At 37.2% G+C, this 144179-nt stretch overlaps 1 protein-coding gene across 6 annotated transcripts; it reads right to left on the reverse strand.

The window, feature by feature from the left end:
• Positions 1 to 37023: 37023 nt before the first annotated feature.
• On the reverse strand, positions 37024 to 105908 carry RB1CC1 (RB1 inducible coiled-coil 1). 6 transcript variants are annotated; one of them, XM_030444396.1, is made up of 24 exons: positions 105754 to 105908; positions 93074 to 93186; positions 91402 to 91529; positions 88965 to 89091; positions 88530 to 88700; positions 78197 to 78399; positions 76588 to 77023; positions 72645 to 72815; positions 68832 to 69016; positions 66765 to 66951; positions 66603 to 66684; positions 65683 to 65744; positions 64818 to 64921; positions 62290 to 62416; positions 56924 to 58839; positions 51977 to 52136; positions 50436 to 50544; positions 50028 to 50268; positions 47854 to 47905; positions 46629 to 46676; positions 43184 to 43242; positions 41109 to 41236; positions 38340 to 38410; positions 37024 to 37992 (listed from the first exon to the last, which is right to left on the reverse strand). In XM_030444396.1, exons 3-24 carry the CDS (start codon positions 91470 to 91472, stop codon positions 37915 to 37917), a joined length of 4788 nt encoding a protein of 1595 aa, XP_030300256.1. In that variant the 5' UTR covers positions 91473 to 91529; positions 93074 to 93186; positions 105754 to 105908; the 3' UTR covers positions 37024 to 37914. The 6 variants fall into 6 exon arrangements, with proteins under 6 accessions (XP_030300256.1, XP_030300254.1, XP_030300257.1 ...); XM_030444394.1 differs by having other exon boundaries at positions 41100 to 41236; positions 105754 to 105907; XM_030444395.1 differs by having other exon boundaries at positions 37032 to 37992; positions 41100 to 41236; positions 105757 to 105850.
• Positions 105909 to 144179: the final 38271 nt, after the last annotated feature.

Below are 144179 nucleotides of genomic sequence, written 5' to 3' on the forward strand. Positions count from 1 at the left end.
CAAGTGGGGCAGACCATGTTCTTTGTTGTTATCAGCCTGTAGAGCTCCCAACAATGGTATTGTGCATTAAGTCTGTCCTCAGTTTAAATCATATCTTCATGAAGTTTTTAAGCGTAGATATTTTTTTTATCATTAATTATGGCAACAACTTTTATATTTTTTGCAGAGGAAATAAAGCCTTCTATACAGCCAACAGTAGTCATGGCCCTTCAGAGAGCCAGCCTGGACAGACAGAGAGAAAAGGGATACCCAGCTACACCTAGTCCTCAGACCTTGTTGGCTAAAGAGAGCTTTGTGGGACAGAAAATCACTTATCTTGACTGGAGATGTCATTTCTATCAAGGATAGAAAGCAAAGATAGGTAGATGTTTTTACAAGTCCTTTTACTTTGGTCTTAACCTAGCTGCATTTTTTCTGTTTAAAGGTGATGTCATCCTAGGTTATCTTGTAAGCTTTTAGCTTTAGCAATGCTAGGAAATATGCTGGTAGGCTTGGCCTGATTTCACATCCTGATACAGCAGCAAAATAGTCTTGGATTAAATTTATTAAATAATTTCATTAGTAAAGAAATTATCTATTATTATCTAATGTATGAAATATAGCAAAATTGCATTATATAATGGCACACAACAAAACACTCCAAGATTAAAAATTATTGATAGGATCCCCACAGCTCAGAGCAACTGAGTCCCACCCCATTTTATTGTTTGTCTCACTAAAACCCAAATCACAAAATCCAAGCTGCTTAGATGTGTGGGTAGAAAATGTTATATAGAACTGAATAACTTCAAATGAGACCGCTCTAACTCCGTTTTTAAGTAGAAACAGGCATAATCTGATATTTTTTGCCATTTAAGATGGTCTAGCCTGGGTATGTTCAGTAGAACTAATAATAATTAACCCTCCCCCATGTACAGGAAAAGGCAAATGGCAAATAATCTTCAGTATCTGTTTCTTTAGGATGCCTCCAACATGAGAGTCACAGAGGAATTGGGCAAAACTGAACCTAAAGCAACAAATTTGCAAACAACTTTTCTTGTAACACCTCATTCCTCAATTGCACCTGTTTCGTAATTGCTACAAATAACATCCCATCAAATTTTATTTCTCTTTCAAACAATTCAAAAGGAGGAGAGAATGGAAAAGAAAGCATAGAATGTGAAACAGAAAAGGCAAAGCAAACAAGCTGAATTTTCTCTGCCTTCCTGCATTTTCTTACATGGTTATTCAGTCAGGAAACTTTTAAAAATTAATGTACATATATTGCCTTGTTTCACTTCATATATAAATCTATGTTTAATTCAGCGTTAGATTTGTTTTCTGCTTTAAGTCTAAAGTATCAGCCTAGAATCCAGAAGAATAGATCATTTTTGGCATGTATTTAACTAGATTTTATTCTAGTGTAAAATTTTAACTCGGCTCAGGCCCAGACATCCACAGCTGACTCAGTGCATGACATCCATAAATAATGGAATTTACGACACAGAACTTAATGCCACCAAGACAAGGTGGCAGGAAGTTTTCCCAGATCAGAATGGCTTATTTCATGTGAGCTTTGATAAATATGAACAATTTCTCTTTGACCTTTTTAGAAAGGAATTCAGACTTCTCATTCCTCAGCTCCAGCTACAGACTGCCTTGATAATTTCTTGATTCTCCAGTCAGTGCCATAACGGTTTCCAGAACAATTTTAGTGCTGTTTACATAAGAATTTCGTTGCTTTTTCATTCACTTCAGAATAAATGCAACTTCATTACTGCTTTGTAGTGTAACGAGGCAACCAGGTGCCACTAATTGCCAGGGAGTGAGCATGAGCTTGTGTCAAGCCCACCTGTGCCCAATTAGGGTGGGCCCCCACTGCGCATGAGCAGGACCAGGGGGCCAACCCTAATTGGGCACAGGTGGGCTTGACACAAACTCATGCTCACTCCCTGGCAATTAGTGGCACCTGGTTGCCTTGTTACACTACACTGCTTATCTTAAATCTTCACAAGTTTTTTGTTTCAGAAACCCAAGAATCTACCTTTTTCTTTTCCATCTGTTACGGTAGCTCTGACACATTTAAGGTCTTCATCTAATTGTCTTCAGAAAAATTTTAATGGTTCCATGTCACAGTGCCAAATACATTGCTGTTCTCAAACATGAGTCTCAAAGGAGTAGAAGCTTTTGTGTGTGTGTGTGTGAATTTTTTGTGAACCCTTTTAAAAGGAAGAAAATATTACATACTTAATTTACAAGGATTTTTTTGTGAATCCTTGGAAAAGGAAGAAAATTTTAGATACTTAATTCCATTACTGAGATTTATAACCAGCATATTTTGTAATGCGCTTAATACATTAGGATTAATCCATTAATAATAAAAAATAGTAAATCAAGGTTATTTAATCTGGGGGTGGTGAGACACTGGAACAGGTTGCCCAGGGAGGTTGTGGATGCCTCATCCCTGAAAATGTTCAAGGGCAAACTGAATGGGGCTTTAAGCAATGTGGTCTAGTGAAAGGCATCCCTGCCCATGCAGGGCAGTGTGAACTAGATGATCTCTATGGTGCCTTCCAAACCAAATCATTCTATGATTCTATGATTATTTGATAAGGCCAGGTGTCAAACAACCTGTCGTTCCAACCATACCTTTCTTGATTCAGTGAGAGATCCACAGAATCATAGAATCATAGTCTCACCATCCTCAAATTAAAAAATTTCTTCCTAAAGTCTAACATAAAACTCCCCTCTTCAACTTTAAAAGAAATTCCCCTTATCCTCTCACTACACACCCATGTAAAAAGCCCTACCCCAGCTTTTTTGGGAGGCTCTCTTCAGATGCTGGAAGCCTGCTATAAGGTCACCTAGGACCCTCCTTTTCTCCAGGCTGAACAACCCCAAATTCTTTAGCATGTTGTCACAGGGGAGCTGCTCCAGCCCTCTGATCACTTTAGTGGCTCTCCTCTGGACACATCCCAGGAGCTCCATGTCCTTCTTATGCTGGGCACTCCAGAACTGGACACAGTGCTCCAGCTGGGGCCTCACAAGAGCAGAATAGAGGGAGAGAATCCCCTCCCTCAGCTGGCTGCCTGTGGTTCTTTTGATGCAGCCCAGGACCTGGCTGGCTTTCTGGGCTGCAGGCACATATTGATGGCTCATGTTGAGCTTCTGGTCCACCACCACCACCCCAGGTCCTTCTCCTTAGGGCTATCTGCAGTTCTTTCTCCACCCAACCTGTATTCATGCATGGGATTTCCTTGACCCAGGTGCAAAACCTTGCACTTGGCTTTGTTGAACTTCATGCAGTTTGTACAAGCCCATTTCTCAAGCCTGTCAAGGTCTCTCTGGATGGCATCCCTTCCCTCCAGTGTATTGACTTCACCACACAGTTTGGTGTCATCAACAAACTAGCTGATGCTTTTAATTCCCTGGCAAAGATGTTAAACAGCACTGGTCCCAGTACTGACCCTTGAGGAACACCACTCATCCTATGTGTCCATTTGGACACCAAGCCACTGATCACAACTCTTTGGGTGTGACCATCCAGCCAGCTCCTTATCCAGCAAGTGGTCCATCCATTGAATCCATATTGTTCCAATTTAGAGATCAGAAGGTTGTGCAGGACAGTGTCAAAAGCTTTGCACAGCTCCAGGCAGATGACATCTGTTGCTCTGCCTTTGTCCACCAAAGCTGTGGCCCCATTGTAAAAGGCCACCAAATCAGTCAGGCAGGAGTTGCCCTTAGTAAAGCTGTGTTGGCTGTCACCAATCACCCCTTTGTTATCTGCTTGCCTTAGCAGAGCCTTGAGGAGGATCTCTCCATGAACAGATCCAGAGAACAGATCCACAACTGCAGTTCAGTTATTATATAGTCTATATTTGGATTACAAAGAATCTCCTAATTAGTGAGTCCCCATGCATGATATGCAAACCTTTAGAAGAAAAAAAATCCAGTCAGACTGGTCAGTCACTGCCAGCAATGTATTTCAGTATTTGGTTAGTATCTCTCTATAGAAAAGCAAATTATTCCATGGGTTTCAAAGTCAGAGCTATTCTGTCCACTTGCTCTCCTCTCTTTGTTATAAGAGAGACTGTATTGGAGTCAGTAAAATGCTTACTTAGTTCAAGCATTAGTTGCATTAATATATGAGAGTTATAGTCTGTTCCCAGATGCACTGGGACAGGAGAGAGAGAAAGAGGGAGGGAGGGAAGTAGAGATAATACAAACTGAGGCTGCTGGTGACTTGGTAAGTCACCAGTCAGGATCATTCCCAGGTCCCACAGTAAAGCTGCAATGGATGCTGACCCTGTTAAGTGTTGGTATTTTGTCCCGTTTGGTAGCTTTTTTTAAGATGCCTTCACTTGAGTGTGTCCCATTCACTGGCATAACTAGAAGAGAGTTTGCAGAAGACTTTGGGGCTAGGTTTAAATAAATTAATTTCAAAAGCAAGGCTATTCAAAATTCAAGGCTATTTTAAAGTAAAAAATCAAATTCAACTTGCCTTAAAGCAAGAAATACTTTTTAATATTTAATCCATAATTTACAGCTTTTGTATTCTGGAATAGTTAACTTAGTGAAAACATAGATTTGTTGAATCATGAAAGATAAAGAGTACCTTTCTTTCTAGTTTCTGGCTGACTTGCTATGATGATGGTGAGAAAAATTTCTTTTTTGAAACCCAGACACTTGTTAAGCACACTTGAGTATTGAAATACAATACAATCTCCCAGTAAACAAGAATTATATCTTAGTGGAATAAATATGTTCTCAGATATAAAAAAAAAAAAAGGAGCTACAAGTACTTGTAGCTTGAAGGAGCTTGAAGTATTTCCCATTAAAACATTGTGCAGAGTTCTAACCTACAAAGTTTAGAATGGGTAAATGTAACAAAGTGCAAACTAGCAAAGCAGGAGTCTCAACTGAGAAAAATCAACCATCACCAGTTGTAACTAAATTTTGAAATTACTATACCTATAGATAACCAAGTTATTAAGAGTATAAATCACAGCAAAGAGACAAAAGATGGTCAAAACAGTAAAGATACAGACACAGCTGTTAGAGATACACAACTACAGGGCAAAAAAAGAACAGTTTACATGGCTCACATACCAACATTCACTTGGGAAGCCAAATGCCCTAAATAGGATGTGTGGAGAAACCCCAGTTCCCTAGTAGGCAATATGTGTATTCTCTTCGAGACATAACATCCTTGTTCCACTTCCTTTTGAACTCCATCTCAGTCTGATCAAGAGGATGATGAAGTCAGATGATCTTCATTTCAGGAAGGAGGTGCTGGGAAAACAAGCTTCAGAAGCCTCCTGTTCCCTCTGACTGACTTCTTTTGTCAGTTTTTTTTCTAAAGACTTCTGGCAGGTATTCTCAGCAGTTATCCATCCCAGTTGGTAGATACAGGTGAAATTCAAGAACAGGAAAAGCTTTACCCCCATTTAGCTACCTGTTGCACTTACTGTGAGGCCCAGAGATAGCACAAGCACCTTGTGAAAAAAAGGCTCAATTCACCTCATAAAGGAGAGGAGCAAGCAGCACCCAAGGGACAAATGGGATTGGTGGCAATTGAAAATTTTCACGCTGGATTCAGAGTGAACTTTTCTGTAAATCTCACAGTTTTCTATTTCATTGAAAGCTTTTAGTGCAGCTGCAATTTAAAGGTGGCATTAACCCTAATTTACATGTGATTTACTGGGTGAAATCCACTACATTTATTGTGAATCCCACAAGTGGCCATGGAACAAGACTATGAGGGACCAATTGATTATACAAAGAGAGAAGCCTGGTTGAGAACCTGTAATTACAGATTTAATTTCTCAAGATTACAGTAAAATCACTCATTTTCTCTGATTTTATTGTGGTTTCACTGCTGCTTTAAACACATCTCAAATGAATTCTATTTCATCAGCATTTTTATAGTAATATGATTAAGTTTGGACAGAATGTCTGTCTAGAAAAAACCCTATAATATTCAGCTAGAATGATCCTTAACATGATATAGCAGGTGAACACATTTCCATGGGGCTGGAAAATGGGCTTGCACTGATGTGATAAGTGAAATGGGAACAAAGATGTCCACTGGAGCAAAAGGAGATGGAAAATATCTAAACAGATATGGAGTCTTCAGAATTCTTCAAACTGTCTGTCAAAGGAGACAATGCTTAGACTTGTCTGAAGATTATGGGCATGGGTTTCACATTTATAGTACCATTAATAGAGCCAAAACCAGAACAGAATTGACAGACAGTTCTCCACCTGCTATCATAAAAAAATAAGTCTTAATGAACTAGTTATTTTCTCACTAGGCATAAAACTCACATATACATATATATATATACACACACCACACACAATTAATACTACCTGCCTTCATCCTCATGATTTTCTAGCCTAGAGTCACCTTGGTCAGAGAAGAGAAGCACAACTGTTGTGTTGAATAAAAAATATCTACCATGTACAAAAACAAGCAGAGAAAAGCCACTCATACTGACTTGAAGTAGTGGAAAGATATCATCTGTTAGTCAAAGGGGTTGAAAAGAACCCACACATGTTTTGTAAGATAAATAATAAGAAATAAAGAAAAAAATATTCAGTCTTAAAACTCAATAGGCATTTTCTAACCCCTGTGACTGAACAGAGTCTCAGAAGCTGATTTAATGGTAACTGGTATTACTAGCTACTGCTATGATTAGCCTTTAAAAACTGTTTTACCTAAGAAATTTTTAAGAAAGTTTTACTGAAATACATTAGCTCTATCACTAAGGTAACCAAGACTCTAATATCTCACAGATATGTAAGTGAAGCAACATCTATTTGATGATGAAAAGCTATTACCATATAAATACTTTTCTCTTGTACTTCTATTAACAGAGTATTCTTTATAACATTCTTCCCCCAAGGCTATACCCTTTGATACTGCAAATCCCCAGTGACTAAAAATATTCTCATGACAAATAAAATTCTCTTTAAGAATATTTGTGTAATATAGAGAAGACATGCAATACAAGCTTGGAATACCTGTGCAGTTATAACTAAACTTTCTTTTTCTTGCTGATGATTCGGTGAGTTTTAACATAACTTTTTTTTACAAGGCTTTAGAACAGTCACTTTTTCTCCTAACTGCTACTCTATTCAAGTAGACCTGAATACTCAAACTTTCCCTGTCAACATATTCTTTGATCATGTGGTTATGAGGGATTTGCTGTTTCCCAGACTTATTCACGGTGACACAAAAGTGAAAATGTTTCGACTAAAGTGTTTATTTCCAGTGTTTCTGTTTTCCTTTGGTGTGATTCTGGCATGTTACCCAGCAAACTGAGAGGCAGATCATGGAATAAGGAGGTCAGGTCAGTGGGCTTTGGTAAGCAGAATTTAGCTATCACTGGAGGTGAGCTGAGTTTGTTAGTTTGAGATTAGGAAAGAAGATGGCAAATGCAGGAGCCCTTAGCCATATGCTGTTGCATGACTTGTAGTCCAGATAGAGCATCCTTCTCTGAAAGGTTAATATGTTGCTTTTTACTGTTCTGAGTTTATTAGGACTGAAATTAACTGACCCATCTGAGGAATACTTCAACTTGAAGAAGTCTCTTTAAGGGTCTCCTGGGAACAGCATGTTTCATTCAGCTGAGAACTACTGAACAAAAATTCATGTTTTCTCTAAGGTTGACAGGGAGCTCTGAGTACCTGATGGATTTTGTATGGTCTTGAACTACCACTCAGCTGCTCTGAGACCCATTTTCTTTATCTGCAGAATGGGGTAGGAAGGCCTGAGTAGCACCTGAGATCCCGAGCTGCAATACTTTTTATAAGTTCACTTCAGCAGTTCTTACATCCTTGGACTAAGTGGTAACCATTGAAACTCAAAGCAATAGCTGAGGTCTTAGAACCTGTTGCCTGCAGGACCACAGTGTGAATGAGGGAGCTGTGTCAATGTCTCCTCTGCAGGAAGCCTGCAGGTACTAAATGCTGCTTCTTCCATTAGCAAAGATGAAAGCAGAGTGAATTTGCCCCTTGCAGACCCAACAGAGAAATGGTCTTCCCCACCATCCTTCCATTATAGAATCATAGAATCATAGAATTGACTGGGTTGGAAGGGACCTCAGAGATCATCAAGTCCAACCATTGATTCACTACCGTTGCAGTTACCAGACCATGGCACTGAGTGCCACATCCAGTCTCTTTTTAAATACCTCCAGGGATGGAGAATCCACTACTTCCCCGGGCAGTCCATTCCATTGTCTGATCACCCTCTCCATAAAGAAATTCTTTCTAATATCTAACCTAAACCTCCCCCGGCACAACTTAAGATCGTGCCCTCTTGTCTTGCTGAGAGTTGCCTGGGAAAAGAGCCCAACCCCCACCTGGCTACACCCTTCTTTCAGGGAGTTGTAGAGAGTGATGAGGTCACCTCTGAGCCTCCTCTTCTCCAGGCTGAACAGCACCAGCTCCCTCAGCCTCTCCTCATAGGGTCTGTGCTCGAGTCCCTTCACCAGCCTGGTTGCCCTCCTTTGGACCTGCTCCAGAACCTCAATCTCCTTCCTAAACTGAGGGGCCCAGAACTGGACACAGTACTCAAGGTGTGGCCTCACCAGGGCTGAGTACAGGGGCAGAATCACTTCCTTGGACCTGCTGGCCATGCTGTTCCTGATACAGGCCAGGATTCCATTGGCCTTCTTGGCCACCTGGGCACACTGCTGGCTCATGTTCAGCTTTCTGTCAATCCAAACTCCAAGGTCCCTCTCTGACTGGCTGTTCTATAACCACTCTGTGCCCAGCCTGTAGCGCTGCATGGGGTTGTTGTGGCCAAAGTGCAGGACCTGGCACTTGGCCGTGTTGAACCTCATCCTGTTGGAATCAGGTCATATTGTTATTCTCATACTTGCTTTATACATGGGCTGATGGGAAGCACACTCGCCACTGTCTGCTTTTAGAAGAGATGAGTGCTACTCTTTCTGCTTGAAGTTTTCATGCTTCCTCTTCTCATAGGAGAGTAAAGCTGGAAGCTATTCTCACATAAACCTAGTGTCTCGTCCCTCTCCAAAACACCCCTGACACCTCTGACATATTTGTCCAGTCTATTCTGAAAAACCTGTAGTTGCAGAAGACTCTCCCACCTCAGTAAGCAAATTACTTCAATGCTATAGGAAAGTTGTCTTCCTACATAATTTATTATCACTTATTATAACTTAAACCCATTATGCCCAGTCCCACTTAAAACAGGGTAAGTGCGTTTATCCTCCTGTGCCCACCTTTAACATAATTGAAAATTACAATCAAATCTTCTGCAAACCTTCACTTCTCTTAACTAACAACCCTCTTTAGGGAGGGCAAGTGATTGGGTTGCTTATTTCCTGATGACTACTGGCATAGTAGGAACCCAGGAGAAGCTTTCTGCTTTTTTATTGTTTTCTCCTGCAAGAGAATTGTCCTGACCATTTCTCCAGGCTTGGGTATGTGAGTGGCTGGTACAATTTACACTATCTACAGAGATATATTGTTATTTTAGATTTTAAAGGCAGAAATTATTGTCTGGAAATATTAAATCATATCAGTAGGAATTACCTAACCCTTGAACCAGGTTTTAAACTGTGATTCACTGAAGACATCAATCAATGATAGAAATAAGCATTTTTCCAGGAAGGCAGAAACTACTTAATAGAAGACTAAGACCAATATAAAAATATCTGTCTCTTAAATCATAGATCACCTTACAGAAAAGCCAAGAATCTTTAATGTTGCTGTATTACTGAAATTGCCTATTAGAGTCCTTGGAGAATTTCCCTTGAGAAACATTCAGACTCAGAAAGGAACAGGAAGAAAACTACTTTTTATTTTTGTGTTATGTTATTTAACCTGAGAGCAAAGATAAAGCAAGGCAGTGAATTCAGTTGGAGGGATTATTTTTGGAGGATGTATTTACTTGAAATAATCTAATATCAGCAGTTAAAAAAAAGAGATTTTTACTCAAAAGTATCAGCATTTTCACAGATCTAGGCTTTATCTTAGTGTTACTTCACCTTAATTTAACAAATCTGAATGTTATCTTCACAGAGAGGCTTATTGGAAGGGTTCATCTGAAAACGAGATATCTCCAAATCCCCTTCTCCTTGACTCTTCTGTCCAGACTGTATGAGGTATCAATCCCAAGCATGACTTTTCTAGTAAGTGTTAATCTACAAACAATACACTTGGGTAGCAGAGAGAAATGAAGAAAAAGTCATTAATTAGTGACTAAATTCTCATCCTGCTGTATGCTGACAACAGAACAAAACAGATAAAAAGGATGGTGTTCTCTCTTGAAAGCTCACATGAGGTATCTGTCTCTATAGGAGGAAAGGGATTGAGATTTTCCCTTAGAGATGGTATCTCCCTGTTCATGCAAGCCAGAGTGAAATAAAAGATTGCCATCACTGTGTATTACCCACAGAAGATGGATTTTCTCTCTTTTATTTACTAAATACTCAAAAGTCTACAGAGAAAGGTGATATGATCACAGTAATAAATTTTACATTTCTTTTGCTCTGATTTTCTGTCTGGCAATTGTAAATCACTTTTAAAATAGAAGCTTACCACAGAAGAAAAGGCAGCTCCCATTGGTACCTCTTTGAGCTGACAGATTATGAAATAGACTCATGGAACAAATTTGTCTAATCTGTCTAGAAAAGGCATTTTGTTGCATAGTATAAATTTCTCCTGGATAGCCTGTTAGGAAAGGCGAAAATCCTTTAAGTCCTTAGTGAACTTCTTAAGCCTACTCAAGAAAAAGTACGGGGCAAGCAGGAGAGAGGTGTGACTTTCCTCCTCCATCATCTTACATAAACCCAGACCCTTTACAAAGAACATATCAATCTTCTTCAGGCTTCTTCATCTTTTTCTTGTGATGAAGCACTGAAAGAATAGGATGCCATCATCTTCCCTGCTGGGAAGCAGAACCTAGCTCTGGCATCTCTCGCACTTCAAGGGCTGTGAAACAGTCAGCGGAGCAGCATGCTCAGCACGCACCTCCCTGATTTTGTGGTTTTAAAAATACAGTTTGTATTTTGTACCTCTTTTTCTTTCAAAGCAGCTGCTCGATTTCCATGTCTTGCAACCAGAGACTGTGCCTGGGAAGGGCATGCAGGGGCATCCAGGGGTCCTCTACATCCTCCAACTGCAGCTTAGCATTCAGCCCAGTCCTAGGCCAAGCATGCAAAAATGATAATTACTACAGTACTCCTGCTGTAAGTAGCTAAGGCCCTGACATCCCCTGGCCCTTTGATACTCTCTGTACAGGTAGATGTTACAACCTGAATCTTCATCTTCAACATGTTGCTTATTTGACCCATCAATCTGAAACGTTAGTCCAGAAAAGGGAAAATGAGATGTCATTAAAAAATGGAATAAAGATTGACAATATGCCAATGGCATTATGACACTTTTAATGAGATTAATAAATTTAATTTCAAACATTCTGCTTCATTCTATTTATATTGAGATGTTAATCTGTTACTGAATTATGGATCTATTATTATCAGTACCTTATGGAAAGCATTATGATCCTCTTCTCAGTCAGTTAAGAACTAGAACTGAGTTTTCTTACAAGCTTGTTTACATCACCAAGTACAAGCTGGGAACAGCTGGAAAGAAACTACTATAATTATAAAAAGAGTGGTCAAAAGAAGCCAGATTCTTGGTTCTGCTCTAAGCTGCCCAAGACCTGGTATCAATACCTAGGGCCAAAGTTTTGTAAAGGTGGATAACAAAAGTTATATTTAAGAGCCTGAAATCAAGGCAAATATTCAACAAATCTGGAAAAGTAAATTGAACATAATTGAAGTCAGTATTTAGGTACTCAGGTTTACAGATTCCAAGGTATAACTATTGCATCTCACAGTCAGTAAAAAAAAATAATATCCTTACTAAATGTCTCCTCAAAATGAGTAATGCATCTTCAATTCTGAACCTTTTTCTGATCTTCAGTGATTTTCAAGTGATACCCAAAGCATCATAAATAAGATTACTATTTGTTTGTTTGTTTGTTTTAATCACAAAACCACCAAATCTAACAGAGTGAAACAGGTATGACAGGCCCTATACTGATACACATAATGTACATTCCTCCTCATTAAAAAGCTTGAACACCCTATTTACACTGTGAAATACAATCTCCTTTCCCTCTCCAAAATTAAACTATTTTAATTCACATAAATTTTACTAGTGCAAGAACCAAGGTGTAAATAAACTCAAATAGGGGAAGGAGAATATATCTCCATAATATATACACCTTTTGAAGGCTAACCTGATCAGTATAATTTCTGCCTGAGGATTTGTTTCTGATTTTTTATTTTTTTCAAAAGAACACTTCCTTTCAGGCCATAATGTTCCTTCCTTTTCTGTGTGCCAGATTCTATCTTCTATGACTAACAAGTTAACTCAATTACAGAGACTCATTCAGCAGTACCAAAAATTACAACTTGGATTGCAGTTTGAGCTGTAAGGAAACACTCGGATGTGACAGCCAGGAGTTTTCAGCTCATCATTAAAAATTCAATCACATAACATAGGGACAGGAGCTGGTTGCAGGTGTAACTCTTTCTCCCTTGGTGACTCACTTCATTGACTCATTTCATTTTAATGATTCATTGTGACAATTCCAGCAACATAAATTCAGTTTGTTTTGTCAGCACCATACAAATATCAGCTAAATGCTCCAGAGAGAATAAAATAAGCAGCTAAAATTAAATTTAAAAAACTTGTTTTTTTTTTTCACTTTGTTTACAATATCCTTCATCTACTCGTGGCATTCCTCCCAGAAGAAAGTAGTTGTTCACTTGTTGAACCATGTTTCACAGATCATCCTCCTGAGTTTCTGTTGATCTTGGCTGATGAAGGGAAAGCTCTGAAAGGTCTCAGCCACCACTGTGTAGCTGTTATGGCCCTTATGATATAATTCCAAAGCACTTTTTACAACTGGTGTGTTCATACCAGAGCCCTTTCACTCAACTGACTACACTGATTGCCCTTTTTTTTACTTTTTTCTTTGGGAGAGGAGTGACAGGGTGATGTGCAAGTCATCTCTAGTCTGATGAGAAGTTACAGGAAAAAAAAAAAAAAAAAAAGCATATATGGATCTGAAAGTTAGTGGAAAAGGTTGGTTTTGGTTCTTTTTCTTGGCCTGACTACTAAAACCATTGCATCCCAGAGGCTGCCTGCCAGGGTTTAACACTGGGCCAGCAATTGACCAAATGACAGATGTGCTCTATTTCTCCTCCCCTCACTGATAAAAAAAGGAGAGAGAATAAGGGAGAGAGGCTTATGGGTTGGAAACTAAAATACACAGCTTTAATGTAACAGTAATGACAAAAGGGAAAAATCATTAAATATATACAAATATACAGAGAAACTATACCACATTCCTGCACCCTTCCCCCAAAATAAGGCTCATATCACCACTGAGGCTGCAGGGCAGCCCTGGGAAAGTCCAGGCTGGACTCCTGGAGTCAACAGCAGTAGGGAGCTGGAGGCAGGAACACACAGATATGGGCTGGCATGGATCATGACCACAGGCAGAGGAACGGATGGAATCCTCCCAGGATGCTGAAGCAAGAAAAGGAACAGGTGAAGAAGGGTGAAGGTGAAGGGCAAAGAGGAAGGCCAGAGGAAGGGGAAGGGTTTGACCCTCAAGATCCCTCAAATTTATACCAAGTATGTGTATGGGATGGAATTCTCTGTGGTCAGTTTTGGTCCTTTATTATGTTCACTCCTCCCTAAAGGAGGATTGCAGGTGTGACCTCCTTACTCCTTTTCTCTTTCCAGAGCATAAGCTGTTCCTCAGCACTGAGCAGTGTCCTTGGCTCTGCACACCAGTCTCTGGCTGTAACTATAAAGATTGAGTGTTATCAGCCCTAGAAGCAGACACTGACTGAGAAACTTGCTGTTAATTTCAGCAAGTGCAGCTACTTACAAGAGACTTAGCTGAAAGCAAAATTACAAGACAGAAAATTACCTTTATCCTGCCCCAAACCAGGACACTGCCTTAATATAAGTCATAGTAATTTTACCTAAATAGCAAATTCAGTCATGTGATATATTAACTTTAGTTCAAGCACTCCATCCCAAATGCCTGATCCCTACTGCCCCAAGTATCAGGAGGTGTCTTCTCAGAAACAGGTGCCAAAGCTGGATTTTTCTGTCTTCAGGAAGGATAGATCTGAAATAAGAGTACATTTATCATTTAAACTTTGGAAAAAATCAGCATTATTAGACATATCTAAGGGGTTTTGTAGTGCTAGCATTGTGGGCATATAATCTGTGGTGAAAGTAGTTTCAGCAGGATAATTTTCTAATAGTTATGAGAACTACAATATTATTAACAGTAGAAATAAAAAAAAATACCTCCTACCCAAGAAATAGAAAAAGAGCATCAGGATGACCAAACAACTCTTTATTGCCCAGCAATAAAAAAATTGGTCTCCCAGGGCTAGAAATTTGTTCACTGATATATTATTAATTGGTTGATCTCCTATGAAATTATTCTTTATTTTTGCATTTACCACTGGGATACAATGAGGTCTACATGAACCTCTATACATATTCTCTTTAGATTTACTACTTGGATCAGTAAACTGCCATTTCATCACTGCTTTCATTTCTATGTATGTGGGCAACAAAGTGACAGAAATGCCAAAGGCTCTGTCATAAAATGCTTCTCTGAAACATCTTTTTCCTGCTTTATTTGCTGTAAATTGAAAAAAAGCACCATCATCACATGAGGATTAGTTAACTGCTGTGAGCACTATTGAGATGGATTAATTTTCCTTTTTTTCTCTGGCTGCAGTCAACAAACCAACTGGAAAGTTGCAGCTAAATCAGGTTGAGCCCACACCTTCCAGGAACCAAATGCACTGTAAAGCGTTTAGTGACTGACCTGAAACATCACCATCACCAGCTACTCTTGGCAAACGATTTCTTGATGAGCTTTTGGCTCTGTCTTTTTGATTAATTTTCCTTTGATAAAAAGCAACTACACGTTTTCCTGAGCTTGTGTATGGGATGGAATATTTTGGTCAATTTTGGTCACCTGTCTTGTCTGCTTCTCCCTAAAGGAGGGTTGCAGGTGTGACCCCTTTACTCCCTTTCTCTTTCTGGAGCATAAGATGTTCCTCAGCACTGAGCAGTGTCCTTGGCTCTGCACACCAGTCTCTGGCTGTAACTATAAACACTGAGTGTTATCAGTCCTAGATGCAGACACTGACTGAGAAACTTGCTGTTAATTTAGTAAGTGCAGCTACTTGTGAGAGACTTAGCTGAAAGCAAAAGTACAAGACAGAAAATTAGCTGTATCCTGGCCCAAACCAGGACACTCTACAAAAACTTAAAAAAAAAAAGAAAAAAGAAAAGAAAAAAAAGAAAAGAAAAGAAAAGAAAAGAAAAGAAAAGAAAAGAAAAGAAAAGAAAAGAAAAGAAAAGAAAAGAAAAGAAAAGAAAAAAGAAAAAAAGAGTCATGAGCCTGTAAACAATTTCTGGTGGATCTTGCAGATGTTGGGTAAAGTAATTATTACCATTTTTTCAGAAATGAAGGCAGAATGTAACCTCCAGAAATCTCTGATCTATATATTACTACTATATATATTACTACCCCAACTAGGAAATTTTGCAAGTCTTTCATTTCCAATCTGACTTCATCATCCAACATACCCTTTAAAAACATGACAAAAAGTCAAAAGTAAAGTGGTGATAATAAATTTTAACTTCTTTATAAAGAGGCCAAAATAAAAGTTTCAGAAGAAATTCTTTGCTTGTCAAAGAATATTTGAATAGCTGTTCTAAACTAAAAGTCCACTTGCATGCAGTAAATAGATTTCTGTCACACTAAGCTGATTAATGTTAAGAACAATATTTAAAATTCTTTCTGTTTTCCTGAAATTTTTAGTATGTGGAAAGGAACATTTCTTCATGTTGTAAAAAATATGCAAAACATGGTTTTGCATGTTCCTGGTTTTGTACTTTTTTTTTTTTCTGGTTTTGTACATTTATTCTAACAATTAAGATAAAGAAGAAATTCCAAAAAAGGTAATTTTAAGGACATCCTTCAGATAAAAAATTGAATGTCTCCCATATTAAGAGAAACTTATTTCTTACATCTCAGTTTAGTCAGTTCAGTCATTAATCTAAAGTGTGTAATTGCTTCAATTAACAGTCATAAAACTCAGAAGCATATACCAGCCAAGGCTATGGCAGGAAATTACTCAGTTTATTATGATTTATAAGAGAGATAAAAGAATATATATACTGAAGGATTGCCAGGGAAAGGCTGTCTTTTCAATCAAGTGCAAGTACACAGGGCTCAGCTGGAATCACTCCTACTAAACTTCCTTCCATCATTCACAATTAAATTTTTTTTTCTATAAATTGTAAGTTACTGTTTGATTTTTCTTCCACTTGTACATAGAACCAGAAAATATTTCTGAAAAATCTCCTCTTCTCAATATAATTCTGTTTCCCATTGTCATTAAATACTTGAATTCCTGTAGAAAAACAGCTTAAGGTGTTTTTGAAGAAGATGCTTTCAACAGAACAGAAAAAAATCTAGTGAAAGAAGTAAGTGATTTTTATTAAATTAAGAATATAAAGCTAAATTTCAACCTGATCTGTCTTCTAGTACCACAGCTGAAAAACATTTCAAAAAGAACTGAGGTTTCATTCTGTTTGTTTTAAATGAAAATAAAGAAGTCTTAAATCACTATTTAAAGGTGAGCAACAGACCTGCAAGCTTCTGAAACACCATCTGCAGTGCCCAGAAGGAAATAATTAAAGGTTGTCTGCTTGCTTACAGTCCATTCATAAATCCTTGGGCTTGAGTATCAGATCTGTACAGCATTTATGGAAGAGCTTGACCAGTTCTAGAGAAAATGCTGTATCACAGCAAATAAATAGGCAACCAGGTAAGGAAGGATATTAAACACTTAATCAAACAGCACTACAGGCTGTGTTTCAGATCTCAAATAATTATTGTTACATTAATTTCTGTTGATTTTTTTTTTTATAGTTGGGGATCAATAGGAAGAAATGGATTGCTCTGTATTAAAGAGTAGAGGCAGCTTAAATGACAGGAAAGTTTCCCTCTTTAAAATGTCTGCTACTGAATTGTTTCCAGATAAAGCATGACACCTGATTGAGTACCAGAAAAAAATTACACATTTTAGGTACCTCATTTTCCCTTCTGTTATTCACAGGTGCTTTTCACACTTTGAAAATGCTGCTGGATCTTGTACTTTAAGGTGGGCAGTTGCTTTTTGCCCCATATGGTCAGTACAACACAAGCAAGGAGACATTTAAAGTACTGTTTCAATGCAGGCTTGGAAGGCAGAACTACAGATATTTAGCTGGTGGAACACTTGTGAAAAACCAGAATAACCAATAAAACTTCTTGAACTACTGCATGCCAAGGAATTAAACCTCCAACTTGTCAAGCTAAGAAAGTGGGAATGGTCATATTGTCCAGAGAAATGTTTTTAGCTCAGCTGATCTGCCAGTAACAGAAGTGAAGGAGTTTAAGTGTAAGCAGTGTCTGTACCCAGTGTCTAGCACCCCAAGGTTTGTAGTCTTCCTGAGACAGCACATTCATCAGTACCCTCATGTAAGGATGTATCTCATGGCAGTAAGCAACATAATTTTGTTATGCTTTGTGTAAAAACCCATACTACCTTTTGCTTTACATTTACTGCCTAGTAATTCCACCTGATTGGCCCACTTTCTGTATCAAGAAAAAGACTGATTAATCGTTCCCTAAATATAGCTCTAGGGCAGCTTTTGAGAGAGGCTGCTCCCACCCACAGGCACATCCCAGCATCACACAACTGGGCAATGAGGACTCACCCACCTGGCTGGTGACACCAGTTTGCAAAGCAATCAGCCTTGCAAAGCAATTACCCTCATTTGTCAGGCATGACTAATGTTTCAGCCACAGCAAATGGATTGCTGAGAATAGCTTTCTCCTACTGTGAAAGACTAAAGAAAGTATTCAGAACAAACTGACATGATCTAAAAACCGATTTCAGATATCCAGGTATTCATGTGCAACTTTGAAAGAGGCAGAAACACTGCTGGGCATATACCTGGCCTCCTAGCTGCATCTAGTATACAAAAATAAGCCATGAAGATTTAACTGTATTTGGAAATGCATACCACACCTATGGGTGATGCAGGAGTTAATGTGACTTTACTGTGGCAGAGTAAGAGGATGCTCTGCCTCTCCCAGCTGGTATTTCACCCAATCTCTGCATCTGCTGCCTTGGCATCATCATGGGGAGCACTACAGACAGCATGGTTTCCCTGGAATCATGCCAGCTTCAGGTGGATATCACTGCTGCTGCACCTGACCCCTTCTCCCACCTTACAGCTTCTCCTCAGGAAACGTAGAATCCTCCACATCTGAGATTTTATCAGTCCTCCCTTTCCCAGGTTTGCTTTCATCTTTTGCAATCCCAAAATGTACTTGTTACCACTAAATTTGCCCCTGAACATCTATCCATTGGCCATGGGACCTCTCTCAAACCTGGCCACTACAACGAGTGTCTGAACACCAATAAAAAAATTTCAGAATCACTAGGGCAAAATGATAGTAAAATAATTACTATGTAGCTGCAGTCAGGCTGTGCATCTGTAATCACTGTTGATTTTAAAGATTCTCTGAGAAATACAGGTTTTGTTCTCAAAGGAACAATTTTTTAAAATCTCTTAGCCAACAAGCAGCACAGCAAACCTGTGCCTGTGCACTGACACAGACATTGGAGTGAAGGTTTAAGCACTGATTAGTAACTTAGCAGCCACCTGGTAGCTTGCAGTTCATTGATGACCAGTGGGAATTAAGGAAGGATGGCAGGAGCTGTGGAAGAGAAGCCTCTCTAATCCCAAACTCCAGGATACACTAAATCCTGTCCTCACAAAAAAAAGCAGCCAAATTAGAAAAAACTAAAATGTATATCTACCAATTTATGCATCTGTCTTGTACAGACATTCAGACTACCAGTGTGTCAAAGCAAAAATACTCTTGGTATATAGCATCAGCTGTAGAACATCCAGAACTAGGAAAATTTCTCTGTATTTACAAGGCCTGTACCTCAGACCAGTAATTCACAATCCCACAACAGATGCAGAAGTCCAAGATCTTCCCAGTTTATAAAGCCCAGTAAAGACAAGATTGGTTCATTTAGTCTCCCAGGCAGTCCTGATCTCTTCATGGTTTTAGTTAACTGGTGCTTGTGTTTGCAAGCAGATAATGCAAGCTCTTTTTTACAACTTCATTAACATAGATAAACTTGGATACAGAACAAGGTGCAAGTAGTGCCCAAACCACCATCTTCATAGCAAAGATGCCATTTACCTTTTCCTAAATTCGATGCCTCCAAATCCACAGAAGGTGATTGAATCCTGTCAGTACCACACTGTGAAACTATGGCAGTAAAATTCATGCAGCAGTTTTATAAATAGTTTTCTTCTGTAAAGGGTGATCTGTAGTCATCTAACATTCTGTTAAAAGTGTAAAACATTACACTACTTATAGAGCTTATCAGCTCTTGGAAGATCAGGCAGATAATTTTTCATTATACAATTGGAAATACTTCTAAGGGGAGGAAAGTAAGGTATATGAAAATTTATTTCAGCAGCACATATTATAATAGTTTATTGCCAGACATTTCAGTATTCATCCCAGATGCAGGGAGGCTGAAAACTTTTCTGCTTGCTCTGTCCCTCCCAGCACTTGAGACATCCTTTCTCTGAGCTCTTCTCACTGTTGTTAATGTTGAAATTGCCTCTCACTCTCTGATCTCTCTTTGAGGCTTTCTTTGCTGCTCTAAACCCCAGTAAGTGAAAAAGCCTCGGAAGTTTCACCAGATTTGCTGTCTACAGTATTTTTCCCTTAACACATCCCTCTGGCCATAGGCAGTTCTGAACATCAGTGTCAAAGACTCAGCCAAACATGGGAAGACCACGATCATACATGAAAAAACCACCCTCAATCATATAAAATAAGATGGTAAAAAGCAGTCTGAAAATGAGATGAAAACTTGGTGCTGTGATAACAGCATACAAAATGACTCATAGAAATAACCACTGCTCTATAGAATGTAGAGAAGAAATTTCTGGGCTCCTTTCTTTTTAGCACAAGAACAAAGACTTTCAAAGCAGTTTTCAACCTAAGTGCACTTGAAGTGTGAATAACATTCTGCCATGGAAAGCTGTGAAGGTCAAGAATCCTGCATTCTTTGAGGAGGGAGCAGTCATTTCTGTGAATGACAGAAACATCTGCAGTACCATAATTCATTACAATTTATTCAGTACAAGAGATGTTAAGCCATGACTTACAAGATTTAAGATGATTTCAAATGATTAAAACTCAGAATAACCCTTCAGCTGCCTGTGGAGGAGCAAAAGCCAGGTAATCCCATTTTTGTCTGAAGGATATGACACTAATCATTGCTGGAGACATGGTATGGGATTAGGTGAGTTTGGGATCTAATCCAGGATTGTCTTTCCCATATGTCTGTTCAGTTCTACTTCTAGTTTTTCTGCTAACCCACTTCAAGACACTTAAACATAAAGCACCCACTGCTTGCATTTTTCTTAGCTTGCAGCCTTGAGACTAAAATGTTCTCAAAGATGCCCAAAATCCCAGCATATTGCATAAAGTTTAGGAACTGAAACTTTCTACCCAGGGAAAAAACACTATCAAAATGTTTCATAATTTTGAATACTATGAAGGGAGAAGCAAACATTCAGGGAAGGCACAGAACCAAGACAAACATTTTAGAAGTTCAAATGTGTTTTCTGAATGATACTTTTCTATTTAACCATTTTTGTTTCTCAGCTCTGGTTTTTTTCATGCTGGACCTGGATGGGAAGGACAAAGACCTCCAGTTAACTTTTGAAAAGTCAAGAAGCTTGCTTTAAAATATATCAGGATTTGAGAAACCCAGAGAGATCCAGGAGTGGCTATTGCAAGCATGCCAGTACTTAAGGTCAGAGCCCATAACATCACTTGGTAGGTTTAAAATGACAGCATATTTAGAAAATAATTAGCTTTCAATCTATTTGTCTTGCAAAATTAGAACTTTAAATCTAGCCAGCTTTCCAGGTTTACATATACAGCATTAAATTCCATGGTTCAAGGCTTGAGAAAAAATAATTACAAGATTAACAGGGCTGGAAGTTCTCAGTTCTAATGCCACTAAAAAGTAGCCAGCATGCCAACACTTTTTTCTTTCTTTCCTCTGCTCTGATCAAGCTGTGAAAAAAATGAAAAAAACAGGGCAAAGTCATGATATCAATAAAACTCTCCTATTTGATCTTCTGGAGAAAGACTTTCATCTTATAAACTGTTGTAACGCAGCCAAGAATTATACCCAGTTATTGCCCAACTAATCCAAATTCCCCTTGATAGCCAACCCATGAGATTCAGTATAAATCAGCATCCAGAACCAGGAAAGGATTCCTGGGAAACTCTCCAGTCATCAACTCTGTTATAAGTAAGGAATGTGATTAAAAAAACAAAAGCTTAAGCAAGCCATCACAACATTGAACTTTTCCTACTGGAGCTTTTCTTTATTGTTCCAAATTAAACAATTTACCTAACATCTTCTTACCTCTTTTGAGCACCCTGTTTGCAAGCACATGCTGCATCTGTTTTCTCTTCCCATTTCCTTACTGCCTCTGGAGCTGCGTAAGACTTCACCTTCTTGATATTTCCTGACTGCTGGTGTATTTCACACATCCCTTTTTCCAGATGTTGTTGCTCAGTGATACACAATAAAGCCTGATACATAATAAATCTGACAATCAGTCTGATACATAATAAATCTGAGGAAACAAATGTGTCTCTTTTTCTATGAGACTCCACCAAGCACTCTGGTAACTGGTGGCTGACATGTTGGGTCATGGCAATTACAGTCCTTTGTTTTGGGTTGTTGCGTTGTGTGGGTTTTTTCTTTTAATTTTAATTGTGAAAACTATAGCTACTATATAACCATGCACATAAAATATATACAAGTTTATTGAATTCACAGGATCACAGACAAGATGGTTGGAACCCAACTCTGGAGGGCAGCCAGTCCAGCCTCCTGCTTGAGCAGAAGAGCCACCCTCATCCAGCACCAGGGCAGGTCATGCCATGGCTTTGTCTAGAAGAATCCTGAAAGCCCCCAAGAACTTTGATCCTTGCTCCTCTGGGCAACTTAATCTACTGCTATCCTTCTAGCAAAGAAAGGCCACTAGGAACTTGCCAAGTTGTGTTTTGTCACTTGCTTTATCTTCATCTTCCACTATCAATGAAAACCTCCCCTCCAAGTGAACTGAGGCTGCCACCCCATAAGTCCCCCCTTAGCCTTCTCTCCAGTACCTGCCTGGAGAAAAAATACCATTTATAACCCCTCTCCACCACAGTCCTGTGCCCCTCTCCATGAATAAAGTACCTCTGACTATCTGTGTAGCTTGGAAGAAAAACCTCCTTCTGCCAAAAGAAGAAACACTATGACAGCCTCAGCAATGCCAAGCAGACAAAATGAATGCTTTGTGCTGGCCATATTTCCCTTCAAGTAGCCCAGCATGGGTTTTGCCTTACTAGTGATAAGAGACCACTTTTAGCCCATATTGGCCTAGTTTCTGCTGTAACACCAGCTCCTTTTTTATCAGTTATTCAACTGCTCATGCCACAGTCAGTGGTGATACATGGAGTTGTACCTCAGGGTACTTCTGCAGTGGTTTCCCACTCTTTACCCCAAGGCCACATTTTCCCTGAGATTCTTTTATGCCCCTTTACCACTTTTTGTCCAGTTGGGCTTTTACCTTCCCAATTTTGGATCTCCACATCCAAGCAATGCTTTTATAGTACACCTCTGCAGCCTGCCATCATTTCCCCTTTTTCAAATGCTCACTAAAATGTTACATTTTAGTTCACAAAAAAATTCCCTGATTGGCCCAGCAGGCCCTCTAGCAGATTTACCTGGTTTCCTGTGAAGTGGGGTGATTTACTCCCAAAGTTTCAGGTCATTTTCTTTGAAAATTAATTGTTTTCCTGGGTACCATGGCAGCTTCTCAGAAGATTTTTGCTTGGCCATCCCCTAAAGAAGCCAAAGTTTAGTCTCTTATGAGGGGGATTAGAAGGACAGATATATGGTTTCCACTTTCATGGGATTTTTCCATAACATTAAATTTCCCCAGTTCTGTGTTAACACAGAAGTTCCTCACATACCCCTGTATTTGCTGCTTTGCATGTGTATCTTCCCATTTACATTGCTTTCTTTTACAACAAACATTTCCCACTTTATTCTTGCTCCCTATCCCCAAAAACAAAAGTGAAGCCTTTTTTTTTTTTTTTTTTTTTTTTTTTTTTCCTGGAGCCTTGACTATTTTCACAATGTTATGTGGTACATAAAGAAAGTCCTAAAGAAAACCAGAATAAATCATTGTTAATGTGAACAGCCACTCACTGGTACTTGATGTAGCAGTTATTACAGCAAAATGATGAGAAAATACATTTCTTGGAGAGATGCAGATTTTCTTACAGCGACCACTAGCTAGAATTTCCTGATCTTCAGTGGTGTTGGACACTGGATATCTGGGAATCCTGGCCCAGGAGGCACAGCAGTGGGCACCAGGGGCATGACCATCCAAGCAACAGGGCACTTCCCAGGACATATGCACCTGGGACCAAGGATTCACTCTGTGGTGCAGCACAGGGTCTGACCCTACCTGAACCCTAAGCCCAGAGCATTGGGAAGGCAGAGAACCCAAAGACTCCTTGATTTCCCCAGAATGCTTTCAGGCATTGAAAGACAACACTCACCATCCCACTCCAGGTATATTCTGGCTGCTTCTTGGACCACACTGCATGTAAAACAGATTTTATTGCACAGCCTATAGACATAGCCCAGTGTCTCTTTAAGTAGAGATGTAAAAATAGTATAAACATGGAAATGCAGTAAAGTGCTCTTAGAAACTTCCTTACATGTAAACGTCTGTAATCCCATAACTTAATTATCTCATTTTTTTAGAACTTTGCTTTTTGCCACCAGAACTTGCATTAATTTGGAAAAAACTAAGTGTTTGCCCAACAGCTGTAAGGAGGACTTCCCAAATTTCTGTATTCTTTCTGTGGGAAAGGTGTCACAGCATTCAACTGAAAATAAAAACAAACCTAGACAGCTGCAGATTTTTCCATTTACAGAAATTTGCTGATTTTCTATTTACCAGATTTTGAAAGCTGCAAGTCTTTTCCTTTAATATGCTTTGAAAAATATTTTCCCCACCTATGACATCTCTAATTCATTCCACTAAGTATCCAATTTAAGAATATTACTCGAGCCTCACCATTTTCTTTCATTTCCTGTTAGAGCTACTTCAGCTACTTTCTCTTATGTATTAAGTTTCTGCAGATCTGCTTCAGCACTGCTTTTTTTATTACCCATATTTGGGTAATATTCCTTCCAACTTTATTTGGCTATCCCTGCCATTTTCATGATGAAGGGATAAAAAGGCTGAGAAAGGTACATGAGAATAACAAAAATGATGCAGAGATTTAATTTTGATTGAAGATAATGTAGCTCCAAATAACTGATATAGCTCTTTCAAATCAGCTCAGCAAATAAACTTTTTACAGAAGGCTTCAAAGTCAGATTGTATTTAATTAAATCATATTCTCTTATGAGGACTTCTATTATTCTATGAGAGAAATATTTTTAAACTATTAAACTAGGCAAATAATTCCTCTGATATAGCCATGTTTAAAATGAATATACACTGACCCTACATTTTACTTACTGACTGTTGATTTACATTTATGAACAATCTTAAATGTTAGTCAATACACATTAATTCATCATCCCATCCTCTGAAAACCTGCCCTTACATTTGCGGTATGGAAAAGCTGCACCTCTCATCTGAAAATAAGATAAAAATGGAACCACAATACTGCCCTCCATCTACAAGCTACCATTGCTCTCAGCAGAGCTCAGCCATGCACTGTTACAAGGATTTCTAATATAAAAAAATGTTGTATTAGTCAGAGATTATTTTTATGAATATGGGTGGAATTTTTGCTATGATGCACCTCACAGCTGTGATGCACTTGTCTCTAATGTGAAAAAAAAAATCAAAGCTGAAGATTTCTTGCAGAGAGTTTACATTTTGTGATGACATCCCCTTGAATATTAAATGTAGCAGCTTTTCTTGTTTTGGGGCTTAGAGCTCTCTTCTGGGAATGGAAACATTAGCTACTGATGAAAATATTCATGAACTCTTTGTCATGCTGTTTTTATAGAGGAAATTCCACCTATATCATGATCATGAGCTGACAAGTAAACAAATCTTTGCTCTTATGTATTAGTCATATTTTCCCTTATGCTCGTTGCAGAGCAAGTGGCACGTGTGTATTTAATTTAATTCTGTATGAATATTCAACAAGGCCTTTATCATCTCACCTTGATAGCTCATTTGGGCTAATAGCATTTAGCCTTAGAGCCAGAAATACAATAATTTTTTTACACTTAATATAACAGCCTATGACATTTATCAGCACTCAGCCTTGCAGAAGTGGATGCTGATTTATGACCAAGCAATCTACAGCTCTTAAGGAACCAGCCAATGACAATTAGGATCACTCCTATAGTGTTCACTTTTAGTTACAGTATTCATCAATTAATCAGCAGATTTTACTGATGATTGCATGCAAGCATTATTCAAAGAAGTTTTCAAACAGTGATACACAAATACAATTAATTCTCCAGTTAGCACAGCTTGTGGTTTTCTGTGTATTTTTAAATGGCTGATAGTGAAGTGTAGAGTATGGGTACATTCTGTGTGTTACGATTATTATCATAATATTAATAATGACTTTTTGACACAAAAAAGAAAAAACAGTCAATGAAAACATCTCTAATATGGTTATTGCCCTCAGAACAGTGCCAGCAGATTTCTGAAGGGATTTGTGGTTCCAGCTCACCAAAGACCTCTAAGAAACTTTCCAATCTTTTTCCTTTTATACCTTGCAGAGAGAATTTCTGATTTTCATCTTCAGCAACAGGACACACTCGTGCATCACTCTTAACATTACATTTGCTGTTAAAAGGTGTAGACTGAGCACCTTCACTGCCTGCAGTCACATAGCTGTCCTAGGAATAGAAGCTTTCCACCTAGTCTGCCTCTTCCTTGGAGGATATGCCATCCCATGCTCTGGTCTCTTAAAATGCAATAGCTAAAAGGGATGAGAAGGGAAAGAACCATGAGCTTGCAACAGCACTAATTGCATGTTGTATGGGGCACAGAGAAGGAACCCAGGAGCTCTGTGCTTCTGCTCCTGCTTACCACTGCCATTACATCATTCCATTGGGACAGCCAGCCTGGTTTCCTAAACTGCCACTGAACTGGACAACAACTGAGCTAATCTTTCCCACCTGCACTATTTATATGCAAGAATTTCAGGAAAAAGTATATGGCACATTGGTCTATTTCTGCCCCAAACATATGGTGGCAAGGCAGCCTACGATCACATACAGCTTAGAAGTGGAGTGAGACGTAGGAAGGAAAAAATTCTTATGCAAGCTCCAGCATCACTTACAGTGTAACACCAATTCAGTTTGGCCTGCAAGGCAATGACAGAGGGGTCAGCATTATCAAATTCACTTACAGTGTAACACCAATGCAGTTTGGCCCACAAGGCAATGAGAGAGGGTTCAGCACTCTCAAATGTGAGTTCAGCCACTTGAAGAATGTGACTGGGCAGTCCAGTTCTGTGATTACCCAGTTCTTCTCCCTGATGCCATTTTTACTTGGAGAGATGCTCTAGCTGTTTAACCTCAGCTCACTGGAATGTGTTTTGCAAATGTTTTCGTAAGTTATAACCCTACTTGTCTATGTACTGCAGTTCCTCAAATACTTCAGCTGTGCTCTTCTCCTCTCAGCTATTTAAGCTGCAAATTCCACAATGCCTGGGATGTTTAGGAAAAAGGGAAGTTTATACCTCGCTAAATAGGGCTGTTGCTACCCCAGTGACAAATTCTCTGTCTGAATTAATATCTGAAAGGACCATTTTTTCTTTTTTCTTTTTTTTTTTTTTTTTTTTTAATGAACATTTATTAACTCTCTTGATTCCTGGGAATTCTCCAGCCTGTGCAACTCCCCAGCGTGAGCATCACAAGAGCTCTAACCTGTGGTGATCTCTCCATATCTCCTAGCTGCAACAATTGGAGATGTGTTCACAAAGATTATAGTGCCACCCAATAAACTCCTCATTCCCAGTGTTGTCACTGCATCCTGCTTAGGCACAATGACAGCTTTCAGACTTTGGTTCCCAAAGTTCATCAGCTATCAAGGGAAGATTATTTTATTTTATAAAATTACTTTAACTTTTTCCCAGATAAATTAACAATCTTTTTTTTTTTTTTTTTGTCTCTTCCGCTTCCCTCTTTTCAATACCTGTGTTTTCATGAAGTATCAGAATTGCAAAAATGTTTTTTAAGAACATGTTCTGAATAAACGTGCGAAAAACTATTTTAAATGAGAGTAGACTTTTTCTAAAATTGCTGAAAAAGCCCAGTAAGTTAGATGGAATAAATACTAAGAGCTTCAGCTTACATGATTGAAAAATACTTTTAAATGGTTATACCTTTAAGAAAATCTCAGAAAGCAGCCTTTCTCATGAAGTGTATTTTTATATTGTCACATGTATTTCTTTGTAGATGTTTGTTGGTCCTTTTTATTATTTTAAAGATGTTGCAAGAGGGCTCCAACAATATTTTCCTGATCAAGCTGGCCACTGCATGATCCTCCAACCTCTCCCATGGTGTGTTTAGTATCTAGGACTGTTAGAATTCTTGTAAAACACTCCATATTAGTTAATAGACTACCTTGTCCATGCCATTGCAGATATTACAGGAATCAAAGGTTCATCTCAGTAAGACAACAAATGAAATCATTCTTACTAAAGATTAGGTCTTCTCATGAATAATGAAAAAAATCAAAGGCAATTTAATCAGAGGACTTTTTCGTAATTTGGAAAAAAAAATTTCAAAGCAACAGAAGTTTTTTTATTAGTTTCATAGCTTCATGTGAATTTCCCATTGCTGTGTCTGTAACATTTAAGGTTTCAAAGTATCAAAAAGCATCTGCTTTCATCATAGATACCCATTCAGTTGCTAACAACTTCAGTAGCAGAAAAATCTCACATCTTACTCCTGACAGTTAAAAAAGAAAATAAAACCCCACACTTCCTAAAATTTGGCAAAAAACTTTGAATGGTTCAGACCTAATTCCGACCAAATATTCCCCCTAAATTCAATTTAATGGAAATCTTTGCCTGGACTTATAGGTCTTCCTATACATAACAGTGCTATGCTATCAAGAATCATCACATTCACCTCATTTGGCATCACTGGGCCTCAAAGCTAGAGAGATGCTTTCCTCCAGCATCTCCAGCAGGATAGAATGGTCTGGCATCTTTAGCTCAGTTTCTCATGTGCCTCAGTCACTTAATCCTCTATTTATCCATCAATAAAGAGACCTTCATTTTCATATGAGATTATTAATAAAAACTTAGCAGAAAGCACCACCTTTCTCCCTGCTCACATGATGTTACTGCTGCCAGTATCAGCTGCTGGAATCCTAAATAACCACAGATTGTAATTTAACCATTGTCTGTTTTGACTCTTCAGTGTTACAGGAACTGCAAATAGGTAGGTTTCTATCATGGTTAGGTTATTCTGAGTTTCCTAGTAACCAAATCAGATAATGGCAAAATAACCTGAAAGTATAGGTGCTTGATCTCATGTATTGAAGCCTGAACTTCTCTGCACAGCCCTGCATTTCATGTTGCAACTGGGGCCTGTGACAAACATTAGACTCTCAAATATCCTTCAACTGAGATTTTTCTCTGTATCAGGTGCCTGTAATATGTAGTAGCACAGCAAAGACTGCACAAGGATAATGGTAGAAGAAAGCAAGGGTAAAACTGAAAGACAAGTACCTATTTTTTCCTCCATGTAACACAAACCAGTGTGAATAACTTTGATCATCCCTAAGCCACCATCTTTGGCTTTTTTGCTTGTCTTGGCCTCTATTTTTAGCACATCCAGCAGAGTCCTGACCATTTCTTCTGTACCTCAGAGCACTATGAAAAGACCACCTGAAATCTCTTACTTTATTTTCATGTAACACATTAGGGATCATCATTCTGCTCTGGTAATCGAGCCCCATGCAGCATCAGATGTCTTTCATTCATTACTTCATACATTTGCATCTTAAAACCCACAAGGATTACAGTAACCTTTTCCTATGTTAGAAAACCAGAGATAATGAGAAATCAGGATCCATTGGAGTATCTGGTGAAGCACATGGGAGCCTTCAGAAAACACCCATAATCTTCAGCACAAGCAAATAGCACCACAGCTCACAATGAGCCATTCTACAGCTGTGTATGTGGCTGGTATTACCAACAAGTAATCATTTCCCCAGTGTGGAAATTCACATCAGCAGATGCCACTTTGCAGATGTCACTGGGTCCCTGGAGCCCACTGGCTTTTCTGGAGATGACAACCACCTGGTCATCTGCACCCTGAATCTTCCTCTGATTGTCCTTTTGGACAGGGCAAAAAAACCAACCAACCAACCAACCAACCAGCCAAAATTCCCTTCCCGCTTCAAAGTTGATAGCTATTTCTCTTACAAGAATACCTGATCTATGAGCTTTCAGGATTACTCTAGAAAATTTATTACACTGCTGTTTTCCACCTTGGACCTGAATAATGTAATTTCTGCTCTGGTATTTCTTAAAAAGAACAGAAGTTTTTTTTCAAGCAGCTAATACCACAAATAATCCATTTTCACTTTTACCCTGAAGACAGCAAAATTCTTTTTGCCTCTTTAGAGCTTTAATATCTTCCTGAAATGGAAGCATCCATTTCCTCCTTAAAATTGCCATCAAAAGATCACTAAAGTGTGAAGGTTTCAGGTCAGAAACAAACTATTAGCAGAGGAGCTTTAGCTGCCTGGCACGATGCTGCTCCTTTTCTTTCACAGTTCAGGACTTTGAGGTAGGAAATAAGGCAATCTCCTCAAGGGAAAAAAAAAATAATCTGTATTTTCTCCCACAGTATCAAATAACAGAGATGAGCCATCAGAAGAAAAGAAAGAGAGATAAATATGTAGTGTAGAAAGCAGAAAAAGCTCAAAAATGGGAGAAAAGGAAAAAGATGTAGAGTAGCTGAAGGTTATAAGGCTTAGTCTTTGTGAAACATGAACCTGGAGAATCAACCCAAATGAAATCCTTATTTCCATCTTCCAAAATGTTCTAGAGAGGAGTAGAATTATGATTAAGAGCTATTACTTAGTGGAAACACAGTAAAATGTTGTTACTCATATGTAAAAAAATACCTTCTAGTCCAAAAGCCAGTGAGTCACTTTATTCATTAGTTGTGGTTCTCCCTTCATGATCTATTCCAAAATTGTTATTCTGCAAAAATTTGCAGTTTTTCCTCCTTCCAAACCAGAAATGTAGCTTGTAGTCCCATGCTTCCCACATATATATATATGTATGTATGTTGTGGGTTTTTTAATTATTTTTTAACAGAAGATACATTCAGTCACAAACCAAAATTAGAACCTAGTGAGAAGAGAGGAAACCCATGCTACTTAAAATTAATACCTCTCAGGAAACCACTTAATTTTTGATGTCTATCTTCAACACACGCAGCTTGCAAAACAGGCCTAGAGGAAAAAATTTTCTAATGAAAAAAACCTAATCTTAAATCAGATAGAAGGAGAAAACAGGAATTATCTGCTTTACATCAAGCACATTCAAAGCATCACACAATCATAGAGCTATCCACAGAGGAACATTGTATTGCTGGTTTTTTGTATGCAGAAATATAGCCTGGAGGCAGAGCACCAACAGCTTTGGGCATATGGACCTTGGTCACAACCATATGCTAAAGGATGAAACACAGAAAGGAGAAATCAAGTTTTTCTACTGTAGTTGTTACCATATTTATTGTCTACTTTTATTGTTCATGAAACAACCACACACAAAACAGTGTCTTAAAACCACAAAAAACCTGTTTAACTGCCCTGCATACGTAATTGGATTCAGTTCAATAAAAGAGAATCTTGATTTTCTAACTGGTTTTAAAATAAGAAAGCATCTAATTCTGTATCTTTAAAAATAGATTTAAATATTACTTATGTCAAAAAATTGTATAAGAGTTTGCTTTTTTCATCTTCAAAGTAACCCACGGATTTTGTGTTATAAAAAGACTCCTGGAATCCTGGAACACACTTGAAATAGTAACTTTTTAGCACCCATTTTATGCTTTTAAAAATTTCATAATAGACCTCCCCTGCACTGGAATTTTATCACATTTTTTCACATCCAGAATGGATTCTAAATGAAAAATAACTACTAAATCAACGACTTCAACTTTCATGTTATAATCACAGGCTTATTAAAAAAGGAATAACAAGGCATGCAGAAATGGAAGTGCTGCTCTTGCTCTGTCATTTATCTAATAATTGTGTTCACAGACTGAACAAAAATATTCTCTCAGAAAGAACCCAAAGAAGGTTATGCAACAGTGACAGACATTGTCCTGCAGAAACTATTTTAAGAGGCTAAAAATGCAGAGACTCTACAGTATTCTGGAGGTGTATAAAAGATATAAATTCCACAGCCACAAGTAGTTTATAAACTCTGAATGTTGGTTACTAGGAAGAGTGAGAGCTGGCAGAGCAACAGATCGAATTTTTGAGAAGTCTCATGAACCACTACCTCTTGCAGCATCACACTTTGTAGAAAAAGGGCTGAACTTCAAACAATGTTCTAGGTTTAGTTTCAAGAACAATTTCAGAAATGTCTTCTTGTTCTGCTGGCCAAGGAGCTAAAACCTTTGCTAAAATAGTCAGGACCATTTGGGAACCAATTTATGTTACAGGATTTATGTCAAGAGGAAACAAAGGAAGCTTCTGATGGGGCTTCTTCAAACACGTTAAGTCCAGCAAGAGAGAAACGTAGCCACTCACATAATGTAGCAAATTTGTCATTTTTCTCATCTTATCTTTTAAAGCTGGTTTCCCAGAGCATCTACTGGACAATGACTGAACATCCTCATCAGTAGATTTCCTTTTTATTTAGATTAGTTTATGCTTAAAAGTACAAGACATAATTTACAAATTTCTTTACCTTATAGTGAAAATAATACTTACTAGCATAATTTTGCTTCTCTTTAACCAGCTTGAGGATACTGAGCAAAGTTGGAAAGACTGAAATCATGCATTAAATTCCTGCATAGGTTTATAATTTCACCTGTATCTTTCATAATAAGGAGGGATGCATTGTTTGAATAATTATAATCTAGTCAATACCATCTTTAATACCGACTGCTTCTCTCTAAGTATCCAGAATCTTTAAGCTATTTGCTCTTTCTTGACATTTTTCCAGCACCGACTATAGAATGGCCAGGTTTAGAAATGTTAAACTATAGCAAACCATAGAATAGAATTGGCTGGGTTGGAAGGGCCCTCAGAGATCATCAAGTCCAACCCTTGAACCATCGCTGCAGTTACCAGACCATGGCACCGAGTGCCACATCCAGTCTCTTTTTAAATACCTCCAGGGATGGAGAATCCACTACTTCCCTGGGCAGCCCATTCCAATGCCTGATCACCCTCTCTGTAAAGAAATTCTTTCTAATATCCAACCTAAACCTCCCCCAGCACAACTTGAGACCATGCCCTCTTGTCTTGTTGAAAGTCATCTGGGAAAAGAGACCAACCCCCCCCTGGCTACACCCTCCTTTCAGGGAGTTGTAGAGAGTGATGAGGTCTCCCCTGAGCCTCCTCTTCTTCAGGCTAAACAGTCCCAGCTCCCTCAGCCTCTCCTCATAGGGTCTGTGCTCGAGTCCCTTCACCAGCCTGGTTGCCCTCCTTTGGACATGCTCCAGGACCTCAATCTCCTTCCTATGCTGAGGGGCCCAGAACTGGACACAGGACTCGAGGTGTGGCTTCACCAGTGCTGAGTATAGGAGGCCAGTGTTATTTGTAAGTGTATTTGTAAGGCCAGTGCTAAAGCCAATGTTTTGGTTACAAAAACATACATATTCTAGTCCTGTAGCTAATCTTCACAAAAATAATTTTAGAGGTATTACTTACGTTCTGATTTTTTCTAGATCTGTAATTATTTATTTTCAGCACAGGTAGGAAAAAACATAACATCTGTGACTGAAAGCATCAGCAGTTATGAAAGGTGTGTGCATAAGCATGCACCCACGTGTTTAGAACAGGTAATTGTGATGTAGAGATTTGGGGAAGGTACAGGATTTATTCATCTACACCAATGTGATGACAAAGGTTCCCATTAGCATCTTTTGGCAAACTCTACAAATTCTTGATTGGGAGGTAAGATATCAGTAACGTTCCTCCCGTTGCAGATAAATCTGCTCCTTACACAAGAAATTTTGCCCAGAAAGTAACATACGCAGTGAAATCCATCTATTAAGTCCCAATACAAATAAGTAAAAGGCAAAATTAAGTCCAACAAACAAGTTAGAGAAGGAAAAGCAAAGATGACACCCCCAATAAGCCTCAGAATGCAGACAAAAGAATGGAACAACTACTCAGCAGTGAAGTAGGGCCATAAATTAGATGGCCTAAAAAATTACAACTATGAAATGCAATTAATACACAGAATAAATACATAAGAGTACCCATGGAAATAATAATTCGGCAGCTGCAACATTCTTGAATTTAAAAGTAAATAAAACAAAACCAAAAAAACATAGTGAAAGCATGTGAAAAGCTAGCACTTACCTAAGATGATGAATTGCATGAGGTGAAAATTTTTAAGTTATTCAATTATACTATCAATTTTGTCCTAGGTCAAATTGAACTTTTGTTCAGTTCAAAACAACTAAACTGAATGCTTGCCATATTAGATGTAAACTCATGACTTAGTCAAAAAGTCAAAGCAATTCAGCCTGAGTGGGGTTGGACGAGACAACCTTGGGAGGTCCTTTCCAACCTCAACCATTCTGCAAGTCTGACACTGCTTGAGTGTTTCAATATTGAACTCAATTCTTAGCTGGTATCTGGAGTGCAGAGACTCAAATTGTGTTAATATGAGTAAGTGTTAATATGGGGAGTGCTCTTTATCCTTTACATCTATCACTATTGCATTAGGACTGTACATCTCATAGAAAAATTATATTAGAAGGGTTGGACCAGATGATCCTTGAGGTCCTTTCCAACCTGACCTTCAGTGGTTCTCTGAGAATGGCTTGTAAAGTGATCTGTACATCAACAACCTTAAAATGCAGCATTGAGATAGCTCGCTGAAGTTTAGGCAAGAGTTCCTTTATAGTGACTGCTTCATTTCTAGAATTAGCAAATTTGGCACTAAGAAAGAATTCCCTGCATTACAATTTATTAATGAAAAACTTACAGGCACAACAAAGCACTAATCAATGTTTGCTATAACTGTTCACAGCCAATCTGGCTTCCAGCTAAGACTTCACAAATCCAGAGAGAATGCAGTATTAAGTCATGGAGAAATCGTTTTGCAAAAAGGCACAGAATAATTTTGCAGTGCAGAGGGCATACTTTCCAGTCTTGCTATGCAACACACGTAATGACAACTATATTTTGGGAAAAGTAAATACTTAGATGAAAACTGATCCTCCTCACAGAGCACTCGAGCACACAGCTGAACTCTAAGCAGCACAAGCTCCTGACTTGAGACCTATTCTGCAGAGAGGTGTAAAAAGCCACGTGCTTCTCAGAGTATCCAAATCCATACAGACTTCTGGGAACACTAGAATAAAATATAAACATTCCTCTTAAATTATCACATCCCTTTTGTGTTAAGTCTGCAGGATACCACTTGCTTTAAGTCAATATTCTCAACCATCCATGTCCCTTTTTGCACTTCAGAAATATATCTACCTCTGTCTAAAGCCAGATTCATGAACCAAACAGGTATTACCAGCAGCACAAGAGGCTCTTCTAGTACTCTAAGTTTCCAACATGCAGCTGTACAAAAGATTTAGAGAAATCTCATATAATTGAATTTATTCTCCAACTTCTCCCAACCCCTCTGAATATGCCCCTCATCCAAATTCTACAGCTATATACAAAATTTTATTACGGAGCAAGATGAAACACATAGGTGGTGCATAACAAGCATATCTTCATGAACTAGTAAGGCTGTGACATGCAAAAAATATGTAAACTACATTTTTTTTCAATGGCTGTTCAGAATCATTACTGAATATGTTAGGAGTTTGTTTGACAGAATTTCCATTTTGCATATACATAAAGATTATAAAATGAAACACAAGACAAATATTCTTTAAAACCAAAGCCCTTGCTGGTTATTTATATTTTTAAAATATGATGTCATTTAACAATAACAGATACATCCTGCTATTCTTTCAAGTGGCAGATATCAGAGGGGCTTTTTCTTCCCTCATATTTTGCATTACAGCATTTTATTTTAATAAGTTGATCTAGGTGCTTCACAAGTTCACTTCTATGTGTTTCTAAGTTATAAAAATGTTAATCATGCCTTTGTTGTCTGTCTTTAGCTAGAAATCAAATCAACTTTCATAGCATCATAAGTCAGTGCTACTGGACACATATAAACTGAAATATATACACATTTTACTCTGGGCAACAATAAATTGGGACTAGAAAAGTAAGGGTGAACAAAGAAAAGCCAAAGATGAAAGAATTCTGACTCGTTTTGTTTAAATGCTCAGCATGAAGCCCTGTACTCTTCTCACTTCCGTGCTCAGGACACCATTCCTGAGCCTGCAACAAACTTCATACTATGGTCATCCACATGAAGTAGCTGAAGGAGATTGAAGTTACCACAAAAACACACATTTTTCTTGCATGTCCAAAAAAAAGCACTCTTTGTAAGTCCTCCAGGGCCATCATCAAATCTGCAGGTTTATGCAACCTGGAAGGTCTTGACAAATACATCCTTTCCTCCCTGGAAAATTGCTGAGGGACCTTTTACTTATCTTCTAAGTTGACTACTCAATAAAAAGAGTGGGGCTTCACCTGGTAGTGCTGGACTGTGCATTGCAAACTACTCAAAAAGTAACTGCCCTCCCAGAAATGGAAGGACTCTGTGCCTCTTAGCTAAGCCCAGCAGTTTCTGGAAGATAAATAGTCTCTGAGGGATAAATAATAGTCACAACACCAGGGAGATTATCTGTAGATCCATGTTAACTATGTATTTGACACTGGACTGTACTCAGCTATGTTCTTGAAGAACAAGGCACATTTTTAAGTATTTTAAACAGTCAACACATCACCTAACAGATTTAATAAAATAAGCATGCAAGTCGACGAAATGACATTCTGGTTTTGGGAGATCAACCATCTTAGATTTATTTTATTAATATATAATACAACTGCAAGCCCATGCATTTCATAAAAATCTGAACTTGAAACTTATGGAACAAAATTTTAAATAAAGCATATACAGGAGTTTCTGGGCATTCATCTGGACTGCTTACTTTGGAGGATTATTTGCAACATAAAGGCAGTAGCATCATCATTTTCATGTGATCAGTTCTTTATCTCTTTTCCACCTCCACACCATATCTTCTGAAATAAGTAAGAGTTGAGTAACTCTATGGATTAAATTCTAGACATAAGACCATAGCTGAATCCAGAAGTTTATTTTTCATTGGCTACACATTTATAGCGTTTTAAAAAATATTTTAATAAAATAAATTAACTACATTTAAAAAATGTAGTCAGTAAAACTATTTTGAAAAATGTAATTTACCTGTTTAAGATGCTGAAAAATTTATATGTCTACTTAAAATCTTTTCTGTTGTTACAAGGTAATTCTTAATTCCTAAATGCTGTTAAATATCACTACCTCTGGTGGAAAATGTAGGTATTTCTATATAGTAAAACTGCTGGAGGAAACAGAAGTTGCAACAGATAAACATGAAATTAATATTATAGGTAATATTTAAAAGGCACACAAATACTTCAAACACATACAGTTTCAAATCTTTATTGTTTTAAAATTCTACATGTCTTTTACAATTACAATAATTTGTTACTTAAATGACTCTTGTATGGTTAATGTACAATGAGTTTTTTCCTGAAACTCAACCATGAAATACAATTTCATCAATATGATTTTTCTAAATAGATTAACACAAGATTTCTGTTTTGTTGGGAAGAAAAGTGCTCGACTTTGAACAAACAGCACAGGTGTCTTCCCTTCAGAATCTGTGTGATCAATCCATCGAAAGTGCTTTTGAAGATTGCAGATCTAACTGTGACTGATTTTCAAAATCAGTCTATCAAATTACCAGGGTTCTTTTAACATTAAAGAGCATTTTCATGTAATGAAACAAGTTGCAGTAGTTATTTTTATTCATCTACTGAGGCAAACTCATGTTGAAGAAAAATTATATGATTATCTGCATGCAATGAACACTCCTCTTTAAATAGTTGATGAATTTTACACATATAAAGAATCTGTTAAAGAGTGCAAGTACTTTGATAATGATTTCACAAAAGGACGTATGCTGGTAATAATGGTAGCTAACATTTAACATCTAAATACAAGCTAATGTATATTTAACAGGCAATTAACATGGCTAACAAGCCACGTTTCATGTGGTTGCCCTTTGAGAAAATGAACTCATTTGGTCCACACTCCTAAAGTTATCTGGGTAAAAAAATTGGAAGGGCCAGAGTTTTTGATGAAATTCTTGTTTCTAAAATGTGACCTGTTAAAAAGTAAAAGCAGTACATCAATGATGTATCTTGTCACACGACCTCAGTATAAAAAGATGGCCTGGTATCTGGAGCGATGAACGAGCACTGAAGGACAAGTCAAAAAATAATGGAGACAGAATGAACAAAAATTTTGTGGTGTTATACTTTCTTGTTCCATGGTACTGCTTTCACTCTGTAGAATTTTGTACCCAAAGGAACTTTAAATCTGTTTTGTGCCTACGAAACAAAACCAAAACACAACAAATTACATTACACATTTAACATTACTCCTCTGATTTTTACATTTTTAAGCAGAAACTGATTCCCGCCCCTCAGCATTTATGAGACCCCTTGGAGTCTGGCAAGGTTCTGGGCAGATTGGATACAACTGCCCAAGCTACTGCTCACTTATTCTTTACTTGTTTCCCTTCTCTTGCTATTCAGTGATTAAAAAACAGCAGGAATAGCAGACAATTTTCATCTCACTTTTTATGAAGAGAGTACTTTTCAAAAATTTTAGACATTAAATCTGATTGTCTCCTCTATTAATTTTATCAGACCATTGTACATTACTATTTCCTTACCTTTTTTGCCTGGCAATATTCCTTTTCCATCACTTTCCCTAACACCCAAGGTCTCCTAGATGCACCTGAAGCTAGAGAGACAACACATTTATTTTAGATAATCAGCTACAGGTAACAGGATATTACATTTACATTCAACATTGATAAAGACGATTTGCTCAAATTATTTGATTGAAATCATAAAATATTTTAAAAAGAAAACCTAAAATAAATTAACAAAAATAAAGTTCAGATGTTAGCACAGGTCACTGGAGTTTTCACTCAAAAGGTTGGATTTTTCAGCTTAAATTTTTGTTTTAGAGATGAAAGCAAATAAAAACTGAAATTCAGTTAATGAATCAAAACTCATCAGCCACGCTTGACAGAAAGTCTTTTGTACTCAGCTATAACTATTGCCCTTATTGATTATTTTTCTATAAAATTGATGGAAATTAAGTTACTCAAAACCAATAATGTTGAAGCCCTACAAGTCTGCGAGCTTTGATTCTAGTCTGAGAGTACCAGCTGCTGCTTGGAAAGGACAAATGTGAAAAACCTCAATAATAAACTGACACATCAAAACAGCAACAAGTGGACACTGGACATATATTTCCAGCTTGTATCCAATACTGTAACAGTAAGGAAATGCTTATTTGTTTTCTATTTCAAAAAATTTGGTAACTGTTTTACTTGCTTTCCACCTTTCTAACCATCACTAATCATGGCACAAAGAAACACCAAAACAGACAGAGGAACAGTTTAGGTATGTTATGCCTAGTACTAAATTCAGTGCTTTTCTAAGCTTGACTATGAGATCCTCTAGCTAGTATTAGAACCTAAACCACTCAAGAACCACAGTTTGAAATTAACCTTCAAGATTAATCTGGCTATTGATAATGCAGATTATCTTCTACTACACGTTCCTATAAATCAGTGCAAAGTATTCATATCTGGCATGAATTACATAAAACCTAAGGTGTTTTTTTTTTTTTAATTTGCTTCGCTGACAGACTTCATTGATCTAAAGATAGTGAGAGAGATGCAGCATTTTTTTTCCTTACATAGTCAAAGGAAAGCTTCCATATCCCAAAGATAAGGGACAACACAGAAACCTTGCAGTCCAGCAATTTCAGTTGTCACAGAAGTCTAAGAGCTCCTAATGTAGGTGGAGACAACGTACAATAGCCTACATGCCTGACACTTAATACTGTAGGTGGACCTACAGAGAATTACTAACTTGATATGTGTATGTTGGTAGAAAAGGTCAGACTGAGTCCTTAACACAAAACTTTGCAGTGCCTAGGTCTACACGAATTTTAATCTACCAAAAATTATACTAGTTTTCTGGGTTTCATTTTCCCCACTTCTCTGATGCAGAAATAGAACCGAGATGTGATTTCCTGAAGTACTGAGCTAGAAAAAAAAGTAATCCATCCCTAGAGAAAATATTAAGTCTTAGTGTTTGTTTTACACGCAATTGTCTCAAATCTGAAACCAACTGGTTAGCAAGTGGTGAGAAATGGAGCAAGCCAAGTCCATTCTGAAAGCTGACAGGTTAGTGAATTGTGTATTGAGAACAGTACACAAACCAACATGGCTTTTACCTTGTACAGGTAAGTATGTATGTACTACTGATGTCAGTTCAGAATCTATCATGTCTAAGTAAGAAGAGTTCTTCCCTTATGCTTTGCAAAACACACATGGCACAAAACCTTCAGCAGTCTCAGAATTCAGTTAAGAGGTGGGAGGCCTTCTGGAGACTGCACAATTATTTTCAGAGCTATTCTCTTTCATTGTAGCTGAAATCTACAATGGCTGCTTATTCAAAACAAGCAGACAACATCTGATACGCAGTATCAAACTTTTACTGATAAATTAAAATTAATGCAAGATTTCATTTGGATGCACATTCCTGGACATTTTCTGCAAAATCAGGAGCACAGGAGGGCTTGCAAAAGCCCTGTATGTGATAGCTTAAAGACATTAGCTTACAGACATTTACATTAATTTATTCATGTAGCACATAGTTGAGTGCAAAGCATTGTTATTTGTCTGCATTAAAAAAAAAAGATTAATACTTCAATTTAAGTAAGTTTACGTATCTGCCAAAACCAGCCAAGAACCTCAAGACTAAGGAGAAAAGCAAATGTGCCATCAATCTTGTTATAAGCAAAACTTACAGAAGTTGTTGTCTAGAAATGTATGAGCCCCACTAAACACAAATTTGTGGCAAATTGAGTGTAAAAACAGTAAAAACATTACACATCCCCATATACTGTGATCTACGTTTTGTTATTTCAGAGATATACTTGGGTTCATACATTGCAGTCACTTTGCAGAAAATGAGCTAGAGATAGATCAAATTTTATCTGAAGACAAGCTTCAAAATATCTCATAAAATCAGGTATTACAATTAAGAACAGAGCATATTACTTTGAATTTTGTACTGACTTTCCTGACCAAAAAAGACTTTGAAAACAAATCAGCACAAAGAGAGGTCTGGAAACCTACAGAGTTACACATCCTTATTCATGCTACTTAACAGCTTCAGCAGCCTGATGGGAATGTTTTGCCCATCAACAAGTTGGGTGTATATAAAATTGGCATTTTCTCGTTTTTTCTTTGCAAAAAAACAAATAGCAAAAGCTACAAAGAGAACTGATAGCTATCTATATTACACGAAACTCTTAGTTATTGTGTATATTTACAAAAATCACAAACTGTTAGAAAGTTGATACTATTATTTGCAGGAGGAGATAATAATTAGAATTTGACACTTACCACACTCACCTGGTTTGAGATCCAGTGCAGCAAGAGATTCTGAGTGCAAGAAATACAAAGTTGGACTAACAGTAAACAATACATAATTGTCATGCCTTTCATCCAAGATAATGAGGACCAAATCGCCAACCTGAAAACTGGAAAAAAAAAAGGACTTAATGAAAAAAACACTGAAGCTGAAAATTACATAAATCATACTAACCTTTCTTCCACGGTTTTACACAGACTGAGACTTAGTTGAACAGCAGAACAGATGTTTCTACTTGTTATGTCAACCTTACATACATTTTTATTTTCTCAAGTCAACTGAACACTCTACCTTTTAAAAGGTGTTTCTGAAATGTTCTTCTACATCTATCAGCTCAAATTATTTTTTCAACAAAGCTGGCAGTATTGCTTTCATATATAATCAGAACTGCCTAGAAAAATACCCGCATTTCAATTTTGTATTTTATTCACCAATAGTTATGGTAATGATCACTGTACTAGTGTTTACAAATACTCTTGAAATTTTAAACTGGTTAATTTGAACACAGGAAAAATATAGAAAAACATTTATGTAGCTGTCCAATCTTCAATCAGTGTTAAAAGCAAAAGAAAAACCACGGTGACTTGATGTAAAGTTTAAAGAATATGTTTTTCATGAAACAAAGTCTCAAATAGCTACAAATTAAGCACTAGACCATGAAATAGCTCTACAGATCAGTATCACTAGGACTTTGGGGATAGGCAAGGAAATGGGAAAGAAGGGGAAAAACTTTCCATAAAGAAAGACTGCAGAAAAATATTTAGAGATAAAATAGGAAAATCTAAAGAGAAATCTCTCATCTTCTACAGAAAGTTCACTTTCAGATTCAATAAACAATAGTTCAAGCTTTTTTGTCTGGATTTATCATGATGTTGGACTACACTAACTTAGATAAATATAACTCTATTACAGAGATGAATTCTTCGTTCAGATATTTTTCTTACCAAAGACTACCAAAAGAGTTGCCAGAATATTCAGATGCTCACAGGAAAAGCTGATTCTGCACATACTTTGTTACAATAAAAATGCAACTTGGTGCAATTCAGAAAACATTAAAAGGATACTCAGTGTTGGTTTTTGTTCCAAAACCATGATAATGTATTACTCAATATCAGACTGATAAATTACTTAAGAACAGTTGCCTGTAGTTTTCATATTTTGAAAGAATTAATATTTCTTTCTCTTTTTCCAGCAACAATTCTACATACAACTCCTAACAGACTGATAATACCTAACAAAATATTTGAGATAATTTAATTCTATTCTTGCAAGGTAAGCCAAAAATTTTGAAGATTTAGGGAAAGTTAAACTTCTCTTGAAATACAGTGGAACACTACACATATTCAGGGTGAACAGGATTCCTTTTACTTTTTCTTAGCATGACTTCAAGAAGGTTACAGATAAACTAAACATAATCTAAACAACATCTGGGAGGATTCCTGAAATCCTCTGAGGTATTATTGTTATGAATCATGTAAAGACCAGCACAGAATTCAAGAAAGCCGCCAACATACAGAATTCAGAAAGGCCTTCTTTTGTTTAAAAAAAACAGGTTTATATAATTTGATTTATGCCCAACTGGGATGGTTCAATACCTGACAGCTAAATGACAGGAATAACCTATTTTTTCACCAGCACAAGAACAGAATAGTGGCATTCTTTAACCACACACTTCTTACTGAAGGCAAATCTGTAGAGTAACAAGGCAACCAGGTACCTCTAATTGCCAAGGACTGGGTGTGAGCTGGTATCAAGTCCACCTGTGCCTGGTTAGGGCAGGGCCCCTACTGAGCATGAGCAGGACCAGGGGGCCGATAAAAGGTGAGGCTCACACCCACAGTGGAGCTCACTCTTGGGCTAGGCAACAGAGAGGCCAGTAGCTCTTCGAGCCACAGGACCGATCTAGGCTAGTTCCACTCTGTGAGCTATAGACTTAGAGCACCGCTCGCAAGTCTCTATTACAACACCTGGTTAGACCTGGAAGCACCGATCCCTAAGAAAGGTTCGTCTCGCTACAGAAATCCATCTGTTTATATGAAAATTAACATGTACTTACTCTCTAATTGCAATTTTTTCAGAATGTCTTGAAGATACTGAAGACATACTCTGGGACATCTATGAAAAAAGAAAAAAAAAGCTATTAAGTATTTACATGCTGAATGCAAATGTACATTGCAGGTAAAAATATGATTAATAACTTGCTACTGACTTCAAACAATGTTTGTTCTTCCAGATCTTGTGTTCACTCAACAGTATGCCTTTCTGTTATCCTGTTCTATAGCAGGTTTGGTTGTTTCTTTTTTGGTATCTGGTGCTTGGTTGGTTTTGTTTGTTTGTTTGTGGGCTTTTGTTGTTTATTGGTTTTGATTATGAAACTTCTTATGTAACTGACTTCTCCCTCATTATTTAAAAATGACAAGTGCTTTCCAGATCAGTGATAGGGAAGATTTGACCTCATCATACACAGGACTTAAGACATAACTGTGCACTTTAGTACAGAAGGCTCTGGCATCCTAAAAAGGGCTGAGAGTAAAACATTGGAGGTTAAATATGTGTATTGCACTTAAACTCTGTATGTTGAACTTCATATGGTCTACTACATGATACTAAGGATTGCCATGTAACCTGAAGTTTATTCTAACTAGACAGAACACCACCTCCTGGAATAAAACTGCAGTCAAATTTACTAAGACAAAACAAAGACCCAATTACATAAGGTTTTGGACATAATTCTTTGCTCCTATCTGCATGCTATTTGCTTATAAATCTGTTTAAATTAACACTGGGATATGAACCAACTTCAATAGGAAAACTAAGATCTAAAGATTAATTTAAGTGTGAATACACTTCTTACAGTAACTGTGACAATAATAAACAAAAATGGGTAACACTACTTTGAATCAATCCACAAAGGGATACATACTTTACATACAGGTGCACAGATAGAGAAGATGATCTGATATAAATATATACGTTAATTACCCTTTGGTTACTTTGTTATAGAAGCTAATTCATACTGGCCCTGCAGAAACTCCAACAAGAGGTCTTGCAGTTTTTCTGTAGCTTCCTATGTAGAGATACAAGATAAACCAGGTGCCTCGAATTGCCAGTGAGTGGGTGTGAGTCCACCTGTGCCTGATTAGGACAGGCCCCTATTGGGCATGAGCAAGACCAGGGGGCCAATAAAGGTGGGACCCACACCCACAGGAAAAAGCTCAGCTCACTCTGGTGCGAGGCATGGAGAGGCCAGCAGCTCGTCGAGCCTCTGGAGCAAGAAAGGCTCTTCCCGCTACACTTCTACCCTGGAAGCGCTGTGTGGTGGCTGGAGTCCTGGAAGAGACCAGCAGCTCGTCGAGCTTCAGGAGCAAGAATGGCTCCTCCCGCTACATTCCTACTTCCTGGACCATTAATGCATGCTATTAAAATCTAGATTACTCATACTTCAAATAAGCATGAGAAAGCACATGCTTTTTCAGCTATAACTCAAGTATCGTTACCTACAGCATACTTCCTGTCAGTCTTATCCCTCACCCCTTCTCCAGAAATAGCCTCAAGAATCAGCCCATCTTAACATATGCTTGAAGCCTATTCACAGCCCTTTCTCTTAATTTCCTCAAAAAATGAGTCCAAATTGAACACAGTACAACAAAAATAGCTCTCAACTTCTGATGAGATTTTCAGCAGTCTTTTTTATGGATTCCAACTTCCGATCTCACTTTATTTTATTAGTAGTAGTTGTTAGAGATGACATTTTTTTTACTTAATCAAACTGTACTTTTCTTTCTTAAAAAAGTTGCAGCTAACATGGAAGTCGTCAAATTCATGTAATTTGCTTAGATTACTTGAAAAAGCATTTGAGAGTTCTCCTCAGATGTTATGACCAAAGATTTTCTTACCGGTTTGTAAGACTGGAATAAATGCTGTATTAAAATTCAAACTAGTTTGGCTTCCATATTTTCTATTAATTTCTAGATCTAAAAAAACCAGAACCAACTAGAATGTTAAGACCATACCCATTAAAACTCAGTAAAAGAATGTCTTATGAGTGGAGTCCTAATAGCTCTTAAACAGAAAAAAGGTTCCCTCTCAATAATTCATATAAAATAACAAAAATCCTGCAATAACATTTCTGGTATTAAAAGGAGCTCCTGTTTATTTTTCATTCCTTACAATGGTAAACCACAAGTTTTGCTGAAAAAGTTAGTGACCTGAAAAACTGTTCTTTTGTTGTGTAGAACCCTTTCTGGGTCCCTTACCTGGAGGTGGGGGAGAAAGTAGGATGACAAGACAAGAAAAAAACATTTAGCCATGAAAAAAATAATTTTTAAGTAAGGAACTGAGAATACTATGCCCATTTAGCAACCGATTTTGAATTGCTTTAGATACCAATGAGCTGCCAAATTCTTCTATGTGACTTGTTATTAATCATAATAACAAAAAGCATTTTGTATTTATCCTGTACAGAACCCGATTTTCTTCAAATTCATTTTATTCTGACAAGAGATTAAGAGTTTCATTCAGGAAATCTACAGAGGTTTAGAAGACTGTCTTGTGCACTTCACTGGCTTTGTAAAAAAAAAAAATCTTTTATAAAACATGCTATTAAACATTTTGCAGTCCTTTCTTCCGCCCTGCACTGGGCAGAGTTGCTATGCACTCACCTTAATTGTGGCATGGGAAGTGTTTGAAAAAACTGCAATTTCATACATGAAGAAGTAGCAAAAATATATATGCTAAATGTCAATCCTATCCCATTGTCTCTGGTTTGACACCCATGTAGAAAAAAATGCCAGCTTCTACTGGATAAACTTATCAAACAGTTTTCCTATGAAAGGTAATTTGCAGCTATGCAGGTATCAGTTCCTACCAAACTCCTAGATACCACCTGTCAATTAAACAAAGTGACATCAGTACAGCCCATCCAACCAATAAACTAACAAAGGATGTGCCTGTTTCCTATACACACAGGAAGAATTAAGCAGGTATAAACTATGGATAAATAAAAGGAAAGATTCAGGGGTAAGTGTCAATTATTATTTGAACGTTTAAGACAACAGCTATTTACAGTTGCAATGCAGAATTAGTTTCACACCTTGCAAAAATGACAAACATTTTTCCAAACACAATCTGTAAGTTATTGCTGACATTCCTACTTATGCTTAACATGAAGGCATATTTACATACTTGTAAAGTGGCCTTCCATCAACTGTTGTTGAAAAACTGAGCCATAGTGCCACAGAATTTAACTCCCCCTGCCCCAAGCCTGGATAGTCTGTGTTCTTAGGGAAGAACAGCTCTCTCCAGTCCTGGGAGTCTTCTCCATGAGAAGACTGGTAAGTTGAGGTACCTCTGAAAGGTTATCAGGTTACCCATTTTTATCACTTGCCTGAACACTTGAAACATTTATGTTACTAAAACCACATTTTTAGATTTTAACTAATATCTGTAAGCTTTTCTTATTTTGTCATGAGACTTAAGACACGCAATGCACAAATACTTACTAATCTTTGATTTAATCTCTTATTTTCCTCTTCTTTCAACTGCAAAGTCTGAAAGAAAATCTGATCTGATTAACTAATTAATACACCTTACACAGTACATTTTTAAAAAGCTTTGATATGACCAGAGCCAGACTGCCTATAAAATATACATATTTACTATCTGTAGCAAAACATTTTTTGAACACAGACATGCAAAATGAAATTGAAGTCTATCAAGTACCAGTCCTACAGAATGCACTATGCTAATGTCCATATTCCTCTATTTCGGATAGAAAAAATAGAGTAGCAAAAGAAGTGCAACATATTACTATTTTATAGCTTCTACCCAGGAGTAATCCTTTGTAAGTAGATGACAGAAAAAAGCATGTAAGTGCTGCTAGTCAGAAAAATCCAGACACTTAGATTATACAGTGCTACAATCCATTAACAGATCACATATTTTATTCTAAGTGATATTAGAAAGCTGTGAAGGCTAGAAACTTTTTTTTTTTAAGTTTCTTTAAGATTCCAGGGTAACTACTGATATTTAATCTAGCCTTTTACCAAGAATATCAACTTTTATTTCATCAAAAAGTTTCAGTTACTCAGTGTACATTGAAAGCTGTGCTCAAAATAAAAGTTGTAATAGAAAAAAATTACAGTGTGTATGTGGGAGAAGCAGAGGGGCTGAGGTATAGGTGTTCAACTCTACCTCATAAAAGCATGACAGTAACTTCAGAAAAGCCTAATTTTAAGCACAATCGTAACAAGCATTATTTCACTTTTTAAAGAAGAAATACTGTCATGGTTATGATGCACCTCAGGTAGAATTATAATGGGCTAAGCAATAGAAGTCTAAGAATTTGCCCATTTCCAAGATAAATTATTGCCTTAATTTGAAAAAGTAATATTTTTTTTGCTACCCAAATTCCCTAGATCAATGACCTGTGCTTCCCAAGAAGAAATACTACACCTGACCAATTCACACTGAAGCCTACATAAACAGAATAAAACAACTTTAAGCTATGCTACTTCTAATAAGGGATTAGTACTTACTTTCAATAACTAGAGAGAATTATACTGATTCAGAAAAAGTACAATGCAAAAACATTCACTGGAATGATACTTACAAGACTGGCAGAATTCTCTATTGCTTAAGAGTATAAATGACCACAGCACAACTTCACAAATACACATTTATAATTACTTAGCTGCAATGCTTAACTTCACAAAAAAATTTACTCACTCTTTCTAATAACATTATCCTCTGTTTTTCTTCAGACATATGGACATTTTCACTACAAGAGAAAAAAGTGGTAAGTTAAAAATGGATTTTGTTTTCATGATCAGAAATTATCTTTCTTACCCACCACTCCCACACAAAAAAAATGCTAAGTAGATCTAACATTATAATTAACTCATGCTAATCATTACTTCAGCTAAAAGGCTCCTTAGCTGTCATACCAGGAAGAAGCAATCAGAAACTTGTCATAATTTCTGCCTATTTACTACCTGACTTTTAGCACACTGAGCCAAACTTTTTAATTCACAGGTTTATCTTTTCCATTTTTTTAAAACCTGCTGGGAGAACTAGAATTATGAATTTAACAAGTAATCCTCCTTCTAAATATAGGGTATTTCAGATTTTTATTGACTGTCAGTGCAAGTTTCATTTGGTAAGCAACAACTATTTGCACCATTGCTTCCAACAAAGTTATTTAGTACACTGGGTGCAGCATCTGGGGATAGGTACATCAGTTGTGATAGGCACATATTTAAATTACTTTCTACTCTGGCTTTGCTTCTTCCAAAATCCACATTCCACTTGTATGATTCCCAGTCAGGTTAACTACTTCTGTAAGGGCTAAGCAGAAGTCTAGGATTGCTCAGAAGGCGAGTGCCACGTAAGTGAGAAAACGCACTGGATGTTACTGCTTGAGAATCTTCCATGAAGCTTCTATATAAAGGGGCAGCAACTAGGAACTTACAGTCAGTTATTATGCTTTTCTTTCAACAACAGTAAAAATTTTAAAGCTCTTTATGTGGGCGACTTTTTCAAGTGTTCTTAACGAGTGAAAAAAGTTTTAATGATATTAAGGGTATAATGAAGTTAATCTGGGATTCTAAGCTTTTTTCCATGCAAATGAATAAAATATTACACGGTACACTTCTGAATCATAAAACACACAGATAGGTTGAGAAACCTCAGAAATAAAAGGGAAATAAGAACATACAAACTTTTGCTTTATTTTAAATAAGATGTTGTAATCTGTCTTCCCAAAACATCTCACTGTACTGAGGCAACTAGAACAAAACTTGCTGTTTACTCAAAGGTACCATGACACAGCCTGCGATATTTATCAGCTTCACAAATGAGAAAATCTATGGTAGGATTAGAAGAAAAGAAAGGAAATCTGACAATGCAAATATAACTGAGGTATTAGAAGTCTATTTAAAAATTAATGCAAGTGTAAAAGCATGAAAGAAAACATTCCATGTGACTAATATCTAGAAGTGCCTTACAGTTTAAATTTCTTTAGACATGGTAGGAAAGGATATTCAAGTGATTATTCCTAGTACAAGATAATTAAACAACTGCTATATTCTGCCACAAGGAGGTAGAACGTGCTAGCATGAAGAACAGTTTTCATGAATTAGTATAAAATACTAAATGTTCATCTATTTCAGGCTTTTTAGGCTGATATAGCCGAAGCATACTTATACTTTAGATTTTTTTAATTTTTCAAGTTTTCTCCAGTTTCTATATGGAGTTTAAACAAAACCAATCCGAATGCTTTGGACAAAATTTCTTCGTGCTTTTTGCCTGAACTCTCTCCCAGTAATCTATTCTGAATGGAGTCTCATACTGCACTATGCAAGATAATAGCCCAGTATTTTCTTGTATATGAGTTCTATTTTAATACACACATATCATGTAATTAATTTTTTCTGATGCTAGTCAGGAAGTACATGTACTATAAAAGTGCTCCTTTTAGTACATAATTTTTAAGCTCAACATTTGTCAAGAGAAATAAATGTTAAAGAAAATGAAAAAAGAAAAAAAAAAGATTTTTGCATGCTTCATTATGACCCATTCTCTTGAAACATCAGACAGCCTTTACTATTAAAAATTTTTTACAAAATTAGGTACATCTAAGGTAAGAACTAAAGCTCTGAACTCCATGTACTCCAAATGGAAGTCAGTAATGAAAAAACAGAAAATACACCTGTATATGCACACTTCTGATGGCTGCGATACCACGATCACATGCATACATTTAAAAGACAGTTCTTAGCAAGAAAACCAAAGGCAGAAGAAAAAGCATTGAACATGCTCCTTTGCACTTCACAGTAGCCAACAGCACACACAAAGAACAAGAGCATGGTTTGCATATTTCTATAATAATGCCTGATACTTACTGCACAGCCATCATACTGGTTTCCATTGTGGAGTCCATTCTCCCTTCTGCTGCAAAGTCAGAAACCAATCTGTCTGTGTCAGAGGGAATATCAGCTGCACAGGCTCCACAAGCTTCTGAAGCTGCTGCTGAGTAGGTTGATGGAGAAAAATTACTACTTCTCAGTTTATTAACTTCTTCTTCCAGCTTTTTCTTCTCCTCAAGTAAGCGAGCTCGATCTTCAGAAAGCGTTTCAATCAAATCTATTTGATAAATAGATCATAAATTCTTTGAATAAAAGAATTCTTTTAACAACAGCAATAAAGTAATAAAAATTCTTTTAACAACAGCAACAAAGATCAAACCCAAGCTGTAGCCAATGGAACTGTCCTATTAAAAAGGATTAATATTTTTCCACAACTTAGCTTACCTTTATCTTTTTCTTGCTGTAGGGTAAGTGTTTTTAATTTGTCACTAAGATCATTAATTATGCTTTCTTTTTTCATTTTCTCTCTTGCCAGAACAGTGTTGAAGTTTGTCTGAAAAGAAGAAAGAAGCATTACTGAAATAAGAAAAATACTATAAAAGTGGAATTCAAAGCGCACCATTAGAATACAAAAAGTATTAAAAAAAAAATCACATTTCAGATTCCTAAACTGCAACTAAACAAAGAATTAAACTTGCTTTCGTATTACTTTGGTAATACCATGTTTCTAAATTTTGTTTTGAGGTTTCTCTGTAATTGTATTTGCTATTTTTATCCCTCTTGTTCCCCCAAGCCCAATATACACATGCTGTAAAGAAATCATCATGGAAAAAAAATTGTTGGTTGTTGGTTTCTAAAAACATAACACATATTCCTGTTTATGTATAACAGTTGCATGTTTTACATTAAAAACAGTTATGCTAAGCACTAAAATGGTTATTTAGACAAAGTTGTGCTACAACAAGATGTATTACATGTAATTAAGAAGCCATTAATCATAAATTAGACTAATATACCAGAATCCAAATTAAAAATACATTTCAAGCCATGTAGTAATTCTTCAGTGAAAAATTAATTAATACAGAGGTCATACAGGAATTCTGGCTTGAGTAAATGAACATTGCTTATCCTAGCATATCCTTCAGGATTAGTCTGACAAATCTTCCTGCTTTTTCAGTCCTTCTAGCAATCATTGCTAGATGCCACTACCATGCTACACCCTTTCTGCTCTTAAGGTTAGTCTGAAAAGACAGACAGAACCTGCCAATAGCCATCTATTAAAAGCATATTTTAAAATGCAATTTCACTTTCTCAGCGAATTGTAAGACTGTCCTGATACCTGCCTACCAACTTTCACTCTTAAAATGCAAACTCTTTGACAGGCTACACGCCTTACAAAATCTGGAAAACAGAACTATCACACATACTCAGCATAAGCAACACCTCTCAGATAACTTCACTGCAAAGAAAATGACAGCAACAGTGAAGTTCAGTCTCCACAAAATTCAGTCAGTCCACTAAGCTTTCAGCACTGATTGGTGCACACTGATACTGACTGGGTTTTTTGTGGGTTGTGTTTTTTTGGTGGGGTGGGATTTTTTTGTTTTGCTTTTTCAAGATAGAAAATTCCATCTTTTTCCTGGAATTTCCTGTTAATGCCTCAGAGCTTTCCATTCCACACTGCTACACAAATGAAGACTATTAGAGAATGAGGAAAATTGCATATTAAGGCATATTTAGATGGGAAAAAGACACTTTAAAATCACCAATGTAATATATGGAATGGTCCTATTAGATTCACTATATAAGGCTTACTTCTGCATTAGTGTCGGCAGTCAAAAATTTTCACATCTTTTCCTGGCTTCAAATAGTAGCACAAATTTATAATGTATTACATAGCCAAAAAACCTAACTCCACAACTTCAAGACAACAAAAGAACAAAACTGTCATGGAAGCAAAAATAATAAAAAAGAATCAGCTTTACTTGTTGTTCTGCAGTAAGTGATGTTCTGATGTTCTGCATTTCTTCATTCTTTCTTTTCTCTTGTTCTTCAAGTTGCTCTAAGAATTTCATTTTTTCTTCCTGAAGCTTCTCTTGAAGTTCAGCAACCAGGTTTGATTCAGCAGATGATTCAGTGGGAGGACTTAAAAAAAAAAAGTTTAGGCTTTAAATTTGCAGCATATACAGAGTACCAGATTATACACAATAAGCAAATACACAAAAGTCATAGGTTCCTACTTGAAACATCCTTCAGAAATGTTTAATAAATACTGTATTCCACTTAAAGTCATCACTAATATACAAATCAGTTTTTTAATCATAGAATCATAGAATTGGCTGGGTTGGAAGGGACCTCAGAGATCATCGAGTCCAACCCTTTTACCACCGTTGCGGTTGCTAGACCATGGCACTGAGTGCCACATCCAGTCTCTTTTTAAATATCTCCAGGGATGGAGAATCCACTACTTCCCTGGGCAGCCCATTCCAATGCTTGATCACTCTCTCCGTAAAGAAATTCTTTCTAATATCTAACCTAAATTTCCCCTGACACAACTTAAGACCATGCCCTCTTGTCTTGTTGAAAGTCGTTTGGCAAAAGAGACCAACGTCCACCCGGTTACAACCTCCTTTCAGGTAGTTGTAGACAGCGATGAGGTCTCCCCTGAGCCTCCTCTTCTCCAGGCTGAACAGCCCCAGCTCCCTCAGCCTCTCCTCATAGGGTCTGTGCTCGAGTCCCTTCACCAGCCTGGTTGCCCTCCTTTGGACCTGCTCCAGGACCTTGATATCCTTCTTAAACTGAGGGGCCCAGAACTGGACACAGTACTCGAGGTGTGGCCTCACCAGGGCTGAGTATAGGGGCAGAATCACTTCCTTGGACCTGCTGGCCACGCTGTTCCTGATACAGGCCAGGATGCCATTGGCCTTCTTGGCTACCTGGGCACACTGCTGGCTCATGTTCAGCTTCCTGTCAATCCAGACTCCCAGGTCCCTTTCTGCCTGGCTGCTCTCCAGCCACTCTGTCCCCAGCCTGTAGCGCTGCATGGGGTTGTTGTGGCCAAAGTGCAGGACCCGGCACTTGGCCATGTTAAACCTCATCCCATTGGAATCAGCCCAACTCTCCAGTCTGTCCAGGTCCCTCTGCAGAGCCCTCCTGCCCTCCAGCTGATTGACACTTCCCCCCAGCTTAGTGTCATCTGCGAATTTGCTGATGATGGACTCAATCCCCTCATCTAGATCATCAATGAAGATATTGAACAGAACGGGGCCCAACACTAGCATCTCAGCAAATTCTCACTCTTGGGAACTTTGCTTTTTAGCAGACTACACTGGCTCTCATTTTGCAACTTCGTTGAGGGAGAAGATTTGTTTTCTAACATAATAGAAGGTGTGGAAAGCAGTAGGAGGAACAGTGACGTATCAAGTCCCTGGAGATTTTTCAGTATGTCAAAATGCAAAGCCTTCAGAACTCTCCCATAATTAAAGCAATTCGACAATAAATCTGATGCTAAGTAATCACAGAATATGCTGAGCACAAAGGTACTTTAAGACTAAGGGCTATAAAACATCAGACACAGCAGAAAGGTCTCCAGCATGGAGAATATGAAAGAAGATTGAATTGCAGAGAAAGAAAAGAACCTAAAATTATACTGGGCGGCAATTTAGGCATCTATTAAACAATTAATTCAAGTCATTTCTACAGAGTTTTTGCTCCACTGTACAATGAGGCACATATTAGCCTACCTCTGTTTTGCCTTCAGTCCTCCTTAGCAACTTAAGAAAGCACAGAATAATCTTGTCTGAGGAGTGTAAAAGAGAAGGTGAACCTGCATCTTAATTTATAAGCAATAAAAGCTCAGTGTCGTATCATACCAGATTATCTGAAAGATACCAGCCTAAACCTGAGGCTGCTGGCTGCACTAAAAAAAGGAGGGATCATCTGCCTTTCAGACAGGCTGCCTGGCCTACTGACAGCTTGCACACGACAGCCAAGTAAAGAATATTAACATTCATTAGTAGCTTTTAAACCTCCTCAATAAACTAGGTATTTGGTTTACACACGTAATCTTCAAAGGTCTCAACAACTAAGACAACAGTGACAACACTGGTCTTTTTTTAGTGTTTTCAAAAGGGAATTTCTTCTGAAGTTGTGGTTCCTTTGAAAGTAAACACAGTACTTACTGTCCCTTCCAACCCAGCCAATTCTATGATTCTAAGATAACAAAGGATGTATTTATCAATACTACCATTGTTCTACCACAGGGATGTATACTGAAGATGCAAAGTATTATGCAGTCACCATGCACTCAAAAAGGATGGAAGTTTTATTTAAATAGCCCTGAAAGTCAACTGAAGTCCTCAGAGTGGCAAAACAACCTTTGACATTCCAGAAATCAGAATAAGCAGAGAACATAAGTCATGAGACATCCAGGCAGATCTTTTATATGCCACTGAGAAATCAGTTAAGAGCTGGATTAAATTTCAATATATTTCTTAATTAAGCTTAGATGTGAAAGAAAATGTGTGCTTGACAGGCAAGTTTCACTGCTGATGGTGGCCTGATCTGACAGAAGTGCCTGGACAGTGCCAAGGCTGGAAGAAACCAAAGCTGTTATTTTTTTCAAAGCAGTGAGGATTTGTATTCTATTTTTAGCATTCTGTATAATGCTATGAATCTTAAAAAAACCAGCAAACTGCTTAATAATGAAAATCACCACAGAAGCTGTGCTTTTCAGTTAGCCTTGGTTAGTACATCCAGTTGAAAGATGAATTAGGAGAGTTACAAATGCCTTGCAGTTTTACCACCTTTCCTAGTTAAGGTTATTTGAATTTTGGGCACGTTATAACCAAAACAAATTGATTTTCACATTGGCAATGCATGGACCATAAACATTTCTTTGTCACAAACTATTTTTGGTGGTTATCATAGAAGTTCAAGGCTGATACTTGCGCAACACTAGGGTTAAATTACACTATTTTTGCCTTCTAGCTGGGTAATGTAACATTGCTCGTGCGGAAATGGGCATTTATTTGACAAGCATACAGACACATGCAAAATAAAAATTGGTTTCTACCATTACAAGTTAACTGCCAAACAGTAACTGAGTTACAATAAGTCAACTTGAATTACTGACACAGCTTGGGGTTTCAGGAACTTAAAAACCAAACAGCTAGACAGTGACTGAAATATTAAGACAGATTCACATAACATACATGCCCTCTGGAGAGAAAAAACAGCCTGTCTCTATTCCTGGAGGAAAAAAACTAACAGCAGATTAAGGGCATAACACGGAGTCTTAAAAGGCAATATATATTTTCAAGTTACATAGAAAATTAAATCACCTAACAGAACTCATAGCAAACTACTAATACTTTTTTAGACTGAAGCAGGTAATATTTCTCTGAAATACATTACTATCTTTTTTTTAGTTTGTATAAGAATACACACAGTGGTGCTAAAAAGCTGTTAAAATTTAAGTGTAGATGGTGAATTTTAAAAATGTCAGATGACACAGCTATGTTTTTTTCCTGTCAAGTCTAACTTTTCAAAAATTTCTATAGCATATTAATACATACAAAAGAACATAAGGTTTATATTTTTTCTTTTCATTTCACTATAATTAAAAGAATATTTGGTTGAATTAAGGGAACTTCTTAATTTCATCATATCCCAATCTTATTTAAAAAAACCCATGAACTTGACAAATTTTTTCATACACTGACTTACAAACCACAGGCACTGAAACATCAGATCACATCACACAACACTATAAAAATCCTGAGGTAATAGGATTTAAGTGGATATTCAGATTTCCCTTGCACTCTAAGTGAATTGTATACACATGCTGGACTCAGCATACCCTCTCGTAACCTCTTGCTCCATTTTTTTTCTTTTTAATTACATTGAAATTCAAAAATAAAATGCCAACTTAAGTCTGTATTCGTATTCTACAGTACTATTCTGGTTTTATGGCTGTCTTGTACATTTTACTGGTCTCTTCCATTTCATTTATTTGGTGCATCTTAATACCTAGAAAAAAATGCTCCATTTAGGTATTTTACAAAGAGGATCTATCTGCTGAATTCCTTCACACTTCAAGAACATAAACAGCAAATTCTAGCAATTCAAAATAGAACACTGTTTCTAAGCAGTAGTAAAGTAGAAAAATCCTATTATTTATATTCCACAAGACCATAATGTACTCTAATGACAGGTATTATGAACTAATAAGTAGATGAGATACGAAAAGTCAGACAGAAATTCTAGGCAAAGGAAAAATAACAATTTCTTTCTAAACTGGAAAAACAGAAATTAATAATTTTAAAAAATTATGTTAGAATGTTCATTAAACTTATGTTGCATGTGTGTGCATTTTATAGCTCAAACTGAAGACCCTGAAATACATAATGTGGCAGCTAAAGGCAATACAAGTCCAGGGGGCCATGGGGCAGTTCTCAGTCAATTGTATATATTCAATACTTTTTCATGCCACCATTAGAATCAATTTAGTATAGTTAGCCTATAAGAGAAAGTTATCAGTGTAAATGCTAGCCACTGCATCCTCACAGAGTGCTAACACCAGAGAAATAGACAGGAAAATAGAGAGGCTGAAACCATTAAAACTGGATTTAAAGCAACAATGCTCCTGTGGAAACAGTGCTTCAACATAACATTACTAGAAGTAAAAAAACCTTCATTGCTGACTGGAAATAACATTGTATAAGACATGTCATATTCTTTTAGATTTAACTACATACACAGGAATATCACCTAAGTATAAAATGGAATTAACTTGAAACCTGAAGATAGAAACCAACCCAGATAAGTACTGTTACAAAAAGATTTTACTTAATGCACAGTGCATCATGAATATATTGTAGTAATTACTTTAAAAAACTAGAAAAAACACAGCAGGTTAATTCTTACTGTACCTCTGATTTACTTGCATCTCAAGTTGTTTTATTTTTTCCAAAAGCCCTTTTTCAGCAGCTTCCCTCTGTAATTCAAACTCTTTACAAGCAGTTTGTACTGCATCCTCTTTTTCACAATTGAGCTTCTCAATGAGCAACTGCCTGTCTTGTTCTTGGGTAGATACCAACACTTCTTTCTCTTCCTTAAGCTGATGGATAATAGCTTCATACTTTTCCTGCTGCTCACACAGAGAGAGTTTTTCTGTTTTTTCCTTCTCTAGGGCATTCGCTTCCAACTCTAACTTACTTTGCAGTTCTGCTATTTGCTCTGAAAGTCTTTTTTCTGCCTCAGAAGTTTTTTGATGAAGAACTGTTACTTTATTTAGTTCAGTTCTAAGCAAATTCGATTCTTCTTCGTATCTGTTTACTAGCTCAGAAATGCACTGATCTTTCTCAATTGTCATCAGGGTCCTTAGTTCTGATAAGCCCACTTGATATTCATCACTGTTAGTTTGAATTTTATTATTTAATTTATCTATCTCCTTTTTTAAGCTTTCAGTTTCCTTATCAATCTGAGATTTTAAGGTCTCTTGTTGCTGATTTCTGGTTTCTTCCAAAAGAAGCTTCATTTCATCAGTTTCTGCCTCTTTCAGGGCCAGTTCAACTTCTAATTTGCACCTCAAATCAGACAAATCTGAAACTTTCAGTTGTAACTCTTCTACTTGTTGCTGTTTCTCTTGCATTACTTCTGCATGAGATTCCTGCATTTGTTCAAGTTTATGCTGGTTCTCTTTTTTTAATTTATCTAAACAGTCCTTGTGCTCAGCTAGCACCTTCTCGAATTCCTGTAAATGCCTGGCTTGTAGGTTGTCCTCCAGTTCTTTTAAATGGCTTTGCTCTAAACTTTCAAGTTCTGCCCTCAGGAGTTGTAGTTTTTCATTGCTTTCAATATGAAGCTTTTTCAAGTCTTCAAGTACTATCTCACGTGACTGTCTCAGTTCCTTGATTTCACAATTTTGTGTCTCCATTTGGCATTCCAATTCAAGTAATTTCTGGTCTTTTTCATTCTGAAGGCAAACTACAGCTTCTTTCTCATTTTTCACCATTGCAAATTCATCATTCTTGTTCTGAAGAACTTCCTCGAGGCCTAATAAGTCACCTTTTAATTTTTTAATCTTCATTTTACTTTCTTCACCATCTTCCAATAATTTATTAATTTTAGTTTCATATTCACTTTTCAAAGACTGTAATTCTTTTTGATGTTTATCTTTTAGTGTTTTTTCAAGTGAAAGTTTTACCTTCTCGATAGTATTTACTATTTCTAGAGAAGTGCATTTTAAGGAATTAGAAAAGTCACACCGTTCTCTTTGTACAAGTGTTCTAAACTGGCAAAGATCTTCTTTTATAACTCTTAAATGTACCTTTGAGTCTTGGGCAGCAGCCCTGCACTTCTCCATGCAAACACTGAGAGGTGCATTTTCTACTGAAGTGTCCTTTACACAAGCACTTGTATCTTGCATACGTCTACTGTCTATTGCATTGATAACTGAAGAATAAAGAGACTCCACCATCATTTCTGGACTCTGTGGATCACTTATTACATTAGGAGATACTGGATTTTCTTCTATTACAAATTCATTTACTGCTGACATAAAGTCAGATTCTGGACTTTCTGCTAATGAATCCAAGTCTAATGAACCTTGCTTGAGAGCTTGCTCCAAGTTGGGATGGGCAATAGTTTCAAAATCAAATGTATGAGCATCAATGCTGTCTGGAGACAACTCTTCTAATGGAGCTGGGGGACACACGGGAGGACACAGGGGACCCTGAAGACTGAGTGATGGAGGAGTTCTTGAAGAGGTAGCAATTACGGTTCCTGTTGCACTTTCCATCCTTGGTGTGGTAGCAGATTGTGGTGATGCTTGGCTATTGGAGGCCTACAATTTGTAAAATAGGAAACAAATAGTTAATGAAGTGATGGGAAAAGCTTTTAGTATTTTAAATTGATTAAGACGTATCAGGTAAAATAAGAACTTATGACATGTATTTGAAAATTTTTGAATTTTTTAATAATTTAAATCATGTACTGAAATGTAAGTAAAAATTGTAGAAATTCAGAGTTTTTTAATAAGTTTCAAAAATTCACTATCTGTAAACTCATAAATATTGAAGTCCTACACAGATCACATATAATTTTACTTTAAAAGTCTGAAACATACGTTTGAATGACAAAAAGCCTGAAATAACCAGTCAGAAATGGGCTTTGTCTTCTAACAGCCTATTGATTTCAGTTTTCCTAATAATTTTTTTACTAAATATTTTACTAAGTATTTTTACTGCTATTGCTGCTATTATAATCAGCGTATTTCAGCCACTATTAATATGCTAAGGTTTGTAAGCAGGTTTACATAAAATTTTACCACAACAAAATATCTCTTTTACTGTATGAAGAACATGCATGAGAACTGTTCTGCTTGTGAGAGCATAGAAGTGCAGTATAATGAAGGGCACATTCTAATTAAAAGCAACAAACTGACTTTCCAGAACGTGAGACATCACAGTCTGAGTGGGTTTTATCATCAATTCTTGTTCTCTACTGTATGAATTATAAAGCAAGATCAAGTTCCAATGCATACTCAGCTGTAAAGAATGAATTCATGCAGTGTTTGAAAACCAGTCTATTTTTAAGATGACATATATTCGATGGCAGTGTAGAAAAGTAAAATTTAAGTGAATTCAGCTGAAGTTTGATATATCATAGCTTTAATAGCTGTAACTGCAGGCCACGTTATTTCTATGTAGCTGAAATTCCATGAAACACCACTTTGAAATGCTTTAAGAATGTAATCAACTTCAGAAAGGCCTTAGAGACTGTGCAAACAGGCTACATTCTGCAATTTTCAAGCTTCTTCTTTGTGGCTAACAATTCAACTTACAGTATGAGATATCTACATGAAAACATTTCAGTTATAGATTTCTTATCTTTGCTATTTATTTAATAGATTTGACATAAGTATACTGCTTGCAAACTCTGCTTGACAAAGTAAGTGAAATGTGTTCTACAGGTTGACTGTTCCTAGTTCTTATAGAGATCTCTTCCTTTACTATCTTCACGTCTATAAGAACTAGGAACAGTCAACCTGTAGAACCTTATACTTTTAACCATGGAATACAACAGGGAATATAAAAGCTCTAATGTCAACAATAATATTATCTGCAGTTTCTCAGAACAGAAACAGACACCTTCAAAGACTGTGAGCATTATTAGACCCCACAGAAAGGTTACAGAAAGCCCCATGCAAAAGGAAGATGGCATCTACTCTTGGCTCCCCTGCAGAATCATCATAGAAGGTAAAGAATAAAGATATAGCATGAAGAAGAAAAAATGAAAAACATGTCACAGTGAAGAGCAACGCTCTAATGATCTTGGTTTCCTCATATCCTGGGACTGTAACAAATTTCAAGCCTCTGCAGTGGCTGCTGTAAACTGGGTCTCTAGTTAGACTAACAGATTGCTACCTAGTGAAGAGTTAAACCTCACATTTTTGAGCAGCTAAAACTGTATGAAAGACTTTGTTGACTGGTCTTTGCCTAGTCTATTTACAACCCATGGGCAACGTATGCATGTCTTGTATGCCTTGTTCTAGTTATGTTACTATGATAAACATAGTTAGGGAGTGGGGCAATTCTTGGAAAGATTACAAGGAGTGTTAGAATTTCAAACTTAGCTAGAACAAATGGTAGATTCATGAAAGGCAGCTGCTCTTACAAGAGAAACTTTTCATACCAAAGGACTGCATGTGGCATTTTCAAGCCAACATCACGAATGGCCAAGCTCTGACTGTGCAATGCAATTTACTTTAAGGAAAGAGAAAATTAGCCAAATCTGTCTAAGCAGCCGACACTTTTAAGTCAGTCAAGAATCCAAACTGGGTAACACACAGCAAGACAGAAGAGTGGAAAGAACTGAGTTTACTGATTTGTTAAGCAACTTTTTAGTGCAGCTATAAACTGATAAAATTTTCATAGATAAGTAAGTCTGAACCAAAAAGGGGAAAGCATCAAGGCTTCAACAAGTGTGGCTGTTTATTCTTCTACCATTATTACGCATTTTTTAAAAAATTAAGTTACTCCTTCAATTTATTTCACTCTTCTAACATTGCAAGTCTTAGTGAAAAATTAAGGTTAGAGCACCTGTCACTATTCTTGTTTCTTTTATGATAAATTTTAGCATGTTCCAAGTTGCGGGTGGACTTTCATACTGCAGAACATGGCCTATTGCAAGAGCATGTACAGACAACTCCTAGATTTCACAGAATTTACACTGCTCCTAGCCATTCCAGTGATTAGGCTTTGTCAGTTTTGTTATTATCTGTTCATATGAAAATGGATCTTCATAAAGAGAGAAAAGAGCCAAGGCATGACCTAAATTACACATCTTCTCTTCACTACAGCACAAAGAACAGCCCAGATCTTATATTTTACATAAATTCAAGACTTCCAGTAAATCTCTTGAACAAGTCCCAGAGGAATAAGAAAATAGAGAACTTCATGACACCTGTTGTGTTTTTTTCTGCAGCAAAACTGATAAGGAAACCAAATTTGAAGCAGTCAACTTCACATAAAATTTTAAGCATTGCTAAATTCACTCAGTTTCACAAGAACAGGCTACAGTCAGAAGCTACAAGGACCTTGTTTGGTGAATTATGAAAGTTAGAGGATGAATACTCAGAAGCAATCAAAAGCGACTGGCAGAAACAGAATCTGTTTGACAAGCAGAGTGAAACTAGGAAAACATCTTCTTGCCATCTGTTCCTTCTTAATTCAGAAGAAGAAAAAATGCACGTATTTCTTCCCTTCTCCCCAAAACAGGACTGCAAGAAAGGAGTAGGTGACATCAATACTCAGGCTAATGAAGACAACCAAGGCCGTGAACTCTCCTTAACTGCTTGTGCCAAAAGTACTTAACCTTAAAATCTAGAGAAGTAACAGCAACTTAATTCAACACAAACTAAAGCAAAAAAGCCAAAATGCTCACATTCTGCACACAGAAACTTGAGAACATGGCAGAATACAAAAACAACAGAATAATTCTACTACAATTTCTTTTGAATCTTAGCATCTGTTAAATGTTTAGGAGGTTTAAGTATGTCTTGACTATTGTCCAGATGTATTCACTTCACTCATTAAAGAGCTCAGAATTCTTGGAGTATCAACTGGAATGTGTTTAGAAATAAAACCACCATTATGCAGTTGAGAGACCAACGAATCTTTACACCTGGAAAAACAAAGTTTATTTTTGAAGTGGCTAATAAAGCAATATTATGAAAATATGCTACACTTTAAAATGGCATATTCTCTTCTTGGTAAAGAAAAAACAAAAATACCTTTTGTTCATTCAGCAGGTCTGTAATAGTTTGTGACATTTCATCCGAACTCTGTGCTGCCTTTACCAGGTTATGTAGAGCATGTACATGCTGGTGAAGAGGTTCAAAGTCACAAAGTATGGGAACCCTTAAAAAAAGTAAAGGATTAGGTTTTTTTCCACATTGTAAATCTAATATTGAAGAATAATCAATTATTAAGTGTATATTAAAAACAGACTAAGCTTCACTCTGCATAAGGTTTGTACTATTTTTGCTTTATATGGAAAATCCTTTTAAGACTTGGTATTTGCATTTTAAAGTAAGAACCTAAGAGCTTCGAAGGAGTACATATGATAAACAGGATGATGGGAAAGTACTGTGTCAGTCTTTCCTTCTGAGGAAAGATTCTACCAGTAGTACCTAGAGTTACAATAACAGGAAGAGAACTGATACTGATTAGATTTGTAACCGAAGCACTTATGTTTGCAAATGACATCTCCAGTTGGATTCTCTCCAATCCTCTCTTTAGCTATTAATTCACTATTATTTTATTGTACTGACAAGTAACCTGAATTAAAAGACTGATAAATGTTGTGATCATGTTGCAAGTGTTGCAACGGTAAGCTTTGTTTACAAGTTTCCTAGACCTGTGGAAAAGCAGCATTTTAAAAATTTTCTTGACAGTCCATATACCCATAATTTTTCACTTGTTCAGGAACAGCTTCACTGATATCATGAAGCAGTTTGTATAGACTAACAATATGATAACAGTAGACTGCGCTTCAGTGTATTCTGAGGTAACGTATCTGTGTTAAGGTTTGCAAAGGCTGAACCATAGTAAACAAACAGAAGTATCATTTTATTAAGAAGCTCAGGAGTATTTTGCTGACAGAAAAGTGTAGTGGTGGGTCACTGTTTTCCTATTGCTTGCTCTTTAGACATTAAACATCTTTTGATGAAAAAGAAAGTACTGCTCTAAAGTTTCTTCCGAAGGTCAATCTCTACCAAGATGTACAATAGCTTTGCTCACTCGAGTTGCAAGTCCACCACTATTATCAGTATTTCCATCAAAAAGCAATTGTGAATCTAGAAATCAAGAAGAATGTGATATAATGCCACCTCTATTGCCATCAAGTGGAAAGCTATGTCACTACAATTCAAACCAAGAAAAAGAGTTAGGTTAGCGATTGGTTTTCTGGTAATACCAAGACCAAATTCTTCTTGAACTCAGTCCAAACTCCCCTGGAAGGTTGTAAAATTGTCACAAACCTCAAAATCAAGCAAAAATTAATCAATATGATACTACAGTTTCTATTTTTTTTCCTGCAGAATCACTAAGAGCATATAACAAGAGAAACTGACAGGGTGTATCAGCTGTAACACAATCAAGGGCAGATCTAGTGTTAAGCAGACTAAGCTCACTATACTTATTTAATTCCAGCAGCAAAACAATATGGATGGTCAGGAATTGTGAACAAAAAACCAAAACAAAAACAAAAGAAAAAGAAAAAAGAATGCTAGTACAACTCAGCCAATCCAGCTCCTGCTGCACTGTGCACCAGTACCAGCTATCAGGCTGATACTTCTGGCAAACCTGACAGACAACAGTGGAGCATCTTCCTTTTGTATTTTTACCTTACCATCTTTTGTGGGATTTATAAGCAAAAATGTAATTGCAGATCTCTTCTAGCAGAGGGATGATGGATACATGCAGCATCTGATTGAGGTCATACTGACAGGGAGCAATCATTTCCTAGAAAGAACTTTCCATAGAACTTAGGCTACTGCCTATTTCTTGCTCATTATCTTAGTTGGCATTTCTCTGTTGCTAGAGGCTTAAGGTATGACTTTTAAAGCTCACTCTAAGAGTCAACAAGATCTAGATTAAAAAAAAAAAATCCTGTCAAGTTGTCTGCGAGACAAAATAGTAGCTTTCCTGACTACATTTACACGCCTGTCTTATTGCTGGGAGTTAAGAAACACAGAAAGTTTTTGCTCAAAATCATGGATTTCCATAGACAAAGGCACTTTGAGAATAGATCTTAGTAAAATAAGTTTGTCAGAGAAAAAACAATAATTGAGTATCTCTATGAGCTCATGCTGGGCTAAAGAAATTTATTTCCTATAGGATATCACGTCACAAAGAGCACATGAGAAAAGCCATCAATTTAATTCTGATGTGACAAAACACATACAATTCTGAGTTTATTTTCAGTCAAAACTGACAACAATTTTTGTCTTTTTTAGCTATGAGACAGAGAAATGTCCAACATCATTTACACCTTTACACATTTACAACACAGAATACTTATGTTCAAGTTACCCAAGCTCAGGTACATGAAGCTTGAGTGCAGGAAGCATACAGATAATATGTATCGTCATTAAGTCAGTTGAGACCATTGATTAAGAAATACCTAAGCTCAAAAATTCTTTTCCTCATGAAAAATAAGCAGAAAGGGAGGGGACAGGTGACACAGTAGAAGTCAGAAGAGTGTGGGAGAAGGAGAAAGCTATTTCCGTTATATACAAGGTTTAAAAAGGTGCTTTACCTGAGTAATGGCTGGACTTCTGAAGGACAAAAAGACTGCAAAAACTGCAAGTCACTCAATGAGATATCTGGAAGCTCACTGTCAAATCTGCGAGGTTTTCGTGTCTGTATTAAAAATAAATTAATTTAGGTATTGAAGTAAATAATATCAAGATAAAGGGGGATAAAAAAAGAGCTTAATGCGGAAACATTGGTGTTAAACTGGTATCTCTCCCTCGAAAGATTTTACACATTTTTAAAGGAACTACATCCGGCCTGAACCCTCTGCGGAAATAAAAAAGCAACCAAAAACCAAAACTCAAGACACATCTATATTTATAGTCATTTATTTATCCATAGAGCCGTGGGCATCAGTAGAATAAAGTATTTCAGCTGGAAGGCACATACACCAATCATTTAGTCCAACCTCCCTCCTATTAGAATCATAGAATAGATTCTGTGATTCTATTTCTATGATTAATCTATGATTGTATGAGATGAAAATGCTTTTCCACTCATCCAGTGATTAGAGAAAAACGTGAAAAAATTTTATTAGCTTTTACCATATGATTAATTTTATGGCTCTACTATTCAAAAGAAAGGATTAAATGATCAATTTATACTGCCAACTTCTTTTCTTCTGATAATCAATAGCATTTTTTTCTTCAGTACAACAAACTCCCCATTAAAATTGAGTAATAGCAGACATTCCCATACCACACTGCAAGCTATGAACCCATGTTAATATGTAACAACTGAAACAGCAAAGAACACTAGCTCCCAACTTTCACCTGCGTCAGAGCAATGTGCTTGAATTAAGTTTAGTTTTCCAATTTATGACATTACTATTTTAAAAAAATGAAATAAAAATTATACTGAGTACATACACAAAAGGATGGAGGCCAGGAGTCAAGTCCTCTAAATAATCGATTCCTTAGAAAGGACTTCCCTGGGAAAAAAAGAAAAAGGTTGTTGAAAATAAGGAAATGCAACATATAAACAACACCTCGAGAGAAAACAGTTAAGCTTGAGCAGTAACAGCTGAGCTAAATCTGACAGCATTACTAACTATGCCATTTCTCAACAACATAAAAATTGCTAGTGACTACAGAACTTCATGTACAACTCCCCATCCAAGTAGTGCTTCCCACTTAACTGAGGCCTCTTCTTGCTTAATGTCCACCCCTACAAAAGACCCAACTTCTATTTGAAACTTCCACTGTAATCTTGCTTATCTCCTTTGCAAAAAAAATTAACTTTTTGCTCAATTTTCTTATTTTAGCAGGTCATTCAGAATCTAAGTTGCAGACCACAGAAAGAAATAAATAAAGAAAAGAGAACAACAATTTTTTTTACCAGAAACTTCATTTTAGTGTTTTGGGCTTTTTTAAAAAACTTTTGGTCCCAAGATGTAGGCCTTTGTCCTTGGTAATTATTTTTTGAAAGTTGTATAGAGGAATCTGTAGCAATTCCCAAATATTCAGTAATGCTTTTAAAAGTGTTATTTAAAAGAACTCACAGGGTATATTCAAATAAAAATGGCATTCAAATATACTAATTAGAAATCTTCTCTTTCATGAGTATTAAACTCATTGGAGCTTTCACAGTATTTTGGATAATGAATGAAACAGTTTGTTAATCTGATTAATATATAAATTAATAGAAACCTGGTTTTTTTAATAATAGGAACATCTGGCACACTGCATTCATTTTCTATTTGAGTAAAAAAAAATAATACAGGTAAACTTGTATTTTCACTACACAAACAAAACAACAATTCTGATTTCACAGAAAAGAAAGTACTTACTGAACAGTTTACCAAAAGATTCCCTTTTTGCCTTTTCAGCTTCATACAGGTGTTTTCCATCTTTTATTAAAGCACCTGCCCACTGTGGAAAGGAAGTTATGTAGTCAGCTGTTAATTTTTACATATAAACAAAGGTCTGGTCTCAAAGTTTTTTGTACTTACCTCCCTGTAGTGTTTCATGAACATTTTTCTCCTCACAACCTCAACAACAGCTAGACAATACATTTGAGGAACAGTACTGAGAGCCTCTACAACCTTGACCCTTTCTAGGAGCTCTGTTACAAGACGAAGCAATGCTTGTAGTTTTTCTCCATCTTGGTCAGCATGAAGCATTACAAAACAACACCACCTATAAAAGTAGGTTACACTTTAGAAGATAACAACTTAGTTATATTTAAATGCAGAAAATATGACTAACATTAGTAACATGTCTGGATGGACTAGACAGTGACATCATTTAAATGGGACAACAACAGGCAATATGGAAATAACAAGCAACTCAAAATTCAGTAGTTGCCTTGCAATTCCTTGCGAATTTAGCACAGCAACATATCTGTACCAAAAATGAATGCTTACTACCACTTGAGTTAAGGTATTGGTTTTGACAAAAAATGCTCTTAGCATACATAATTTTACATAATTTTACTGTCTTCAGAAGAATTTAAAAGAACATAATACTACTTTTGCTTAAAAATCTTAAAAATACCTATTGAAAAGCAATAGCAAGAAATATTAAAGGTAGGCATATTGTTGAAGAAAGAAGATCAAAACTGTGTTTGGTAAGTTTATACAATTTAATCAAGCACTACAAATACCAGTCCCTGTAAGATACAAATTCTGATACCTTAACTACATCTTAAATTGTCCTATTGATACAATTAATACATTATTTTCAAGAACAGCCAACAACACAACTAATTAACAGGATACTACCAAAAATGTGACAGACTGTTGTACTTGAAGGGGAGAATTAGGGCAACTTTGCAATCAGAAGACATAAGCTGGAGGTATACCCCACAAGTACAAAAAAGAAAAAAGCATTTGGATTTATTGACAGAGGTGAAAGTGAAATAATACACAATCCAACAATAAGCAACTAGGAACTTCTACTAACAAAGAAACTACAGGAGAACAACTTCTTAAGTTCTCACAGTAATGACTAGTGAGAAATAAAAAGAGGACATTATACAAAGCCCACAAGCAGCCAGTTCAAAACATAAAGTGCATTTTCTACAACGACATAGAGGTAAGTTGCAGAAGTTGTAAAAAACAGGAGTTCATAGGTTCAAAAAGCAATTGGATTAGTCAGTGGAAAAAGCACTCCATCAGTAATTATACACAGAAGAGCTGGTTCTAGGTCAGATAAGAATATTCTCTAAGAAGGCTTAAATATGGTTATGTTTATGTTCTTTCCTCATTATTAGATTACCATAATGATCGTTTGCTATTAACTGCTATAGAGGACAAGTTAGAAAAACCATTGGCTTGCCTCAAACTACAGTGAGATCTTTTTGCGTTTGTTTTTGGGTTTTGTTTTTACTTTTTAAGGGTAAAATTCATGGCAAGTTGTATCAGGCTTTTTTTTTTTAATTTTTTTAGCACATATGCTTTGGTCTTCTCTCTAGATCTATCCTCCTTGCATTCACTGTCCGCACCTTACAAGCTTGTTCCTTACATGATTCAAGTTTTTCCTCTAACAACTTATGAACTAAATGTGTACTACAAAAATACTTAATATATAAATATAAAATGGAAGTTGTATTTATGGCAAACTAGGTTCTATGTGCGATCCTTAAATACCTGCTACAGTGAAAAATGGTGCAAAGAGTAGTATTTTAATTGGGATAAGAAGAACAAAAAATTTAAAAAATCTACTCGATGAATATTCAGCATTCAAGTCTAACTGGGTCACAACACTGCCAAGTTATTTGCTGCTAGCCTAAACAAAAGGTACCTTCCAAGGTACATGAGAGGAGAGGGAATTGTACCTTCTTAGAAATTGTTTATTGATAGGAAAGTCAATTTAAAATCCAAGAACATTTTCTCTTAAAGTAGTATTTTGTTTCACACTTAGAAATAACTTCATATAAAAACTGAAGTGATCCCACTTTTATCTTCTCTCCCATTAAGGAAAACTCCATGCATTACCATAGATTTTCTTATTATACTCACACTTTAAACAGCCTTAAAGCAAGTGGAATAAATAAAAAGTTGAAATTCTGGACTTACTTCAGTCTGACTTGTAGATTATTTGCAAGCTCCTGTTTGGCAGTGGTACATTTCTGTTTAATATCTAGCAGTTTTCTGTGATTAGTTAACATAATCATCAACTGATTAGCATGACTCAAACACAAATCAGGCAACACAGAAGGATCTTTCAAGTTCTCAGCTCTCTTCTGATTAGCCAAAAATCCCTACAAGAAAAGAGACACAATTGTTCCAAAAGCTTTGTGACAATCAAAATGCACGGAGGTGATTCATCTTCTCTTTAAGAATGCAAGCATTTTAATAAACACACTGTACGCATTCAGGAATATAACAGAATGCCACACAGACAAGTGTCAAAGTTGCTTTCTTGTCATTTTATAACCCAGTCCAAATAAATCCCTCTGATATTTCTATTCCAAACAGTTACCAACACAACCCTGTAAGAACTTTACACAAATAATCAACAGTGGTGAATTTTGATGCAGCAGAAAAGTAGCTACAGGCATCATTCTAATTTTTGCAAATTACCTTTTTAACTTCTGCATATGCAAGAGAGAACACCAACTTTGAGCATACTCAGTACCACTATGGGCTAAATATACGTTTTGCATAAATAAATTCACACATGCAACTAATTCTGCTTGAGAGCCAGGCTCATAGCTTAACATTTGATGTGCATGTGGAGTTGGGCATGGCAAAGAATTATGTTGTGGATAGTACAAGGCAACTCCTAAAAGGTCAGGAGACAAAAGAGAGAAGATGGACCACCTTAGATAAACACATCTTAAATGGCTGATTAACAGCTTAAACATGTTTATTAAGCCTTTTTTTCACCTTAATAGAAGATTCAAAAGCAGACAGTCATTTTAAGTATTTCTTTCTAAGATTAGGTTGATGAGAGCAGTAAACAGTAGTTATACAAAGCTGCTGAAAAATGCAAACATTGCTGATTTGATATTGAATGTAAACAATCTTATAAGATGCCATAAAGCACATCTGCAAAACCTGCAATAAATACTTGCATCCTAGTGAGAACAACACAGAAATCTAGCTAAGTATCAAACAAGTATACTAAGTGTTAATGAAAAGGAAGGAGATGTAAACTGAACATGGAAGAGAATACTGAAGAGTCAACCATTTCTTCAACTCTGGACAGCTTAGGTATTTAATGACTGAGGAGCCTCTAGGAAAGAAAAGCAGGCTGAAAACATTAACTCTGTACATTACCTAAGCCAAGTGAATGGAAACCATAAAAGTTGGGAAAAACTGTTAAGGTAATGATGAAGATGACATCCCCATCAAAATAAATTGGGTTGTTTAGTCAAGGAAGACAAAAACATTGAAGAAACATGCTGTGAAGATCATTAAGGAATTAAGAAGCACCAAAAATCAAAGCAGTACAGGCATAAGAGCTTGTAGATTTGAACTAGCCAAAAATAACTTTCAGATCCGAGACCAATGGATGTTTATGACAATCAGATTATACATAACTTTCCAGGAGGAACAGAGAAATCAAGAAAATAATTGCTTTCAAATAGCAGCTTCAGTAAACTTTTTAATGAAACACATGGCATGGAGCTTAAAGCTACAGATGACTGGATGCAATGAGCTAGAAAATGCCTTCCAGATTTATTCTCAGTTCCAAAAGCCTATTGATGAATTTTAGTATCTTTTGTCATTTCTATGTCTGTGTACTCATATTTAAAATAAAATTTAAACTAAAATTACCCTAGTATGCAAATCAGAAAGAAAATCTGAGCACACTAGAAAACAAAAGAAAAAAAAGGAGGGTGGGGACAGACTTCAATAAACTGTGAGGAAATCTAAGATCTAAATAATCAATTGTTCCTGCAATTTCTTGCCTTTCTGACTCTCATAACAGGATTCACGACATCAGCACCACAGTCAAACTAAGAAAGATCCTGAAAAACAAGTGTGAAAATGCCTTTATGCATTTTTCCAATTACTTTTTTCAAATCAAAGCAGCAAGAAGAAATGAATATCAAAAAACATTTTGGACTAGTTAAACCAATGGGAAAGGGCAATAGTCAGTGATGTACTAAGCAGTTCAGAATGCCTTAACTCAGTACAAATCTATAAATCTGTTTAATTTGATGTAACAAAAGCAGGAAGAAAACAGAAGTACAGAATATGATAGTGACAACATTACTTTTCCAGCGACTTCAAGTGAAGAACAGAATCAAGAAGGCCATCTGCCAGGTAGATTTTTTTAGTATTTAAAAGAACTAGCAGAAGAGTAACATTTCTATGAACCAAATGATGAAAATGCATTTGGATATAACAATTTTTTGAGAAGCTACTAAACTAATAGGGAAATTTAAAAAAAACCCACTACCCCAAACAAAACAAAACACCATAAAAACGCCAAAACAAAACAAAAAACAAAGTACAGCAAGCAAGGAAATGCTTGGAAAGGATAAGCTACTGGGCAGAATCATACTGCCCAATATGTAAGAGGCATACTTTTACTATGTAATGTCACCTACTGACCTATCCAGTCCCATAGACATGTGTGTCTAAGTGGTACAGCAGGTAGCTGATCACTTCCCTTCAGATTATGGGGGCTCTGTTCTGCCCTCTGTCCTGGTCTTCCAGCTCAGGGGACTGGGTACCCAAAGAACAACTGGTTTTACTGCTAAAGATTACCTCAGCCTTTTCCTCATCCTTTGTCACTGCTTCCCCTGCATCCAACATGGGATGGACATTACCCATCTGATGTATCTCAGAAGCTAGCAATTTAACACTGATGCTTTTATGAGGATGCTGATTGGCTAAACTGAAATTAAATATATTTTTCCAAATTATAACCAAAAGAATGTTGACAGAAATACTTCAGCTATGAAAATATACAATTTAATATGCACCTGACCAAGCCGCAGTGAACTACAGCTCTGCATCTTCCCACTACATTGTCTAGAATATATTAATTAAAATGTTTCTATTTTGTAAAGTGCCTTTTTCTCCAATGTGTAGCGGGAGGAGCCTTTCTTGCTCCTGAGGCTCGACGAGCTGCTGGCCTCTCCATTGCCTCGCACAAGAGTGAGCTGGCTCTGTGGGTGTGAGTCCCACCTTTATTGGCAACCCTTCCCCATGGGATTAAATTTTCCCTAACCAGGCACAGGTGGACTCACACCCACTCTTTGGCAACTCGAGGCACCTGGATGTAAGTTGCCCGCATTCTCCACCAAACGTTGCAAGAGACGAACCTTCCTTTAGGGATCTGCGCCTCAAGGTCTAACTAGGTGTTGCAATATAGACTCGTGAGCTGTGCTCTAAGTATATCACTCACGTAGTGGAACTAGCAAGATTGGTCTGTGGCTCGAAGAGCTACCGGCCTCTCTGTTGCCTAGCCCAAGAGTGAGCTAGACTGTGGGTGTGAGCCTCACCTTTTATTGGCCCCCTGGTCCTGCGCATGCTCAATAGGGGGCCTGCCCTAACTGGGCACAGGTGGACTTGATACCAGCTCACACCCACTCCTCGGTAATTAGAGGCATCTGGTTGCTTGTTCCACTACACCAATGTAGATGAAATACCATAAATATAAGCCCAAGATTTAACTTCCAGTGCTACACACCACTGGTCACTATGTTTCCAACTAGTTTGAGGTTTCAAAAAACAAACTTAATGTCATAGTTGGAGTTACGAGCTGAAAACATGACCACAAGATATAAAACCTACCAATATTTACATGTCAAACGATTATGAATATAGCACCTTCTTGAGCATCTCCAGTATAAGTTCATTGTCATCTTTAGCAGCATATACATATCAAAACTCTACCATCTTCCAATGTGACACACAAATGTGTATTACCTGAGCAAGTTCTTTTTGTTCATTCACCAGTCTGCTGCAGCTTGCTATCATCTGGTCCAATGCATAGAGCCTATCCTCAAGGCCTTTAATAGCCTTCATGTTCTGATTATCTAGTTTGGCAATAGTTTGTCGACATTCTGCCAGAAAAGGTTGGATGATCCTTGGATCAAGCTAAAAAAAAAAAAGAAAAACTTTTTATTAGCAGTTAACATACTGAAAGGTCATCTGAGCTAGCTACACAAGTTATAACCTTAATATTTTTATTTTTTTTTAATCTAATGTGTGTTTACATCTATTAACTGTCTCAGAACTCTGAGTTAATAAGTCTGTGAATTTTATATCACAGTATGAATTTATTTTGAGTAATCCAACCAGAGTACCATACAAATATCAGGATCCTTACAAGGGGAAGGGACATCAGTTTGAAGGGACAAGGCAGGTTCCAGAGGGAGAAGAGGCTTTTAAAGCTAATGGACACAGTCTATACTGGAACAAAATTCATAGAGCTACTGTCAAAGTAAGTGGTAAATGTGGCTCAGAATAAAGCGTAGTAGGGAAGGTGGTGGGAAGAAGCTGCAAGACCCAGTCTTTTCCCTCTAAATGTATGCTTTAATTGATTCCTCAGACAAGGACATTTAAGTAACTGGAAAACAAGCTATGTAAAAATAATACACTTGTAATACTTTTTGCTAATGTTTTTTTCCCCAAAAAACCCCACATTTCTTCATCACATTCCTTCACCAGACATTCTTGAGAAAAAAATGTTTAAGTAACAGAAGCTACCAATGTCTACAGATACCAAGGGTGACTTGCAGGTTTCACTATAAGAGCAGTGAAATACATTAGTCTTTCATCCTTAGTTCTATAAAGGACATAATTGCAATAGCTTATACAACACAGATTTTAGTCTAAACCTGGAATAAATTAGTTAAGTAAGCTTAAGTTATTACATGTTAGCAGAATATGAACAAATTTATCCAAAATGGTTATGCTCTAACATCTATTACAGGAGAATCTAGTAGAAAGGATGCTATCCTGCAAGATCATACAGCCTGCCACAACACCAGCTTCTTTCATCTACATGCAGTGTTAATTCCACTCACATCACAGAGCACACAAATTAACCCTCAAAAAAGAAGCCACTTACATGAATCAATATTACAATAAAGAAAACCACTGTTTTCCTCTGAATCTACTATTTGACTGTATAAAAGCTTTCATACACAGCACCTTTTCATTCTGGAAACACCCCTCTGGGGCATAAAGAAAAAGCATTATAAATTGAGGAGCAACTACAGAGGATTTTTCATTCTGTTCCAACGTGAAACAGAAACAAACAAAACTGTAAGGGGGAAGCACTAAAACCTGGTAATTGGAGCAGAAATTTTAAGAACAATGTTATTATTAACGTGACAAAATACATCAATGTTTTCAGAAAACTGCAAAAGTCAGTTTTTAATGTTATGACTGGTCTTATGAACCTTGGTCCACCCTCAAGAACTGGTAACAGTTTCTAGGATTAAACCTAATTTTATTTGATCATCTTCCTTGCCATCCTATTAAGGATTACTCTACTGCAGCATCCCAAACAGTTTCTTGAGGGACAAAATCCTAAAGAAAAAAAAAAGAAAAAAAAGCAAAAAGCACCTGTTCCTCTCATTCCACCCTTTAGTTTATTTCCTTGATCCACTCTTTTTATGCCACCTTTGACCTAGCTGCATTTGTAGAACTGAGCTGTAATTTCATTGGTAGATAATTGTGCTATCCTCCTCTTAGAATGCCAGAAAATGAAGACAGGTTCATTTAAGTGGCTACAACAGCATTTAACAGAAACATCTGATTAGCTCCTACTTACCCACTGGCTTTGCTGCAGCTGCAGCCTAGGTTTCTGCAATTAGAAGCATCACTTTGTAGAAAGACCTAGAAGCTAAGAGAACTTGATACCTTGCAGCACTCCGTGCAACACACCAGCTTTGCCAAGACTACCAGTATCAAAGGTATAAAGCTCATACTCTGATGTTTACCCTGTCGTGAAAATCTTGTCTAGATTCAGAGTTTCAAGTAGGAAATGCAATCACAAACCATTTGTGTGTTTTAAATATAAAAGAAAAGCATGGAGAGAACATGGAAAAAATAATTTTAAAGAAGTGCCTCTACTGAAGTGCCATCTCAAGTAAATTTTAAAAGAACAATTGTTTTGCAAGGTATTTATTTGGTATTTTGTTTACTGCTACAAGATAATTCTGTTTTGAAACTAATTCTAAATCAGCTATAGGACAAGATTCAATCCTTTGTGCTGCTATCAAAACAGGGTAAATTAATGTTTTCCTAAGGAAAACTGGAAACTATTACAGTACTTCAAAGCTTTATGGTTTTTGTGAACTGAAATAGATCAATTACAATTGTTCTGGTAGGGGCCAGAATAGTCTGACTACAGCATTTTCCCTACCTGCCAATTCTGTTTATGTCAAGAAAAAATTTTTGCACAAGCAATCATGTTTTTTTTTTCCTACCCAAATCAACTTAAGATACATAACAATTAAGAAATGCTTTGTTTCAATTTCTGTATTAGTCTTGGGTAAGACGAGGACAGAAAAGCAGACAAGCACAAGATAGCTTCTCTAAAACATGGGATATGTATATGTCTGCTAAGCCTACAAGCTGATCAACTATGTAAAATGGTATTTTAACTAAAGGGGTTTTCATTTTTGTATCTTTAGCATCAGTATAACTTATTTGGAAGGAAGTATTTAACTCCTGTCTCAACTTCAGGAGACACTGCATTTGTGCCATTAATATTATTTATACAACTAATTTATTCTCCCCTAGCCCAACTATTTGATTTTGTTACCCTTTAAACTAGTAGAAAGTACTTGTAGCACCACTGAAAAAACAGGGGAGAGGATTGTCTCAGACTTCAACAGTTCTGAAATCTTCCACACATAAAACCGAATCTTATTTTTGCTAAAAGAAAGAAACCTGAGCCAAATTTCTCCCTTAGCCTTTTCTGCACTATTAACATTTAGACAGCTCAAAATCTTGAGCAACCCTTAATATTAAGCCAAATTCTCCAACTACTTTTGAGACAGAATAATGAATACACAGAACTGATCGCATCCTAACTCCCTTAAACAGATGGTTTAGACATAACTGAGACATCTTTCCAGTCCTACCTTAAGAGATTAAAGAAAGGATCAAAGACAATAGAAATTGTTTTCTCTGTTCAAGGTATATTGAGTTCTAATGAAATTATACATATGCAAATAAGACTAGACAATTCAAGAAACATAAGCTACAGTGAAAGCAAAGAAAGAAGGAAATCACTAGGCAAAAGGTTTTAAAAAGGTTATAATGCTCACTGGTAAAATAATCATTTGGAAAGTAAATTAAGGGAGCAGTGTCTTATTGTACCAGCAGCAGAAATACAAACTGATAGGTTGGACTCTTCTAAGCACATCTGTGTCAGCTAACAAAGAATGTATACATAGTATGTAAATTTATCACAATTAACCACATTAATTTGTGATACATTTTAACAAAGATTAAATATTTTCAACACAAAGAACATTAATTTAGTCCAGAAAAATTTTACTTTATATGAAAAAGGTGAAGAAAAAGCAGAAATAAATGCACCACTTATATGCTACAAGAAACTTACTGATTCCCAACAGAAACAGCTATTTGAGAAACAAGCAAGATAACAAGCATCTATTGTGAAATTATACATGTTTCTAAAGGTCAGATTCTAAGCATCCAAAACCTCTTAAAATTCCTCTCACATCTCCACAGTCCTCCCCCCAACCCCTTCTTTAGTCTCTATTCAGGAAGTTATGAGAAAGAAGTTACAAAAAGTTGAGCTACTTCAAAAAAACAGCATTTGGAAAATAAAGAGCAATATTCAATGCCATATAATTTAATTATTTAAAGAAAACTGTTAACTTACCCTGCTCATAGAATCAAAACATTTTCTGACCAGCGATTCAACATCATTAGGTCTATCTTGAACATTTATCCAGTCTAACAAAGACACGTTGAAGGAAGGCTGATCATCATCTTTCAGTTCTACTGATGTTTCATTGTCCTGTACAGTAGCACTTTGACCAGATTCCTTATCACCTTTTACAGTTTCAGGATCTGTGCCTTCCAAAGCTGCATGTTCAACTGACTTGCAAAATGAGGCTAACATGGATTTATTGTTCGCTTTAGATGTATCAGAATAAAGCACCAATTCAGCACATTTCCCATCCTCCGTTTCTTCACTTTCTGTCCCTCCATGTTCGGCTGAAGAATCCAATCTTCCTAAACACTCTCTGTAACTGTGTCTTGTTAGGCACTCCAGCAGTGGTATCTTGGCCATGATAGAAACAGCAGAACCCAAGCTTTTTTAAAAAGGATGAAAAAATAAAGAAACCATTATCTAAAGCCAATGCGATATAAACCCCCTCAGACACAAACCACCTGTTATATAAAGTACTATGTATTTTCCAACTGAAGCAGATTTCAAAATTAATTTGCTAACTACCTCTTCAAAATACTGTGTTGAGTATTATCATCATGGGAGGACAGCTAAAAATGTTACAACTTTTGCTCCCTTCCATTGCTGAATAAGAATTCTTCTAAACTTCCAAGTAGGTTTATGTTTATAACACAGTGAAAAAAGGACAGGTTGATAAACTGAGATATGCCTTAAACACCAACAAGCAAACCAACAAGCAAACCAACAAGCAAACCAACAAGCAAACCAAAAAAACCAGAAGCACAAAATTGCAACTTTTATGTTTCAAAGCAGCATGGATACCAATGGACCGAGTGTCCTCCGTCTGACTACTTCTGCAGAGTTTAAATAGTTTTTATATATTTAGGAAATGCTATGAAGTTTTTTTGTTTGTTTTGGTTTTTTTGGGTTTTTTTTTTTAGAAGTTCAAACATATTTGTGCTTTATATAAGTATCCAATATACACTTACATTCTGCTAGAAAAAGCATTCAGAGAAACCATAATACTATAATGTTCAGAAAGTAGTCAATAGTTTCACTCAAGTAACACTCAAGAGCTTACAGGGTAAAACACACCCACACACGCTCACACACACTCACACATTCATTCCAGGTCAAAGGTATACATCCACACCTACAGTTTGTTTTAAGACTTCATACTAACATAGATTATCATCCTTAATAACTGCTTAAGGGTATTAAAAAGCAATTAAATCCACAGTGAAACCATGTATTTTAAAGTGTTGATTAATGTCTGAATTTTTAATTTAGCTCTTGTCAGTGCACATTAGGAAGGGCTCTGATTCTTACACAGCTCTGCAGTAATGAGCATATCTTCCAAATAATTCAAGACAGGCTTCTATGTGATGATGAATACAAGGATAAAATGTCATTTAAAAAAATGATTAGCAAAACAGAAAGAATGTTCTCCATGATACATAATCAAACAACTCATGCTTGATTAATTAGAACTAGCACCAAACATGTAACACTCAGGAAAGAAGTTTAGAATATAGTAACATTGGAAACCAAGGCCGAGGATTAACAGCAAACCTACTGTGTAAGTTTCAACTTGATATCATCTATGGACTGCAAATAGCTTGAATATACATTTTCAAACTTGAAAAGCAGCTTTTGGTAAGAGTATGTACAATCCTCCAAGTTGGCCATAATGGCAGCCCAGCCTTGATGCTGAAGATGTTCATCATGTACAAGACCTTCACAAAAGGAGCAAAGTTTCTTGGCAACCTCGTACATCTCCTGCAAAGAAAAAAAATATCCAATAAAAATGCAAATTACTTTAGGTTATTTATTTTTTAAACAGCTACCACAGTAAAGTGAGACATTTAGAAACTACTAAAAGAGTCAAATGAAGATAGCTAAAAAAGCTGCTCACCTTAAAGTTTCAACCAACACTAATGTAACTTCCTTTATTCCTAATTAAAAATTTTATTAGATGGCATCAAAAAGAAGATTTACTGATAAACATCTTCAAAGCAGGCAAGTAAAAGTTACAGCTCCAAAAAAACTTAAAAATTAATGATGTTTATATAAAATATTCAGTGTACACACACAAGAATAATAATTTTTGTACTAATCTGACAAAGTGTTGGCAAACAATGTCCATTAAGGAGAAAACTATTGATTAGCCAAGCAGAAGCTCAGAACAAGACAATGAATTGCAGAATTAGTAGAAGCACAGGTGCATCAGATGCAAAAAAGGATGCAAAAACAGCAGGTCAGACAAATAATTGAGTCTTCTATTGATTAGTAAAACAGATGCAACATAAAAAGCAATGCAAAGTGTCCACAAAATTCTACAATGTACTCTGAAACTTGGTATACCCAAATGTGTGGAAGCTTTTCTTTTAAAGAACTGAATGGAACAGAGGCATTTTACTACCAGGAGAAAGTAAGAATTTAATCCCCAGCCAACTTGGCAGAGCTAAAACAGACCTACATTCGGCAAGTATTGGGTCTTACTAAGAAGTCGACTAACAGCAATGCCTATTGCCTAATTGCCAATGCCAACATATCAACTCCTAGTAAAAGGTAACTATTTGAAGTTTACCCATTAAAAAAAAACAAAACCGACCAACCAAACAAAAAAACCAAACAAAAAAACTCAAACTTGTCCTTCTCAATAATACTCAAATACCAAAATGACAAAAGAACACCACACATGGAAAATATTTCCCTGACCGTACTTGTACATTAGGCTTTAATATCTACCTACCCTTCAAGAAATAAAATCCTACTACTTTTTCCAGGTTGAGCATACCTTTAAACTAGAGCTGAACATACAACTTTCTTCTGCTCTAGTACAAGCCAAAAAAACATGCATGGAGAAACAAGTTAAACAAGTACAGGGAGAAGGCAATGTTAAAAAATCACATACATCAGTTATGTCTCAGAACGCATTTGCTGCTGAACACATGGTTAGCAGCACATATGCACAAAAAAAAAAAAGTTGAGACCAAAACAACTTTTCCTGAAATAAATCACAAAACTGCAGAGTATTTTACTGAAGCATTTCAGTGTTTATAGTAACAAAGCCTGAAAGTTATAGACGCCCCCCTTTTTCACAAAGTCTCAAGTAGCATAACAAAATTCCACTCTTCTGCAAATCATTAGCATCTAAACTATCAGCAGATGAACAACGGATATACAAACACACAAAAAACTCCAAGGAAATTTAAAGCTATTACAAATTTCTATCACTTCACCATAAAGATGCTATTTTCTTCTTGTTTTCCAAACTTTGGTCACCTTTCATGAGAATTAGGATTTCTGACTTGAAAAGAACCACTATTTTATCTGCTGCATAAGCTCTCAGTTCCTAAGTAAAAAACAGCTGATAACACAACAGGGACATTATCCAGACAGCATTGAATGTTGCAAGTCATTTTCTTCAGACTATTACCAGTTTGTCTACACAGTTAAAATTCACGTAAACTGACTAATGCAATATTGACAACTTGATTTTTTTATTTTTGTTTTCTTGAATTCACTTTGTATATGGGTTATTCAAAAGCATATAAAACCAGCAAAATTACTGCTATGTCAAGTATCATATTGAGAACCAAAAGAACAGGCTGCTTCACCTTAAGGCATACTAAAAAATACAAATTTTTTAAGCTGAAAAGGTAATTGAATGAGTTCTAATGTACAGGCTGTGAATATACACAGGCATTTTACATTCAACTCAAAACCACTATTCTCTACCCAAAGTCAACCATTCTCAAAACTACTGGCAATAGCTCCAGGACTAAGCATATGCAGAACTGCATATTATTTGTAAGACATCTTACAAGATAGAAGTCATCTATAAAATCAAAACTGAACAGTCTTTTTATGCTATTCCTTCCCTTGAATATTACAGTTTACTAGGGGAAGTGAAGACTGGACTTCTGCCATTTTCAGACAAAAATGTTTCTATAAAGGCTGTAGGTAGAGGCTTTTGTCAGTTCTATTTTGCTTTAGACAAACTGATTGAGCATGGCAAAGCTCAAACTGTGTTTTAGTCTTGGACTATATTAAGCAGATAGAAGTGCAGGGAAAAAGAATATCAAGTGGTGGGAAAAGTGGAGTCCCTCAAGAATCAGTGTTGGGATCAGTCCTGTTTAACATCTTTGTTGGCAACATGGATGGTGGCATTGAGTGCACCCTCAGCAAGCACCAGTATAAGCTGGGCAGTGACTGGCTTGAGAGCAGCCCTAAGGAAAAGTACTTGGGGGTGGTGATGGATGATAAGTTCAACATGAGCCATCAGTGTATACTTGCAGCCAGAAAGCCAACCACATCCTTGGCTGCATCAAGAGAAGTGTGGCCAGCAGGTCGAGGGAAATGATTCTCCCTTTCTGCACTCGTGAAACCCCACCTGGAGCACTGTGTCCAGTTCTGGAGACCCTTTTACAAGAAAGACATGGACATGCTGGAGGTGTCCAGAGAAGGGCCATGCGGATGATCAGAGGGCTGGAGCACTTTCCCTATGAAGACAGACTGAGCTGGGGTTATTCACTTTGGATAGGAGAAGGCTCCAAGGAGACCTTATTGTAGCCTCCCAGTATCTGAAGGGGGCTACAAGAAAGCTGGTGAGGGACTTTTTAGGATGTCAGGGGGGGTGGGGAAGTAGGGGGAATGGATTCAAACTAGAAGAGGGTAGATTTAGATTGGAAGTTAGGAAGAAGTCTTTCATCATGAGGGTGGTGAGAAACTGGAACAGATTGCCCAGAGAGGTGGTGGAAGTTTTCAAGGCCAGGCTGGACAAGGCTCTCTCAGCAACCTGATCTGGTGGGAGGTGTCCCTGCCCATGGCAGGGGGGATGGAACTAGATCATCTTAAAGGTACCTTCCAACCCTGAAAATTCTATGACTGTATGATTCTAATGCTGCACGGATAGGTCAAGAAGAAAAACAGCATTGCAGTCAGTCCTATAACTCTACTTGCAAAGTATGAGGGTGTGCAGCAAGAAAATTAAGTGGGAGATTTTTGCTTACTTTGGAGAATCTATGTTGTTTAAAAGGAGTTAAGAAATTCAAAACTCCAGCTACATCTTTCTCATCATTCCCTCACTACTGAAATACTTATTTGAATTGATTTGGCTTCCCCTTCCTACCATCTTCCCAGACAAGATTTCTGAGGAAATTTCCTCTGCCTGCTTTAGAAAGATCAAGACTATTTCCCATAGCCAGTAAGTCTGTATACAGAAAAGAATTAAGCAGCTCTCTTGCTAGATGAATGAAGTCTAAAAACTGACTTATGCCAGCATATGTTTTAACATTTCCGAGCAAAGTTGCTGGCTCTAGCACAGAAAATAAAGCCTGCCTAACAAAAGACTCACTTTTCTCTTTTTTTTTTTTCCCTCCCCATACCTCCACTCAAGGGTAACTGGCAGAAACCCAAAGTATCACAGAGAATAAGAAGTCAATTGTCTTGCAGATCTACATTCGTCTTACTCAACTGTACCAGCATAGCTATAACACCGACACCACTGGAATATGGACCTCAAGAAGCACCACTACCAGTACAAGCCTAGCCAAACCCAGGCTTATCTCAATATACTATTACTCAATATTGCTATTACTCTGAAGAGTAAATAAGGGCATCTTTACTTCCTAATTTTTTAGGAAATTCACAGGCACACCAGAAAGACTCTTATCTTTGGCTGGATGTTCTAGCAATGTTTAATTGAATTATTTCCTTCCATCACCATAACATAAAACAAGGTGATTCTTCTAATGTAAATTACTTCTCTTTAGTATGTTTCAACCAAAATCAGAAGCAGCAAAGTATGTTTTATCTAAAATAGAAAATAACTGGTGAAGTGCTTCACATCAATTTCAAGACTTTGTCTTTGCATCCTATTGTCACAATTCTGTTCATTTGAATGGAAAAAATCCAGGGACAGTTAGCTTATCTGAAGTGGCCTTTGGACTTACCTCTAAAGAACAAAAGTTTTCAGGATATGCAGGGTTCTTTCCACTCTCTACAACCCTGTGGTAAAAGGAAACAAGTCATCAAAGTCCTCCATTGCCAGGTGTCTGAAACCCTGTAAAAAGGACTACTTCAAGGTTTCAGCCACTCTAAAGACAAAAATCAACCTCAGGTCAACAATGAGGATCCTTGTAAGTGAAATTACACTTGCTCATACACTAAAATAGCAGATAAGCACTTCCATACAAAAGGTAACCTTTCCCTTCCTTACCAAAATAGTAAACAAGACCATTATCTCTAATTCATGTACCTCCATCTAAAACATCAGTAAAGCTCCTACATTAACTATTTCAGGATTTCAGCTTTTAACACAGGTAATTGGAATAGTTAACTTCCATTTGAGGGAATTCTGAGTATCAGCTGATATTTCATGGTAATTTCTCTCTCATTAGCCAGCTGATTATTACACTCTCATTTAATATTGGTCATTTTTGGTGACTGCATCCTCTGGATATCTGTCACATAGCTCATAACTTACTACAGCATAACACAGAACAAGTTATTCTGTAAATTTTAGCTTAATGACTTCTTTCTCAATGTTGTTTTCACCAGTTCTTGCCTCTGACATTAAAAGCAGGCTACAAAAAGTCAAGTGGCAGAATTTACAACTGAAAAAAATACTGAGAAGCTGACATAAATCACCACTGCCACAGAATAAAACCAGGTTACAAGCAAGTGGTGGTTCCAAACCACCCATGTCTTTTTCTCCTGTTGAATTTTCTAAAAGATTAATTGATCCAACCATTCTAGTTATAAAGGCCAGCCACAACAAATACTGTATCTTTTAGTACACCTTCGAGTAAAATAAAACCTACTCTATTTTAAATCCACCCAGTATGATTACTTTAAAAGACTGAAACTGATTGCTAAACCAAGTTACAAATAAATCTGGACTTCTGTGGAGAAGCCAGAAGTGTGTCTGGCTATTAAGACTAGTCATTTAACCAAAGAGAAGGAACAGCATTTAATTAGCACCAGGATATGGTACATTGCAATGCCTTCAAGAACATTAAAGTGTTGATGTAGCTCTTCTATGCTGTTATTTCTTTAAATAGTAGATATGCAGCTTTCAGGGAGCATGACTATACTTCTAGGCTTAGGTATTACAAAGCATTTGGAACTAAACCAAGAAGGATCTAGATACTATGACTACAGCCATGATTTTAGGCAACCAAATGAAAAAAAAAAAACAACAAAAAACAGTTTCTCACCCTTATTTCTCAGAGAAAAAACAAGCAGAATTGACAGTTTGATGATGACAGCAACAGTACCATATGAAATGTGAAACATACCCACTAACAAATGTCTAAGCTTCCAATATCCTTCTAGAGAGACAAATACCACTGGAAATACACTTAGAACACTAAAAACCTGAAATAACTGTTTTGTAAAGGCTAAGTTACAAGATACTATTTTAAGCAGTAGTATTAAAAGACCACAAAATTAGACAAGATTCACTCTACGTAATTTATTGCACAATGTGCTGTGTAGAGAACAGCTTGTATTCTCCTAACCTGGTGTGTACCTAACTTTTTGCAAACACTCTGTGCACCTCATTGTCCACATACTGCAGCTCAAGGGCAAAACTGCTAACTTGGAAGTGAGGTGGGGAATTAGGCTAGTTGTAAAAAAGCAAGCTGTAACCCTCTAGACAAAGGTACCCCAAAGTTAAGTTATCAGTCAAAAGAAAAACAGGATACTAGGAAGAAAATGAAAATGGGCTTAGAAAGTTGCTTTCACTGAGATTTAAAAGCCAGACAGTAGATACAAGAAAAACTGACCAAAAAGGATGTGATAAAAAAACCTTCTCTTACAAGACAGATGTTTTGCACCACACATGACAAAACCTACAGAAAGAATTTCAGTTTAATTGGTAAAGTAAGGAACAGCCACAGCTTCTTTCAACTACTGAATCTTTATACTGTGAACTCTACTTGATGAGATCTCATGTAACCAAGAAGGTACTTAATAAAAGTTGTACAGGTGTTAAAAGAGATGCAAAAAGAAAGAGAAAGTTATCTTGGTATAATTATCAAAGTACAGTGGAAAACCAAACAGAAGGGAATACGCTTCCCACAGGAATTATTTCTTGATAGAAGGCATTATGATTTTAAAAATGCTACACATAAGCTAAAGAAATTAGTTTCAGTTGGGGAAAAAAACAATAGCTGTTTTTTCACATGCCTACACCCTGTTCATATAAATAGAAAAGCTTGTAAGAATATCAAGGCCTCCACATGAACTAAAGGATGACTTTTGTTTATACCTGAATAATAGCTATGATATCTGGAAACTACGGCACAAAAAGCTGAAACTAAAAGCATCTTTAAAATCAGTACTGGTCAGCTTTAGACAGGAAAAAAATAATATAGAGGGAAAAAACCAGACATGGATTAATAAGAAAACTTTCTGAAGGGGAGTCAAGAACTATCTGTAATTGTGAAAAAAAAAACCCAAAAACCCAAACCAAACCAACCACCAGTTGAAGGCCATATAACAGTGTACACAAAGTATGTGAACCAGAAATTTGTCCACCTTTCTCCACAGTACAAATAAGGTTCAAAATAAGGTTAAAAAAATCCACCAACTCTCATTTACTTCTAGATCAGTTACTATGTAGTATAGAGTTCAAATCACAGATGGCAAAAACCATTATTAAAATTACATTTAAAAACCAGTTTTCAGGCAGGCTTAAGGTGAGAGAGAAACAAGATAGAAATCAATGTCTTCACACCCTGTAATATTCATTATCTTCCACACAATGAGTTTGCCTATTACTAAAATAGATGTAAAGCATGAGGTACAAGAAAAATGCAAGAGGTCTTGCACAGTTAGCAGCCATCATCTAAACAATTTTTTTTATTTCATAAGCTGTTTATAATTTCATAACAGCTCTGATTTTAAATTAATACTCTATATCCTTTGGGAGATAAAAAAACCCCAACAAATTAAACAGAAGCTGGTAGTTACCAACTATTTTCTCCTACTTATATATAGTTATATACCATTGTTTCTTATTGTTAACAAGAATAGGTATGACTTTCAATCATGAGCAATGACTTAATTGTAACCTCTATTTTCTTAATACAAAACATTTTTATCATAAATTAGCAGTAAATATTAGTTAATTAAATTGCCCTAAACATTTACAGCAGGCAAAACCTCTATCAAGTACTGCCATTCTGCTTTTCTGATAAAGCAGGTATTGTTTCTCTAAAATGAATAAGACAACAAAGCTTGGATCACCTGAAGGCAGATTTTTCATACCCATTTTGCAGGAAACCTCCCTTTGGATGTATCAGTCTCATAACTATGGAAGTTCAGAGCCTTCCTAGCTCTCCTCAGATATTGACCAATTTTGAGAAGAATTAAGACCCCATGTTCCCCTTTCCTCTCAGAGAAGAAGCTTATGGTAAACCCTGAAGAAGGTAAACCACATCATAACCACTTTTCCAATCCTCCTTCAGTTTCCTGAATTACTGCTCAATATGCTTTAAGCAGACATAATGAAAAACTGCTTCAGTAAAATATGGCAATACCCCTTCATACAGTTTTAACATATTGGTACATACGAAGTCATGACATCTTATTTACTATCTTCCACTAAACATGATGGTTTTACCAATTCCCTACCTCCCAAAGAAGCACTAAACACATTTTCAGAGATTAAGAAAGACCCTATGGCTTTAAAAGATTTAAAATCTTGGATAAAATTAAGTGTGGGTATACAGACATATACATATAAGAACATTAATATCTGCTTAATCTTAAGATAGATTTTAAATTTTTTCACAAAGTATTCTGTCTCTGTAGCTCTTTTACAAGCAGGGAAGAACTGGGTAAGTGGGGAATAGAGAATCATTTTTTTCAAGATAAATCTAGAGTCTTCCACTCTACTCCAATGCTTAAAGATCTTTAAATACTAAATTCCTTCTCCCATCTTGCAGTAAAATTAACAGGTGCCATCAAGTATGGAAAAATGTGTCTTCTTCCTGCAAATCAGCTCAGGATCACTCTTCTAGCTAAAATGTTCAGTCTCCAGCTAGATATTATAGCTCCTGTTGTCAAATAAAAGCTGTACTCCATGCAAAGACTTTTAGGAGTACTTCTGAAATATATGAGCTTCCTTTACAAAAGACTTGCCAGCAGAATGAGCCAGTACATATCTAAATAATTACATTTCAATCAGAAACACTGCAATAAACTGACTGGTGACTGCAGAAATACTGCAATAAACTTATTTGCTCTGCATATTAATACATAAGAATAAGAATATGGGAGGAAGAAAAGGTAGCACTAAAAATTGTCAAATTTTAAGGAACATTTTTATAGATAAATACACAGTACAAATTTCAGGGGAATTAAAATTAAATCTGTTCTATCAGCATCAGACCAAAACCCAAAATAAAGAATCTTCAAGACCACAAAATGATGGATCGGATGAAGAAAGAAGATAAAATATCAAAAATGAGAAATGAAAGACTAGGTATCATCACTTTCAGTTCCATCACCCTAAGTAAAGCACCAACAGCACAGCAACTGCTACAACCTCACTTTCATATCAATTCAATCATTGCCAAGCATTTAACATCAAGATAGCAGTCTTGATAACTTTTATCAGATCCTCTTAATACTTCACAATAATTGATTTTAAAGCTGTGTCTTCAAAGTTTCAGCTACTTCAACAAGAATCCTCATACCCTTTAAGGAACACAAATGAAATTCTCCCACTCCTACCTATGATTAACTTAACCCTAATAAATCAAGGTCCTTTCTACTAAGTCAGCAGGAACTGCCAACAGGTGGTTGAGAGTCAACTGGACTCAATCCCTGTGTCAAGGTCAGACAGGGTTAGGCAACTCAAGCTAACCTTCCCCATCTTGACAGGTCAAAAGGCCAAGAGGGAAGACCTAAAAGGCCTATACTATATGCAAGACTTATCTGAATTCAGCTGTACAGCATTAAAAACAAGCTATTTTAAGTGCCAAATACTCTTCTGGATTGCATTCAAGTTGTCACTGAAACCAAGAAACCTTATTACCAAGACAACATGATAAAAACATGTATTATTATTTTGTACTAAGTGCTACACATAACCATTCTCCCTCTCCCAGCTACCATACGTTCAAACGATCTTTGGATACTCAAAGCATTTAAATATAAAAGGAAAAGGCAAATGAGAGCAGTATTTCCTAACATCAATAAATCAAATCAGTCCAGCCACTGAAGGCATTGTGTCATGTGTCTTGAACACACAGCCATTCTGCTGTATGCACACTCAGTACCTTACTGACCATGCTGCAGGGAGCCAGTTCCCCCAATCAAAATAATAAAGTAGTAATCTAACTGAAATTCTGACAAGTTTGGTTCCTATGCACATAAAAGCCACCACTCAATAAGAGGCCTGAATCTTAAGAAAAGGAAGCTTACTGGTTTTTATTCCTCACCAGTTTAGACATACAAGTTGAAACAGAATCTTGGTGAGATCTAGTTTTTTTAATTACACTGCTATTTTCTTACTTCAGTTAACAATGTTTCCAAAGTAACAAACTTTTCTGTATGCAGCTTGTGGAAGACTGAAGACATTGAAAATAAGGCAAAGCATTAAGGCATGGGTCCAAAGCAACCAGATTGCTTTCTTTGCAAATGCTGCAGACATATATGAAGCAGTATTAAAATAAGCTTTTAAAAGAAGCTTTGAACATGCTGAAGAAGCAAGCACATTTCAAAACCTACCTTGAAACTTGGAGACAAAGGTTTTGAAGAATACACCATCACTAATGCCATTTTTAGTGTCTTTTGAAGAAACCATTTCATTATTTATTTCAAGTTTCCCCTTCTGAGTTGCAAAAAGGTTATATTCCTTTGGGGTGCAAGTACAGCAACCTACTTACCACAGCTAGCTGTGTCCGTGATGCTACTGTGTGGAACACTGCAGGCATCATGAGAGATTCTTCCACTTTCAATTCCATCTCATTCTCTGCTGAAAATGTGGTTTTGGGGATAGCTGGTGGACGTTCACACAAGATCATTTCTTTGTTGAATAAAAAAATTGGGTTGGTATCCTATACTCAAAAAGAAAATGAAACCAAACACTGAGTAAAAGCACCACACTATTCAATCAGCAATTATTTTATCTTGCTGGAAGCGTGTTTTAAGATCATGTTAAAATCTACATGTCTAAGATGAATACACAAACATCTGTTTGTCAAAGCAAATAAATCCACTTAACAGTATGCTAGAGAAAAATACTGAAAAATCCCTTAGTAAAACATCTTGTCCTTCCCCTACAAATGACAGTTCAGACAAAGAATACAGTATGCACTTACTGTCCCAGCACTGTAACTACAGACTCTTCTGTCTGGTGCCATACACTCTCCTCCATTGACAACCAGTACTTGATGCTGAATGGCAATCTTATACTTTGTTTGAATTGCATGTTTTAAATCAGCCACACTGGAAAAAAAAGTGGTAAGAGAAGTCAATACTATCAGCATATTTGTCTCTGATTTTACATATTCTTGTAATAGAGACAGGTGAAAGCAGAACTTTTTTAGAACAGCATTGTGCAGAATAAAAAGTAGTAACTCTGTTTTGTAAGTGCTGAGGGTTAATTTAGGTTAGCCATTAGGAAGACATTATTTGTTGCAAGGTTGGGAAGACACTGGCACAGGTTGTCCAGGGAAGCTGTGGATGCCCTCTCCCTGGAAGCATGCAAGGCCATTGAGCAACCTGGTATACTGGAAGGTGTCCCTGCCATGGCAGGGGGATTGGAATTAGATGTTCTGTAAGGTCCATTCCAACCCAAACCACTCTATGATAAGGTGTTGTATTTTGGATATCCAGCAAATAAACTATCAGCTTAAAGTAGAAGGCCTTCATGTTACTGCTAGGTTATCAGCAATCTTTTTCCACGATCTTGTAGCATGATGAAATTCTGAATGAGGTCACAACAAGCATTTAGGGTACTAATTGCAAAAGTTATATTATGGCCTTCGAATACATACTTTATGAACAAATAGATGATTAAATAAAACCCTAGAAGGCTACAAGAAGAGTATGAACACTTCATTATGCATAATATAAGCACAATTTCACAATCAACTCTGATATACTATATAAAGTGTATAGCGCCCAAACTGTAACACATTGGGGTAAAGGAAAGCTTTACAGTATCAAGTGAATACTCAATATAATCATAAATATATATCTTTAATATAACTTCCAGAAAGCATAAAAATATCACTGGCTACATCACACTTGAAAAATAAAGGTCTAAAATAACCACTATGCAGTATAAGGTCATTAATTCACTACAAACACTTAATGAGCACAAGCTTATACTTGCTACCTGCATTACAGTAAGCATTCACCTATCATCATCTCCATGGTCTTTAGAAAGATAGCTTGACCTGTCCATTTACAAGGAGACAGGCAAGGAACTCAAGAAGTCAGTCCTGCTAAAAACAGCAAGTCTATATAGACAGATTCAGGTATATAAAGTCTGTACATACAGATACAAAGAATCTAAACAGTTCAACTGAAGAGTACTGGACTTTTTGTGGTTCAGGAGTTGGAAATCTGCTTTCTCAAAGTATATTCTACCCGAGCAAAACATCAGTCCACAACAGACTAGGGGTCTGGACTGGCAGCTTAGATGCTGTACCTCATTCACCATGATCTAGGAGCAGAGAATCTCAAACACAGCATCCAGGGGTGCTGACACATCTGCAGATGGCCCCATAGATCCAGAATGCCTGACACGAAACACTATTCCACGCTCAATAATACCCTTGAGTGTAAGTGGGCTTTGCAGAACAGCATATAAATAATCCAGCGTAGACAGTCTTAGGGCTCTTCCACCCCTCACAAGTTTCAAAATCAAAATTGCCTTGAGTCATGAAAATTTCAAACAGAAATTCAGTAGAAAGGAAACAATGGATTTGAGCACTAAATCCATAGCAGAAGTGTTAAAGCACAATTACTTGCAACCCATTCATCACTGATAGATTAGGAAGACAGCACTCCTAACTAACTCCACAGTGTATGGGCTACCATGTTTTCATACAAGATTTACTTACTAGATCAGAGTCCTACATGAAAACAATGGAAAAAGGATGCAATATATTCAATACATCTAGACTTCTCTAAAACATCTTTACATTTGCAAGATATTTTTAATGTGCAGTGAAAAGGGTACAAATAACAAAGTCCTCAGGTCTTAACTGAGATTCTTTAACACTGCTCATGCTTCAGGCAGTTTGGTGTTCAGAAGTTCATGTTTTACATGTAAAATGCTGCAATATTTTGGAACCTTACAATACAGAACAGAATCAACTTTTACCCATTCTGGATGCAAGAAAAAACCCCCTATATTCCAGTTCTCTAGAATCCACACTAAAACAGAGTGCATATTTTCTTTTGGACAAGTACATACAGGCAGGAGAAAGAACAACTAGAATAATTTCTTCTGTACCATCAGACTCAGCTAAGAGCAAGTCAACTCTGTCACTGCCCCAGGACAGCAAATAACCCCTCCACTCTTTCATGGGACCTTCACTATCACCTGTGAGGCATTGAAAAATTCAATAAAAAAAAACATCTCCAGAAATTCACTCAAATACATAAAAACCTAGATGATAACTAGATGGACATATTAAAAAACAACTATAATCCTTCTAGAACTCAGTATTCAATAAATATATGTACGTTTTGGGTTTTTCTAATTTATAAAACAGACAATGCACAATTAATTTGCTTTCTTACTTTTGAACAGCAAGTTCCGTATCAAAGGTAAGAGTAGTTCCAGTGTTGACCAGAAATACATACAGCTTCATGATGATTTTGTTAGGTCTCTGAAGTTTGTAACTTCCACTGCTAAAATCATTTAGAAACTGAAAAAAAAATTATTCAGTTGTTAGCTTCACATACAAGTTAGGAAAAAGACATGTACATTCTTTAAAAAAAAAATACTTTCAGATATATACTGGATGAATATATCAGCTGTTATATTCCACAGTTCTTTATCTATTACTAAACATACAGCTGCTCCTCTTGCCAGAAACATGCACAAGGTAAGCCTCCACACATAAGCACAAAGATGGGAGAATCCATGGAAACACATGATCCTAGATCATTACCTGGCTTTTCTCAATTATGAAATGCCTTTTCAAAGCCCCAGTTATTTCCAGACATATTTCCTAGATTTTACAAACAGTGCCATGATCTATACTGTATTAATTCCTGAGCTTATTGCTGACAAAGTCTACCTGCTCACTACTATCTCACCCATCCATTTTTTTTCACTCAGACATATGGAAGCATTAGCAAAAAGTAGGCTGAAGTACAGCCAGCACTGCAATCACTAATGACCTGAATTTTTTCTTATATGAAGGAGTTATGAAAAGTTAAGCTGTAAAAGTTTTAGCCACTCAGCAAATATTCTTAAATCATTATGAAAATTACTTTTTGGATTAAACTGCTTGACAGGAAATATAAGAAGTTTGTCTTTCCCTAAAATATGAACAAGACACACAAGCAAGGTCTACAAATCTAATTGTATTAATCTAAAATTAGTCTGAATTTGCATTTAAATCTTTGCCTACAGAGAGAAAAACTGACAAGTCATAGTGAAAATTTAAAAAACCAGCATTAAAATGGGAAAGGGGGAGAGGTTTTACCAAAATAGTAAGACCAGAAAGTCAAGAGAGCTTTCCTTCAAAAGTGGCTTTCCACACACCATTAGGTTACATGAAGTAGTCACAACATGCATTTTTACAAGGCTTCACTAAAAGAACCACATAGAAGAAAAAAGCTGCAGTTAAATAACTTGACCTTTATTGAGCTTTGCTGCTCTTACACTTGAACTCTACTGTATTCAGCAGCACCAATTCCACTTTATATCAGAAAAAAAGAGAACACACTCTGTAAACAAGGGTATTAGAAAGTCAGAAAGTGTTGAACACCAGGAACACTCCAGCAGTAACTTCTTCCTAAGGCATTCAGCCAAGGTTTCAGAATCAATCATATTCATGTGTAGAGAGACTTCTTTTCACAAAGGCTATATTTGTGACCATGGTCCAGGTAGTATTAGAAAAAAATGTGTTAAATAACACTATGCTTAAAGCAAACACCATGGAGCACCCAACAAAATTATATTTTTTCACCTAAGCAGAGTAAAAGCCTTGTACAGTATCTAGCTCTTATATAAACATCAGTTGCTAAGCTCAAGTGATATTTAAGAAAGAATCTGTCTGGGAACCTCATACATAAAGGGAAATTCTCATTAAATATTTCTCTGTTCATACCTTAATACTAAAGCTAACTATTTACAACATATAAAGAAAAAAGAAAAAATCAAGATCAAAAATATTTATGATAGCATCTGCCATGCATGCATCAGCAGTATAAAACTTTTTACCTCCAAGCAAAGAATTACCTTCAGGCACTATATGAAGCTACCACCTTCTTCAAGAGGAGAATAAATGCACACATTTGCTTTACTTGATTTTTGGCAACAGGGTAGCATGGCTGTTCAAAGCCAGAGAAGATCTGCAAAGAAAACATAGAGAACTCAACCACAGGTATTATTCAAATGTCAGTTTATGGTCAGCATTACATCTAACCCAGAAATCACTGTAAATCAATGCCAAAAAGAATAATTATGTGGTAATATATTTTTTTTAATTAACAATGCTTTCCAGTTACAAGTCTTCTCAAAACTGCTGCATACCTGAATATTTTTGTGCCTAAGTTCAGCTTAGTGATATTCATTCAGCAGTATTTACAAGGAGGTAAAGTTAGTGCACTAAAAAGAACTGCTCATCTTTCCATTAACTGAAACTATTTTTCAGAACTGGTGCAGAATGCTGAAATAATGATGCTAAGTCTAAGAAAGTCACAGAAAGTCATAAGAAAATGCAATCTATGAAAATACAGTGTAAAAAGGCACACGTATGCTACTGCTATTGAATGAACAGCCTTATCCTGCAGCTGATCCAACAGATTCCTTCCAGGAATCAGCATCACTTTCCTTGTAATCTTGTAAAAACACAGCAACTTTGTTTGTTAAGTCATTCACTTACTTTGAAAACATTTATGAGTTTATTTATTATTTTGTTGGGGTTTTTTTATTAAACTGAAGATGTTTCCATCATCAGCTACTTGTCGCTGCCATTCTTGCCAGGGGCTTCCCTTCCCAGAAATGCTGTTTAAGCAACTGAAGCTAAAACAACCAAAAGAAGCTGGATCAACAAAGGTGGTCTTTTTAGGCTACACTAGTTCATATTAACTGTTGTCAGGTAGAAGTGACAGAGGAGAAGGAGCCTTTGGCAAGGAAGGTGGTTGGTGACGAGCAGCTGGGCTCAGGACAGTCAGGTAATAGCACAACCAAACTTCAAACTGCAAACATGATTTCTGCCACGCTAATGCCCCAGCAAGCTTCCTGAGAAGACGATCAGGCACTATAAAGGGTGATAATCCATTACTAAAAATACATTTGCTGAAGCACGAAAACCATTAGAACGTGTAAATCATTTTATACAACTCATGCTACTAACAGTAAATTAAAAAATACTTTATCTGATACTTGAAAACTTTATGATAAACATAAAATTACACAACTATTACATGTATTTTATGTGCATGGAAAAGAGAGCACTTTGTTAGGCTATTTTAACTATCATCTTCCTCCTGTCCACTCCTTTTCCCCCTTTACTCTAAATGCACACTTGTCAGAAGTAAAGCTACAATAAAAGGAAAAGAAGAAATATATTTAAGTATTGCCACTGGAAAACAGTAACTGAAGTGTCTTTTCCCAGTTTAGCTATCAGCAGTGGTGGTACTTAAGAAAATAAATTAATGAATATGTTGTTTAGATCAAAGCAATGCACATTAACATGAATAACAAGAAACTACTAAAACACTTCTGCCATAAAGCAGGATCACAACACTATACACTATATTCTTGTAATTCCTTTGTAACCATCACAGTCCAAAAACTAATGTTGTTTCTTTCACCAAACATTTCAACAAACAATTCCAGGAGAACAGAACTAAACTCACACAAGCAGGACAAATTTGTATGGTCTCACTGCTAGGTTACTATTTAAAAAAAAAGTAGAATTCAACCACTTTCAAGGTTCCCACAAGTTTCAGTGGGTAATTCGAGGCACAAAGAAATCTGTGTGAAATAAGGCTTCAGAGAACATACACCTTTAACTTTAATCTCTCCTACAGATTCACTGGTGCCCAACACAGGCAGGCTGCAGACCTCCTTTCCACAGAAACTATGTCAAGTGCCTCTTTTCCAGCTGCTTGTTTTTACAACACTGGAAGAAACTGAATTGTGAGAGCTCTCCCTACTCTTGCATCTCTGGACAACATCTGGCTCAGTCTGGCCAGCACCATCCAAGTTGAGCTGAATGGAGAGATGCATGAAAAACAGTGCCAGTTGCCCATCTCTTCTTTCAAAGGTCAAGTTTTGGCAGACTATTACAAACAAGGTCTGCTATGTATGACAAATTAGCCTTTGAGGTTGTTCCCAATATTCAAGAATATTATGATTCAGCAGTAAAACAAAACATAAGCTTGGTATAAAGTTGGGACTATCACACTTCAACAGAATGAATTCATAAAGACATACATTTTCTTCTTCTTCTGTTTATACTATCCCAATAGGCCATTATGAGTATTTCAGGATTTTTTATCATGAGAGTGTCACAAGTTTCAAGCTTCTTAGTGTTTCGTTGCTGAAAACACTATAATTCACTTTAACAGAGGTTGAATGATTAGAAAATATGACAGTTCATGAAGACAGTGCTGCTAACAACATATTCAGAAAAACTGAAAGAAAATTACTAATCCACCTAGATTATTTGTTTGGACTGCAACTTGCAACATTAGATCCTTTATCAGATATTATAAATATAAACTAGATCCTTCAATTAATGGAAATTTTTTATGATCAACAGCCACGAATTATCAGTACACCATTACAAAAGCAGCTGGAAATTTGAAAAGGAAATTTATCTGCTGTCAGAGCAGACAGAAGATGCAAAATATGAATCTAAGAATGAGATGACAGAGATGTAAGTATAGAACAAAGTAGAAAACGCTTCCAGAATTATTTCAGAAAATGTCTATTTTTTTTTACATTAGCTAACAAAACACTACAATCAGCCATGAATACATTATACCAGTTGTAACATTTCCCTACCCTGCACTGTGTTTACCTTGCAATGCACTTACTATATCTGCTTAACTTCATGAATATATTGCAACCTTGTCCTATCCAATACAAACTCTTCAACAACCAAGTACTTTCAAAGTCTGTGTTGTTCCATACTTTCAGTGCATGTTGCTTAGAAGATTTGAAATATATCCTATTCAGTTCAGTACATGCTCATTGTAAACATCTGTAAAAGAAAATGAATGCTTACATACAATGTTTACAGGCTTTTCCTTTTTGTAATTACAGTATAGGCATCAGGGGTTTCACAACACTTCACAAACAATCCCATGGCTACATTAACCATCCACTTCTGCCATTAAATGCAGAATCCCTGCTCCATTATCCAATTCTGACTGATCCATTGTTTCACAGCACAACTCCTTCCAACTTCACAAACTTGAAATATGGCATTCAGGGAAATACAAAAAAACATCTATGCTGCTTGGGTTTAAAGGGGTGCTGTCAACTTCATTTTAAAGTTATTAAGTTTCCTCTATGATATCCTAGTATTTGAATTAATGCACATGTTTCTGACATCTCATTTCCCATGCCTCCTTTATAAAGTGGACTACAAACTAAACTTAGGCAAGGGATTAATATATTTTTTCTTTAACTCCCTGGCATTTAAACAGAACTATGCCACAGTCATAGTTTTCCTTTAAACCCAGTGATTTAAAATGCCACACATCAGCAGCATAAGGTACCTTGCTTTTTGAGCCTGGGGAAATCCTGCTTCACATCTGTCCAACAAATGACATTTATCAGTGTTTCATCTCCCAGGTCATAGAGGATCAAGGGGCCCACACTCTTCCCCCCCTACCTCTATCTCCACACATACTTTAACTCTGAAATTAGTCAGACTACTTAGCTTAACTACCCAAGCAAGGCAAGACTCTCACTGTTCACTCAGAAGCCTGCAATTCTAAATTGCTAACTATCAGACATCGACAAAGCTCTTCATGAACATCCTCTGTGTGCTTCTAAAAAAGGAAGTTTCTCTCCTCTTAGGGCAGACCAGCTGAGGCTACACTGCAGGTAACAGTGCCTCCAAGGAGTCGTAAATGTTACACCTGATTACAAGGGTCAGGGAACTCCCAGTAGAACACAGCAGAACTCCTGCCTGTCAAAAGGTCATTTCTTCCAAGGCAGAGACTGACAAGTCCATCATATGCTTGAAAAAAAAGTGATATTCCTCATTCACTGAATATCTTGTCTAGAGAATATCATCCCTCAAGGAGAATTTACCTTTATTACCTCTGAAGATGAAGAGCCAACTCTGGGGCATATTAACATATTGTTAAACTGTGCTTCATAACCATACAGCAAATCTTAAGGTTTGCATTTAAGATGGTGCAAGTCCTGTAATTTTACCTTTCTCTCCTTTTAAAGCAGGATTTCCTGCTTCACTTTGACTTATGGAACTCTGTAATTGACAAAAGTACAAGCCTAGTGCAGAATGTTCCTTCCAGTTTATCCTGTTTTCTTCTAAAAAATGGTCTTCCACCTCTACTATCTTTGTTTTTTCAGGTGCCTTTCTCAAAAAATTCTCTTGCTTCCACCTGTATATCTCACAGGCCAAGGATTTTATAGCACATAAATCCAATTATCAAAGGAAAATGAAGAGAGATTGAGCTGAATTTAACAAAACACCTTCCTTGAGATTAGTTGTAAGATCATCTCCAAAAACAGACTTCAAATAGTTGTCTTCAATACTGGAACCAATGCATCTAACTAGAAATATCTTAATTTTGCAGACAACTACTATTACTATCAGCAAGAAGAGACAGAATGACCTCATCATGAGGGCACACATTCTTTACTAATGGTTTTAGCAACAGAAATGACTTAGCTTCTAAAAGACAATGCAAAGACAACCGTTTCTGGACCAAATGTTGAAAGGAAACATGGTTTAAAAGGCACTTAAAGCTTAAAAAAAAAAACCAAACCAAAACAAAACCAAAACAAAAAAAACCAAAAACACAAAAAAACCACAAAAAACCCAAAACCAAAAACAAATTACTAAGTTATGTGATGCATAAATGCTAGGGCTCTTCCTGACCCACCTGCAGAAGATTATTTTGGAAGAGAGGGGAGTGAAATTAATTTAACCAGAAGACCACATCTAGTCACCAAGATACATGTTACTACAGGTGGAGATCCTATCTCCCATTACCACCTTATATCAAAGCCTATAAACCTCATGCTCAAGCCATACTGTAGTCTTAAAGAAAGGCTGTCAATCCCTGACATCTGTAAGGTGCCATCTGGAGCTCTATTTATACTCTGTTGAGATGTGCATCAGGCACAGAGGCAGCTACTTAATTACAGTATCTCCAACAGCCACTGTGCTGTTAGCAGCTCCCAAACTCAGCTGCTGGTCAGTAAAGCAAGTCTATTCCACTTGACATAAAACAAAGCTGCAATTCTGCAGAGTGAGGAAACATGCCTAAGCCCCTTCTTCCCCCAGATTCACTGAAGAGGAATTTCAAGACTCGGTAATTCAGTATACAGTAATTCATAATATAAGAGCTGTCCCGTCCCCCCCTCTCCCCCCCCCTTTAAAGTGAATCATTTTATACAATACCAACTTAATACTTAAGAGTTATATATGACCATTGCTCCTGCAACTTTGAATTAATAGAAATATTCCCTTTATCTAATATACCATAAGAACTACACATAGAAACTCCTCATTTGAAGTAGGTTCAGCAATACCTTCACAGATCTCAACACCACCAACAGTGGAACGAGATCAAAAGCAATCCCATCTGGGCAGGTAAGAAAACCCTGTGAATTAAAGACCAGCTTTGAAATTGGTGTAGCTCAAAACAATGCAGATTCTTGTAAGAAACAACTTACAAAGTGATTTCTAGGGAAATAGTTTCAAACATGTTTACGAGACAACAAGCACATTATTAAGTACTGTGTCATGAATCCCTAAGTATATTCCAGATCTGAGGGACAGCATCTAATTTGCATTGCTCTTTTCACTCATTTAAGGAGCTGCCAAAAGACTATATAATGAATCAGACCAAAGTTTTTCTCCTCCAACAAAAAAAAAAAAAAACTTTGTATTTTTCAAAACTCCACATCTCTTACCTGACACAGTCCAATCTCTGTTAACAGGTACAAGTCAGAAATCAAATCAAAGGCTTCTGACATTCTCATTGCTAGGAAACAACCCACAGCCTGTAAAAGAACACTTTTTCTTTCTTTTTTTTCTTTTAATTAATGGAAACAGTCTCTCCATAGCTGTCTGCAAGTCAGTCTTTGACAAAGTTAACTGAAGGATTTATCAGCTTTTTTCTTTTCCAATCTGCAATTATGCCATGTCAAAAACATTTGTAGACTACAAGTCTTTCCAATTACAGAGATTAACAAACTGACTTTGCAAGGAATCATGCTCTTGGGTGTGGGGAGCTTCAGGTAGTTTTATTTAAGTTACCGACTGACTCTGGATTGGTGGGAAAGTTCCCCCTGTAGGCATAATCTCTTTGAAAGCAATTACCATATAAAATCTTACAGTGTTTACAAACAATTCTGCAAGAAACACCCAACAAAAATTCCTTTATTTCTTACACAAAACTCAGACAAGTTGGCACCAATACTTCTACTAAGACTCTCCAGTTAACCTAGACTATAATCACATAAAACCTGGTAACAGCAAGAGCACCAGACTTGAGAATCCCTTTCCTCAGCCCATTCTTCTGCTTCTCTCCACTTTCAGTGGTGCTACTTTCCATATTTCTATGGAAATTTCTATGGATTACTTCACTGTAACTAGTTAGAAACAGCATACTTCCTCAGGTACTGGTAGCTCAAATTAGTTAAAATATTCCAGTTCACTACACAGTCCCACAAACTGTTACACTACAGCTAAGGCTGAAGAATATAGAGGATACTAAACATAAGCAGCAGCACCCATGAAGACAGGTGAGAATTTGCAGAAAGCATAATTCACATTCCTAACTGGTCATGACATAGTCAGTTATTAATAGATAACTTCTTATAAATGGTAAACTACTAAAAAAAAAAAAAAGGGGGCAATTACTACATAGGCAATTGAGAACAGTTTCTCAAAACTGTCTATGAGGCCACTTGTCCTTTCTCACCCCTCCAGACACACCATCATAATGCTACAAGTTTTATGTCTTTGGGTTTTTTCTCTTTCCTGTGGACAGTACAACTTAGCTTGGCCAGACCTACTTTAAAGGATTAAAGGACATAAAGTAAGACTGATTAAATGGCATTTATTGCAGAGGAATGAAAACACTACAGATTGAAATGAAAGTAAAAGACTGGCAATAATGAACTATAAGACAAGTTCTTTGTGATTCAGTCTGGTTGCCTTCATTAAAGTCACAGCTTCTTTCTTAATTGCTATTCATAAGCAATCACATTTAGAAACCCACCACAATCTTGGTGAACTGTTCTATGATTAGCAACTTCCAAAGTTGTTTCAAATTTTGTTATTCATATGGATGATGTTTATAGATTTAGCATTTGAACTTCCAGGATATAACGATGGAATTTCTCTAGTTTCTCATTTTTCAGTTCCTTATAATCAATTCGTATGTCACCTATAAATCTCCTACAGTTTTCAGTTACCCTTCTTTACCTTTCTGGGACAAATATCAAGTAGTTCAAAATAGCTATCAAAGTACAGTAATACTTCCCTTTATATATTCCCTTTATCTAATATACCATAAGAACAACACAACTTCACACACAAACAAAACAACCTACAAAAAAACCCCAACCCACAACTGTTGAGATATAACTGTACTCCTGACTTATTGAACCCTGGTCATGCTGTTTGCAGTCAACATGCATGTGAAATTGTTATTGTATTACATCTGCTTTTTGAAATGTATATTATTTCTAAGTCTTTCATATACATAAAGCTTACACATTACACCTCCTCTTTTCATTCAGAGGAAACTGAGAATCTTGGGTCATATCTTGATTTTTTTGTTTCAAGAAGTATGCACTGGGTTTAAATCAAGTAACATACAACACAAGTATTCGTAAAGAATACTTTTAATTACAGTAAGTCATCTTGAATTCACAAGTAGAATATGCATAATAGTATTAGCATATTATATTTTAGAAGAGAGCTGCTAGCCCAATTACACAATATATTCTTATATAACAATCCCCACTTCATCTAAATTTCATAAAAATACACATTCTGGAGGCTGGAAGGAAACTGAATGAACCAAAAGACCATTCTGTCAGTATAAACTGTCTACCCTAGTCTCAAGTACACTAAATAAGGGTCAAATATCCATACAATATTCACACTTCTGACATACCAGCACAGCTATTTGGCATCAACAAACCCAAAACAAAATCTGAGATGAACCACTGACATTTAGACTCCTGCAGTATCAGGAAACCACCACCATTCAAATGATTAGGAAAAAAAAAAAAAAAAGCTGCAGTTTTAGCTACAATATACATGACAGAAAAAAGTGTAATTTACAGAATGAAGCGTGAACATGTTTGACTATGGGGAAAAAAAAAAAAGTGGCAGATAAGTCTGTTACAAGAGAGCCTGAGCATTACATTAAAACAAAACGTGTGTAATTTGTGAGCAGCTATCTCAAATGTTCAGAGATCAGATCCCAGTAAAATGCCATTCCTACAAGAATTCATATTTTAGCTTGGCTAAGAGTGCTCTGATTTTGAATCGCTAATAGAAAAAAAACCTTTCCCTTTAATAAGTTCTCAGTGCTTTCTTTTCTAAAAGACACATTGCCTTCAATCTGTTCAACAGCATACTGACCTATCAAAGACACCTCCAAAAATAATAATGAAGATTGATGTTTTTATCACAGGTATTAGTTTTACATAGTATCTCCAAATAAAAATAACAGGCGATTGAAATACTGAACACACTATTTCTTCACAAGCAAAACTTTCATTATCTCCTGAAAAAAGCAAATAGTGTTTGAAATATAAATCACAGGAGGTAAAAAAATCTGAGCTATTTCATAACAAGAAAATAAAAGTTGCATAAAGTTCCAAAGTCAGAGACCCATTATCACATTCCTTAAGCGGAGCTGCTCTCAAATATTCGGATATCAATCTGCTTAATGGACCTATGGCATTACACAGCAAGACAGATGCAGGGCATTTGGTGCTCAACCAGCCAACAAAGCAGTTTTACATTTTACTGTCAACAACTTTTAACAGGCCAACACTACAGGTCAGAGAGAAATTCATGGAAGTCTTAAACAAGACTTTTCACATAGAAAGCAGGCTATCACATTCTACAATAGCTAATTTCCTACATGCACAAACTACTAGAGATTTATATATAGCACACTGCAATCATTTCACCTTGATGTGATAAAAGACAGCAGACCCAGCTGCAAAAATCTGTTTCCAAAAGGAAATGTAACATCTTGGGTACATATAAAAAGCAAGGCTAGGGGTAGCTGTAGCTTGAGTTTGTAGTTTTGAGTTCAGAACCCTACTCTGGAAACCTGGAAAGGAAAATGTGAACAAGAAAATTAAAATACACACCTGGAGATGGACAAAAGACAGCAAGAATTGTCTTAACACCCCAGGTGCTTCTCCTGACCAGCTCTATCTGAATCTCTGAATGACCACCTTGTGTCACCAAATTTGCTTTGGTATTTCTATTGACAATTGCCAACAATTTAGACATTATTTATATATTATTCCTTAGTTATGCTCAAATCCCATTAGAAAACACATAACCAAAGCATATCTACCTCCAACCCTGCTTAGAAATGAGGAGAGAAATAGCAAATACATGACTACATCTTCCAACCATTCTTTCAATTGGACTCTAGATTTAAATTGGATCTGCAATATGAATTACCTCATAAGTAGACAAGCTACTTTCACAATAACCCTAGAATCCACGTTATCTCACAACAATCATTATTAGAGATTTCTCTATTGCCACTGATCATGTTGTAGGTTTTTACAACAGAGAATTCATCTAAGGATCTTTGGATCTGTATACCTGACATTACTCTGACAAATCTACCACAAAATCAACAGTTTGTGATTCTAGCAAATTTATTAGTAATTTGCATTTTACTGGTACTTTTTTGCCTGATTGGTACCAATGTAATCAGGTCCTGCAGTATAATACAATATTATTATGTAAGTTGGCATCTTGTAATTAGGTGTCTGCTACTCAATAATACCGTTTATCAACTTTGCATCAGAATGCTAACTATTAGTAGGGTCCTTGAAAGTAGTAGAGTACTAAAAACTTTTTTTCCCCCCCCCCCCTCTTAGAAACTCTTCATGTAGTGTCATTGAGATGCAGACCAAAATCAGGAGCACAACTTTCTTGAGTAATATGTATATGCAGAGGACTCATGACTCCTTGGACACTGTCCAAATGACTCTAAAGTAGTATGTATGACAGCTGGATATGCACGCTAGAGTTTTTCATTTTTACCTGCTTCACTGTACCACAATATGCAAATGAATGCAACCTGTGCATTAAAAGTGTCAAGAACTGTACACCACTCTGAGCCAGTCTTACACAGAAACTAACTGCTAGCTTAAAAATAAATAAAGACTTCAGAGAACATTGATAACAACCCACCCTAAAGGATAACATAGAAAAAAAAAGCCTTTAAAATTATTCTACAGTAACTGTCGTTCTGTTATCAAAAGGAACAAATCAACATCTGGCACTCCTTCACCTTCCACCCCCCCCCCCCCCCCCCCACACACACACATATACCTACCTCCCTACTTAGGCAGAATAACAAACTCTAAGCACCATACAAATAGTTTAGAAACTTTATTTTCCACCTTAATTTTTGCAAGACTATGTAACTTCAGCTGTGTTCAGAAAACATGCAAAGGACAAAGAATGCTTTAAACAAGACGCCACAAAAGACCTCAAAATCACCCCTGCCCTCTTCTCCAGTCAGAATGCACGTCTGCTGCACATGCTTCTAATTATAAATATGGTAACATGACATGGGGAGAGAGCCAGCCCCTTTAATACGATCTCAGAGACCACTAACCCGAATCTCTGCTGAGCACAGGGCTAGACCAACACAACACAGAATAATAATGGTTTGCTTTTATACATGTATATCTACAAAAAAACCCACAGTTACTTGTACAAAGTGCACAATAATATCTTTCAAAGGGTAATGAGGTTTACCTGAAACTAATCCCCTATCGCAAAAGAACCTGTTTGTATTTCCAGTTCTGTAACTGGCACAGGTGAAGTCCCTTACCTCATATCATTCAGTAGGTTGTTTGTTGTTTGTTTTTTTAATATTCCCAACATAATAAAACCATTTCAAGTTCCAGATAGCCCTCAGAAAAAATACAAATAGATCCTCTGCATATTTTCATTTAAACTAAACTCAATTATGTTTAAATACATAATTTTGTTCCTGTTAATATTTGCTTCTTGGCACTAAAACTACTGTTAGAACACTAGGTAACAGTAAAATCTTTCCTTCACCTGTTTCATCTACTAAAACTTTCCCAACATTCTTAAAGTTTACAACTATGCCATAATAATGCAAAAGTTTTCCTTATTGTTATGAAGTAGTTATAGTGTCTAATATTCCTCTCAGCACTTCCCAGCTGGATGAACTTCAACTGTAAGAAACCATGTTTTTTCATCCTCATTATTCCTCCAGAACCATTAAGGTAACTTTTACCATGGAGTCAACCAAACAACTTCAGAAGTGTTAAGTTCTTCCACAGAACCAGTTGGGAACGACCTCTAATTCACGTTTATGCAAGGGGTAGAAAAAAATCCTTGACCTGCTCATTGCCTCCCATGAAGAAATAAAAGTGAAAGCTTTTAATACAAACGATGGGGAACGGCTCATAGGTAGAACATACTAAATTACTTCAGACAAAAAGCAAATGACACAATAAAAAAAAAAACAAAACCACAAGCTATAGCTTTAAGAATACTAAACTAACATTTCGGGTTTTATTCTGAGTATGTGACATTCAGCCATGACTTTTTTTTTTTTTTTTATCTCTAGATGAAGTTATGTGAAAAACAAGAGTGTTACAGAGAATTAATTCAATTTTCTCAGCATTCACGGTAGCTTTTCTACCTCTGGATCATTGCAAGCCAGAACTTTGAGGGCACTGTGAAGGAAACGCCAACAAGAATCACCAGAGCAGCCTGGCAGCGCTCACGAATGAGGTGACCAGAAACCCACGGGGACACTCAAAACACACACGTCCCCGGCAGCGGAAACAGCGAAAACAACCCAGGGAAAGGCAGAGAGCAACGTTTGTAAACACACAGCTTCTGCACGGCGCTCCTCCGGTCCCTGCCATCGGCCAGCACGGAGGCGCAGCCGGGCTGAGTCATTCCTTGTAGTAACTTCGCCGCCGATCCCTCACCCTGGCACCGGAGCCCAGGGCAAGGAAGGAGCCGCCCGGCGCTGTCCCACCACAACCACCGCCGCCGACAGCGTCCCTCGCCACCTCCCACCTTCCCCCCCCGGCTGCCTACGGGGTCACTCCGCTACCCCGGGACCGAAGCCAACAGTGGGATCCCCACATCCTCCCCGACACCCCACCCACCCCACCCACCTGCCCACTCCACGGGTGCAGCCCCGCTGCCAGAGCTGCGACCGCCGCCCCTTGCCAAGGCCGCCCTCCCGGTAAACTCGTCACGGCGGGCGAGGGTCCCCGCCTTCCCTCCGCTTACGGAGAGGGGGAGGACCAAGGCGAGGAGCGGGACGGCAGGGAGAACCCGCACCTCGGTGCCACTCACCCGCGGGTCCCGCGGCGGCTCCGCGCATCCCGCGGCGGCGCGCACCCTCCCTCCCCCTCCTTCACCCCCCCAACCCCAACACCCCCCGCGCGGCCGGGCCCGGCGGCTTCGCGGGGGCACGCACCACCTCAGCGGTCACCGCAGCCCGGCGGGGGCGGGGAAAGGCGGCGGTCTGGCTGGAGGGGAAGGAGCTGCGGGGCCGGCAGAGCGGGCTGGGGAGCGGGGCCCGCGGAGTCCTGGCGCAGCCGCCGCCGCCGATGTTTGTTATTGTCGTCAGCCGCTTCCGGCGCGGGTGCATGCCGGGAGAGGGCGGCCCGGAGGAGGAACCGCCGGCCGGAAGCGGCGGCGGCGGCGGCAGTCGTGGCCGTGGTTGTCGTCGTTGTCTTCGTGGTGGCGGTGCGGCCGTGGGGAGATGGAAGTGGCGCCGTCTCGCTCAACCCGGGAGCAACCGGAGACCATTGGGCGCTGGTCACCGGTGGCCGTTAAGTGGCTCAGCCCCTGTGGTGTCTGTTGCGAGACCTCCCTCGGTCGGGGCTACGGGGCCACCCAGACTTCAGCCCGACCTGGTGAGGAGGTTGACAGCTGCCCTCCTCCACCTTTAGCCTTAAAATTGACCGTGCCCCGGTAGGAGGGAGAGGCTGTGGGTGTGCTCAGCTCCCCTGGCTGGGCTCTCCCTGCAAGGGCCGCAGTCCCTTCGACAGGGAGCATAAGCTGGATAATTAGAGGGGTAGGAGCCGGTCTGGTAGTGGCACCCCAAGGAAATGCAAGTGAGCCTCGAACACATCAATTTTGGGTTTCTCGTACTGTAAGTTTCTTTAGGGGCTTAGACCACTGAACTTCCCTTTTTTGTGAGAATTAAGCCACATAAGTAAGAGCAGACTGGGGAGGGGTGTGATGAAGGGATTAGTTGGTGGGTTTAACGAAATTGGATCCATGGATGTCCTCCAGCAAAGATTCCTTGAGGACAGTGTACAGCTGGGTTGTACCTTCTCTGCTTACCATGGCCTCTCCTTTTTCCATAACACCACGGGCAGCAGGTTGTGAAATAGAAGAAATTCAAAGCATGATGTTGTGGCTATGAAGAATATGAAGATGAATGCAAAAGAGAGCACAAACATTTTGTTTTCAGGCTGCAGGACAGCTGTATTCAGTAGCATAGGGTCATTATAGGAAGCATTTTCTTCCCCTCATCTGAGTTTTCTCCTAGGCCTGTTTCAGCCCCACAGGCCTTCGTCTATTTTTGTTTTTCACTTGAATTTCACTGGCTTGTAAGTCTGCCTCTTACCACAAGCTGGACCATCCTTAACAGTTTTCACAGTAAACTCGATAGCTACATCAGCTGCTGCAATGAGTTCTCTGTCTGTCATGGTAAGAACAGCGATGAATCGTCACAGCCCGTCCAGACGGGTGATTAAAACGTCGCTGCCTTGGGCTTTTTTAAGCACGGCTTCACTATCCCCAGTTGCCACCTTGTGGCACCTGATAAACAAGCACTCTGATTTTGCAGCTTGCTGAGAGACATGTCCTAATGACCCACATTCTGAAAAATACCTTTGTCACTTCAGACTACGACAGTGAATGTAGGTGAGAAGACACGAGTACTCCTGTGAACAAGCATAACGTAACAGAAAATACAAGTTACTAACAAAGCAATTCAAGGCAGCTTTGTGTGTAATATAACACTGATCACGTCAAAGTGTTGTTTTAGTTCTACGGATGGCAGCTTAAACTTTTTGCACCTCAGAGTCTCCATAATTTCTTTGAATGTGTTGAAGGACTAATGTTTAAGTGTGGTGGGAATGGCATCCAGCTAGACCTTGACAAAACATAGTTCCATACATGCTACAAGCAGGGAAGCAAGCCAGGGGTGAAAAACATCTGTGAGGTTTAGCAAGCCTGAAGCATCACTGAGTATCATTAAACTTGGCTTGAGGACGTACTGAAAGAGATCCCTTATAGTTTGAGGAACAGAGATCAGCAAGGGAAGCAGCAGCAACTATTCAAACACTGGAGCTGCAGTGCCAGTTTTCTGACAAAGCACCTCTGCCACTCAGGCTCTCACCAACTGCATAAAATGAGGCTGCAGGCACTTGAGCACCCTTCAGATTTTTACAGCACGTGTGGCACAACTTGGTTTGAGAGGCAGCTCAAGACTGAAGCCGAAGCTGGGGAGTAAGCAAAGCGCTGCTAGCAGAGCAGGTCGGTCCTGTTTGTTTTTGTAACATTTCATTATGTTGCTTCCTCACAGTGATCCAGAGACACTTGATGCTAAGCAACAAATTATGGGGCTTTCTCATGAACCTGTTTGAACAAAAACCAAAAGTTTAGCATTACATCTAGTATTGCTAGCCTGAAAAAAACCCAGTTGTTTTATGAAGATTATTTTGCTTCATATATTAAAGCATTAAACCAAGTTTGCTAATAGTTCTTCAAATTTTCAAACTGCTGTACCAAATGTAGGTTATTATTCTTTCAACATACTGCTTAGGCTTCACCTGTATATTTTTCTTTTCATATTCTGTAAAGTAGACAGAAATTTGAAGTTTTTCACTGTGTGCTTGGGTGCTAAATTTGATATACCAAAGAATATGTTTGCATTTTAGCTACATGTCAGCTTTAGTCAGAGCAGCAGAAAGAATAGGCTGCTCTAGCAAGGGACTGCAAGCTGGGAGCCAAGGCTTGCAGCAAGATAGGCAAGGGCACTGTGATGGGTAAGGGGCTCAGTCCCACAGCACTGGAGTGAGGTCTGGTGACAAAAACCCATTTCAGTGAGTAGGGGACAAATCCAAGGTGAGAAAGCAGGTCTAGGGCAGAGCCAGCCCAGTGCATCTGCATCAGTGGGGTCACAGCTACAACCTAGCTTAAGAAAGGGACAAGACTAATGAATTACCATCTCTACTTACAGTCAGTTTAAAAATTGATTTATCTCTTGTGAGTTCTTTCCTCAAAATATTGTCACATTATATCCAATTTAACATCTGGATAGGGTAGTCCCTTCTGTCTTATCTGTTGTATTCATAACCTCTTTTGGCTTACTGCAATAACTCTGTGTCTTTTAATTTAAATATACACTTTTCAATAGATTTTTTATGGTAAACCGGATACTGTAAATGTGATTCCAATTGGAAAAAAAATTATACATAGAAAAAAATTGAAGCATTATTGATTAACTACTGCAAAATACGGTGGGGGTGGGTTTAGATTTCTTGAAGTCAAGAATGTTGTTTGGGAGAATGCTTTAGATAAAAAAAGCAGACCAAAAAAAAATTACTGATTTCATTAAATTCCAGTAGAGTTTTGGGAGGTGGGAGTTAGTCTGAGCACTCCACTTGCTTTCAAAAACAAATGGGACTAGGCACTAAAAAACCCCTATTTGATTTACAGTGGGAACTTATTTTAGTAACAAACAGAAGTATCATATCAATCTTTCTGTGCAATTGAAATCTGCCATACCAATAACAGACCAACACTGTCAGTAAATATTTAGTTCCTAATATACTTGAAAATCAACATCTTCCAATTTTCTTTAGCTCTACTTGCCTTAAATTGGCCCTTTATACTTCTACTTCCCTTACAGTTGCTATTTTCATCAACTTCCCTTCATAGAATCATAGAATCATAGAATAGGCTGGGTTGGAAGGGACCTCAGAGATCATCGAGTCCAACCCTTGATCAACTACCGCCACAGTCACTAGACTATGGCACTGAGTGCCATATCGAGTTGCTTTTTAAATGTCTCCAGGGACGAAGAGTCCACCACCTCCCCAGGCAGCCCGTTCCAATGTCTGATCACCCTTTCCATGAAATTCTTTCTAATATCCAATCTGAACTTCCCCCGGCACAATTTAAGACCGTGCCCTCTTGTCTTACTGAGAGTTGCCTGGGAAAAGAGACCAACCCCCACCTGGCTACACCCTCCTTTCAGGGAGTTGTAGAGAGCGATGAGGTCTCCCCTGGGCCTCCTCTTCTTCAGGCTGAACAGCCCCAGCTCCCTCAGCCTCTCCTCATAGGATCTGTGTTCAAGTCCCTTCACCATCTTGGTTGCCCTCCTTTGGACCTGTTCGAGGACCTCAATATCCTTCTTGAACTGAGGGGCCCAGAACTGAACACAGTACTCAAGGTGTGACCTTACCAGGGCTGAGTATAGGGGCAGAATCACCTCCTTGGACCTGCTGGTGACGCTGTTTCTGATACATGCCAGGATGCCATTGGCCTTCTTGGCCACCTGGGCACACTGCTGGCTCATGTTCAGCTTCCATTCAATCCAGACTCCCAGGTCCCTTTCTGCCTGGCTGCTCTCCAACCACTCTGTCCCCAGCCTGTAGCGCTGCATGGGGTTGTTGTGGCCATTTTTGTCTTCATTTTTGTCTTCTTTTTTTTTTTTTTTTTTTTAATATATATATGCAATGAAGAACACTGCATGTTCTTCCCTGCTAGAGCCCAAGTTTCTTTCCTCTCCATTGATGCTTTGTGGCCTCTTCTAACAAGCCTTCCTTTCGAATTTAACAATTTTCCTACAACTAAACAGCTTAGTCATTTTATAGTATGTTTTTAAAGCACAAAGTATATATTACTGTTCTGAAATAGAATATACAAAGTAAACACCAGTCTTCAACAGCACAAGTTCTCCTGGATGTTAGGGAGAGACATTTCAAGAACTTCTGTTATTTCATGTAGCCTGGCAGTCCATAGCAAACTCCAAGTACTGTTTCCTCTCTTGCTTCTTTTCCAGGGCTCTTCTTTTCCATAAGCTCTCTCTCAGTAATTTGTTTTTGAATGGTCAGTGACTCAGGAGCACACGATGCCCTTTTTGAAGGCACGCCACTCCCTCTGACCCCTTTATGGATCATTCCTAACCAGTGATTTTAACATCATGTGGCTCCTGAATAGGTTTCAGTAATTCTAACTACACAGGGTTTGAATTCATAAGTAATTTTTCTTGTTTATTTCCTGAACTCCTTGCAGGAAGGGGATAGTTACCTTCAATTTAACATCTAGGTCACAAGATCAGTTCTTTGTCCTGGCTAGAAATATGTAAAGGGCATTTAAACACCCTATAAAAGAGTCAAAATGGACATATGCTCATCAGTGGTTAAGAACTGAAGCTTGTCAAGGAAAAACAATCTGAATAATCCCCATGATAAACCCCTGCCACACATTTTGATTTGAGACCCCATTTGTGTATTGCAGCAAACAGACCTTCCCACACCACCACCTGTTCACAAAATGTGATGATACTGAACCTCAAAGGGCCGAACAAGTAATACAATGAAGACAACCTGGAACAACAGTAATGTTACATTTATCTAAAGGTATTGCTGTGTTTGCATTGCTGAATATTTAATGTTGCTGAGTATAGAGGTCTGATTTTTTACTATGTAGCAGCTTTGGCTTTTTATATTAAAGCACTTCTGTTCACATACACAGTCATAATTTTAAATGTTAAGTCTAATTCCTACTAACAATAAAATTAATTACATAAGCAATTATTTTTAGTTGAAGAAGTTATACCAGGAATGCATTTGGCCTAGATTGCTAGAAAACTGATTTATTTTTACTGTTACAGTTATAGCACAAGATAGACTGTCCCCATTTGCAAAATATCATTCTAACTGTCTAATGTTCTTTCTGTTCACAGATAACATACTCTGATCCTTTCATCAGTTGCCTCAGTCTCCCTCCTGGTTTGATAACCACAACGACAGAACCTATAAACCAAGGGGTGCAGACAGACCTGTGAGGCTTCAGCTCCTCCCTTAGCCTCAGCAATGAACTTTACCCCTCACTATAATCCCTTAAGGAAGAGTGTGGAAAGCCAGATGCAAATGGGAATATTGTTCTGGGAACAGGGATTTTGGGTGTCTCCAGCTAAAACCCTGGAGCTACAAGCCAGCCAACATCACAGCAGCCAGCTTGGAAATGTACCTCATCAGCACTCCACTGAGACACTCAGATGCTTCTAGACTGCCTACACTCCTTGTATAGTTAGATTTTAATATGTTTTTTTTTTAAAGGCTAGAAAAATAAGATTATATTTAATCCAAGTTACTCACTGAGACATTTGGGATTTTATACATTCTGTTAATGAGTACTAATTGCCTTTTTAAGTAAGCATAGAAGTTCCCCTTTCCTCACCAAGCTATCTGTCAACACAAACTGGAAATTCAAGATGTGGAAACTCTTCATTTAATCTTTTATTAATGATATTTAGATTACTAAAAGATTTAAACTAAATATGTAAAGCCCACTTTGAGTTTACATGAAGATGTATTGTTAAATGTCATCTACTAACATATTGAATTAACTTTTTGCTGTTTGCTCTAGTAACTTCTTTTTGTTTCCTTTATTTCTGAATGGAGTAGAACAAGACCATAAGTTTTTTTTCCAGCTCTCACAGTCTCAATTCAAAGAACTATTCATTGACCTCAATGAACTGCATAAACTCAGATCATGAACTGAGTAAACTGAAATGATTAGTCTTTGCATTCCCAGAAGGAACTTCTCCTATCTAACATCCCAAAGTACCTATTTACATTATTTTAAAAGATACTGTAGGAGTAGAATAATTTAAATGAGGTTTTAATTTCTTTTTTTTTTCTTTGTAAAGAAACTTGAGTATTGTGAGTGCACTTTCATTCATTACTCATTCTTAGGAGCTTTTTTATATTGATTGATGAGATCAGGCGTGGGTGCCTGTAGGAGATTCTTTCAGGGCTTTGCAGCTTTATAATTTGCTCTTCACTTCAGCTTTCCAAATCAGCAACTCAGATGACTGCTGGTTTGATTGCATCTTTTATGTTTCCCATGAATTCTAAAAGTGTATATAAATTTTACACATCAATGTAGACCAGGAATTATTTAAATTGATGATGATTGCGGCAGGATATTTTGGAGTTAGAATATCCAAAGCTCTTAAATTAATGTCTTTCTAAAATCCCTTTCTGAAGTGATTGTATTTAGTATATTTATACTACTGTGTAGTCACTGTTCCACCAGTTTTCATTGGTTTTTAAGGAAAAAATTTTAAGGCAAAATATTTCTGCTACAACCAGCTTTAGTTAATAGATCTTATTTAAAAGAACTTCTCCTGTGCTATATCACATAGCTGAATAATACAGTGTAAAATTACCTGTCTCATTCATGGCTTTTGATTATTGCTGGTGTGATTATACTGCAGTACTTGAAGGGCAACACTGGAGGTCGTTGCTGGTCTTTACATGTTGAATCAATGTGCTGGAGTGAATCTTGGAACTCAGAATTTAATGATAGAATTACTTTTTAGTATTATGAATAAAATTAATATTATTAATATTATTGACATGAATATATTATTGATATGAATATTATTAATGACTTATTTAATATTACACGGTGTGGAGTACATCTGAAATACAAATCTGCTCTTGATACATGTTTTCATAAGTTCACACTTCATTTTTTAGGGAAAAAAAAATTAGGAAATAGAGTAGGACAGCAATCCCAGAACAGACAAGTAAATATATACATTAAAAAAACCCCAGTGGTCTAGGAACCTGCGTGTCAGTCCTATGTGTTTTATTTCTTTTTCTCTAATTAGTTCTTAATTATTTTCTCAATCTCTTATTTAGAAAGGGTTAATTTGCTTATTGATCTTTTTTATGAAGGCCAATATTAGGAATTTCTACTGAACTCTAATGCAGAATATAGCATGTAGATTCCTTAGTAGGTTAGGGTTATCAGAAAGAAGGTTTGTCTTCATTATCTTTCTTTTACAGTTCAATAATGGCAAAGTTTTCCAAAAGTCCTTTATTATATTCAAAAAGGTATATCCCTGAATATTTCTAATGCTCCAGGAAAGAGCAAGTAGAAATTCAGAGGTACAATATAGGATTACATCAAATGTTTATGTATACCTAGATATTATGTTTAATTATGTATGCCTAGATATCTTCTTAGAGAGAAGTTCTTCAGTACGGGGTTGGTGAGGCTCTGGAACAGATTGCCCAGAGGAGCTGTGGATGCCTCCTCCTTGGAGCTGCTCAGGGCCAGATTGGATCAGCCTTTGAGCAGCCCGGCCCAGCTGAGAGGCATCCCTGCCCATGGCAGGGAGGTTGGACTCCAGGGTCCCTTCCAACCTAAGCCACTATTTGATACTGTGATTCCGTGGTATTTTACAAGATACATATACTTCAGAGTAACTATACAGAAATAAAACTTCAAATAGTCAAACTTTAGAAATTTCTGAGTAAGTTTTTAAACCAAGTTGGGGAAAAAATAGTATTTCATTCTTCTTTGTAATCACCAAACACTTGCAGAAAGTTTTTTGAACACTAGATGACAGTGGAAGATAGTAAATGGAATGAGGATTTTGAAGTAGAACATGATTAGAGAAACAGATTCAGTTAAGATTATGTTTTATGATCACTGGTAATGTTATTTCTGGAGTTAGGTATTTGCATGTACAAGGGAATATTATTGATCTTTCCAGTTCGGGTTAATTTTTTTTTTTTTTAATTTTAGTATTTAGAAGGTTAATGGCCTGATTTTCTTTCATTTTACAAAAGTTCTGTGTTGTTTAATTCAGAGATTGATGGGATTTCTTGTTGTCTGACACAGCTAAAAGCCCAACTTGCTCAACAGCACAATAATGGAATCACTATGCTAGAAGGACAGAGCCCATACTCCACTCTCATTTCGTGTTACACTTGAGAGAAGAGGTTGGTAACCAAAACAAGTATCTATATAGATATTAAACATTCTTTTTATTCCTCATTACCATATCTTGATAAGAACAGAGGTTTTTGCTTGTAGATATTTTTGAAAATCACAGCTTCTGATTAAAGTGAGCCTGTGCTTTGGCTCATGGTTATTGTATCTATGAATTCACATGGAGTGAAGTTCTGAAGTCTCAAAAATCATTCATCTGAATTATTCTTGCCTTAAGCTATTTCTCTTCCTGCTACCAACCAGTGCAATAATTGATGAAGAGAAGGACACTTTTCATGAGTATCTCAGGAAGGAGCAAAATGAAGTCTAAGTAGTTAAAAAATACAGCAGAGCCAACAAACTGGCAGCATATTATGTTTCAAAGGAAAAGGAGTAACAGGGCAGGTATAAAATAAATACGCTGTTCATAAGAAAAATGGAGAAGTTATATAAACATACAGGAATAGTCCCAGGACCCATTGTATTGCTGTGTTTTAGATGGGTGAGATATCCTACCACAAATTTAACTTTAAAATCCTTCTGGTGACTGGAGACAATATGTTTTGAGAGCACAGCCTTGGTTAACAATCTTTTTTACAAACACATGGTTGACACTGAGAAAGAAAACTTACTCCAGAGTAGGCTTGATCACAAAGACTTTTCCAGATCCAATATCAGAACACTTTCTCTAACAGGGAGATAACAGATTCAGTCTGTAGAGGGGGAACTAGAAATACTGTTTCTTGTCCTATTAAAAAGTGAAAGATTAGCACCTAAAATATACTCCCAACAATAGTGGGATTTTTATGACACGTGGTGCAGAAACAACAACAAACAGCAGAGTTGCCTTCAATTTCTTCATTGAGTCTAAATCAAGAACATCTGAATGCAAGCTTAGCATTTTTTTAACATACCACATGATTTAACTGGTTTCAGGATCGTAGTATATTGAGTAAAAAAGAACCATATGGATTGCTTCGATAGTACAAAGAGCTCTTAATATCTGACAGGAATTTCCTCCTGTAGCACAACAACTAAATCCAAAGTGATGAGTGAATTGCTTCATTACTGTCACATTCAGGTATGGTTATCAGTAAACTGATAAAAATGCTGATTTATAAATGCAGCTAGTAAAAAAATTAAAGAGAGAGCTGATAAAGTTTAATAGAATCATAGAATAGAATCATAGAATTGGCTGGGTTGGAAGGGACCTCAGAGATCATCAAGTCCAACCCTTGATCCACTACTGCTGCGGTTACCAGACCATGGCACTGAGTGCCACATCCAGTCTCTTTTTAAATATCTCCAGGGATGGAGAATCCACTACTTCCCTGGGCAGCCCATTCCAATGCCTGATCACTCTCTCCGTAAAGAAATTCTTTCTAATATCCAACCTAAACTTCCCCTGGCACAACTTGAGACCATGCCCTCTTGTCTTGTAGAAAGTCATCTGGGAAAAGAGACCAACCCCCACCTGGCTACAACCTCCTTTCAGGGAGTTGTAGAGAGTGATGGGGTCTCCTCTGAGCCTCCTCTTCTCCAGGCTGAACAGCCCAGCTCCCTCAGCCTCTCCTCAGAGGGTCTGTGCTCGAGTCCCTTCACCAGCCTGGTTGCCCTCCTTTGAACCCGCTCCAGGACCTCAATCTCCTTCCTGAACTGAGGGGCCCAGAACTGGACAGAGTACTCGAGGTGTGGCCTCACCAGCGCTGAGTACAGGGGCAGAATCACTTCCTTGGACCTAATAAATAAGGCAGAATAAAATCTGGTAAACCAAATTGATGTTCCCCCACATTTGTCTCTCTGAAAAAGATGTTAAATTAAATTAACACAGATGACTTTGGAAGCAAAGTGCTGTTTTGTTGTTCTGTGAGGAGGCCCAGGAAGCCCTCCTATGGAGTGTCAAAGGTCTGGCTCTACCGAGACATAACCTTGCACCAAATTGTGGCAGGCAATGAGGACTATACAGAGGATTTGCACTTGTTTAGGAGCAGGTTCATTCCTAAAAAACTGTCAGCTGGACCTTTGCACCTGCAAGCAGCATGTAGGTAGTTGGAAAAAAAATCAATACAAAAATAGTGGTGTTAATAAAAAGTGTACCTACTCCTTCATGTTGTTTTTATTAATTGCATGTATTTTTCTAGTATACACCTGTGATGTTCCACAATTTTTGCAGCCGAGATTAAATTATATTTATGGAATCTGAAAACAATTTAAAGAAACTGTCCTAAACTTTTGGGTTTTTCTTGCTAATTTACACAATCTAACCTGTAACTGGAATTTCCTAACTTAGCAATCATAGCATTGTAAATATTAAAATGAATCAGAAAACACCTTTCTATTGCATTTCTCTTGTTTTACCAGTCTTTGTCCTTGCTGCTGTCAGAGGCAGGTGTGCTTGAATATCAGAATTAATACGTGATCTAGACCAAACACTTCTCACAAAACAAAGCCATAATTTCACATACATTTTAAGCTTGAAACATATTGGATTTCACTTTTCTGGTGATAATGAAGAACTTGTTTGAACTACTCATATATAAAGGGAACACAAGACTCATGAACCCGGATTTTTAGTGTCAATTTCTACAAACTTCTTAATTGTGGTACAGTACTATGAAATACAAGATTAGCAGCTACTGACAATTCTGAGATGCAAAAAAAAAATTAATTTGAAATTCAAATTACAGTTTACAGCTATACACAGTTGGATACAAGCTTTGTGAGGGTGTTTCTAAGTGATGAGAGACTTACAGGAATGCCCACAGATATCTTAACTGTCTAATTTATTCATCACAGATTATTCCTAACCACACATTAATAGAAAATTTCTTCCAAATAAGCCTTTATTCAATAAATTATTTCAGAAATGCCTGCCATTCATCTTACAAATGAAAATTTTCAAATAAAATTTTATAGTAATTAAGATACAATGGGAATAATAAAAATGTAACTAATAATACAGACATATTGATGCTGGATTTAATCAGTGTAATCTAAAACCTAAATGCATGGTCTAAACTGAATAATCAGTATTTGCCTAGCAATCTGATCCAGTGGCTAAAAAAATTTAAAAGGCTTCCAGATGTTTAAAAGATTCCACTGATTGTATTGTAGCAGATATCAGATAAATACATTTCATAAGCCATGAAATTACATATTTATACAAATATATACACTCATTTACATTTTATATACTAAGATGGGCTTGTTTTTCCCTAAGAAGTAATTTATTTGCCTCAGCAAATAAAATCCTAGTAGTATATATCTGCTCATCCTGGGAGTGGTCAGTGCCAGTGAAGACTCTCTAATTGTTCCTTTAAATGCCAGTAAAAATGGACATGGATACATCAAGCCACATAGTTTCACAGAAACATTATTCTTTGGCAACATGGGAAAATTCTTTGCCAAATTCTCTGAAAAATTTATTCCTGAAAATCAGTTCTGAGGTACCATTCCTGCTCTTCTCATTCCTGAATCAGATGCTATTTGTAAAATTTTCAGAAAATACAAGGATCACAAGACATTAAAAACCAGAAGCCCTCCATTTTGATTAATTCTTTGTCTCTTATCATTGAAGGTCCCCCAGTTTTTATACTATGGAGTAGTCACCAAGCAAGCATCACATTCTTGGAGCCGATGTGTCAGTGATTCTTCTTGAAACACTAGGATAAAATCCTTAGTACAATTAGTGGGGATTAACTACTTGTTTCAATTCAGTTCAGATTACATTTTACAAACAACTATATCCATAAATGATAGTATGCTGTGGTACAATAGTGCCTGCATCATAATTTTAAAAATGTAGGAGATGGATAAAACCCTTCCAGCTTTACACAATTATAAGTGTACTGCATGGATTTCCAAAGGAGCATGTCTAAAGAGATTATATAGATGTTCAGGCAAGTACCACTAAGTAGAACAAGTTTCAGCCCTGCCATTGATACATTTATCTAATAAATCTCCACAGCCAGAATGTGTCACCAGGCAAACAGTAGTCAGTCTGTAGTAGCTCTAATGTTGGCTTAGCTGAAGGCAGTGGTTAATCCATTTTCAGTGGTTCTGAGAAGGCATTTTTTGCTTTCATTTACCTTATCAGACTGACTGAATGTAGCCATTTATTGCTTTCCTGGGAAAGCACAGAGATCATCTCTGCCTAGCTTGAGATTAGAATCACAGAACAATTTAGATTAGAAGGGATGTCTGGAATCCAACACACTCCTACCTCCCCAGCTGAATTTGCAGTGTTAGATAAAGTTGCTCAGAACTTTGTCCAGTCAACTTTCATTTGTCTGCAAAGATGGAGATTTCACAGCATATTTCGGCAACATGTTCCAGTGCTTAACCACTCTCATTTTGATTTATTTTCCTCAGAGTTGTCAGAATTTCCCATGACACAACTTGTGGCTGTTGCCTGTCATCCTGTACACTCCAGAGAGGAACTTCTGTAGTCTGCACTTAGGTTAAGACTACATTTACACTCCCTCACCATTAGTCTTCTCCAGGGTGAAATAAGCCACCTTCTTCAGCCTTTCCTTATATGTTATGTTTAATTCCCCTAACAATTTTTGAACCTTTCTGCTGGATTTCCTGCAGTTTCTAAATCTCTTTTGTACTGGGGAGGAACAGGACACAAAAGAGGACATTGTAGGGAAGACTTCCCTCAGAAATGTTGACTAGAAAGGAATAATCATGTCCCTTCACAAATTATGCTTTCTAATGCAGCCACAGGGGCACACTGCAACCTCACCTGATGTTGTCTAATGGCATCCCAGGCTGTTTTCTGTAGCCAGAGTCTGTTGCAGGAGGAGCCATTCTTGCTCCTTTGCCCGCATTCTCCACCAAATGTAGCGGGAGGAGCCATTCTTGCTCCTGAAGCTCGACGAGCTGCTGGTCTCTTCCAGGACTCCAGCCACCACACAGCGCTTCCAGGGTAGAAGTGTAGTGGGAAGAGCCTTTCTTGCTCCAGAGGCTCAACAAGCTGCTGGCCTCTCCATGCCTCACACCAGAGTGAGCTGAGGGCCGCTCTATGGGTGTGTGTCCCACCTTTATTGGCCCCCTGGTCTTGCTCATGCCCAATAGGGGCCTGTCCTAATCAGGCACAGGTGGACTCACACCCACTCTTTGGCAACTCGAGGCACCTGGTTGACAATGTCTCTCTACAAGAGTCCAACTTCTGCTGTTGAAGAGGATTATTTCATCTCAGGCACTGCACTTCCCCTTTATCTTTGCTACACTTCCTAAGGTTTCTCCCAGGAAACATGTTCCTCATGCCTGTCAAAGCCTCCCTGCAGGCAGCACTTTCTGCCAGCATATTCACCAATTACTCCAATTGGGTGCCACCCATGATTGCTATGGGTGCACTCTATGTATGTCATCATCCAGGTCATAAATAGAGATGCTTATCTGCTCCAGATATTGAGAAGAGTGTTTGGCACCAGCCATGGACAGGCTGCAAACTCTTAACTCCTCTTTAAACCTGCAAGTGCCATCAATTTTCCACAGGCCTTAACATACACTTATCCAAACCCTCTCCTTTCAGTTTTTAAGGATGCTGTAGCAGATAGTGTTGAATGCCTGGGTAATGTTAAGGTAAATAAATTTGATTGGTTTTCCCCTTTTTCACAGAGCCACTTACTCATGGAAGAGCAGAAGATTGTTTGCTGCTTTCATAAAGCCCCCCTGGCTGCTTCTGGTCATCTTCTTGCTCCACATATGCTGGGAAATGGCTTCAAGGCAGATTTGCTCAAAATATTAGCCCAGAGAAAAAGATGACCAGCCTACACAAGCTCTGTCTGAGCTCCACCTGATTCAGAAATGCTATCTTATTCTTGAACTGACATTTTATTGAAAGATATCCTGGGTGATGGAAGAGTAGAGAATTTTGCAGGAGCAAATCAGACTTTTCCCCAAATTGTATGTAAAAATACTCTCATTTTTCTCTCAGTGTCTTGACAGGCCATGAAAATTAATGAAGGTAGGGAGACTGGTTAAGGAGCACATGGATTTTTTTTAGCTAGATTTCACTCAATTCTCTTTTTTTTGTGAGGCTAGAAATTGCACTATCAAAATGAAAACTTGGAGTTTCAGAGTTGAATGCATTTTGAACTGCTGAATGCGTTCCTAACTGCTTCCTTCACAGATCAGCAAGTTTAATGTTATTCATTTTGCATGTTAATGAAAATTTCAGGACCTGTGGTTTGTCTTGTAAAATCTCTATTCGAACTAAGCCAAGTGTTCAGCAATGAGGCTGTGCCATCACCTGGGTTGGTATAGCAACAACAAGTTGTTAACCTGAATAAACTTGCAAACAGTGACACGTTGGAACAGGGTCAGCAAGAAAAGGCTACTTTCCTGAAAGACAGGAAGCCTTGCTAATGTAAAAATAAAAAAAGGTGATGTATCTATATGAAGAAAAGACATATTTCCTGATTATCTAAGTTCTGGGAAGCTATGAGGAAAGAGTTGATAAAATTTCTTGGGTTGCTGAAACCCCTAAAATTATGGCCAAGGGACAGCATTAATTTTGATGCTAGAGCAAGTGGTACATGAAATCCCTCCTGTGAAAATGATATCAGGCAAATAGACCCACTGAAATCCACGGCTGACTCTTCCCAAATATCTGCCTACCTGGCAGCATCAGAAGGCTTCAAGCCCAAAAGCAGCCAAATGTGGAGAAATGAAAAAGGTGACCTGTAACTGTGACAAGTGCCTGTCTTAATTTTACATCCCTGAGTTCAAAATCCACTTAGAAGTGTGTTTTTCCTCCCCTCCAAATATTCACCCTGCCACTAGTAAAGGTGAATGAAGCTCAGCTCAGTAGGAAATGACTTTTTAGTATTGAAAGTTACTCTCGTATTGGTATAGAGATGTTAAGACAGGGAACAGCAGTAGAATATAGAATAGATGTCTAAAAAGATGTTGTCTTCCCATGCATATAGTTTTGGGAAATGGCTTGGATACAGACAAAGAAAAATTATTGAAAGGGGAAAATTATTTTGCAAAAATATTTCTCTGTTGTTTGTAACTAACAGTTAAAATCATTTGAATAGCTTCTTGTTCCAACCTCCTAAATGTTTGGCTTTTTTTTTTAAAGCTAATAATACTAAACAAAACTGAAAACTACTTCAAATTGTACCATTAAAGAAACTATTTCAAAAAAAGCATTTTTAAGCCTGTTATTAAAAACAAACAAACAAACAACAACAAAAAAAACCCACAAAACAAACACTTAAAATTTGACAGTATTTTTGAGAAATGAAGGGAATTTACTGTACTAACAGTTTACATAATAGAGCACAGATGGAAGGAGAGACAACTGTGGAAGAAACAGAGGCAAGTTACTCAGTATGGTTATGGCTGGAGTATAAACTGAGTGTGTGCTATTTTGCAAAATAGCTTCTTTATCCATCTTTTCCTTGGTGTCAGGAGCTTGCTGCTATTTTGAAACATGCAATCTTCAAGACAATGCAATAATCATATCAAACAGCAAGAAAAAATTAATTTGCAGCAAAAGCTGGGGAAATTAAACCAAAGGAAAACTACAGCATTAAGCAAGAGAAAAGATTAATAAATATTTCTGGAAGGTCAGGATGGAACAACATCTACTCAGCCATAATCTTTGCACGAGAATATGATCAGGAGACAAGACAGCATGAACCAATATTAACATCCATTTTATCATACATATGTATTTAGGAAACTTTCATATTTCCTGCTGTCCACTAATAGATATATACATGAAGTGTGGACAGAAATAGAGTGCAGGAACAGGGACCTGAGAAATTTCTGGTATTTTTGTTGAACATTTTACGTGCATCCAGTTTACATATACTTGAAATGGAAATGCAGTGTTGTAAAAGGATCCTGTTAGTTGGCTGCTTCTGCTAGGATGGTAACTGATGAAGCAAGGTGCAGCATGAAGTCCAACAATCTCTAGGTTCCAGAATTGGCATTTCATTAAAATTGACAGTTCACAGCTCTCATAATGATTATTTCAGGAAGGGAAACCAAACACAACTGTACTTGTAACCCAGCTCATCATGACAAAGGAAAATAATAAGTGTATAGTTACATTTCTGTCAACAGCCACATCAGCTACTGGCCCAGTGTCACTGCTTCAGTTGCACCACTGCAATTGTTTGAGGAGCTGTGGGATAGACTAGGCAAAGGGATGAGTTAAAAATAGTCTTTTTCACTGATGGTTTAATTTTCAGCCATGAATTTTGCCTCTACTTGGTCACAATATTTTAGTAAGACAGTGGGACAGGAGCATGGATCAGAGTGAGGAGCAATTTATGATTGAAGGAAGCATATTGCTAGCTGCACTTGGATGTTAGGCAATATTTGGCTTCTGGAATGTGCAAAGCATGGGAATTCCTGGATTCAAACGCAATTCCTGTTCTTGTACTTGGGAATTCAGTTACAACTTCTTCAATCTTGTCATTTTCTACAGTAGTATTTTCAGTGCTTGAGATCTGGCAACTTGATAAAATTATTTACACTCTCAGAATGTGACCAGGGAGAAATGCAGAGGAGAGAGTGACTGAGTTTGAAGGTGAATGGAAAATGGAAATACCATTGAATGAAAAAATCAAAAGATGGTTACCTGTAGTTTTGTTCCACATCAGATTGTCCCCTAGCTCAACCAGAGGGCTAGGCCATGGTACACTGAGGAACTGTTCTAGATACTGGCAAGCTGAGATAAGTTGATCTCTTAGGAGACTGAAAGTGTGAATGAATGACACTTTGTCATGATAATGCAACAGCAATTCACCTGGATATATTGATTAATAATGATAAAATGTGAAATTCAGAATATATTTTCAGTCAATACGATATTCATATAGTTTATTCAGTGAAATTCCACTGACATGCTCCTTTTCCCATGAATTTTTTTTCAAATAAAACTTCTATCCCTATTATTAAGGAACAGACTATTAAGAGAAGAAATATAGCAAAGATCTTATGTCAGAGAAGTGAAATTCTCTCCCTCGTTGTTAGAAGAGCAGTATAGAGCAATACACAAGGAGGGTTGAAAATGTCTTTCAAAATGCATAAATAAAATGTTCACACATAGTCTCTTCCATCTGTCTTAGTTATCTAAAGTATCACTAAGATGGTTTTTGTTTTGAACTACTTTGCTTATACATTCTAGAAGAAAGAAGCATCATGTTGCATTTGATCCAAAAATCATTCAGCATTTTAAACATTTCCCCTTTTAGCATCTGGCAAAGAGCAAAGCAAAGACTGGGATATCACTGGGGACAAACCATATTCTCTACTTTGGCGCCCAATGGTCCTGACAAAGCCAAATGTGCTCCCAGGCAGGCTGATGACTGTTATTACTTGCTTGAGATGCCAAAACTGGTGTTTGGAGAACGATGTTAGAAAATGAAAAATTAATCAGCATACATTAGTTTCCTTCTTAGCTGCCTATGCTGGCAGAAACCACGAGATATCATATGGAGGACACTTGTGATATTTTGTTTTGCATAAGTTCTCATAACTTTTCTAGTAAATAAAAGTTAATTGAAGCTACAGAAGAGTACAGGAGTAAAGGAAAGGACTAAAGTTAGTACTCACACTTTCCCTGCCATACATTAATCCACAGAATACCCAATTTTTAGTATCCTTTTTTTACTACAGACCTGAATGCGAGTCTTATAGCAGTGCCAAAGGCAGAGAAAAGAATGTTCTTACAGGGAACACCTCACTTTAGGATATGTTATGATGCTGCCTCAAAAATCACAGTGGCCTGCATATATCTGTTATTGTTTCCTCATCCTATCCTCAGGCACTGTTGCTATCAGGTATGAAGTATCTCTTGTTCTGTAGGACAAAATATTTTTTTCTGTTGCAGAAAGAAAACATATGTGATATCATTCATTATATTAGGTAAGGCAAAGCCAAAGAAACCCATCTTGTCACTGAAAACAGGTGGTTAGATCTGTGACAGTAAGTATCTCAAAATAATTTCTTTCAGAATCTGTTTCTTAGAAATTAATTCAATTATAACCTTATCTTGCTATGGCTAGTAATAGTTGTTTTCTTATCCAGTTAATCTGAAGTCAGAAGTCACATACTGAAAATTCCTTAACTTATTTTAGCAATTTTCTTCCATATTTAAATGCTAACTCTTTTTCCATTTAAAAAAATGCATAACATATCTATTTTGGAGACTGGCAGTGTCCCCTGACACTGTTGCAAAAATGCATAAAAAGACAATGCTGTGGGTTGATCCCAGCCAGCAGCCAAGTACCACTTCAGCTGCTTGCTCACTTCTGTCTTACTCAGCAGGACAAGGGAGAGAATAAAGAGAGAAAAATTGAGAAAACTCCTGGCTGAGAGAAAGGCAGCTTTAATAATTAAAGGAGAGAGGCAAAGAAATTGTGCAAAAGCAGTCACTCCCTCAAGCAGGCAGAGGCACAGGTATTTGAGAAACAGTCTCAAATCCCATCTTCTCACTTCCTCTACTCCAGGTTTTATTTCTGAGCATCACATTATGTGCTATGAACTATCACTTTGGCCAGATGGGTTTCACTGTCCTGGCTGTGTCCCCTCTCAGCTTTTGGCTGGGCCATGTCTGCCCTTTGAGAGGGCAAAGCAGTAAAAGAGAGAACCTTGGTGCTGTACAAGCACTGCTCAGCTACAGCCCAAATATCAGTGGGGTTTTCAGCACAACACAGCTCCATCTGGTCTGCTATGAAGAAAGTTAACTCTAACCCATCCAGATCCAATATGGGCACTTTTAGTGTTTGTTTAAGGGTGACAATGTTTGAAAACTCCTCTCTGACAGTTTTTATAAAGATAATAATCATCTCTTACAGGGCCTCATGCTGAAGAGCCCTACACTCTGGAAGTTGCAGCCTGCACACCTTATTCCACTCCACCTACACAGTGGGCAGTGGACCTACAATTTGCAACATACAAGTCTTCTGCAAGGTCAGGAAGGACTTCTGCTTGTGTGGCATCAGTTCCATCTGCTAAAGAATATGTTTGTTTTTTTCTTTTTAAGGATTATTTCCTTCCTGTAGCTATAAACAGTCTCTATCATGGATCCAATCTGGGCTAAGCATCCAAATCTCCACAAGGAGCAAATAGATGGTTTCTGGCCCTTGATGCTTTCAGTTTATGCAGAAATCAAGAGATAGGTCAAGGAAAGAGGAAGATACTATTCATAGTCCCTGGGCAGGTTACATTTTTCTGCCTGTTTCTGCCCACCTCATCTCACCCAATATAACTGCTTTCTTACAAATAAGGTGCTACAGAAAAATACACTAAATGATCCTTTTTGTAGTAAACACAGTAGTGAATATGAAATGTGATCAATTCAAAATAAAGACATTTTATGATAGTGTTTTACTATGCATAATTATTTTTTTCAAGTAAAATGCAGTCAAGTTCTGTACTGCATGCTTTAATTAAAGCTAATTTTGTTACAGTTGAAAAAAATTATGAAAATGTCCACTAAAGGTCCCTTAAAACACAATAAAAGTAATATTTAGTGGGGAAAGAAGTTTTTATGGACAAATAGTTCAAGTACTAAAAGATTAAAAAAGATTAAAAAAAAATTATCAGACTTGACCTTGATTAGAAAAGCGATTCAATAGGAAACGTTCTCAAGAAGTTCTTGAGGAAGATCTGATATCCTACAAAGGATATCAGCAATTTATGTGTATAAACATGTGTAAGTCCAAGATTATGGATTCATATTCAATGCAGTGATATGCAGGGTATGCATTACCAGGATATGCATTACCAAATCCACATAACTATAGTGTAACAAGGCAACCAGGTGCCCCTAATTGCCAGGGAGTGGGCATGAGCTTGTGTTAAGCCCACCTGTGCCTAATTAGGGCGGGCCCCCACTGCGCATGAGCAGGACCAGGGGGCCAATAAAAGGGGCTTAAGACAAGCTCATGCCCACTCCCTGGCAATTAGGGGCACCTGGTTGCCTTGTTACACTACACGTAACTGACTGATGATCTCATTATGGAAAAAAAGGGGTTTCCCTACAATCAGCTAACACCTCTCTTGTTTCAAATTGTGCCCGTGTTATCTCAGATTCCTACTACTCCACTATGAAAAGCTTTGTTTCTGCCTTCTTGATACGATATCTTAGGTATTATGAATGGAAGTAAAAACTGTTTTCTAACAGTTGTTACTATAAAAATACACCCATTTTAAATGGTCAATGCAATCACATTTCCAATTGGCTGTGTTATTTTTGAAGACTAGGAATACATCACAAATAGTCATTTTAAGTATTCCAGAGGACCAACACAGACTCCCATACTGTTAGATATATAGTGCTATTTGGTTAGTGACTTAGAACATCACCCTAAATTCACTTAAGTCAATTTTATTTTCAGTAAGAAATGCAGTTCTGTTTTGCTAATTCATCACCACTGAGTAGTGATACTGTAAAATATAATAGGTCTTATATGAACTCTTCTACTGAAACAAGTGAATATTAAAATGTGAAGTTTAATTGAGATAACTCATTTCTAAACATTACTATAAAGTAAACATCAAATGTTTCATAAGATACAACAAGACAAACTCATTGAGAACAAACTACATTTCTTTGGTGGAGGAGCTACAGCAAGGTAAGAAACTGCCATGTTTTCTACCTTTGTTTTATCTGTGCTCACTCTATAGCTCTTCAAAGGTCAATAATCTGCATGGTTTTCCAAATATTTGGGTTGCAATTTTCTGCACTAAAGCAAGGAAAGTAAAGTTGACATTAACGTGAGCTTTTTACAGCTATGATCAAATAATAAAGTTTAACCAGTCTGTCTGTGTTCATGGGGTGAGCTGACCATCTATCAGCACACAGATGTGTTTAAGCAAACAGAGTCCAGATGCACCAAGCAGTGATCCCTCTGGGACTGACGAGGGAGTGTCCACTGCAAGCTTTGATTAAAGTGTTCCTGCTAATTTAGCTTAGTTGGAATAGCTCTGTAAAATATAAACCATTAACTTCAGTGGTGGGTGTCTGTGTGTTGAACAAGAAAATTAGATGATCCTTGTACCATACTGTTTAATTCAGTGTACCAAACAACTGAGTGTTTAATTATATGTACTAAGCCAAATTTGTATTGTCGTAGGCTTTGCTTCCCTGTAGTACTTTTCTGTCACTGAAATTGTGGGCATGAAAATGACTGCAATCAGCTCTGATTTTTGTTTTCTGAGCAAGCAGCAGATTAGCAATTTTATTAACATTTGTAGGCAGGTGGGTTGGACCCTTAGTTCTCCCTCTTTAATATCTTTTGCATTTCTAATTTTTTACAATTATTTATATTGTATTTTCTTGCATATATTTATGGCAAAATTCAGAAACACTTGTTAATTAATTACTCCAGAGCCCAATTATTGACATATTGCTGCTGAGTCTGGAGGCTGAAAACTGGCTTCTCGTCTGTTCAGAAAAAGTAAAGAAGATGGTTGATTCCACATTTAGAAGGGTAGGGCACAATGTGAGATGAATCAAATTTTTAAAAGGAAAAAAACTTTACCATGGAAGTGTACAAACACAAGATAATCAAGGAGGAAATATGAATATATAAATTTGAATGATGAATGGGAACTATTTTCAAATATTTTAATATCTGAAAAAGAAAGCAGGCCTTTTAAATTTAAATTTTGTACTTGTTGAGCTGAAGGGAAAAGTGAGAAAACAAAACTCCCCATCCCTCCATTACATAACATATGGGAAATATAGGAAAAAAAATTCAAACTGACAACAATGAAATGCAACTCAACTTGAAAGCTGTAAAGAGGAATATAAGAAATTGCATCCAGGAAGGCTAAGGATGAGGCATTTTTTTAATGTATCAGAAACACCAGAGCCCATCTGTAGGACACATTCAATACAGTTGCCAGCCATGTAACTACATCTCAAGCAGGAGCATTACACAGGGCTGCTGTAGAAGTTCTTAAATACCCTTGAGAAAAGAGCTGAAGGCACAACTGAAAATGTATGTGCTTTTTTTTACCAACTTTTCCCATAATGGCTCTGATTGCAAGAGCTTTCCCAATAGTGTGGCTAAAGCTTGGTAGGAATAGAATGGCTTCATATATTAGATAAATTTGGATCATTCTAACCCTATAGAAATCTTTTTGGAAGATAAAACAGCATTTTTGTAAAGGCAGGTTTGCAATAGTGAAATAAAATTTCAAACAAAAAACTTTCTAAATGCTATTAAAATTTCACTTAATTGAAAGATTTTTCATAGCACCTCTATCACCCTATTCATCTGTAAAGCAGTCTCTTCATCTTCTCCAGTTTAACCCAGTGCAATCATGTCCTGTAATGATTCTTGTTGTTAAAGACTAAAACTGCTCTAAGGTTTCAGTTTCTTTTATGCCTTATAAAGAAAATGAAATTCCTGTATTTGCCGACTCTTCCTCTTTCCTTATGCCTGTGCACAACTTTAGGTCATAGCTTATGCCTTTGTGAGAGAAGCCTTCCTACAGCTGAGGCTGGATTCCACAAAAAAAATTGGAAAAAAATATCATTTTGCTCTCTTAATTGCTATTACTTATAAAATCTTATTACACAGATGTTGATGCCACTGTGTCTTTTTAAGAGCTCCGATATGAGCTTTGGACAGATACTACATGGGCATATTTTACCAGGCTCAGTGAAAGCTGAATTCATGATAGTGTTGATGCATCTTTCAACACCAATCCCACACTTGGAAAGCTCAAAGAGCAGTCACTGATTGTTGCCTTCTGCCCATGCCAAAATGCTCCACAATTTTAAAATGGACTTTAAAATACACCAGTGGTAAACTGAAAGGATGAACAAAAGTCACTGATGGATAGATACACATTTCACAAGAGTGTTCATTTATAACTTAGTCTCATTCATAGCATCAACACCTTACGTAATCCCATCCCATTAAGACAGATTTGATGCCTTGAGTTCCTCCAAAAAGAAAAGAAAGACAAAAAATAATAGAGTGTTTTAGTTTTTCTTTTAATTATTACAAACTGAACACCTTTTTTCTCTAAAAACAGCTATGACTGAGGAGGCTCTGTTTCATTTTAAGCCTTTTTAGCCAGGGCTCTTCCCAAAAGGCTTTGTCTTTTATCACTTGCTGCAGGGTGTTACAGGGGGCAATATTTCTCTGGCTACAAACCTCTTGTACATTTTCTTCTGCAACACTTTGCTTCTTGTTGCAAACATGCTGTTCCATAAAACAGTTTGTGTTTACTTTCAGCCTTTTTATTCAAACCTTCTTTTGCCCACATAATTGTTTTTTAAGCAGACCTTAGCTGACATAGTGGCTCTTTGCAGGCTCAGTTATCTTTTTCCACAACTGTTTTATTCCACAGAGAGCCAGCAGAAGAGGCAGCCTGGGTTAAAGATTGGACTTCCCATGGCCTTTGCCTGAATCTTTTGTGTACAAAACAGAAATTGGCTGGGCTGGGCTGCCTGGAGATGATGATTAGTCAAATCTGTTTCTCTTTAGAACACAGGGTTTCCCATGAATCAATCAATTCAAGAATAATTTTTCTGTTCAGTGAAGTGGTAGGTTTGAGAGATTGCAGAGTTCAGTTCTGTGAGAAAAAAATGAGAGCAGATGCTCTGGTGTGCAGGTTTCCATAGTGACCAAGGTCTAGGTTGGTTCTGTACCATGCAGGTGCAGTGGGCCAGCAGAACCAAAGCTCAGGACAGCTGACCCAAGCTGGCCAACTGAAGCATTCCATGCCATAAGCATCATCCTCTCTATATGTTGTGGGCATCGCCCATGGGCACCTTCCTGAGAGGGTCCCCTACAGCTTGGATGTTGTCCCTCACCTGAGGCCGCAGCCGCCTCCTCCTCCTCCTCCTCCTCCTCCTCCTCCTCCTCCTCCTCCTCCTCCTCCTCGTCCTCCTCCTCCTCCTCCTCCTCCTCCTCCTCTGGCCAACACTTTCTCTCTTGAGCTGTCAAGCTCACAGTGCTGGCATGTGCATGGCTTGTGATTGCTATCTAGAGCTGAGTCTAATGTTTTATCACATACTAATATTAAGGATAATGTTAGTTCATTATTACTATTCTATTAAATGTGCTTCCATTTCAACCCACAAATCTCTTTTCCTTTTCTTGACCCCATCTCCCAGGTGGGGAGGGGCGGTAGAAGAACTGTCCCAACCCTGACTAATATTCTTTTGAATTTCTCAAATGTGTTGGCAATACTGAAAGGCAGAAGTTTAAATAAATAGTTTTTGAAAAAAAATAGGGTTCTGTATCTGAGCTGTTCTCAACAGTTCAGTAGAGAAAAACCCATCTTGTACTGAAATGTGGGGTTTGCAATTTAATTTCTATGAACAGACCTCTGAATGAGGACCATTCCTCCGAAATTGCTAATTAAGGCTAAGGAATTACTTTATGACAGATTTTCATTTTTTCCAATACAAAACTTTATGCAACTTACTAGGTGGAGGAAATTGACCCTTATTTAGAGGACAAGCAAGGGGGAAAAAAGAAAATGAAAAAAGAGAGAAAGCTAGCCCATCTGCTTTAAACCATCTGGCAAAATACTATTAAATCTGGGAAAAATAAAGTGATAGCACCATGAGCATGAGGAGGGAGTAAACATCAAGAAACAGGGAATGACAAATCAGATTTTTGGATCTACTCAAGAGAGAAAAGGGAAAACTTAATGAAATGAGATTTGAATTTGCATTGATTGAAATTAAATGAAAATGAAGTTTGAAAATGAAATTACATTTCAGTGAAACTGAAATTGTTATGCAATTACCTTTATGTAGGCATGGAAATGGAAGAGAAAAGTATTGTGACAATTACCTTTGTGTGATTATTGCTGTGTTTAATGATCCTTCACCATTAGCATTTTCCAAGCCAAAGCCCAAGCTTTATTATTCAATCCCATTATTTCATTTAGGCATAGATTCAATGCACTTAAGCACAGAGAGTGTTTCAGGACTGAATCTTGGCTCTTTTCTGCAAAGTCTCCATAAACTGAATGCCTCAAAAGGAAAGAAATTAAGTATGTACATCAAATTATTTGTCAAATGTAGTATAGACAAACATCTGAAACAGTGAAATCCTAGTCTGTATTTGGAGCAGTTTTAGTATAATATATGCAGAGTTTTTCAACATACCCATAGAAAGGCAGATAAGCAAGGTCAGAGTGCTCAGCCAGGACATGAAACTGAAAGCAGCAAATTCACATTTAACAGCAGGAATAGGAATTCTCACAGAGTAAGCAAATGTCTTGCATGCTGGACTTCACTGTCACAAATAGTAGCAAAAACTTAAGAAAAGTCAGAATAGGATAGGAGATTCAAAAAAAAACAAAAAACAAAAAAACAAAAAACCAAAACAAACAACTTATGTTAAAATAAGAAGGAGTGAAGAGAAAGATACCAAAGATGTATGAGGAGTACATGCTTTTGTGGTCAACATATTACTGTCTGCACGAAAAATGTCCTCTCTGGGTCTGAATTTATATTACTGAACTAGTTTTATAGTATCCTGATGTTCATATGAAAATATTGAGAATGTTCTAACAGTCCTGTTAACACAGAGCACAGTTTTAATTCAGAAACTTTCAAAGCCTCCAAGAGATGTCTATTACTCAGCTCCTTCACTTAAACGCCAGCTTTAGTCAATACAGCTGTTAGTTTACAGAATGTGTTCAGGCACAGCACTGCATGTGTCCAACACCAGTGATAAAGTCAATGACACCACTTAAATAATTGTTTATGGACTTGAGATATTATGGAATTCATTTTAATAAATGATTCATTTTAATAAAAATGATAATTCATTTTTGTTTAAAAAGAGTCATTATATGAGGAAGCAGTAAATGTTGCTTAAATGGCCCTACTTTCATTTATAGAGCAGCCAAATAAAAAATCTGAAATTATGACTTATATTTAGGTAAGTCTGACATTTTTGATGGTTGTTTTAACCAATCCTGTGATACCTTAGGATTCACTGTACTGGAAATAATAGCAAATGCATATATGCTCCTGTCAAAGCCTGATGTAAATCTAGATATCTCAAATCATCTCAGGTTGCTGTTAACAAAGACACAAATGCACAAAAATCCCTTGATGCTAAGGATTTCAATCTAAGGAAAAAAACAGAAATAAATATTGCAGAAAACACATTGCTTAGTTGGAAGAAATCCTTTTTTCATTTTCCTTGAAAAAAGCTGAGAGATAATATTTGCTGTTGTTGTTTTGTTCCCCCTTTTTTAGCTGTGGTATCACTGAAAACCATGTGGCACAGCATCCCACCTCCACTTTCCTGTGTTAGTCACTGATAGATCAGCCTCAAAACAGCTGAATGCACAAAGCTCTCCCACAAACACCAGAGATTTTAAAAAGTGTTTTATGTACCACTGCTTTTAGCAGCCATCAACTCCAGAAAAGAGAGATTTTTTCACTTAGCTTCTGGAAGTTTTGTTTTGCTCAAGCCAGTTTCGTCATTTGGGAAAAAAGAAATCAAACAATTCTATTGAATCAGCTGGGATGTAAAGCTTCTTAAAACATTGTCAGTGACTTGGCTGCTTCCAAAGTAGGCTCTTTTTTTTCTTTCTTTCTTTTTTTTTTTTTTTTCACCACACATGATGACTAAACCCATGTCTCAGGTGTATCTAGCTGTCCTTCCTTTCATCACTTTATGCAGGACAATCCAGGCAGCACCTCTTACTTCAAGCTCACTCCCTAGCTGTAAGTGAAGGGTTTTGCTTTACTGGTTTTCATTTCATTTGCTGTTTTGATTCCTGTTCTTCATCTGGATCACTGACACTGGCAAGCTCTAAAAGTCTGGTATTTCCAGTGAGATAAACAGGCTGGTTTCTAGCTATTTCAGGAAGCATCATGTAATTGGATAAATTATTTTCTATTATAAAAGCATACAGTGAAGCCTCTGATAAGTATTACCTCTCTATATATTTGGATATATCAAAAAGCAACTCTGTAATCCTTGGTTTAAGTTTTCTTCCATAATTGGGCAGCCTTTAGGATCCAAGCTGATGCCTTCCATGCTGGCTGACTCTTCTCTGGAAAGAAGACTTTTAGCTTCAGAAATTTCTCTAAATTCCTGAGAAGGAAACTACGAGGGTAGCAAATTTTACTAATCACTACAGTGAACATTAAAAAACCAAAAACCACCCTATCTTCTTTGTTCCCTAGGGCTGATATGTCGACAAGAGGGTACTGAGAGATGCTGAGAGTATGATTGAAATGACTTTCAACAAGACAAGAGGGCATGGTCTTAAGTTGTGCCAGGGGAAGTTTAGGTTAGATATTAGAAAGAATTTCTTTATGGAGAGAGTGATCAGACATTGGAATGGGCTGCCCAGGGAAGTAGTGGATTCTCCATCCCTGGAGATATTTAAAAAGAGACTGGATGTGGCACTCAGTGCCATGGTCTGGTAAGTGCAGCGGTAGTGGATCAAGGGTTGGACTTGATGATCTGTGAGGTCCCTTCCAACCCAGCCAATTCTATGATTCTATGAAAACAAATCTCATTTATTTACCTCCACGACTGTGCTCATATACAAACAAGTGTGTCTTTACAAAATACATGGCACTTAGTGATGTGATGACCACACTCTTAACTTTAAAGCTAATTGGTGAATTAATAGTAGTGACCACATACAGATTACATAATGCTAATTCAGTCCACAATTTAGCTGCAACAGCTTTTTTCCACATCTCCTTGCCTTCTGCACGTAGCTCATCTTCTTTTGTAATTTTTCATTTGCTTCAAGGTCTTTAGCTCAGCATAATTTACAAGACCACCTTGTCTTTTATAAAACAGCATTGTCTTACATGAGGGTTAAAACAGCAGAAGTTTGTAAAACAGCATGAAACAGCATTATCTAAACTTATAATATTTTCTGACACTACCAGCATTGTCTATTCATAACTCTCATGGCACACTGTTTAACACCACCAGTATTTCTCATGGCTTGTTCACAATATGGCCTATATGGCTGTTCATTTCACAAAACCCCCACACTGATAGAGCTGTAGAACAAGCAACAGGTTGGTCCAGTAACTGAGATGAGGCAGGAGCTGTTAAAGCCTGCTTGTATCTAATAGTAGGCACACACACACACAGGGGCTCACAGGGCAATGAGCTCCCTGCTTGGTACATCACCTCGTTCCTGTCCCAAGCTCCTTGTGCCAAAAGCTGCTGGTGATGAGCTTGCAAACCAGGCAGCCTCCCCACTGCAACAGGCTTTGGAGAAGTAAAGCTGAAGTTTGTGGTGGGCATGGGGCTGGATGTGCCTAGTGAGAGATGTGGAGCTGTAACTCTTGGCTACAGGAATTCTCTACCCTTACGTGGGCACTGGCAGCTGCATCAGTAGCTCTCACCCTCTATAGGCATAAAAGTGTGTTTTCTAGCAAAAGTGCAGACAGTTTTTAAGAGGCAATGGTTAGAACCTCCCTGGTAGGCTTAATTTCTGTTTTGCAAAAGTCTAATGCTTCCCAGTGAAGCTTTTGATGTATTTTTTGCATAATTTTTCCCTTCTCAGGAAAGCCTGCTCTTTTATTCAGGTATTTCCATAAGCATGAAATGGATACTCCAATTATTTTCATTTTCACTAATGACAGCCTTTAATATTAACCACTACCTGGCTCTTTAATTCTATGCAGTCCTTCTCTGCTCTGAGATATGGTATGTACACATGGAAGGAAAAGCCCAATAAAAAAAATAATGGAATTTCCATAAATGTCTGGCATAATTTTGTTTTCAGGTAAAGCACATGCTATAATTTAATGGCACCTATTTGACAAGTGGATATAAGGACTTAAAAAATTCAAATTTCTAGAAAGACTTATTGTGGAAGTCTATTGTTAATATCATAAAAGAGTGAAAGCAGAATTTTCTCAGGTTCAAAATGCAGGTATCTGAGATCAAGAAAGGGTTGGGATTTGAAAAGACTTTTGGCGATGTTTGAATGATGTTTATTCTAACTTTAACTTTTGTATTTTTTAAAATTTATTTTCATTTTAATTCCACTGTGGAAGAAAAACATATCACTTTTTCATTAAATCAGAATTCTGGTTTTCTGAAAAAGCTACTTGGAAGTGTTGTAAATTGCTTTTCAAACTAGAAAGTCTTTCAAAAATTTCATTTAAATTATCAGGTTAAAAAAATAAGCTCGATCAAATATGCTTAAAATAAACTAAGGTTTCCTTTTGACTATGGTATGATATGTGTGCCTTATACTTTTCAATTTTTAATTTTGATAGACTCAAAACTGGGACTATAAGAGAAAAAAGGTATGGAGAAAGTTGAATAAAAGTCCTGTAGGAAAAAACAGGGTTAAAAATGGGTGACAAAACCAAAATCACTATTTGTTTTTCAGCCCAAGCACATTATACCCAGAATAAACAGCTACTAGCTAAAGAATATAATATCTGTAAAAAAATTACCCATAGTAAGAAAATAATGAAATTATTTGGATAGAATCTTAATCAAATTGTAACACACATCTCTATAAATAAAAGTAAAATGCTGGACTGGTCATTGAAATAATAAATGCTCATCAGAAATCATAATCATTTTTGTTCATAAGTATATCTCCACATCACCAGCTTTAGCTGTCTTCATCGTGGTTACATGGAAATAGGTGTTGTTCCTCTAACCATTTGTATTTGTCTCTCTAAATGATTTCCTGTTCTTTAGTCTGCAGTCAGTGTTTTATATAAATTTATTTCAGAGACATCTGCTTTTTCAAGAAGCAGACTGATTAGTTTAAGATTAATTTGCAGCATCAAGCAGATGCTAAATTAAATCTGGGCTACACTGGACTCTATGGGAATTCCTCACTTTCCCTGAAGGCTGAGTCCCACTTGGAATGGAAGATTTGCTCCTTCATATCCCTGTAAAAGCCCAGAATAAGCATTACCTTTTGCTCTTGGAATCATTACCTGTTATGCAGGAGTTATCCATCTGGTTCAGATTTTTCCCCTCACTAATTTTAGATTTGATAGGACTTCTCTGGGCTTGTGATTCACAGTGTCCTGATGGTCTGACATTTGGTAGGACACATAGAAAAGTGTGAAGAAGGGAACCAAGAGAAACCAAACATACTGCACAAAGTCAGTCTGAGAGAGAGAGAGAACAAAGAGAGTTTGCTAACCCTTATTCTGAAGATGACAAGGGGGAAAAAAGGTAGTATTCAAGTCTATTACACCTCTACAAGATACTCTTCTAACAAGGGTTCAGATTTTTCCCCTAACAAATTTTAGATCTGATAGGACTTCTCTGGGCTTGTTATTCACAGTGTCCTGATGGACTTACATTTGTTAGGACACATAGAAAAGTGTTCAAGAGAAACCAAATATACTGCACAAAGTCAGTCTGAGAGAGAGAGAGAACAAAAAGAGTTTGCTAATCCTTATTCTGAAGATGACAAGAGGGGAAAAAGGCAGTATTTAAGTCTATTACACCCTTACAAGATACTCTTCAAACAAGGCAGCTAATATGATGAAATTCCTAAAATATGCCAGTCAGTTACTTCCTTTCTATAAACAGTAACCTTGGCATCCTATCTTTTTCTTACAGAAATTTATCTTCTTACTTGCCATTTTCATTCTATTTCCTCCTTTACTCCTTGCTACTGTTGTATCCAAGTGTAATATTTTCAGTCTGTACACATGTGTACACAGTGGGAAAGGAATAAACCTTCCAAAACATTTAGAAATCTTCCATCTTGCTTGATAGAAGGCATAGCATGGAAATCTTGGAGGACAGCAATTTCAGTTCCCCCACCCCTCATGCTTTCTTCTATAGTGTCTCCAAGGAAGAGCTTCAGGAAATCTTCCTTCTCTGTTGGTTTTTTCTTTCACACAACAAAGGTTTCTTCAGAGTCAGTGACCTCTCTTCTTCACCTTAGCTCCTCTGGTCCAACAGGGTATGAAATGCTGTGATATTATATTTATTAGCATCATATAAGAAAGAATTTTCCTTTAGTCTGTTAAACCTATTTTTTTTTCTAGATTTGGACTCTTAAAGTTCTCAACTTTTGTTGAGAAACATTTGTATTCACATAGCAAGTATCTATAAAAAAAAGCCAGCCCTGTAAAGGTTCTTGAAATATGACAAAATCCTGGCAAAACATATTTGGCAATATGTTTTGCTAAAGCAAAACAAAGTGTAAAACTTTTAACTAATTTTTTTACACCCTGAAGATATGCAACTCAAAACATCACCTGACATCTCTCTTATTCTGATTTTAGTAGTTATACTGAACTATAAATTTAGGAAACCTTTATGGTTCATAATAGCTGTTCTTTTTGCATTCACAAGCGTTAAATATCTAAAGAAACTTTGTCAGTAGCAGTTACCCATTAACAGCTAAATTAAATGCCAATATTTATAAGGGTCTATAAATAAATAACTACAACATTTATAAAATGCAGTATTTTTTCCCTACAACATGGGAATGCAATAATGCAAACAAAAAATTTATTTTGGTGGTCTTTACTTGCCTTTGTTACAGCTCCTTCTCTCAGACATGTCATTATGAAGAAAAAGTGACAAAAATTAAAAGAATAAAAAGCTGCCACTGCCACACTTTGTCCTTTAGGTAAACAGATGCACACAAAAGAAACGCTGTAAATATCTATCCATGGTTTAAAAAAAATTATCTTTGTCATTTGCTACTTTCTCTATGTTAAATGATTTTCCAGTGATAATGAATTAAGTTTCCCAGTATCACAGGAGGTGTATACTGTCTCAGATGGTCAATATGAGCATATTTGCAATGTTTCCAAGTACTCCTACACCTGCTCTTTAATGAGATGTAACTCATCTCCTGTTTATTTACTCTGAGAATTTATTCACTGTCTTCTTTCTTTTTGCGTTATTTACATTCATGGTGGTGCAATTTCTTTTTCTGGAATGCATCATCCTGATTCATTTATTGTTTTCCCTTAGCTGCTTTTATTAAAATTAAGAACTTATTTCCTCACTTTGGACTTTCCTAAGTTTCTTGTCTGTCATTGGTAAACGTTTAATTATGGCTAATCCTTTGATTTCCTTGCCATCCATTTCAGCATCTTCTTTTCTTCTCTCTTTCTCTGTGTTGATTTTAAATTTTTGGCCAACTCTAAGCTATGATATTTTAGTCTTCAAACTTCCTACCTCTCCCATCTAAACAAAGCTGTTTTGTACTGAATAACTGGCGTGCTTTTAGTATCCTACCTACTTCTTTCACCTTTGTGGCTACTGATAAAGTTAAGGAAGATTCACTTCAAGAAAACATAATTCCCTTCCTAATTTCCAAGCATGCACTATCTAAAACAATAATACAGGATCGATTAATATGAATCAAGGCTGATTTTAGATTTCAGTAGCTGTCCTAGATCAATTAAGTTCTGAAAGTGCAGCAAACTTACTACCAATTTTCTGTAAACCCTTGAATTTCAGGCAGTTTGTCCCATCATTAGGCAGCCACTGCTGAATCTCATCAAGTGAGGATTTTCCCACCACAGGAAAGCTGCATTACAATTATAAGATCTGTTTCAGCTCCTCTAGGTAAGAGTATCACTGCTTTTTCCCATAGATTCCTTACAAATTGTATAGAGTAGAGCTAAGCCCATGCTTTAGTGTTTGCAAAGAAACCAGGCTAAATAAATGTTAGTAATTAATCTTCACAGTCCAGAAGTAGAAAACAGAAAGCCTTTATGAATAGGTTCACAGAAATGGACGAGATGCAAGCTTTTATCAGTCTCTACCTCTCTCTTCTTGTCATCTACCTCCATGTTCAGCTGTCTGTCTGCTCTTACATAAACCTTAGGTCTGATGCACAAGAGGGGTACTACAAGCAGAGGACACAGGTAAATTCTAAGCCTGACTCTCTCCATGGTTTTTTAGTATGTTTTTTTTCAGATCTGTCCCTTTTCCTACTGTCTACTTCAAGATTTCTGAGAACAGAAATCGGCCTGGACTTGGAAACTTTGCTTTTTCCTGAGGGAAACTTCTTCACATGCTCATAAATTTAGCAAATGTTGTTGGCTCAGTCAAGCCATCTACAACTAGCTAAAGGCACTTTATCAGCCTTCTAAGAGCAAAGTGTTCTTCCTGGCAGAGAAAGACTGAGATCTCAGGGTAAAGGCAGGAGATAATGCATCCACCTATTTGTAAACTGTGAATCACTTTATCCACCATGTACAAATACACCTATGAGGTTATCTGTGCTGGGTTTAATTGAGCTAGACACAACTGTAAGAAAGCACATTTTTAGATTCTTGACTTCCTGACCCTAATTTGAAGTCTACTATGACAGATCCTTCCCATTTTCCTACAAATCAGTATCTATTCTGCTTCTCTCTGTTGTCTGTGGTCAGAGCAGCAAGACTTCTATTCTCATCTTGTCGGATAGCAAGCTGCTGCAGAAGCAGGGTTTGTCTAATCATTTTCCTTACTAGCTAACTATTGGCATATATATTCATTCCTCACAGCTTCTGTCCATTTTCAGGACCCAAAATCTCTAATGTGTATTTAGAAATCTGCCTTTTTTTCTAGTGCCAAATGCAAGTCATTCATAAGCAGTTAGAGAGGAAAATATTTCTCAGCATTCGCTCCGAGAATTAGCTCTGTAAATATTGGTTGTGCCAAGAAAACTTGCCAACCAGAGATGAGCTAAGCAATTTATCTGTAAAATAATTCATAGCAGCAAACCGGGGCAAAAGCAGAATTTTCTACTACTCCAGCATGTATTCCAAATGGGAATTCCATTTATTACCAGTCTATCTTCCTTATTTTGTAAAATTTCCTATTACAAGACAACCAAAAGTAGAAACAAGAAATTAACCTTGCCTTTTCTTGATTCTGGAAGTTTGCTCACACTTGCCAGTTTAATTTGCATATGAACTGATGGCCTGGAAAAACTGGCCTTTCAAAAAAACATATGGTAGGGTTAATCACTGTGAAATCCTTAAGGCTTAGCAAATCATTGGAAAGGCATCCAGGCAAGCTGTTCAGCAACCTTAAATCTTTGCAACTATATGCTAGGTACAAGACATCAAAGTCATGTTTCAACATTTTATATCACCATGAGCTAAAAATAATCTGTCGCTGATAATGAAAAAAAATATTCTGTGTTATTCTGTGTTTGATTTATTGTGGGTTTTAAGTGTTAGGAATAACAAAAAAATCAGAGCTTATATATGGAGTTGCTTATGCATATTTATCCACGAGTCAGTATTTATCTATTGTCCATTATATACATTATATATAATGTAAAACTATTACCATAATATTGTTTCTTATTGAGTTCCCCTGATAATTTTTCTGTTGATAATTACAGTAAAGGCAAATCATGTATAAAAGGCCTCTCCCACCACACATGAACACAATCATGTCTATGTAGACACTGGACTGATCTGCTACTTCTGAATCTTCTACAAAAACACTTAAAAAACCCAAGGCAAACTGTAGCCAGGCATACAGTAATAATAATGTCATGTGAAAGTTTTTCCAAGGATCATTTTGCCTAGGATAGTAAGATATTCTTTAGCCCAGTCCTCTGTTGTTCCTTTTAACACTATCTAAGGTACGTTGAGTGCACTCAGCTTAAGCAGCAATCAAAACAGCAGAAGGTAGAGGTATTACCAGCCTATTTTTTATAGTGGACTCAGTTATACTTTGCAGCTTCTTAAGAGATTGAGTTGCACATAATTACATGGTGCAGACATCTGCAAGAAGCTTTTTCCTGTCATTCTTCTCAAGCCTCACTCCATCACCTCACCCAAGTGATGCCACCATTTTCTCTCCTTCTCACAAATCACATTATTAGAATTTGAAAAAACAGGTGCAAAGTCAACTTCTTTCTAAGGAATTCTTTCCTGACAACTACAATTTTAAGTTTTTGTAAAAATTAAAAATTCTGAAAATTTTGTCCATTTATTTAAAAGCCAAAAATGCATGTGGCAACAAGATACTTCCTCTACATTTTTTGGATGAGTTTTAGATTCTCTGAAGTGCAGTGCCTCCTGGCCTACAATGCCGTGCACCTCAGGAGGCTGCTGGGGTGGGGACCTCATCCATCTCAGGTCAGGTTGCATCTGACCTGCACTGGGACATCTTATGTGGTCAATGCATTTACCATCACATAAGCTGCCACCAAGCTGTATCATTTTCCTGGTAGTAGGTGTACAGTACTTAAAAGGAAAGCACCTAACAAATTTTACCAGGAGGACTCAATATAACTTGCAAACAGAGAATGCATATCTAAGTAGTATTTATACTTCCTGGGCCTCATCCCAAGAGCAACAGAAATCTGAAATCACTCCCTGATTTCTTTGCTTTATTTTAACTCTTGTTTTCAGAGAAATTGAGGTCTTATGGGAACCTATAAGCTATGGGAATTATGAAGAAAGGCTGATAGAGGGGGACTGTTTTGTCAGGAGAAGGCATAGAGGGGAACTTATTCATGTATAAAAATACCTGAAAGGAAGGTTCATAAAGGATAGACCCAGGCTCTTTTCAGTAGTTGCCAGGGATAGGACCAGTCTATGGACACAAAGTGAAACACTGGAGGTTCCTATCAACATCAGGAAACATTTTCTGGCAGTGAGGATGAACAAGTTCTGGCACTGGTTGCTCAGGGAGATTGTGAACTCTCCATCCTTGGAGAAAATCAAGATCCAACTGGATGTATTCCTGGGCAACTGGTTGTATGTGACTCTTCTTGCATCAGTGGTTGGATCAAATGCCCTTCAAAGGTTCCAACTTCATCCATTCTGTGATTCTGTGAATCATTAGGGAAGTAAGAACATTGTCCAGTCTTCCCATTCTCCCACTTCCCACTCTTAACATTTTCTTCGCTGTATATGAGTTTGCATATTACACAACACTACATGAAAAAATCTTACTTTATATTTCTTCTGAAATCTCTGAATTCCCCTGGCTGCTTTTAAAGAGATTTCTCTAAAGAGAACTGAAAATTTTTACCTATCACATATTTTCCAAGCTGCGTGTTTCTGTACACCTGTAACTCAGAATACAACACCTGTTGTATTCTAAAGGGAATCTTCAGAAGGGAAGTCAACATCCAACTGGAGTTAATAAGATTTTAAAAGAAAAAAAGTTATTCACATATTCTGAGCAGTCACTATCCAGCTCACTACTTTTGAATAAGACCCTACAATGTATTTGAGTGCTTTGAGCAGTCCAGTGTAATAACTGAAAGGTGCTGCCATTAGTCAGTGAGCTGTTACAGATCTTACCACTAAACATTTTTTCTAGCATTCAACCTAGGTTGCCCTTTGCTCCAATTCTTTCCAACAGTGTTAATTATAAAGCTTTATAGCCACCCACAGTTTTTCTTCCTTGCACACAATTATGTAATAACTGTATCCTGAACTCATTTCCATCAAACTCAGTAACTCTTTCCTCTACCAAAAATCCTATTGATTTCGCCTGTGAGTAACTGCTAAACCAAATCTTCTACAGTGATATTCACTGTTAATGCCAAAAAGTTAAGGAACTGGATTTATATCATGGCAATTAACTTAGAATGGCTCAATTTGAAAGCAAGGCTTCAGGAGTTTTATCTTACTGAATACAGGTCTACCAGGCAGGGGAGAAGAGGGAAAGAAGGTGGAGACCCGCAGCTTCTAAGTTAACAGCCTGATGTCTGGAAGTCCCTGATAAACAAGCACTATGTACAAGCAGGACCCAGCCAGCCACAGGTAGAGAAGAACTTAGGCAACACACACTGTGTTGCTGTGACTTCAATTATAGGATACCTTTGCACCTTTTGGAGAGAGATTTCCAAATTCATCTCACAGATTTAGATCAGAGATATGTTACCCTCATTACTGTTCCAATATACAGAAGTTCAACAGAAGCTGTCAGAAGTTTTTTGGCAGCTCCATCAGTACAATGTCACACTGGTATGAGCCTGGATCAATGACTTATTTAGGCAGGCAGTGCCAGAACTTGGGCCACCCATGGTTCTTCAGCAACTTATTCAAGGTAACATAAACTGAACTCCAAAACTCACTTAAAATTACAATGTTCAAGCTTATGTCCCACTTTTTTGTAGATAAAGCTAGGATTATTTTGCTTTTTGCATTTAACTTCATATTCACATATATAAACAGAGAGAGTGCCTCAGTGGCTACATTTAAAACTCCAGATATCCATACTGGAGTCCTGAAACAGATTCAAGTTTTGTGTCAGATTCTAATACTGATAGTCTATAAACCTGGACTGTACAATAATGATTGCTATCCAACAGTCAAATTTTATTACTTTTAACATTCATAATATCTAGAACAATATTTTAAGTAATGTCATCCAAGTAATTAGTCCAAGTATTAAAATCTAAACAATTGAAGATGCAACATATGTTTAACAAGGCCTCAGATCTGTGGTGTACATATCTGTAATTATATTCTGAATAGAATGGATAATATTTGTATCCTGTACTTCAGTCTCCTGAAATCTTTTAAGTTATTTTTTTGAGTTGGTATTTCTAACTGAAGTTTAAAACTATTACATGAAATGCTGTAAAAGACAATAACCTTTTTATTTGTTTAGGTGTTCACATTAAGATCAATAAAGAATAGACATCAAAAATCACAATATATTTGATTACTTACAAAGAAAAAAAGAAGACAAAAAATCAAACTATAAGGACACTTTTTATACCTTATAGACAGAATTATGAGAAGCGATGCTAGGATTCACCATGCAAGAAGAAAGCTAGAATTCAATGATGAATCTAAAAGGCATCACTGAAAAGCAACATGGTAAATTATTTTTTAATCCCTGTTTCTTGAGAAAAGCCTTAAAGAGTTATAACTGTCATCTACCTGTGATATTGGCATTTGAATCAGGGAAGCAGAAAGCCTGTAGACTGAAAATA

This window comes from Calypte anna, chromosome 2 (genome assembly GCF_003957555.1).
Source record: "Calypte anna isolate BGI_N300 chromosome 2, bCalAnn1_v1.p, whole genome shotgun sequence".
Classification (NCBI taxonomy): Eukaryota; Metazoa; Chordata; class Aves; order Apodiformes; family Trochilidae; genus Calypte; species Calypte anna.

Coding starts and splice junctions, on each gene's coding strand:
- RB1CC1 (XM_030444394.1), bottom strand. CDS start 91,472: ATGAAGCTGTATGTATTTCTGGTCAACACTGGAACTACTCTTACCTTT. Junction 77,024..78,196: donor ATCAAGTTGAAACTTACACA/GTAGGTTTGCTG, acceptor TTTTTAAAAAAG/CTTGGGTTCTGCTGTTTCTA. Junction 58,840..62,289: donor ACCTGCTGAATGAACAAAAG/GTATTTTTGTTT, acceptor TACAAATTGTAG/GCCTCCAATAGCCAAGCATC.